The sequence below is a fragment of the Phocoena phocoena genome, chromosome 10 (assembly GCF_963924675.1).
Source record: "Phocoena phocoena chromosome 10, mPhoPho1.1, whole genome shotgun sequence".
NCBI lineage: Eukaryota > Metazoa > Chordata > Mammalia > Artiodactyla > Phocoenidae > Phocoena > Phocoena phocoena.
In genome coordinates, this window is record NC_089228.1 from 54,217,379 (window position 1) to 54,361,557 (window position 144,179).

Here is a 144,179-nt window from a genome sequence, read left to right on the forward strand (position 1 = left end):
GTTTAATTCCCAGACTGGGGTGGTGGTGGGTGGAAAACACAAACGTTCATGGCGGAAGTGAGCAGCTTTCTAAGAGTGTCCACACCTGCATGTGTGAATGATGTGGACCAGAGAGAACTGGAAACCATTTGCTCTCTAGTCTTACTTGAGGATCCAATTTTTTTTTTTTTTTTTTTTGCAAAATCTCCAAGTATTTAAAAAGTGCCTCGATTTTGTTAAACACCGTGCTGGCCAAGCAAGACACACGTTCAGAGTGCCTGAGGAGATTCCTGATGTGGCAGTGCTGTGCTGCTCAAATACTTTCCCCTTGGCCAAAATGTGCTCGAGTCCCCTGAAGCCCAGAGCATAGAACCTACTAGTGTTGCATAGAAAGCTGGAGACTGCAGAGAGTGATAAAAAACTAAACATAAAGAACCTGGAAGGGAGACCTGTTCCCTTTTAGGAAACAGGGAACAGTAACATAGGTATGGGGGGGGGAATTTTTTTAAAAATAACAATTTCTTATTAGTAGAACGTGTGGCAATTTCATGGGTGGGGAAATGTGTCCTGATTTTTCTGTAGCCTGTGAAGGTAAAACATGGGGCTTAAAACATTTAAGCAATTAGAAATGGAGCAAAGTTTCTGAACCAGCTGAGGAAGGAGGTTCACAAACCAGAGGTGGGTCGTGAAGCTCCGGTGACAAGTCCAGGAGAGATGATGGCACACGGGGACCCCAGGGTCTGGTCCCCAAACAGTGCGACTCCAATCAGCTCCATGGCCAGAACAGGACCCTGTACAGGGAATTATTACTTTGCAAAAGCAAGTGCAACTTGGCCACAGCAGGCTCTGAGACCTGGAGTCTCTCTCTGAAGGCAAAGACCGCACCCCCCCCGCACCCCCCCAACCCCTGTGTGCTCAGAGGCCCAGCACATGAGTGACTGCCAAGTGCTGAGGCTGCCCCAGAGCCCTTCCTTCTGTGCTCAGTGCCAAGCTCGCCCATCCAACCCATTTCTTGGGCATATTTGATCTTTTTCCTCACCTCTTTCTAGAGTATGGCTGTATAGATAGATATAAACATATATAGATATATATAAAACATAGCTATTCCATATTTATATACAGGCATTAATAAAGTGCAAATGTTATTGGCTATTGTAAAAATCAATCTCATTTCCTGAGGAAGTGCTAACACAGCTTATCCTATGACAAAGTCAAAGACATAGGATGCTTCCTGTCACCCCCTCCCCAGCTCGGGGGGGAGGGAGCGGCCCCGGGGTTCCAGGAAGCATCGTTCAGGGGCAGCTTCCTGCTGCCTCTGTTCTTTGGCCACAGGGGCAGCCACACTCGGCCAGCCGCTGGAAGAGCTATTTGGTAGTGTTCAGGGAGCCGTCTTCGGGAATCTTCTCCTCCGAACTGCTCCTGCCCGAGAGTCTGTCCAGATGCTCCAGCTCGCTGAAGCGCTCGGCCACACACTGCGCCGTGAGCCGGGCCTCGGGGTCGTGGTCCCAGCACTCGGCCAGCGTCTCACACACCATCTGGATGCCCTGCAGGGGGAGAGGGTCCACAGGCCTCTGAGAGGGGATGGCGGCTCCTGGGGGCAAGGCAGCCCCTGCCTTGTCTCTGCCGCCATCGCTCTGTCCCCGCCTGCAGGCCAGTCCCCAGCACCATGTGACTGCAGCTGCAGGCGGCCAGCGTTCCAGGGCCATCCGATCGTAGGAAGTGGGGAAATGAAGACACAGCACAAGACCCCCCAGTAGGCTCCTGGGGCACAGCAGCATCCCCAATCCTGAAAATTCCCGTGAAGTGGGCTTCTAATGCCATTTCACACCTTTCTGTTTGGTGAGGAGGGGCATAGCTTTAGGCTTTACTGTTGAGGGCAGTTTTAGGTTCATAGCAAAATCAAATGGAAATTACAGAGTTCCCATATATGCCCTCCACCCTCGCGGACAACCTCCCCCGCCATCAACACCTTGCATCTGTGTGTGCATTTGTTAAAATCGGTGAACCAACACTGACACGTCACTATCAACTGAAGTCAACCAGAACACGGTTCACGGTAATGTACAGGACGTGGATTCTGGCAGATGTGTCCATCATCATAGTGTCCACAGAAGGCCACTGCCCTAAACAGCCTCTGTGCTCCACCTCGTCACCCCTCCTTCCTCCCCCCTCAGCCCCTGACCACCACTGATCTGCTTATTGTCTTAATGGTTTTGCCTTTTCCAGAGAGTCTTAAGAGCTGGAATCATGTACACATTCCTATGTAAACAGGACTGAATATCTGAGTGAAGTCCAGGCGTTGGTCTGGTTGCGTTTTCTGGGTTCAAGTCCCATCTTCCAGCAGCTGCTGGGGAGACCCTCTGCTAGGCCCCTCCTCTCCTGCATCAGGCTGGGCCCTGTCTGTCTTTGTAGGTCCTGCAGGCTGTTTCAGAGAGTTCAACCTAACCCCATAAAGGCCCCATTCAAAAGGCCCATCCAGAAAATGCTGCCCACAATGTGTGACAAGGGTCTTCTTTCATGGCTTTAATTTTTATTTTGCATTGCAAATATTTTTGTTATTTCAAGTCATTTTTTGGAAATGAAGCAGGCACGGATTAACTAGATAGCCCAATAGGTGGAAACAGACTGTGCTCTTGCCAGTCAGAGGCCCGACCCTATCACTGGTGTCCCCTCACACAAGTGGCCAGGTGGAATGGATCAATCCCAGCTCTGCCCTGAGAATGGCACTCTCCTGTCTGCAGTCTAACCAGCAACTTTCCCTACACACCTAGGAACCTGACCCTCCCTTCCCGCCCTGTGGGTGAGTGCATGATGTTGAATTAATTGTGTAATTCACCTAATTGGTGGTATTGGTTGATGGCCCTGTTAAGAGTGGAGCGTTATTGTTGGTACACGAGTAACATTTATTTCATTCTGGCACTGTAATTACAGGCAGTAAATTAAATTAAATATTAAGCATTAACTTGAAATAAATAGGGCAACAAATCTCATTAAGAGAAAAAATGTATTATGCAAATTCTTTCCAGAATTTTATCATCATGAATAATGGCTTCATTAGAAGAACTGTACAGCAGAGGAGGCAACAAGAGTTTGAAAGAAACAATACTAGTGCCTTCTGATTTCAGAGTTAACACAAAATAGTCTTGCATTTTCAAAGCCAAAGAGGCTTTCCTGAAACCCAGGGAGAAGCCCTAGGCCACGTCCTGGTCCACGCTCTCCCCCGGCTTTATCAGGGTCTGTCCGCTGAAGTGGCTCTTGGCGAGGGCTGGCACACACCAGGCTTCCTGCTCCATCTGTCTCCTTGATTGCACCTGACTTGTGGTTTCTGTTTTTTTATCTGACTTATCTGCCTTGCCCTTAGGAAACCTATGACTTAGCCCCAGCCTTCCCTGGGTAAGGGAATTCAGCCAAAGGCGGCCATAAATGGTTTACGTCAATGGAAAGGACAGTCTTGTCAGTGAGCTATGGGCACAAGGCCCCTCTCCCTCATTCACGGCTCTTCCCTGCTGTGCCTGGCAGTCCCCAGCTCTCACAACCTATGCCTCCTTCTTTTCCTCTGATTGGGGGCATTTTGATGAGGGGAATTTCGATAGGTCTCCCTGTATGTCAGAACCACTGCCCTGCTATGGATGGATGGCCTTACCTACCATTGCTTAAAAAGAAAAAAAAAAAAGAAGCCATTAGGAAGTTCTGGAAAGACAGATTTCCTATTTGTTCCCTTGCCCTTTGCTCTTCTGTGCTTTCCTTTATCCCAGCCTCCTTCTCGACACACCTACCGCAGCCTGAGCACACAGCAGCCCCTTGCAGGCCAGCTGGCTGCCAAACACCCCTTCTTTCTCACTAAGTATTTCCTGCCAGAGCTGAAGATTCCCAGAAGAAAACATTTGGAACCCAGAAGGGAACAAAACATAAACTCCCTATAAGAGGTGAGTGGCACAGGCTGCAAACAAAATATTTTAACTCAGAAGCAAGACGGCTTGGACAATATGACAAATGCCCGTCAAATGATTCTGTTTGAGCCCTTTCTGAATGGTGGGTAGAACGTGCAATAACAAGGTCATCCCACTTTACTGAAACTTCTTTATAAAGAAAAGTGAACAGGGTCATGGAAAACAAAGGGACCTGCCTCAGATTGATGCCCAATAGCCAGGAATTCTCTCCTACCTAAGATATTACTCCAAATGAACTTCACTTGCCGTTCGCAACAGTCACTCCTTACCTGGTGGTTGAGCCAGGAGCTTGGGATTTCAGGTCGTCCTCGATCTCTCAACACGTTGTCCTTCATGCTTTCGACACAGGGATGCTCCCGCACCTTGGAACCGAATGGAGGCTCATAATCCTTCACTTCTGTTGGAGAGAGCAGACAAACACAGGGCCCTTGAGAAGGGTGTGCACAGCTAAGACACTGAGTGTGATGCACCTGTGATTACGCTAGGGGCAATTTTTAATTCTTGTGGGTTCAAATATAAGGAGGGGTTGTGGAAGGAGCTTGAGAAGTATTCAACACATGACTGTTGAGTGCCCACGATGTCCTAACAGCTGGGGACAGAGCAGAGAACAAGACCAACAAGGTCAGGGGATTCAGGTTTTAATGCAGACATCTCAATGGGGCAATCCTGGTTCTTGGGAGGTAGAAAAATCTTACATATTACAATGGTTTGTGGCCCTACAAAGGTCCACAGTACATAAATAGATTTAATATGTGGTATTAAATTTCTTGGGGAGATTCAGCCATAAAAAAAAGGAATGAAATTCTGATAGATGCTACAATACAGATTATGCTTAGTGAAATAAGCCAGACACGAAAGGACAAATATTGTATGATTCCCCTTATATGAGGTACCTGGGACAGGCTAATTCACAGAGACAGAGAGCAGAATAGTGGTTGCCAGGGGATGGGGGTAGAAGAGGTAGAGAGATATTGTTTAATAGGTACAGGGTTTCAGTTGGGGAGGATGAAAAAGTTGTGGAAATAGATAATGGTGATAATTACACAACACTGTGAATGTACTTAATGCTATCGAACTGTACCACTTAAGTTGTGAATTGTAACCACTTAAAAATGGCTAAACTGGTGAACTTTATATCATGTATAATTTTCCCACAGGGAGAAAAATCATGGGGAGTAGTGATTAAGAAAAAAATGTCTACAAAGGCTCCTTGCAATAGTAATAATGAAAAAGAGGTTCAGAAATGCTGTTTTAGATGACAGAGGAGAGCGACTGATAACACCAACAAACAAAATTTAAAAAGGTAACTTTCCTTCAGTGATACTTGCTAAAAAGAAAATAAAGAAGGATGATGTAAACACTTCATTAGGACTTCAGGTTTCAACTAAGGACAAAATCTTTTCTTCTTTTTTTAAGGGAAATTCAGGTTGCTGATTTTCTTCTAATTTTTCTTATTGAAGTATAGTTAGTTGACTTACCATGTTATATCAGTTTCAGGTATACAACATAGTTAACTCAATATTTTTACGGATTATATTCCATGTAAAGTTATTATAAAAAACTGGCTATATTTCCTGTGCTGTACATTACATCCTTGTAATTTATCTATTTTATACCTAGTAGTTTGTACCTCTTAATCTCCCTCACCCCTAACCCTTTTGGCAAGAAACCATAGTTTGTTCTCTGTATCTGTGAGTCTGTTTGTTTTGCTTGTTTTATTTTGTAGATCCCACATGTAAGTGAAATCAAGCAGTATTTGTCTTTCTCTGTCTTATTTTACTAAGCATAATACCCTCCAGGACCATCCATGTTGTTGCAAGTGGCAAAATTTCATTCTTTTTTATGGCTAATATTCCATTTTGTGTGTTGTGTGTACACACGTATACATTTTACTTTTTTATGTAGTATGAGAAGGTGTTCTAATTTCATTCTTTCACATTTAACTGTCCAGTTTTCTCAGTACCACTTATTGAAGGGACTGTCTTTTCCCCATTGTGTATTTTTGCCTTCTTTGTTGTAGATTAATTGACCAAAAGTGTGTGGGTTTATTTCTGGGCTCACTATTCTGTTCCACTGAGCTGTGTTACATGTCTGTTTTTGTGCCATACCATACTGTTTTGATTACTGCTGCTTTGTAGTATAATCTGAAGTCAGGGAGTGTGATCCCTCCAATTTTGTTCTTTTTTCTCAAGATTGCTTTGGCTATTCAGGGTCTTCTGTGGTTCCATACACATGTTAGGATTATTTGTTCTAGTTCTGTGAAAAATGTCATGGGTATTTTGATAGGGATTGCTTTAAACCTGTAGATTGCTTTAAAGAGTATGGACATTTTAACAATATTAATTCTTTTATTCCATGAATATGGGATATCTATTTATCTGTATCATCTTCAATTTCCTTCTTCAATGTCATAGTATTTAGAGTACAAGTCTTTTACCTCCTTGGTTAAATTTATCCCTAGGTATTTTAATCTTTTTGATTTGATTATAAATGGGATTGTTTTCTTAACTTCTCTTTCTGATAGTTCATCATTAGTGTACAGAAATGCAACAGATTTCTGTATATTAATCTTGTATCCTGCAACTTAACTGAATTCATTTATTACTCCCAATAGTTTTTTGATGGTGTCTTTAGGGTTTTCTACATATGGTTTCATGTCATCTGCAAACAGTGACAATTTTACTTCTTCCCTTCTAATTTAGATGCCTTTTTGTATCTTTTTCTTGTTTGACTGCTCTGCCTAAGACTTCCAATAATATGTTAAATAGAAGTGACAACCGTGGGCATACTTGTCTTGTTCCTAATCTTAGACAAAAACCTTTCAGCTTTTCACCATTAAGTATAATGTTATTTAGCTGTGGCTTTATCACAATGGTCTTAATTAAGTTGAAGTGTGTTTTCTCCATACCATCTTGTTGAGAGTTTTTATCATGAATGGATGTTGAATTTTGTCAAATGCTTTTTCCACATCGATTGAGATGATCATATGACTATTCTTTCATTTTGTTAATGTACTGTAAAACATTGATTGATTGGCAGATACTGAACATCCATAACCCCTGGAATAAATCCCATATGATCACAATGTATGAGACTTTTTATGTACTATTGAATTCAGTTTGCTGATATTTTGTTGAAGATCTATGTTCATCAGGGATAACGGCCTGTAATTTTCTTTTTTTTTTTATAATGCCTTTGTCTGGTTTTTGTGTCAGGGTAATGGTGACCTCTTAGAATTTGTAAATTGTAAATCTGACCTCGTAGTTTAGACATGTTCCCTCCACTTCAATTTTTTTGCAATAGTTTTTGAAATAAAGGCATTAACTCTTCTTTATATGTTTGGCAGAATTCACCTGTGAAGGCATCCAGCCCTGGACATCCAGCCCTGTTTGCTGGGAGTTTTTTAATTACAAATTCAATTTCACTTCTAGTGATTGGTCTCTTCAAATTTTCTGTTTCTTCTTGATTTAATCTTGGTAGGTTGTATGTTTCTAGAAATTTGTCCATTTATTCCATGTAGTCCAATTTGTTGGCATAACTGTTAGTAGTATTATCTTACGATTTTTTTCTATCTCTGTGATATCAGTTGTTACTTCTCCACCTTAATATCTTATTTTGTTTATTTGGGTCCTCTCTCTTTTCTTCTTGGTGAACCTGGCTAAAGGTTTATCCATTTTGTTTCTCTTTTCAAAAAGCCAGTTCTTGGTTTCATTAATCTTTTCTATTGTTTTCTTGATCTCTATTTTGTTTCCTCTATGATCTTTATTATTTCCTTCCTTCTGCTGACTTTGGGCTTTGTTCCTTCTTTTTCTAACTCTTTTAGGTTGTAAGGTAGGTTGTTTGAGATTTTTGTTTCTTGAAGTAGGCCTGTATCACTATAAACTTTCCTCTTATAACTGCTTTTGCTATGTCCCACAGATTTTTGAAAAGTTGTGTTTTTATTTTCATTTGTATCAAGGTATTTTTATTACTATTGCTTTGAATTCTTTATATCAGGTAAATTATTTATCTGTGTTTCAGTAGGGGTTTATCTTGTTTCTTCATTTGAAATAGAGTCCTCTGTCTTCTCACTTTGACTAGTTCTGTTTGTCTCTCTTAAATTAAGTGAAAAAGTTATCTATCCTGATCTTGAAGGCATATCCTTGTGTGCATCCCTATGCAGTCTGCATGTGCCCTTTGTGGCTTTGGTGGGAGAGCTGGATCTGAAGTGAGCACGGACCGTGTCTTTTCCTGGGGTGCTGCCTCTGCTCTGGGGCAGGGAGCAAGCAAATCTGTCTGTGTGCTCTTCAAGAGTGGGGTCTTGGTTTCTTACAGTCCTCTGGTAAGCCCCACTGGTTTTCCAACCAGCCAAGGGGGCTCATCTTCCAGTGCCAGACCCCAGGGCTGGGGTGCTTAATATGGGGCTCGAACCTCCTGCTTCCCAGGGAGGATCCTGGAGCTTGTGATACTCCCTCCTCTTCTGGGTCATGCAGTAGGGGTGTGGGTCTGGACGAGATCACTTGTCCTTGCCTCCTACCTGACTTTGAGTGGTTCTTTCTTTATAGCCTTTGTTATAGAAGAGCTGATCTGCTAATCTTCAGGTCATTCTCAGAGAGATCTGCTTTATATGTAGTGGTAGTTTTGACATGTTCATGGGGGGAGGTTAGCTCAGGGTCTTCCTACTCTGCCATCTTGATCCCCCCTCATGTTCTAGGGGTCGATATCTTTATAGAAGCTTCCTTGAATATCCCCAGAGCGATTCTTTATTAGACGTCTGGGGCAGAGCTCTACTTTAGGGTGTACAGCCACTGCTTATCTGTCTCACTCGACCAGATGGTGAGCGTCTGCAGGCAGGTTCAGAGTCCCTTTCTCATGCTTGTATTCCTGGCACCCATGGCAGGGCCTCCCATACAACAGGCTCTCAATAAATGCTTTGTTGAGTGAATGAATGGATTAATCTTAGATCCTGTCCAAAGTGGCCAATGCATAAACTCTGGGTGAATATTAGAACATCTATTAATTTAAGTGGGTGGGACAATACCCATGTCAGTGCATCACAGGACAATTTAGAAAATAAAATCACTCCAGTACTGAAACATGCCTGAGCCAAAAGGGAAGAGTGGGCTGGATTCGCCATTTTCCTCCAAAATAAATAGGACCTTTGGCCTTTACTTCAAAATAACCCTGTTTAATGAGTGAAACTTTCAATAATTTGCCCATCCAGGCTGAGAACTGAAGAAGCATTTAAGGCGAAATGACATTTTGAAAAGAGATGGCTTGTTCTTGTTTATTTGATTTTCCCCCTTTCCCAGAACCTTACTTGCATATTTATCTTTTTCCGCCTCACCCAACTAGAAGAGCTGGCAGGGTATTTTCCTTTTCCTTAGTTGGGATGAAGCCCTCCCCTCCTCCACCACTTTGAGACAAGCACAAACCATCCTTCTGTGTGTCTGCATTTGCCTTCAAGTGCCCATAGCACTTAATCTGTACTGCTCTTGGGGTGAGATCTGAACTCCGATTTGCATGGTATTTATACACCTTCTTTCTTTCTTCTAGTCCCTTATCTTTTACTGGACTGTAAACTCCTAACACCTAAGGCAGAGGCTGAGTTTTGTGTCTGCTGAAATTGTGCCTTATACACAGTACGCTTTCAATAGATATGAGCTGGCTTGAATTCAAGCAAGAGATAAGTTCCCAGTAAGGGTTTACTCTGACCTAAATCTTCTTTTCTATAAAATGAATGGGCTGAACTAGATGACCTCCATGTCCCCCTCCAGAGCTATCCTGTAATTCAATCTAATCAAATACTGATGCTCTCTTAGTGCCATGCCCTGAGGTTTGTATAATATAATATAATATAATATAATATAATATAATGTAATATGATTTGCATATGACATAAACTGCTCCTTAGACAATGTATCAGTCCACTGACTCTCCATTTCCAACTCTTTTGGCTGCCATAGCAGATGTGGTTGGCAGCCTGCCTAGACCTCCTTTACCAAGCCAAGAACACCACAGCCCCGAGGTGCTGCAAACGCTGAGTTGTAAGGGCTCACAATTTCTCCCTTCTGTGGAGAATTACCCTTGGTTGATGGAAGCTTCCTGGCCTGGAGGGCAGTCTGTAGCCAATGACGAATTAACATGGGAGTTTTTTTTTTTTAATTGGTATAATTGCTTTACAATGTTGTGTTAGTTTCTACTGTACAACAAAGTGAATCAGCTATACATATACATATATCCCCTCTTTTTTGGATTTTCTTCCCATTTAGGTCACCACAGAGCACTGAGTAGAGTTCCCTGTGCTATACAGCAGGTTCTCATTAGTTATCTATTTTATACATAGTAGTGGATATATGTCAATCCCAATCTCCCAAATCATCCCCCCCACTTCCCCCTTGGTATCCATACATTTGTTCTCTACATCTGTGTCTCTATTTCTGCTGTGTAAATAAGATCGTATAGACCAATTTGTTCAGATTCCACATATATGCCTTAATATACGGTATTTGTTTTTCTCTTTCTTACTTCACTCTGTATGACAGTTTCTAGATCCATCCACGTCTCTACAAATGACCCAATTTTACTCTTTTTTACGGCTGCGTAGTATTCCATTGCATATAGGTACATCTTCTTTATCTATTCCTCTGTTGATGGACATTTAGGTTGCTTCCATGTCCTGACTGTTCTAAATAGTGCTGCAGTGAATATTGGGGTGCATGTGTCCTTTTGAATTATGGTTTTCTCTGGGTATATGCCCGGTAGTGGGATTGCTGGGTCAACACGGGAGTTCTAACAGTCTGTCTCACCCCTAGAGGACATGACTACTGTGCAATTCGTGCTCCAGAGCTCCCCCTGGGATAAGGCTGATGGTGGTGCAGATGGAGAAAAATGAGACTGTTGCATTTTTCTTTTTGTGCCTTTGATCAAATAATGTGAAGAACTGCAGAGAAAGCAAGTCAAAAGGTGAGTGGGGTTAGTTCAGAGAGTGCCATCTTTTAAAATAAATACCATCTTTTAAAAATTTTGGAAATGCCTCTAAGAAAAAAAGCAAACAGCTTAGAGAGTAAGATCGAGTTTAGCACTTTAAAAAAAAAGTGCTAACGGTATGCATCGTAAGTAGGGGTATTATTCGTTGTGTTTACCCCAGACCCATCATAAACTAGAGATGAGGACTTGGAAAACAGACATCAACTCTTTGTGCCTTAGTTTCTGTATCCACAAAACAAGAGAAAGCGCAAGTGCTGACCATCATTAACACAGTCCTCCCTCAGTACTTGTGGGGCGTTGGTTCCAGGACCAGAAGCAGATACCAACATCTGCAGATGCACAAGCCCCATATTTGCCCCTCTGTATATGTGAGCTTTGCATCCACGATTCAAGCAACCGTGGACTGTAAACACAGTACAAGATCTGTGAGTGGCTGGATCCGCGGATGCCGAACCGTGGATGCCGGCCGAGGACACGCTTACTACCCTAGGACGCTGGCCACAGGGCTCAGCACTCACCCTGTGCACCCACGCTGGCTCAAGTCCAAGAGTGTCAGGCCGGCGACTGGGGTCCACCCTCCCAACGTGCCCCAAGGGCAGCCCTCAATCAGCAGCAGATGGGGGCTGGAAGATAAACCGGGCTTCCTTGAGCCGGGGGTGTGATGCTGAGGTGCACGTGGGCTCTGTGCACTGCCAGGGTCCCCAGTGGGATCATGCTCTGGTTGTCCCCATGGTGACCTGCCTGCTAGCATAGGGCTCATTAGCTCCCTCCCCTTCCTGACTCACTGCCTGTTCCTTCTCTCCGTGGCTTTTCCTGCCCTCTTTTTCCTACAGAATGTCAGCTCAGGCTCCTGTTCCAGGGCCCGAGGCACCCAGCCCAAGGCAGATACCCCGCTCACCACGGCAGGACCACCTGCTGGGACCAGGCTCCCTCTCGCGCCTCAGCTGCCTGCCTCCCTATAGGCGCAATGGGGACCTTGGGATTTCCTTGAGGGCTTCACACAGCCTCTGTTCTAAGAAAGTTTTAGATCTCTCTGCTCTTCTTCCCACCCCCATCCCATCCTCCCCACCACAGTCCTTTCACTGAGGGCCACCGCCCCATCCCGGCCCCACAGCATCTCTTTGTCTGGCTGGAGGCTCTCAGGAGAAAGTCTGCAGTCTCCGGCTCTGGAGCTCAAGAGGGGACCCAGGCAGCGGAGATGCTCACTCCCTGAAAGTCAGCATCTGGTCTGCAGCTGCTGTTTTGATCATGGTTCCAACTTCATAGAGCCGTGAAGTTGTTGGCAGTTTTTCCCTGAGCACAACCCTGACTTTTATATCTGCCTTCCTTCCAAATTATCCTGCCTGGAAATGCAGGAAGATGAAGGCTGCGATTCCAGGCTCTCTTCACTCCTCTCCCACCCCTCTTTTTTTTCTTCCCTCCTTTCCTTTTGATTCTCTTGCATGTTTTGTCTGCCTCACAGGCTGCAGCAAGCTGGGGTTGTGTTTCTCCTCTTGTGAAAATACTTGCTCTGCTGGCTGCTGTGTGTCAGCTGCTATTCAAAGGCCGACATGGCCAGGGATTTGGAAGTCAGCCAGCCTGGGGGCCCAGTTGGCTCGGGTGACGTGAATATTGTGCCCGCTGTGCTCCCAGAGGGGGCCCTGAAGGACCCACCTTCCTCCGCTTCCCACACACCACACACGGTGCAAACACTTGCATGGACACCAGACAAGCCGAAAGCCAGGACAGAGACTTCTTTGTAGAAGAGAACAACTCTCCTGATTTGTCCTGGAGGGATGGTGAGTTCATGGCTTTCCTCCTTCTTTATAAAACAGTAACACACTGGCCACCTCCTTCCATTTGTTCCCTCCTCAAGCAACTCTGAAAAACCTGTTTTCTTGGTTTCTCTTTTCTATACTTTCAGATGACCCAAGTGCCTGAAGTAACAACCCCTGTTATTAGCTATCCCCTAACTCTATTTTGTTTTTCTTTCTGCAATCATCATACACACCCCCAGCCCTTAAGTTATGATTTTATATCTATTCATGCAGCACTTGTCTTTCTAGCAGAGTAGCTCTTCATTAGACACCCAGTCCCTTGAGGACAGGGTCTCTTTTTTTTTCCACTGCTGCATCCTTCGCATTTTCTTTTAATTTTTATTTTAAATTGGACTATAGTTGATTTACAATTTGTGTTAGTTGCAGGCATACAGCAAAGTGATTCAGTTATACATATACATATATATCTATTCTTTTTCAGATTCTTTTCCTTTACAGGTTATTACAGAATACTAAGCAGAGTTCCCTGTGCTTAGTATTTTTTTTTCCTTTGAGGTCATACTGTACATTTTTCAGGTATTATTATTATTTTTTAATTAATTTATTTATTTTTGGCTGCATTGGGTCTTTGTTGCTGCACATGGGCTTTCTCTAGTTGCAGCAAGCAGGGGCTACACTTTGTTGTGGTGCACAGCCTTCTCATTGCTGTGGCTTCTCTTGTTGCGGAGCATGGGCTCTAGGTGTGCGGGCTTCAGTAGTTGTGGCATGCGAGCTCAGTAGTTGTGGCTCGCAGGCTCTAGAGCACAGGCTCAGTAGTTGTGGCGCACGGGCTTAGTTGCTCTGCAGCATGTAGGATCTTCCCGGACCAGGGCTCAAACCCGTGTCTCCTGCATTGGCAGATTCTTAACCATTGAGCCACCAGCAGGTCCTTGTTGATTATCTATTTAAAATATAGTAGTGTGTATATGTCAATCCCAAACTCCCAATTTATCACCCCCTGCCGGCCAACCTTGCTCTTTTGGTAACTATAAGTGTGTTTTCTAAGTCTGTTTCTATTTTGTAAATAAGTTCATTTGTATCATTTTTTTTTTTAGAATCCACATATAAGCAATATCATATGATATTTGTCTTTCTCTGTCTTACTTCATTTACTATGATAAGCTCCAGGTCCACCCATGTTGCTGCAAATGGCATTATTTCATTCTTTTTAATGGCTGAGTAATATTCCATTGTATATACATACCACATCTTCTTTATCCATTCATCTGTTGATGGAAATTTAGGTTACTTCTGTGTCTTGACTATTATAAACAGCGCTACAATGAATATTGGGGTACACATATCCTTTTGACCCATGGTTTTCTCTGGATATATGCCCAGGAGTGGGATTGCTGGATCATATGATAGCTCTATTTTTAGTTTTGTAAGGAACCTCCATTCTGGTCTCCATAGTGGCTGTACCAATTTACATTCCCACCAGCAGTGCAAGAGTGTTCCCTTTTCTCCACACCTTCTCCAACATTTATTGTTTGTAGACTTTTTGGTGATGGCCATTTTGACTGGTGTGAAGTGATATCTCATTGTAGTTTTGATTTGCACTTCTCTAATAATTAGTAATGCTGAATATCTTTTCATGTGCCTCTTCACCAGCTGTATGTCTTCTTTGGAGAAATGTCTATTTAGGATCTTTTGCCCATTTTTTGATTGGGTTTTTTTTGTGTGTGTGACATTGAACTGCATGAGCTGCTTGTATATTTTGGAGATTACTCCCTTGTTGGTCGCATCGTTTGCAAATATTTTCTCCCATTCTGTGGGTTGTCTTTTCATTTTGTTTATGTTTTCCTCTGCTGTGCAAAAAGCTTTTGAGTTTAATTAGGTCCCATTTGTTTATTTTTGTTTTTATTTCCATTACTCTAGGAGACGGATCAAAAAAGATATTGCTGCAATTTATGTCAGAGACTGTTCTTCCTATGTTTTCCTCTAAGAGTTTTATAGTGTACAGTCTTACATTTAGGTTTTTAATCCATTTTGAGTTTATTCTTGGTGTTAAAGAATGTTCTAATTTCATTCTTTTTTTTTGCGGTACGCGGGCCTCTCACTGTTGTGGCCTCTCCCATTGCCGAGCACAGGCTCCAGACGCGCAGGCTCAGCGGCCATGGCTCACGGGCCTAGGCACTCCGCGGCATGTGGGATCTTCCCGGACCAGGGCACGAACCCGTGTTCCCTGCATCAGCAGGCGGACTCTCAACCACTGTGCCAGCAGGGAAGCCCTAATTTCATTCTTTTACATGTAGTGTTCCAGTTTACCCAGCGCAGCTTATTGAAGAGACTCGCTTTTCTCCATTGTATAGTCTTGCCTCCTTTGTTGTACATTAATTGACCACAGGTGCGTGGTTTCATTTCTGGGCTTTCTATCCTGTTCCATTGACCTATATTTCTGGTTTTGTGCTAGTACCATACTGTTTTGATGACTGTAGCTTTATGGTATAGTCTGAAGTCAGGGAGCCTGATTCCTCTGGCTCTGTTTTTCTTTTCCAAGATTGCTTTGGCTATTCAGGGCCTTTTGTGTCTCCATACAAATTTTAAGATTTTTTTGTTCCAATTCTGTGAAAAATGCCATTGGTAATTTGATAGGGACTGCATTGAATCTGTAGATTGCCTTGGGTAGTACAGTCATTTTGACAATATTGATTCTTCCAATCCAAGAACACGGTATATCTTTCCATCTGTATGTGTCATCTTTGATTTATTTCATCACCATCTTATAGTTTCTTGAGTACAGGTCTTTTGCCTCCTTAGGTAAGTTTATTCATAGGTATTTTATTATTTTTGATACGATGGTAAATGGGATTGTTTCCTTAATTTCTCTTTCTGATCTTTTGTTGTTAGTGTATGCAACAGATTTCTGTGTATTAATTTTGTATCCTGCAACTTTACCAAATACATTGATGAGCTCTAGTAGTCTTTTGGTAACATCTTTAGGATTTTCTATGTATAGTATCATGTTATTGCAAACAGTGATAGTTTTCCTTCTTTTCTAATGTGGATTCTTTTTATTTCTTTTTCAGCTCTGATTGCCATGGCTAGAACTTCCAAACTATGGTGAATAAAAGTGGTGAGTGGACATCCTTGTCTTGTTCCTGATCTTAACAGTGAAAAGCTGAAAGCATTTCCTCAGAGCATGATATTAGCTGTAGGTTTGTCATATACAGCCTTTAATTATGTTGATGTGTGTTTTCTCTATGCCCACCTTCTGGAGAGTTTTCATCATAAATTGGTGTTGAATTTTGTCAAAAACTTTTCTACATCTACTGAGATGATCATATGGTTTTTATTCTTTAAATTATTATTGTGGTGTACCATACTGATTGATTTGCAGATACTGAAAAATCCTTGCATCCCTGAGATAAATCCCACTTGATTGTGGTATATGAAAATTCTTTTTCAGGTAGATTGCTTATCTTCACTTCACTTAGTTGTTCTCCTGGGGTATCTCGTTCCTTCATCTGGGACATATTCATCTGCCATCTCTTTGTGTAACTTTCTGTGATTGTGGTTTCTGTTCCACAGGCTGCAGGGTTTTATTTCTTCTTGCTTCTGCTGTCTGCCCCCTGGTGGATAAGGCTGGCTCAATGGGCTTGTGCCAGTTTCCTGGTGGGAGGGACTGGTACCTGCCCACTGGTGGCTGGAGCTGGGTCTTGTCCCTCTGGTGGGCAGGGCTGTGTCAAGGGGTGTGTTTAGCAGGAAGCTATGGGCTCAGGAAGATTTTAGACAGCTTTTATGCTGATGGGTGGGGCTGTGTCCCCACCCTGTTGTTTGTTTGTCCTGAGGCGACCCAGCATTGGAGCCTACAGGCTGTTGGGTGGGGCCAGGTCTTCGTGAGAAAATGGTGGCCTCCAGGAGGGCTCATGCCAATGAGTACTCACCAGAACTACCGCCACCAGTGTCTTTGTCCCCGCAGTGAGCCAGAGCCACACCCTACCTGCACAGGAGACCCTCTAATAAACAGCAGGTAGGTCTGGCCCAGGCTCTTATGAGGTCACTTCTTTTTCCCCTGGGTCCTGGTGTGCACGAAACCTTGTGTGCACCCTCCAAGACTGGAGTTTCTGTTTTCCCCAGTCCTGTGGAATTCCTGCAATCAAACCCCACTGGTCTTCAGAGCAGATGCTCTGGGGGCTCCTGATGCCAGACCCCCAGGCTGGGGAGCCTGACGTGGTGCTCAGAACTTTCACTCGTGTGGGAGAACTTCTGCCATATAATTATTTTCTAGTTTGTGTGTTGCCCACCCGATGGGTATGGGATTTGATTTTATCACGATTGCATCCCTCCTACCATCTTGTTGTGGCTTCTTCTTTGTCTTTGGATGTAGTATATCTTTTTTGATAGCTTCCAGCATTTTTTTATCGATAGTTGTTCAGCAGTTAGTTGTGATTTTGGTGTTTTTGTGAGGGGGGGTGAGCTCACATCCTTCTACTCTGCCATCTCCTGAGAGTCTCTGTACCCTGAGCACTTTGAGTAATGCCTTCCATGCAGTAGGTACTCAATAAATATTGGTTTAGTGAATGAAAGAATGAATAGATATATCTTCAGAGAAATAAGGATAAGGACGTTATCTCAGACTTTAAGGCACTGAGGCTGTAACACACTACAGCATTTAATAGCCTTGGGATTCTTTTAACAGAGACTCACCCAGAGATGAGACGAAAGTCATCCCCTGGAAATGTTCAGAAGTGAGGCCATCACTGAATGTTCCCCAAGTGTGTGACTGTCTTGCCAGATGCTTCCAGAAAGGCTTCAAGTCAAAAGCCACAATACACAGAGTAGCACTGACTACCCGCTTCTGTAAAAATAATAATGGTAGTCCTAGCTGCCATGGGCTATACATGCTCTCCATTGGTCAGGCCAACACTGTACCAGGAAGGTTAGGGCCTGTGGGCCAGAGCCAGACAACAGGGCTCTGATGCTTGTCTCCACAACTTTCCCACCTCCTAAAACCTCAGTTTTCCCATCTGTAAAATGGGGCTAGTAACAGCACACCCTTCAAAGAGTCCTTGGTAGATGGAATGAGTTGTTCCATGAAGCAATTGTTTATGTAACGGTAGTTATCGTTTTTCCGTGGCCTTCTTCATCTGGACCAAACCTACTTCTACCAGAAAGTCTTTCCCTTTTGACGACTCTCTTCAATTATGACAACCTATCTCTTGAGCTCCTAGGTGGAATCTTGTGGTAAGGGAGCTGGACCAGCTGGCTTCCAAAGAGTGCTATGACCACCTCTGCATTTTCTCACCTGAGAAGAGTGCGGCTTCTCCAGTGTTGTGTTGTCTCTTGTTCGTGTTTCCTCTGTACTTCTTGCACAGAGAGGACACTTCTGAGCCTCATTGTTCCTTTGAGAGCTGACCTAACCCTCCTTGCCTGACCCTACTGTTGAACTTCCTTTAGCCAATCTGGGCACTCAGTTCCTTGTCCCCTGCCTCGCCTGTAAAAAAGTCTCCTTCAGTGTTCTAGGCCCAGTAAATAGTATGAGACAAAGCCTAGCACTAAGACCTGTGATAAACACAGAGAGAAGCAGGCGAGGCCTGCTGGGCATCCACGCCAAGAGTTTGGGCTCAGCCTTGAGAATAGAACAGGGTCACTCGAGTCAGGAAAGCTGGGATTTCACCTTCTCCTGCAAGACCATCCTTTGAAGCCTAGCCTCCTGCTTCATTCAGTTAGATGTCCTGCTACTCAGAATAAATGGGAGAGAATATCAGTGGATCTATATTGTGAAATAAAGTATCAATCTATAACTCATCACACTGAGGTAAGCATTTTCCACATTTCCTTTTCTGAAATGAGACTGTCCATGAAAAATAGTAATTACATATGCTGTATTTTCAAGTCACAGAAAGAAGTTTAAGCTTCAGGAAAGCCCTTTTATATCCTGCCCTCTCTCTGTATAAATTAAGGCGTAATATCAACTAGAGGAATATTGTCTCTTTTATGTGTAAGGTAAGAAATGTGTCTGAATGTGCAAAGTTTTTAAAAGTAAAGGAGGAAAAAAAAAGTCTGTTTCATCAGTAGACAGCAAGCTTCTTCATGGAAATACTTGTCCTTCCATCTGTGTTTGTACAACAGGTTAGAGGGAACACACCCTAACTTCCCTTAGAAGGTACTAACTTTAATGTACCCTCTAAGGGGCTCTTTAAATATAGAAGAAAAGTCTCTGTAATTAAGACTAGGCTGAAAATCTGCCTTCACGGTTTTTGAAGCACAGACACAAAAAAACAGAAAACAAAACAAAACAGAAAATAACAGTACTTTTAAAAGAAGGCAAAAGAAAGGGTTTAATACATGAGTTCACGCACTTAATCAAGTGAAGGGCTGTCTGCTGGACAAAAGTGAGGATAGACAAAGAACTTTGATTTTTGCAGCCTGAGAGGAGATGGGAGGAACAGTACTGTGGGCTTAAGATCAAACAAAATGAAAACCGGGATGGCCTCTTTCCGGTTCCCTAAAGCTGTCTGTTCTTATCCTAAAGGTTATGAAAGGTTTTTTGAGGCTTGCTAAACAAATGGGACCCTGTTCCTTCCTTGGGAAAACTTATTTATACTGTATCCGTTTTTAGACCTTATAAAAGCTGGTGAACTCGGTTCTTCCCCATTAGCCTGAATTCTTCCACACTCAGCAAATATCAACAGGAAAGGGCGTCAGTCATTGATAACCGTGGAAGCAGGGAGCTCACATCAGGCCTTAAGGAGCTGGCAGCACTACCAGAGGGGAAGACAGGGACACAGTCTCCAGCTCACGTTTATAGAATGACGGGCTTGAAAGGATAAGAGAGATACCAAAAACGAGGTAAATTTATTCTGAGACGATGACAACAGCATCATCATCTCTTCTGACACAACTCACACTGGTCTGGTCTATGGATTCATTTTTGAGCTGTCAAAGCTTTCAAGCAGAAAATGATTCTCAGTGGCTGAAACTCGATTAAACAAATTTCACTGTGCAAGAAAAAACTGTTACTTTTGGAAGGGCTATGGGGGAAGACATCTCAGGCAGGAAACCAGAAAATAACAGGGTCAGCCAGACAGGAAGTGCCATCCCCATGCAGGGACCCAGGGAAACAGGTGATGGGACAGCAAGGCTCCCAGCAGGACCCATCCTAGAGAATGAGCTAAGAAAGTTCTCAAAAGGAGGAATTATCAGAGCAGGAAATGGTGCCAACCAGATCCACCTGGAGCAAAATGCTAGGTAGTTTGGCCCAGTGACCAAAGCTGTTATAATCTAAGCGACAAAATAAATATTGATAATATTAAATACCCATAGAATAAGATAAATATCCCCAACTTCATACTCATATAAATACAGTAAATGAATAAATAAAAGCGGCTGGTGAGAGAAAGGACAGATATCTCGTAAGCAGAATATCTATGAATAAATGTAGAAGGGATAAGAAAAACAGAAAATCACCATTAGGCAAACGTTACAGTAATAACTGTAGCTGGCAAGAACTAGAATTAGCAGGTACAATAATGGTAAAAAACAGGTCTAGTCTCCTTACTAAACAGGTGTTTAGTAGAAACAGGTCAAAGCGCCTTCCCACAAGATTTGTATTAATTACAAGTGGAAAAGGTAGTATCTTTACAGGGAGAAATGTGGAGACACCTTCACCACATGATGAGACTGGACAGCACACTGGCATCTCCACCCGCATGTGACACCCTGAGTAGGGCTCAACTTCATTTCTGTGGTATTCTTGCCTAAAAATGCACAATCTCAATCTAATTATGAGAAAACATCAGAGAAATCCAAAGTGAGAGACAGTCTATAAAATACCTGGTCAGAATTCTTCCCAAGTGTCAAGGTCACGAAAGAAACAGACTGAGCAACCATCACACATCAAAGGAGACTGAGGTGGCCTGGACGCTAAGGTAACGTGGAATCCTGGAGTGGATCCTGTGCCCCATTACTAGGGGCTTGGAAACACAAGTTAGTCCTATAGATTAATTAAAGACATGGTACCAATGTCAATGTCCAATCTTCTGCAGCTGTGCTTGGTTTAGGTAAGGTGTTAGCACAAGGGGAAGCTGGGTGAAGAGCATATGGGAACTCCCTGTGCTACTCACACAGTGATTCTGTGTGTCTAACATTATTACAAAACAAAGGGTTAAAATTGGTGTTAGCTTGGCTTGACTTATCATCTAGCCAGGACCAGGTTGGGATACATCAATTTTCTAAGGTGAGACCTAAGACCCTGACGGAAACCACTGAGAGAAGGGTCAGAAAAGGATAAAGTGATGTAGACATTAGCCAATCCCATCTCCAAGAAGATCAGGGGACAATGCTCTCTAAAACGACATCCCCCTGTACCCCTGAAGAATACTGCACTCCTCAATAACCTCTCTTCATTAGATTTTTCAAAACCTAAACAAATATGTCAAACCATTTTGCTTGTTTTGTTCAACAAAGGAAAGTTATGTCCATAAAAGTAAATTTTGAGTCAAATCCAGATCCTGTACCATATAATTCTGAAAAACCTTAAAATACAAAAAGAAACAAAAGTCAGATACTTTTCTGAATCATGGTACTCATTTGATAAACAGAAGTAATTCTTATAAATATTACTAGTGTTCATCACTTGCCACATACATAAATATCTGTGGCGCGATGCGTCAAGAGAAAAGTAATTATAAACTTCAGGAAAGGAGGTAAAATGCTTTATGCTCCAAACCTGGCTTTCAGCTATAAAACCCAGGCTTTTTAGCACCATTCCGGATCATCCTGGAATAGCTGTGTCCTACCAGATCTCAATGAGCGCTCTGTATCCCTGGAACCACGTTGAAGCAAAGAGCACAACATCGCGCTCGAAGGCGCATGAGGCACCACTGCACCGCGACGGTGTCCGTGCCTACCTCCCACTGCGCTGCAGCGAGACGTCATCTCCCAGAGCACCAGGGCCATGGAGTAGACATCGGTCTGCTTGAAGGACTCGACATTCTCCAGATTCATCCTGGACTCTAGGACCTCTGGAGCCATGTATCTCGCCGTTCCCACCTAAAGCAAAAAAAGACATTGAGGCCCATCACTGAATTGCAGCTGCATACCTGTTTTCAAAATATAGCTGATGTCTGTCCCCTACACAGGTAGTGGACCTTTAAAAAGCACAATGCTTTTTAAAGTAACGAGACCTGTACAGAAAGGTACAGCTTATGTAATTATTTTTTTGAATAAATAAATGAATTTTAAAAATAATTGTTTTAAGGAATATAAAGGAAAAAATGCCACAATAAGGAAATGCCAAACCCCAGAGCTGCTTTGTTTAGCCCCGTGACATATGTCCTCATATCATGTATACAATAACATCCTTGCAGAGAACCTGAGCGACCACATCAGTGATACTTTTGATGATGATTTTTGTTTTTGCAAATTAAATATATTTTCACCCTTGTAACTCCAAGATTTGTGGGGAAATAATAATTGCCATTAATTTTTTGTCACTTGAGAATTGTCTTAATCTTCTTTGTTTACCCCATGGCACATTCTAGTGTGCCGAGCATGTCATATAATTACATAAAATCTCTGCTAAATTGAATTGTATGAAAGTATTTCCATTAAGAGCCCAAACCTGGTCATTTTATAATTTTTATTTATTTATTTATTTATTTTTTGCGGTACGCGGGCCTCTCATTGTGGCCTCTCCCGTTGCGGAGCACAGGCTCCGGACGCACAGGCTCAGCAGCCATGGCTCACGGGCCCAGCCGCTCCGCGGCATGTGGGATCTTCCCGGACCGGGGCACGGACCCGTGTCCCCTGCATCGGCAAGCGGACTCTCAACCACTGCGTCACCAGGGAAGCCCTCATTTTATAATTTGGATGGGCATGCTATGTAGTTTTATTTGAACGATGACTGGTAGTATGAAAACACTGTGATACATAGGAACATATAAGAAATGCTTCTGGGGGAAAAAAAATCACTTGAATGTTTGATAATGCAGCTTGTATAGACTGACTAAATAACAATGAAATCCTACCTTGCCAAGGATCCAGGGAATGTCAAGTGAGTTGATCATATCACCCCAAATAACGCTTCTTACTGGCATGCATTAGAAGAACTTTTCCTTTTTAATAGGTCATTGCATGACTTGTTACCCTGGCACAGTAATCTGTCCGTGTTTCAACATGTTTATCTCTACACTTGATGTGTGGCCATGGACCCGGAGAGCTGCCTGAGCAGTGACTAGATGCTTCAAAAGCACTCCCCTCAGCCCGGTTAGAGGAAACAACGGTGCTCTCAACACCTCACTCTAATCCACAGCCAAGCTTCCGGTGTGTGAAACATAAAGAATGATGGTAATGTTAGTATCTCATAGCTCCTTAACCAAAAAGGTTTCAATTTTAATCAGTGAGATGCTTCAAAAGAGGAACTCTTCCTTCACCCAGTCCGTCACTCACTCTACAAATACTTACTGGTCACTTTCCCTGTTCAAGGCCTTGTGATGGATGTTGACCAAATAGATGTGGATTTGGACTTCAAGGAGACTGCCTTCTAAAATGGTAAAAAAAAAAAAGACCCAAAAAAAACCAAAACCAAGAAAAAAAAACAATATAAGGACCAAGAGTACAGAGTAGCAAGGGCTGAGTACAACCCTAAGACAGGGAAAAGATAGAAATACAGTACTAGCAGTGTTCGAAGCAAAGGAAAATAATGTCCAAATGGAAGAGAAATGAGAACTGACTCAAGGAGAAATGCCTGTCCTAAGCTGGTAAGGATCTGGAGAACCAGGGAGAGAAATGCTGCTGGTTGGCAGAGGTACCCTGGCACGAGAGCGGGGTGCAGTCAGGATTAACTGGATTCCCTGGACCAGTGTCAGAGTGCAGGGCTGATGGAAATGAGAGGGAGGGGTGCCAGTAGCAAGGGGAGGGGCCCAAGGGGGCTGGGGCTGCCCTACCTGCCCACTGTTGGCCAGGTCATCCACAGACAGAGTGGGGTCCAGCCGCAGGGAGAGGCCGAAGTCACAGAGGCAGCAGGTGAGGTCTCCCTTGACCAGGATGTTGGAGCTCTTGAGGTCCCTGTGCACGATGGGCATCTTGGGTCGGCCGCACAGCGTGTGGTCACTGTGCAGGTGTGCGATGCCACGGGCCAGCGAGCCACCCAGCCTGCGCAGGTCCTCCCAGCTGATGACGTGGCGCGTCAGGTACTCCTGCAGGTTGCCCTTGGCGTGGAAGGCGGTGATCAGCCAGTACTGCTTGCCCAGCTCCGTCTTGCGCTCCTCAGCTGTCAGGAACTGCAGGATGTTCTCGTGCTTGAGGTTGATGTCCGAGAAGATGTCCTTCTCCGTCTTCCAGGAGGCATATTCTTCATAGGGGAAGATCTTGACGGCCACGGTCTCAAACTGCTCAGACGTGTTCTGCCTCAGCTTGGCCTTGTAGACCTCGGCGAAGCGCCCTTTGCCCACCAGGGTGTCCAGCTCAATGGGCAGCAACTCCGTGTTGTGATTGATGTTGTTGGCGCAGGTGGAGCTGATGTCGGAGCGGTCATCCTCCAGGATGATGGCCAGGTGCTCACTGAACTCCATCAGCTTGCGCGGCTTGCCCGAGTCCCAGGCCGGGCTCAGCTTCTGCTGCCGGTGGACGCGGTAGCAGTAGAAGGTGACAATGACAGCAATGGCGATGCCCAGCGGCGGCAGGAGGCTGACACCTGTCACTTGGAAGATGACCAACAGCAAGTCGGGGTTGTTGGTGGCGTATTCTAAGGTGGAAACAAAGGAGAGAAGGAGCTGGGTCAGCAGGTGTGCACTGGAAGGAAGTGGTCCACACCCCAAGCATCATAGGTTTTACCTTCAGCAGTTTCTGTGGACAGCATATGGTGAGTTTTTATTACAGGCATGGATGCTAGTGTGCATTTGTCCAGTCTTGCCTGCCTCTGGCCATCTAGTCAATATCTCCTACTCTTCCCTCAAAACCCATCTTAGAAATCAAAACTCAACATTAACCAATCAGAGAATTGTGCACGAGCTAATCACATACCCTGGGATGCCCCTCCCACGCCTGGTCTTTAAAAATGGTTTGCTGGCACTATTCACAATAGCCAGGACATAAAAACAACCTAAATGTCCATCGACAGAGGAATGGATAAAGAAGATGTGGTACATATATACAATGGAATATTACTCAGCCATAAAAAAGAATGAAATAATGCCATTTGCAGCAACATGGATGGACCTAGACATGATCATACTAAGTGAAGTAAATCAGAAAGATAAAGACAAGAACCATATGATATCATTTACATGTGGAATCTAAAATATGGCACAAATGAACTTATCTACAAAACAGAAACAGACTCACAGACACAGAGAACAGGCTTGTGGTTGCCAAGGGGTAGGGGAGGTGGGAGAGGGATGGATTGGGAGTTTGGGGTTGGCAGATGCAAACCATTACATATAAAAGAGATAAACAACAAGTTCCTACTGTATAGCACAGGGAGCTACATTCAATCTCCTGGGATAAACCATAATGGAAAAGAATGTTAAAAAAAGGATGTACCTATATATATAACTGAATCACTTTGCTGGACAGCAGAAATTAGCACAACATTGTAAGTCAACTATACTTCAATTTTAAAAATGCTTCGCTGAAACCCTTCGGGAGATTTGGGGTTTTGGGGGGTGGGGTGGGCATGAGCTACCTGTTCTCCTTGCATGGCCCTGCAATAAATCTTTCTCTGCTAAAAAAAAAAAAAAAACACACAAAAACCCCCCACAAAACTCAGCTTAAACGTCACTCCCTAAAGGAAATTGAGGAAAACATTCTATTTTATATATTCTCATAGCATGCCACATTTTTCCTGTGCAAGAAGTGAGCACAATTTGAGTTAAATAACTATGACTCCATTTGTTGGTTTCATATCTGCCTTTCCCTACTTTCCCCACCCCTGCAGACTGAGAGCTCTATGCTGCCAGGGACGATGCCTTTCTTCTCCATGACTGTAACCAGCACTTAGCACACGAGGGCCTTAATAAGTGTTGAATAAATGGATGCAGCATTTACTGAGTGTTCGCTAAGCTCCAAGCACTGCAGGAGATTTGGGGAATACAGAAAATGACAACTCCTGCCTCCAGAGTGCTCACGTATATGGTATCTGGTGAAAACAAAGAGACAGCCACAGTCCTGCCGCAGTCTGTGCTCTTTTGTAAACTCTAACTTGTCCTGTTCTGCTCAACACCCAGGCTACCGTGAAACATCAGCTTTGGGCCTACTGGTCTGTGGTAAGGGTCTCTTTGGAAGTCGGTTACCTTATATCCCCGTAATGTTTCTCTTTTCAGTGTTATGTGATTTATAGCTTCATAGAACAGGGATATTTAGTAGCAATAATGGAAACATTAGTGAGAGAAGTTATAGAAGGGAAGTGCAGGCCAGTTTCCTGACTGGGACCAGTGAGGCAGGCTCTGTGGGGGATGGAGAAGAGCCCTTATCATCAGCTAAGTAACTACAATGTCTTGTTCCTCAAACTTTGATTCATAAGCTGGCCTTGGTTGGCTCTGGTTAAATAGTTTTCTTCTTGGGAAGAAGAACGCGGATGGAGATGCTCAGTGGGCAAGAGTCAGGGAAACATAGTTATAGTTCAGGGAGAGCTTTGTGCTAGCCTGTCTCCACTGGAAACGGATGCCAGAATTCTATTACTTTATCAGTCATCCATTTTCTCTCAAAGGTGCCCACTAAGGAGCAGTCCTCATGCTCAGAAGCTAGATTCATTCATTAAACACAGCACTACTGAGGTCCTACTAGGGGATGGGACAGCCCTCAAAGTGGGGATGACCCAGCAGAGAAGTTAGGATGTGTCTACACCTGCCTAGCAACATCCAGCAGTCTGGGATGGAAGCTAATGCGTGCCCCCGTCTATGCTGGAGTGTGGGAAAGACAGAGAGACAGGGATGGCACAGTGGTAAGGACTGTGAGCTGGCCAGTGAAGGATGGGAAGCAGTCAATGATGGCAGAAGGAATGTTATGTGAAGAAGTAAGAATACAGGATCTACCTGAGGGAAGAGCAGGAGTCCCAAACTGACAACTGTGCACAAAGGAATAGAGAGGAAAGTTTGGGTAGGTGGTTTGGGACCAGACATCATGTCCAAGGACGGATTCATATTATATAACTGGCAGTATTCACCTACTGGCAGTGTATTTTAAAAAGTGATGAGAATACAGTCCAGGTGGAACGGAGATAATCTCTCAAAGGGAACCCATTACCTAAATGGTATTTGATGCCTTCATTTAATGAAGCACAGAGAGAAATGAAACTAAGACAATGTCAAGTGGCACTATGATTAACTACCTATTCTTAAGAGAAGTTCTAAGTGGAAATGCCAACTTCCACTGACTCTTCTAGATGAAAGCCTTAGGTCTTACATCTATTTGATGCCACTAAAAACATGAAAAGTACCCCCAAACATCAGGATTTCAGCAACCAAAAGGGAAAAAAAATCACTATTTTTGAGGACGATACATGAATGTATTAAAAAGAATAGACAAATTCGACAAGGTAGCAGGATACAAGATTAACATACAGAAATTGGTTGCATTTCTTTACACTAACAGTGAAATATCAGAAGGTGAATGTAAATAAACAATCCCTTTAAAAAGCACATCAAAAAAAATAAATAAACTTCACCACAGAGGTGAAAGACTTAATATGCTGAGAACTACAAAACATTAATAAAAGAAATTAAAGATGATTCAAAGAAATGGAAGATATCCCACGCTCTTGGATTGGAAGAATTAATACTATTAAAATGGCAATACTACCCAAAGCAGTCTACAGATTTAATGTGATCCCCATCAAATTACCCCTGACATTTTCACAGAACTAGAACAAAAAATCCTAAAATTTATATGGAACCATAAAAGACCCAGCCAAAGCAAACCTTAGGAAAACAAAGCAGGAGGCATAAACTTCCCAGACTTCAGACAATACTACAAAGCTACAGTAATCAAAACAGCATGGTATTGGCACAAAAAGAGACATACAGATCAATGGAACAGAATAGAGTGCCCAGAAGAAAACTCACACACCTACAGTCAATTAATCTTCAACAAAGGAAGCAAGAATATAAAATGGGAAAAAGATAGTCTCTTCAGCAAGTGGTGCTGAGAATGTTAGACAGCTGCATGTAAATCAATGAAGTTAGAACACACCCTCACACCATACACAGAAATAAACTCAAAGTGGCTTAAAGACTGAAACGTAAGACATGACACCATAAAGCTCCTAGAAGAGATCATAGGCAAAAAATTCTTTGACATAAATTGTACCAATGTTTTCTTAGGTCAATCTCCCAAGGCAATAGAAATAAAAACAAAAATAAACAAATGGGACCTAATCAAACTTATAAGCTTTTGCACAGCAAAGGAAACCATAAACAAAACAAAAAGAAAACCTACAGAATGGGAGAAAATATCTGCAAAGATGTGACTGACAAGGGCTTAATTTCCAAACTATACAAACAGCTCATACAACTCAACGACTACAAAAAAAACACCCAATCAAAAAATGGGCACAAGACCTAAATAGACATTTCTCCAGAGAAGACATACAGATGGCCAACTGGCACATGAAAAGATGCTCAACATCGCTAATTTTTAGAGAAATGCAAATTAAAACTACAGTGAGGTACCACCTCATACCAGTCAGAATGGCCATCATCAAAAAGTCTACAATTAACAAATGCTGGAGAGGGTGCAGAAAAAAGGGAACCCTGTTACACTGTTGGTGGGAATGTAAATTGGTGCAGCCACCATGGAAAACAGTATGGAGATTCCTCAAAAAAACTAAAACTAGAGTCACCATATGATCCAACAATCCCACTCCTGGGTAACAAAAGTATAATTCAAAAAGATATATGCACCCCTGTGTACATAGCAGCACTATTTACAATAGCCAAGACATGGAAACAACCTAAATGTCCATCAACAGATGAATGGATAAAGATGATGTAGTATGTGTCTCACACACAATGGAATATTAGCCATCAAAAAGAATAAAATAATGCCATTTTTCAGCAACATGGATGGACCTAGAGATTATCACACTAAGTGAAGTAAGTCAGACACAGAAAGACAAATACCATATGATATCACTTATATGTGGAATCTAAAATACGATACAAATCAACATATCTACGGAACAAAAACAGACTCACAGATATAGACAACAGACTTGCCAAGGTGGGGAGGAGCAGGAAGGAATGGGAGTTTGGGATTATCAGAGGCAAACTATTATATATAGGATGGATAAACAACAAGGTCCTACTATATAGCACAAGGAACTATATATTTAATATCCTGTGTCAAACTATAATGGAAAAGAATATGAAAAAGGAATATATATGTCTGTATAACTGAGTCACTTTGCTGTACAGAAGAAATTAGCACAACATTGTAAATCAACTATACTTCAAGAAAATTTTAAATAGGAAGAAGGAAACAATTTGGTGATTGAATCTTGAAAACCTAAGTTCTTACACTGTCAGGCTTGAGTGGGACCCAAGGCAGGTGGGACTAGAGGCTTCAGTGTGGTGGGACAAAGTGATTACAAGAAAGATTGGAACTACAAGTGAAACAGAAGATCTTGTGCAGAAGTATGGATGGTCTGTCTTGTCCAACAAAGAATGAACCTGGAGATCAAGATTGAGGGGACAGATGAAATGATATTGAGATGCAGCAGAAAGTAAGGTTCCTCTCCTATAACTCCACCCCTACTATCTGGACTATCCAATGGGCGTGTTTTCTTCAGGTGGACACTTGTCTTTAACAACATAAAATGTCTTATAAATAAATGGGTTTGATTCTCTGATTGCTTGGTCCTCCCATGAAAAAGTAAGCTCTACAAGGGTAAATCCACACGTATTGATCACCAGGCTCTACCCAGCAGCTGACTCAGGGCGGGGCACTTAGGTACTCAGCAAATGTTTCCTGTAGAAGCTGAATGAATGATTACTTATGTGGGACAATATCCCTCCCATTCTTGGATAAAGAAGATGTGGTACATATATACAATGATGGAATACTACTCAGCCATAAAAAGAATGAAATAATGCCATTTGCAGAAACATGGATGGACCTAGAGATTATCATACTAAGTGAAGTCAGAAAGAGAAAGACAAATACCATGTGATATCACTTACATGTGGTATCTAAAATATGACACAAATGAACCTATCTGTGAAACAGAAACAGAATCACGGACATAGAGGACATTGCCAAGGGGGGAGGGATAGAGTGGGAGGCTGGGGTTAGCAGATGTAAGCTTTTATATATAGAATGGATAAACAACAAGGTCTCTATAGCACAGAGAACTATATTCAATATCCTGTGATAAACCATAATGGAAAAGAATATAAAAAAAAGAATGTGTATATATGTATATATATATATGTATAACAATCACTTTTCTGTACAGCAGAAATTAACACAACATTGTACATCAACTATACTTCAATTAAAACAAAAAATCCCTTCCTTTCTTTATGCTCTACAGCAGGGGTTGGCAAACTATGGCCCCAGGGCCCACAGGCTGCTCCTGTACAGCCTCAAGAGCTGTGAATTTTTCATTTTTAAAGGGTTGTTTAAATACAAAAAGAAACTAAGTAGTTCATACAACAGAGATCATATCTGGCCCAGAAAGCCTAAAATATTTACTACCTGGCCCTTTACAGAAAAAGTTTACTAGCCCCTCTTCTATTGGTGTTATTTTAACAACCTGCAATGCATTGGCAGAATTTGGAGAGGCTTCATTCTGGTCCAATGTGAATATTTTTTTACATATGAGAAAACAACACAACGAAAAAATTTTTAATATTAACTGCATAATTACTCAGCTATGTCTCCAATTCATTAAAGGGTGTAAAACATCCAAATGAACTGTTCATGTATCCCTGATAATTTTATTCTCTAATTCCTGTCCATATATGTAAAAGGGTCTCCCTTGCTGACTTCTAGTCTTCTTCAGGCTAAGGGAAACACAAAAACAGATTATCTCCTTTAATTTATTAATTGAAGAAGACTCTAGAAATCCCCCCTTCAATGTCAGAAACCAAAGTGTTACTTTCCCCTCAAATTCCCTTTGATTTCATTTTGAAAACCTACAGGTAAAAATGTGGTGAGGCAGGAATTGTCTATTATCATCTGTCAATCTTGAAACTTCAAAGCTGTGGTGAAAAACTCTAACAATAGCAAATCAGGCTGAAAGGAAGCTTTGGGATGTGGCTTTATCTAAACCGAAGCCACCCACACACTCTCAGAGTTAACCCTTGAGCTGCTCCTAGAAAAACCAACAGCTATAGCTATAGTAGGTACAAGCTAGCTTCTCCTTTACTCAGAGACCAGCAGGAAGTATTTCTTTTTGCCAGCCCCCAGTTACACAGAAACTCATAATTATCGAATACAAATTATGTACTTCTCTGTGTGCCAAGAGTTTTATATAATATTTATATTTAATTGAAAGAAAAACCCTATGAGGTAGATACTATTATTATAAACCCAATTTTTCAGATAGGGAAGCTAAGGGTCAGACAGTTTAAATAATTTCTCAAGCTCTGTTTGATTAGAGACCCCCGCTCTTAACCCCGTGCCATACTGTCTCTAAACTTCACATCAGTGGGAGCTGGTTAAGAATGACTTCATACAAGCTCTCAATTTGATAAAGTGGTTTTCTTCAGTGGGGGCTGGACTAAGTGATTTCACGGCCGTCCACTAAGGTTTAACGCTGAACTATGGGCAGTTCTCAGACAACGTGTCGGGTGTGCAGACTGTTCCCCTTGGCTCTTAACTAAGAACCAGAGTGGACTAGTGTTCTTGCATATATGCATCTTTTCCCTGCCTGGGAAGGAAAAGTCTTACACAAGGAAGAACCCTAAAATCTTTCATAGGACCTAGAATGTAGGGCACTCAAGATATGGAACCCTCCATGAATTGTTTCTTGGGCACACAGGTAACCAGTGCCCAAAAGGTGATGTTCACATGACACTCCCTTGTTATGTAACACTGAGCCACACAGAGTTCGGGGGGGGGGGGGCATTACAAACGAGGGGAACTTTTCCAGGGTTCATACACATGCAGCTCTCCACTGTTAACAGCAGACTTTCTTAGCCTGGGCTCCAGAGATAGACTTCTGGGAGTCTGTAAATTTAAACGGGCAAAATGACATCTTTTTATTTTCTCTAACCTTTAACTAAAATTTCACATTTCCCAGCATTAGCGACACCTATGACTTTGTCACCAAGAGAAATCACTGATATTTTCATGCTGCTTTACATGTGTTGCAGAGGCCTCGGTGAATCCTTTATATTCATCACTTAGCCATTTCAATTTGTTCGATCTGATGCTAGATCTTGTTATTTAAACCATTACTATAGAAGTAAATATTACTATATCACAAATTTATATTTTTAAATATTTGATAATTGTATTACACTATGTGTGATCTTCTTTGAACTCCCGTGTATACTATTTTACGCATTTGAAGACATCACTGTGAAGAGATCCACAGGCTTCGCCAAACGTCCCAGAAGTACAGGGCACACACATAAAACCAGAGAGCCCTGGGCAGAGTGAAGGCATCAAGCCCTAGCCTCTCTGCCAGGATTTCCTAGAGCAGAGATTTCCAGACTCATCTGTTTCTCTGGGAAGTTAGTAAGGAAGGATACGGGTGCCAATGACATACCCTCCGTCATTGGTGGACAAGGGTGGATTCTATCATGTGTGAGGCGAGCTCTGCAGTGGAAAAGGATGGGAAATTCTCTGAACTCTCTTAAGGACACCAGAGATAACTCCCCTATCGTGGGCTTTATCGAACTGCGGAAAGACATTCACTTTATCACAGCATCTCACTTTATTTCTTCAACAGCCAAGTCAGGTTCTGTTCATTGCCCTGGTTTATAGAGGAGGCTACTGAGGAAGGAAGGGAGGGATGAAGGGAGGTGGGGAGGGAAGGAGAGGGGCCGGGAGGGAGGGAGGTAGGAAGGGGAAGGGAGAGAGAGAGAAAGGCCAAGTGGGGGGGGGGGGTGAGAGGCAGAAGGGGGAGTGTGAGAGAGAGAGAGAGAGGGAAGGGAAGGGAAGAAAGAGGGGAAAAAAGAAAGAAACTGAGAGGAGCCTGTTTCCCACAGGTCTGAGTGGCTCCAGAGCCCTTGTTCCTTCCACGCCACCAAGATGTCTCCCTAGCAATGAACCAAAGGCCCGTTTAATAATTCCAAAATTTTCCAACCAAATGTGTCCCACATAGAGGAGCCAAACTGACTTGCAAATAAGAAGCCATTTGCAAATGTCAGAATCTTGATAAATAGTTTTTAAGGACAAATGTCAAAGAGAAATGTTAGTACACCATTAAAAAAACACAAACTGGCAGAAAACCTCAAGGGGAAATTCCTTGGTATAGGTTCCTCCAGAATGACTTAAAAGTAAATAAGAAAGAAAAAAAAAAGTAAATAAGTTGCCTAATCACACACACAGGTGGGCACATACATGCAACACAATGGAAACATGTAGCTCCCAGGCGCTTTCAAGTCCTCTGTGAGGCCCAAATCCAACACTGATTACCAAAAGGAACTTAAAACTGAATCTCTATAATTCTTTTTTTTTTTTTTCAAAAAATCACATAGTAAAAAGGACATTAAATTAAGTCCAAGAGTAAAAATGCCTATGTGGGTTGGTTAATGCATCTTGATAAAAACCAAATTAACAGAGCTGAATTTGACAGATGATTTGATATTTGAATTAGTTCTGCAATTCCTCCACTCAATGAAGAGTTTGGGCAAAAATTTACCAAGACAGTAATTTACCCAAGACACAGAAAGGGATACAGATGCTCGTTTTCTGTACACCTCAGTGGGTTGGTGAACACTGCAAGACAACCACAGAGATGCTTGAAGTTGGCAGTGACACGCTAACCACAGAGATTTTCACAGGCCAACATGTTCATCTAAAGCAACAGGCTGAGATCCAAAGAAGGAAACTGTGCTCAAGAGAGATACGCTGGTGGGAAAGGAGAATTTCCTGTCTCAAGTCATTAATTAAGTCAAGTTAATTGTAATATTTAAAAGCACAGCATTCATTTATTGAGAACCTACTAAATGCCAAACACTGGGTTTCACGTGGATTATTCTGAACCCCTGCAGCCACACTGCTAGATCTGAATCAGGTCCCATTTCCTAGACGTGCAGATGGAAGCCTGTGTGTACAGAGAGCTGCGGTCCTTGCAGAGGAGGCTGGTGTGGCAGTTAGTGGCGAGTTGGAGGGGCAGTGTCATTCAAGAGGGATGCTGACGGCAGCTCCCAGGATCTTTGGCCAACAGAGGCTTCAATATGAGCATTTAGAAAAAGGACAAGATTACACAACCAAAGAAAAGAGAAGGAAAGAGAGAGTAAAGATAAAAGTTGAAATCAGTGGAATAGAAAACAAAGTTACAAGAGGGAGAATCAATAACATGCTGAATGGGTTGTATCATGATCAACACAACACGTAAACCTTGGTGAGACTGATACACAGCCAAGGGCAAAGGCCCAGAGGAGACAGAATCGTGGGCACAGCCAAGACTCAAGGGATCTGAAAAACTTCCGGTAAGTTTGAAATCTTAAAACAATATTGGTCAAAGTCCTAAAAGTTTATGTGTAACTTACTAAAACTGACCCAAGAAAAACCTGCATAATCTTACAAACATTAAAGAAATTGAGTAGTTAAAAATCTTCCACAGTATAACCCTAATTTTTTATCTTTAAGCCTTTTACTGTCAAATTTCTTAGTATCAGTGACTGAATACACGTGTCAGAATTTCATTTTTGTGGAATTGTCAACCCCCTAAAAAAACTTCCTACAGTAAAAATGCCAGTGGAAATCTTACAAAAATGTTTAATCATAGTCTAAACAAGTGGGAACCATCAGATAAATCCAGAATGTGCCTCTATAAAATCAATGGCCCACCTGTTTCAAGTCAGAGTCACAAAAAAAAAGAAACACACTGAAGAGGCAAAATAACCAAATGCCATGCGTGGTCCTTGACTGGAACAGCAGAAACCCCACTGCTTTGGGGAAATTTGAATGTGGACTGTAATACACCCACTCACCCACCCCCAGTGCCTCCTCACACACATAGAAATGAGAAGGTGGTAAAATGTTAACACATGGTAAATAGAGAGAAAGGGAAAGGGTATTCAGGGGCTCATTGTTCCATTCTTTCAACTTTTCAGAAAGTTTAATTTTTTTTCCAGTAAAAATTGGGGGGAAAAGTCTCCAAAAACATTTGAGCAACAGTGTTCCCCTCGAAGCCCCAAACACACACCTGTCCTAGATGAAGCTGAGAACCCCCGAACTTTCAAGAAGTAGGTTATTTCAATGTCACACAAACTCAGTGAATAGGAAAAGCGTTCTCTGAAAATAGGACAACCAAAAGCAGACAAAAAGAATATAAGAAAATTACAGAACAATCTCACTCATGTACCATGATTTAAAAAAATGAATAATAAATAAAAATGGCAGCAACCCAAATCCAGTCAAGGATATAAAATAAAAAGTATTATTTTAAATTAAAAACAAATATGCAAAGAAAACAACTCCTATCGGTGACCACATTAATAATTTAAATGAGAAAAAACTGTATGATCAATTCAGTAGATACAGAGAAAGTATGTGACAAAGCTAAAGGCCTCCATAAGGAATATATATACCATCAATCCTCAGCAAACCTTACTGTAATGGGGACATTTTAAATACAGTTCTTTGAAAAACAGTTCAGGCACTGAGGCCAACTATAGCTATTTCTAGTCACATGAATTACAGATCCCAACCAACCAGCACAGTAAGGCAAAAGGGGGGAACCTGCCATACCAGATAAAAAAGGTCTATACGTCGACAGCCTCATCTTGCCTGGTCCTTTACACCTGTTCAGTGTTTCTTAGTCTCCAGATGTCACTGTGCTCGCTCATCTACTGTACAAACAGATCCACTGATAGATGGCTGCTTTTCTGATGATATAATTTATATTTAAAGGATGATTTGATATTGGGAAGACAGGAAGTTCACAATATTAAAAGCACTCTTACATTCAGTCCCCAAACCCTATTATTTCCAAAGAGACTACACAAAGTACATTTTTTAAAATAAATTTATTTTATTTATTTATTTATTTATTTTTGGCTGCATTGGGTCTTTGTTGCTGCATGCAGGCTTTCTCTAGTTGCGGCGAGTGGGGGCTACTCTTCGCTGTGGTGCACAGGCTTCTCATTGCAGTGGCTTCTCTTGTTGCGGAGCACGGGCTCTACACATGTGGGCTTCAGTAGCTGAGGCATGTGGGCTTCAGTAGCTGTGGCACGCAGGCTCAGTAATTGTGTCTCGCGGGCTCTAGAGTGCAGGTTCAGTAGTTACGGCGCACGGGCTTAGTTGCTCCGCAGCATGTGGAATCTTCCCAGACCAGGGATCGAACCCGTGTCCCCTGCACTGGCAGGTAGATTCTTAACCACTGTGCCACCAGGGAAGCCCAAAGAGTACATTTTGTTAAAAGAGCTTATTTGAGGATTTTCATTCCAAGTCTCCTGTATATCCCCAAATCATCTCTCTTTGCCACGCTGTGTTTGCTGCCGGGGGTTTCAGGTCACATTTTGTGCAGGATATTACACAACAGAGACTGCATTTCAAATCCTGAAGTCCCTGCAGCTCTTGGAAGAGGACTTCTCTTGAGCTTTCCAAGTCTACACTCTAAGTGATATACTTTCACGTTACTTCTTTGCCTCTAAACCATCATATGTCCAGACACCACACTGAGCTAAGATTCGATTTCATGATTTTCTCAGTGCACACAGAGAAGTTGCCTTTTTTGACAATTTGAAGAAAATACAATAGTACTAGACTTAAACAAGTAATATTTTATCAGGCAATTTGGAAAGCCCTAAGAATAATCAAAGCAGATTCTGCAATTCAAAAATTGACCGATACCAGGAATTCCCTGGTGGTCCAATGGTTAGGACTCTGTGCTTTTACTACCGAGGGCCTGGGTTCCATCCCTGGTTAGGGAACTAAGATCCTACAAGCCATGCAGTGTGGCCGGAAAAAAAAAAAAAAATTTACAGACACTATTCTGTATACTTAGAGGTAGTATAAGTTGGTTTTTAAGAACTTGGGACTCTGAAGCTTTTGCACAGCAAAGGAAACCATAAACAAAACGAAAAGACAACACACAGAATGGGAGAAAACATCTGCAAACGAAGCAACTGACAAGGGATTAATCACCAAAACATGCAAACAGCTCATGCAGCTCAACATCAAAAAAACAAACAACCCAATTAAAAAAGGGGTGGAAGATCTAATAGACATTTCTCCAAAGAAGACATAAAGATGGCCAAAAAGCACATGAAAAGATGCTCGACATTGCTAGTTATTAGAGAAATGCAAATCAAAACTACAATGAGGTATTGCCTCACACTGGTCAGAATGGCCATCATCAAAAAGTCTACAAACAATAAATGCTGGAGAGAGTGTGGAGAAAAGGGAACTCTCCTACACTGTTGGTGGGAATGTAAATTGGTAAAACCATTATGGAGAACAGTATGAAAGGTTCCTTACAAAACTAAAAATAGAGCTACCGTATGATCCAGCAATCCCACTCCTGGGCATATATCCAGAGAAAACCATACTTTGAAAAGATGTATGCACCCCAATGTTCACTGCAGCAACTATTTATAATACCCAGGACATGGAAGCAAACTAAATGTCCATCAACAGAGGAATGGGTAAAGAAGATGTGGTACATTTATAACGGAATATTACTCAGCCATAAAAAAGAATGGAATAGGGCTTCCCTGGTGGTGCAGTGGTTGAGAGTCCACCTGCCGACGTAGGGGACACGGGTTCATGCCCCGGTCCGGGAAGATCCCACATGCCGTGGAGCGGCTGGGCCCGTGAGCCATGGCCACTGAGCCTGCGTGTCTGGAGCCTGTGCTCTGCAGGGGGAGAGGCCACAACAGTGAGAGGCCCGCGTACCGCAAAAAAAAAAAAAAAAAAAAAAAAGAATGGAATAATGCCATTTGCAGCAACATGGATGGACCTGGAGATTATCATACTATGTGAAGTAAGTCAGGTAGAGAAAGACAAATATCGTATGACATCACTTACATGTGGAATCTAAAAAAATGATACAAATGAACTTATTTACAAAACAGAAACAGACTCGCAGACTTTGAAAAGAAACTTATGGTTACCAAAGGGGAAAGTGCGGGAGAGGGGGTAAATTAGGAGTATGGGATTAACAGATGCAAACTACTGTATATAAATAGATAAACAATAAGGACCTACTGTAGAGCACAGGAAACTATATTCAGTATCTTCTGGTAACCTATAATGGAAAAGAATCTGAAAAAGAATATATATGTATAACTGAATCATTTTGCTATACACCTTAAAGTAACACAACACTGTAAATCAACCATACTTCAATTTTTTTAAAAAAGCAGGTAGAAGGACTTGGAGGGAGTCAGTCTGGCTGCACTGAGAGAAGGGAAGGCAGATGCTTTTTGGCTGTCTGGTTTGGATTCTGTTTTCCCAGAGACAAAATTCAGTTTTATCACGTCTAGTGAAGTGGGACCCAGTTATAATAAAGAAAATGATGAAAGTGAACAAAAGGTACAGATATCTGCTAGATGTTTACTGGCTATGTTCCAAGCATGTTCATTTGACAGACAAAGGGAGCATTACTGAGTCACAGCCCTGGCCGGGCACAGACACATGGGGATCCCTAGAGGCAGAGATACAGGATTTCTTAAGGAGCAAAGCAAATTGCCTCCTTATTCTGTGACACTCCACATCCTATCAGCTTTCCTCTGTTACTGCCCCATCTCTCACTCACACACACCCCCCAATCCATCACACTGTATACATACTTTCTAACTCAGGAGTTCCAATATTTTGCATATTTTCTGGTGGCACGGTACAAAAAGGATCTCTTGGTGCCTCCAGGCCAGCAGTATCAGCAGGCAGCACCTGGGAACTTACTGAAAACGCAGAATCTCAGCCCTTACACTGCTGACTGCAGAATCTGCATTTCATCAAGTTTTCTAGGAGATTCATTTACACAGTAAAGTTTGAGAAGCACTGTTTTAGCAAACATCCCTTGGGATTCTGCCACAGAGTTGTTTCCCTCTTACGGAGAACATTCACAGTGGACTTGCTTGCAAAGCCCTAGGGCAATTGTATTCAGTGCTAGCCAATGAGAAAATGGTCCATAAGAATGTTCTAGTCAAATGAACTTCAAGAGGAGTGTAGAATGAGATATAATTCCCCATCCATCATCTCAAGAAAAAGTAAACAATTAAATTCAGGCAAATAATAAAAAATCATTTTAATTAAACAACAGGACAGTAGCTTACTGGGCATGCAGGGCTTAATTTAACTTCCAGCATATGGACAGCACTGTTTGACATTCTAGACAAACTTTGAGAATACATTTTCCCCAAATGATGGAAGAATTCTTCTTTCCAGTCCATTTGATTGTTTTATTCCAATTGTACGTATTTCAAAACTAAGCTATTGCCTCACCTCACATCCCATTGCAGAGTCTCCTTTAGGTTATTTCCTCCCTACCTCTCTCCCCAACAAAAGGGTCTTACATGTAGTCTAATCCAGTATGACAACCTCTTCCAGAATATTCCCGAAAGGTACAGAGGAAACTTCTGTTGTAAGTGTTACGACAGAGGGACTCCACTCCTCTATAAATCATCCCATAATCTAACCCCAATAGACCTATTAGGAGAAAGTCTCAACATGGGGATATTTTAAAATATATTCTTTATAATCAAATATGGCCTTCCCGTAAGTCCACTTACTGGCTTTCGTGCTATTCTCTAAAGCAAAAGACAATGCAATGACTCCTTCTTCTATGGGATGGCAGCTCTCAAACTGCTGTTAGGCATTTAACGCATTTCCCTAAATCATCTCATTTTCAAGCTGACTGAACATCTCTGTCTTCTTCAATCACTCCTAAAAAGACCTATTTATCAGACCCTAAAGTCTGGCACATTTATCAGACTCCCGCCTGCCAGCATGGAGCAGGCATCCCATACATGCCGGGTCTAAGTATAAAGTGCTCTGGTCTCTGAAATCATTCTTGCTTCTCAAGATTCTCTGTGACGTTTCACCAGACCCAGCTCCAATACGTGGGACGTAATCCGTGTAGACAGGTAACAGGACTCTCACCGTTCTTACCAGTGAGCACAGACTACTGCTGGTTTGTGTGCTCTCGTTTCCCTTTGATTCTCTCCATCAGGTCACCCCAATTTCAAAATGACCTTAACTCCCCTCTAACCCCCTGGGTCTTTATCGCCTGAGCAGATGCCAAGCCACCTTTCTGATAAGCTGCTCCTTTGCCATCAACTGTGTGGACAGACAGGCCTGGCTTGACGTGTATCTCGGTCATTTCAGGCAGTTAGAACCCTGATCCTGTCCCTGCCGTTAGCATTCCTTGCCCTGTGCTGATTGTCCTTCCTACATGAAGAGAGCGCCTGAAACGTGCCAGGCTTTGCCCACAACACAATGACACGTCCTATGAAATATCTATCCTCCACGGGCTGACCTGTGCTCTCTGCAGCAGGATTTTTTCATTCCCTTCTCTGCGTTAGAGTCCTTTGACCACTAACTTAGCTTGGGCTTTGTTAAGATCCCCCAGCTGCCCCGATTCTCTCACTCTTTTCCTGGTTGCCTGTCTGGATCATATCTTCCACCCTGTCTAGGGGCCCTTCATATTTTCAGGAAACCTGAAAACAGAGAGAGAGGGCTTGAGTTACCCTACTATCCTCTCCAACAGGGAGACCCCCCGGCTTTAGAAAAGCACATCAATTATGCACATTATCAATACCTGTCACGTCACCGAAACACCTCCTGCCTCCTCTCTGGCTCCACCTGAACCACAGTGTGGTTGGGTTTTGGCACCCAGACCCTGCCATCCACACCTTCAGGTTGCAAATGTGCCTGCCCTGAATGTATCTCGTTTCACCAGTTCTAAAACCTCAGATGCCTACCCAGTGAGGCCCGCGGCCTCGTTCTGAGGTACTCGCTTGTAAAGTGTGGCAAGCACAGTGACATCCTGTTTTAAGGAATCCTATTATTCCCCAGGGAGGGGGTGAGCCAGGTGCAAGTTTGCTTGTTTTTCTTCTCCTCTAACCTGGAGGGCTGAATTTAGCTACTTCCTGTGGTGGTTACTGCTCTCTAATTGTTACCATCCTCTTTCAAGTTATATGTGGAACATGATGAAAAATACAAAAAGATGTGGCAGAACAAACTGCCTTGAATTCAGCGGTTCCCAACATTGGCTGCATATTAGAATGTCCTGGTGGGTGGTTGTTTTTTTATTCCTGACACCAGGCGCCAGATCAATTAAATCTGAAACTGCAGAGCTAAGACCCAGTTAATGAGCCATTTTTAAAGCTTCTCAGGTGGTTCCAATGTGCAGCCAAGGCCGAGAACAACGGCTTCGGCCTGACGGAGACTGGGATGGAACCTGGGAAAAAAGAGAAGGCATGGAAGGAATTTTAATCACTAAATTTAGGATCCATTGCTCCTGACACTGGAGACAGTGGCATGAGGTGTATGTATTTTTTTTAAAGTAAAGAAGCAAATATGAATTGTTTCTTTAAAAGTTAATATTAGTTTTTATAAGGCATAATTATTGCTGGGAACACTGAGATTTTACATAATTAGCAACATGTAAGAGTTATTTGAGGATCAGAAAAGGTTTTCCAAGAGCCAGTCGGCCGGATGTTCAGCTGGAGGTAAATACAGCCTCTGGAGTTCAGGACGGGCGGACATGAGGGTCAGTTTCCCAGTGGTTAGCGAGCTCCAGTGTTTTTCCATTGGTGGGACACTGAGGTACTTGGAAAGTAGCAAACAATCTCCCAGACCCTTTTTGCCATCACCCATCTGTGTGTTGTTTACAGAACACGAGAAGGCCACTGTGAGAGGAGAGACTGCAGACGTTTCACCACAGCTTCGCAGCAACGCCAGCCTTACTGGCTCAACTGTTCTATTGGTCACTCACATCTAGGGGATGGGGTTTGAGACAGACTGTGTCCTTAATGGATTCCACTCGGCTGTGATTCACGTCAGGATGAGGTTCCAGGGTAGAAATATTCACAGCTGGCAACCACATCTGGCCTCAGAGCATCTTTGTTTACTTTGCTGCTTAGGGGGAAAAAAAAAAACCCTACAGAAGCCAGTTGCTTTGCCTGAAGACACTTCAAATACATGCTAAGTCTCACAGGACTGAGTCACAGTGCCCTCTGGCATGTCCAATCTTTATAATTTCCTTGGCCAGACATGGGGCTGTATTCAGGGATTCAGAGGATGCTTCTAACTCATTCACAACCCAAGTCTCCTTCAGCACTGAAGGATTTCTCTTCCCCAGAAGAGATTTCTCTTCCCCAGAATGAGACGAGTGACTTTAATCCATAATTTTCTTCCTCTTCTAACAACTTTTCTCCACCAAATTTCCACACTTAGGTTTCTTTTCCTTTTGCATTGAGACCAGAAAGTAAATCTGGTTTGTTTCTCTTGAAACAAAAAAGCACAGCTGGCAAGCCAGCTATTTTGAGTCGTGAGGGCGCAGTTCAAAGGCAGCAGCACACCCAGAGCCCAGAGCTGCCAGAGCACATATCATTCTGCTGGTTTCTTGCACGCAGGAACTCAGAGCTTCCCCCAAGAAGCCAGCTGCCGCATGCTGGAGCAGAACGAACACAAAATGAGATCGGCAGCACGTCCAAGCCCTCCCCGACTCAGAACCCAAGATAAGTCCATACAGTACGCAAGGCACGTGATCCACACCCGGAGTGGGTCTGCTGGATGGCGGGAAGCAAAGTTATTAAGGTCACAACAGGTCCAGGGGGACCCAGCTGGCTGAGATGATCTGCTAGCAAGTTAAACAGAGACAGGAAACCGCGTGTCTGATATTGTAAAAAAAAAATCATTTGTCTTCCTGCCAGCTTTAGGCCTGCAAACCAAAGAGGCTGTTTTCATTTAAAAGAAACTCGACAACAATGAGAAAGGAAAGAAGGAGCGTTTGTGGCTACCAGGAGTCCCTGTCTCCTCGTCTCCTTGCTCTCTGCCTCTCCAGGTCCTGTGGGGCCTGCAGGCAGCTTGTGGGTCAGCCAGGAGCATTTTACCACAGCAGGTGAACTCTGAGTCAGAGTGGTTTCTAGAGTCCTGGTTCCTAAGTTAACTAGATATAACGGACGTATTTACTGATAGTTCCATCCTGTAAAAAAAAAAAAAAAAAAAATCTCATGCAACCTAGAGATAGACACAGTAGTGGGGGGAAGACCAAAAAAAAGTAAACATGGGAGCTGGGATCAAGACAAATGGAAGGTAAATGTAGGAAAACAGGCAAGCAGGGGTGATGTCAGTATGCAAAGTACACGCCCACATATTTGCTAGAAGCATGACTGAAGCTTTTCTGGTAGTACTGTAGGGAGAAATACAACAAAACATGGTCATGTATATCAGGGGGTGGCCTGAAGCCTTGTTCTGTAAATAAAGTTTTACTGGAACATGGTCGCGTCCATTTGTTTACATACTGTCTGTGGCTGCAACAGGGGCTCTCTGGCCTGCAAAGCCCAAAATATTCATGAACTGGTCCTTTACCAAAGAACCTTGCTGATCCCTGCTCTACTTGAAGCTCTGTATGCTTCAAAGTGTCCTTAAGGTCAAAAGCAAGTATGTCCTCATGAGGGGAATAATCTTTCCAAAGCAGAGAGCTGAGAGAAATTTCTCCTGGCTTCCTCAGCGAGGTGACAGTACAATGCAGAGAACAGCTTCCTCAACAGCGTTCTTTACAGTGAACCTGTCCCTCTGATTCACAGGACTGTTGCTGAAGATGGGTGGTACTTACAGACGAGTCAGCAGAAGGAATTTTCAGGAAGGAGAATGCAACACGACATTGGTACAAAGTGTCTCACTCATCTGGCTAAATCCAAAGACGAGACATTTGAATCTAGGGGAACAATGGTAACTCTTTACAGCCAAAATTTATTGCATAGTTGTTCTGTGCCAGGTACTATTCTAAGTTCCCTACATGAATAAACACATTTATCCTCACAAAAATCCTATTCAAAGTGAGCACTATTTCTATCCCCATTTTTCAGAGGGGAAAACTGAGGTAAATTGGTTCACCCAAGGACAAACAACTCATAAATGGCTTAGCTGAGATGTGAACCCAGAAAATCTCACTGGGGAGAGCACGATCTTCTCAGAAGATGAGCATCCTGCTGGGCGTCGTTTGTAAAGCTCGTTCCTAACAAGCCCGTGAGTGGTATAGCCTCTGGTTGTGCTGCTTGCCCAGGACTCGCTGAATGGGGAATCTGGGCACAGATTAGCAACCAGGCTTCTGTCCACATGGGGGTAAGACTGTTGTTAACAAGCACCCCACACACAGCTGCACGTGGAGGGTTGATGGTACTCCCTGAAAAAAAGAGACAAGATTCTCCAACTCTCCTGTGGGCAAATGGTGGAGAACCAACTGCGAAATCTTGGGACATTCACACCACTCTCTAGAAATCCATTTCTTTGTCAGTAAAATGAAAAGTTTGGACGAGCTAACTGCATGGGCTTCATTTCAGCATAAAAAAAGTTACGACTCCAAAAAGACTAAGATGACAAGTCTTGGCAAGGATGTGGAGAAAAGGGAACCCCTTTGCACTGTTGGTGGGAATGTAAATTGATACAGCTTCTATGGAGAACAGTATGGAGATTCCTTAAAAAACTAAAAATAGAACTACCATATGACCCAGCAATCCCACTCCTGGGTATTTATCCAAAGAAATGAAAACAGGATCTCAAAGAGCTATCTGTACTCCCATGTTCACTGCAGCATCATTCATAACTGGCAAGACATGGAAGCGACCTAAATGTCCACCAAGGGATGAATGGATAAAGAAGGTGTGGTGTATATTCAATGGAACAGTATTCAGCCATGAGGAAGAGGGAAATCCTTCCATTTGTAACATCATGGATAGACTTTGAGGACATTATGCTAAATGAAATAAGACAGAGACAGACAAATACCTCATGGTATAATTCACATGTGGAATCTAAAAACAAAAAGCAAACTCACAGAAACGGTAAAACGGTGGTTGCCATGGGCTGGGGGGTGGGGGAAATAGGGAGAGGTTGGTAAAAAGGTATAAACTTTCAGCTCTAAGGTGAATGAGTGATGAGAATCTAGTGTAAAACATGGTGACTACAGTTGATAACACTGTCTTGTACAGTTGAAATTTGCTAAGAGAGTAGAACTTAAATGTTCTCACACAAAAAGAAAAATATGTGAGGTGATGGATGTGTGAACTGCCTAGATGGAGGAAATCCTTTCACAAAGTATATTAGGTCACCATGATGTACACTTTAAATATCTACAACTGTGTTTGTTAATTATACCTCAGTAAATTTGAAAAAATGCTAGAACGTGACGTCAAAAAAAAGTTATGACTCTAGGAAACAAGGCAACACACCTGAAAGCAGTTAGCACAGGTGGACCAACCACAGCAGGCTCTCACCCCAGGGCAGAGGCCATCACTACTATTGTTCTAGGGATGTCCACAGTCTGGGCCTTGGGCATGGTGCCAGCTCCCCTGCACTTCAGCTAAGGAAGGGGGTGGGACTCTGGCCTTGAAACCAAACTTTTCAGAGTCCAGGCTTGAGTTTAATGCTAACTCGCTTTCCCTCATGGCCATGGAGACTTGCCATTTCCAGAAGAAGCAGTTCAGCTCTAAGTCAGGAGGAAAGGTGGGATGGCCAGGGATCCAGCCATCTAGGAGCTGGGAGCAGTCCAGAAGCACATCTTCTTCAATCTGCCAAATTACCATCCTAACCCAGCAGATGATGATAACAAACAACTGAAGAGCAAACTGATTCAGGCGAACTTTTAATGCCTCCCTATTCCTTTTCCAGGCTCCCCCGGGGCTACCAAACAACTCCCTTGTATCAACAGATCCAGTTCAGAACAACATCTTGTGAAATGCTTCTTGAAGGTATTCCTACATGTCTTCTTGCTTTGGGAAATAGTAGTGTATGATCCCATAGATAAAGTATGTGAACATTATCATGGAAACCAAAGAAATGTTCCTGATAAGGCACCTCATCTTCTCTACATGGAGCTCCATGCCAGCACAAAGTTTGTGACGCATACAAAAAATGACTTCACTATCGCTATGGAAAAACACCCCCATTTCAGTGGGGTGTTCTGTTACACGAAAGGACGGAGTAAAGCATATTTAGCTCCTTTGCAAATGACCAGGTTTAAGACCAAATGTATTCCTCTTGGGCTGACTGATCAGCTGGGCAAGTTACCAGCAGGAAGCTAACAAGACCCATCTTTGGTTCTCTGGTTCCATTCTTAGCTGGGTGAGTTCACACCAGTGCTTTCACACTTCAGTGTGAGAACAGATCACCAAGGACACTGATACAACACTGATACTGATGCAGTGGGTCCAGGAGGGCCCTGAGGTTCTGCTCTTCTACCAAGCTGCCCGGCAATGCTGCAGCTGGTCTGTGGACACTTGGAGTAGCGAGGATTCCCCATTCAGAGGAGGGGTTCTCCTCAGCAAAGAGTGCGCTCCTTATCTGGAGGAATGAGGGAGAATGGAGGCCCCTACTGTGTACCAGCTGCCACGCTGGCCCTCCCAAGCTTCACCTCCTTCAATCCCCACAGCACCCTGAGGCCACAGGTATCCCTATCAGCACTAAGTGGTCAACAGCGGCACAGCCATTCAATGAGGCGGCCACGTGGCCCAAAGCAGCTTTCTGCCGAGAAAAGGAAGACGGAGTGAAGCCCTTTGGCAAGAACAGAAGTGCGATCGCCCCGAGCACTGACCTGCACGGCACAGTGAGCCCTCCCATTTGTATTTAGCCACCTGCTACTGTGATTCTGCGTCACAATAGGAACAACGCACCTAATGTGTGATATTATCCGACCACGGAGGGGTGTGGTTAGCTTTGATTACAAACTGTGGACTCGGTACGCTCCCCCTACCTCTGTGAAGGCACGTGGAGAAGAAAAGCTGCTCGAGGCACGAGTTAAAGCAACACAAACCCCTCCCAAACTCTTGCGGCGCGGTACTGACCCTTGCAGCGCCACACACAGGAGGTCTGAGTGGCCTGCTGCACGCTGTGGTCGAGTCTCCACCACAGACCTCAGTGCTGGAACACACCAGAGGGCCGGACGGGCCTGGCTTCACATCTCAGGGTGAGCAAAAGTCCGCATCGGATAGAAACCCCCAAATAATACCAGCAGCTAACAGATGGGGCGCTGGCATAAGCACTGCATGTAACAATCTAGCCGCACCCCACCCACCCCCCGTTTTAGTTCCATTTTACAGACTAGGAGAGGTCAGGTAACTGGCCCAATGTGGCAAAGCGAACAAGTGGTAGAATGGGCCTTAAAATTCCAGAAACCCACCACAGACCCATCTTAACCATTACACTGGACTGTTTATTTTGTACCTAAAACAAGCAGAAATCATCTCCTTGCCTGGCACTCTGCAAATGAAGCATCTTTACTGCACTTGGAAACCATTTATGAAATGAATAAAACTGAGTGGTGTTTTGGATTCTTCAAGGCTTAATGAGCGATCCTACCCACATCATGATTTTGCAAAGTGGACATGTCATCTGCAAGTGAACAGGGAGCCGTTAGCTTGGGGTCCCCACCCCCATCCTGGGCTCACTTTGGTCCAGGAGCCTGACAGGGCTTGTTTGACTGACAGCTGTCACCAGGACATCAATAAGGACCCAGACAAATGCCCTCTCTTCTAACCGGAATCATAGGGCTTGGTGAGCTCAGGGGGAGATAATGACTTCCTCAGAATTCTACATATATTTCACCAAGCAGGAATCATCAGACAGGACAGGGAGACCTGACTTTTGGAGAGCAGATGGAAGAGCGGACCCCGGCCTCATTCTAATTGATCTACATTAGGGAAGCAGGGAGCCACCGGGCATAGCACAAGGCCCCACTGGGGGGTTTTGGGGGAAAAGATAGGTACCTGGTTCAAAAAGAAAGACAGCAAGGTCTCTTTAATTCCTTTGTTTTGGAACATTGGTTTCAAACTCATGAAAGCTGGCAACGCCCTTCTGTGATTCACATCTTCTGCTGAAGCTTGGTACACATGGCAGGTAAAGGAGAGCTGATTTACTCCCTTCTCCCTCAGTTCCTCAGAGCAGCCCCTGATGCCCCTCGGAATACAGACTTCAAACCCTGTACTAGGGACACAGACCTTGGTGAGAGTCTGCAGACCAAACCTGTAGCCCAGCTCTGCCACTAACTAGCTGAGTAACTACAGGCAAGTCACCTAACTTCTATGTTCCTGGCTCTCTGCCATCATCACCAGGGGACAGTAATCTAATCATCTTTCTGGGCCTTAAGACAATTATCTCAACGAATCTTCAGTATCTTCAATACATTCTCTGCACATTTCTCAGGTATAGAACGTAAAGGTGCTTCGACAAGGTGAACAAGACCAGAGGCATACAAGCCATCACTACACACCAACCTCTGGGAACCTGAAAGGAGTGAAGATGGGAGGACTGGTGGCTTGTGTAGAGGCCCATCCTCCCCCAAACCATCTGCCAGGCTTCAGGCTTTATGCCAGGCGTACAGACAAGCAACATGGAGCAGGAGAGAAAATCAGTGCTAAATAATACAAAGAGGTGGCATTTGTCCCCCCACCCCCGGCCTTTTTTTTTTTTTTTTTGGTAGAATAGGCCTGGGTGCCTATAGAGGCAAAGGAACACAGTGGTATCTTGTTGTCTGAGGCTGGGCTGTCCCACCTGTCCATTCTTTGGAGGACTGAGGTCATGGCCTCGGTTAAGTAAACGGAAATCACCAAATACAGGAAGAAAGCAACTAAATTTCTAAAATGAGGATAAAAATCCCAATGATGATGGAAAAAGGGAATAAGGGAATTTACTGGGAGTCACAAAAATGTTCTGTATCTTGATTGTGGTAGTAGTTACACAGCTATATACATTAGTCACAATTCAGTGAAAATAGTATCTTCAAACGGTGGATTTTATTTTATGTAAATTATACATCAATGAATCTGACTTTTAAAAAGAATCTCAGTGATATGATTTACCAAGTTTAGGATTTCCGTGCAGAGTTCCATGCAGAAAAATCTCTCTGGATGAATGCATGATCACAGACCAAGAGGAGGCTTTCTTTTCACTGTACCCAGTTTGTCGAATTTGAATTTTTTAATATGTACATATGTTATCTGTTTAGAAAGACAGAGATAGAGAGAGTGCAAGAAAGAAGGACATAAAAAGAGAAGGAAGGGGGAAAAACCCTCACAGAAGTTTTATTTTATACACAGCCCATTATGAATCCTAGCTATGCCACCACTAGTCATGGGATCCTGGACAAGGTGTTACAGTTCTCTGAGCTTGATTTTCTCATCCATAAGATGGGGATACTAGCAGTGCCTACCTCATGGGGTGGCTATGAGATTAACTGAGGCCAGGCCATCACAGGGCCTTAGCAACAAACACAGCAACTACATTCCCTCTGAATGTCAGCTATCATTCATAGTAACACTGAAAATAAAGATCTACATTTAAAGAGTAAATCTTGTGGCTCAACTTTTTTTCCCTCACATATTTAAGAAAAATGTAAGATGTAAGTAATCATTATCCATTGTTTGTAGATCAGAAAGCAACAAGAACAGAGTGCTATCCTAATAAAAATACTACACAGAACACTCCAGAAAGCTTTTGTGTTCCCCATCTTATTTGACTTGGAGTAGAAAAATAAAAATTGCTTCAAGAGTTTTCCCACCTTATAAACCTGATCAAGGAGGTGAAAGACTGAGAACTATACTGAGAACTGAGAACTATATGCTGAGAACTATAAAACATTAATAAATGAAACTGAAGATGATTCAAAGAAATGGAAAGATATGTGCTCGCTTCGGCAGCACATATACTAAAATTGGAGCAATACAGAAACGGAAAGATAACCCATGCTCTTGGATTGGAAAAATTAATATTGTTAAAATGGCAATACTACTCAAAGCAATCTACATATTTAATGTAATCCCTATCAAATTACCCATGACATTTTTCACAGAACTAAAACAAATAATCCTAAAATCCATATGGAACCATAAAAGACCCAGAATTGCCAAAGCAATCCTGAAGAAAAAGAACAAAGCAGGAGGCATAACCCTCCCAGACTTCAGACAATGCTACAAAGCTACAATAATCAAAACAGCATGGTATTGGCACAAAAAGAGACATACAGATCAATGGAACAGAATAGAGAGCCTAGGAAAAAAAAAAACCCACACCTACAGTCAATTAATCTTTGACAAAGAAGGCCAGAATATAAAACGGGAAAAAGTCTCTTCAGCAAGTGGTGCTGAGAAAGTTAGACAGTTGCATGTAAATCAATGAAGTTAGAACACACACTCTCACCATACACAAAAATAAAATCAAAATGGTTTAAAGACTGAAACACAAGACATGACACCATAAAACTAGAAGAGATCATAGGCAAAAAATTCTTTGACATAAATTGTACCAGTGTTTTCTTAGGTCAGTCTCCCAAGGCAATAGAAATAAAAACAAAAATAAACAAATGGGACCTATTCAAACTTACAAGCTTTTGCACAGCAAAGGAAACCATAAACAAAACGAAAAGACAACCTACAGAATGGGAGAAAATATTTGCAAATGATGCGACTGACAAGGGCTTAATTTGCAAAATATACAAACAGCTCATACAACTCAACAACAAAAAAAACAACCCAATCGAAAAATGGGAAGAAGACGTAAACAGACATTTCTCCAAAGAAGACATACAGATGGCCAACAGGCACACGAAAAGATGCTCAACATCACTAATTATTAGAGAACTGCAAGTCAAAACTACAATGAGGTACTACCTCACACCAGTCAGAATGCCCATCATTAAAAAGTCTACAAATAACAAATGCTGGAGAGAGTGTGGAGAAAAGGGAACACTCCCACACCGTTGGTGGGAATGTAAATTGGTGCAGTGTAGAAAACAATATGGAGCTTCCTCAGAAAACTAAAAATAGAATTACCATGTGATATAGCAATCCCACTCCTGGGCATATATCCAGATAAAACTATAATTCAAAAGAGATACATGCACCCTTATGTTCACAGCAGCACTATTCACAATAGCCAAGACATGGAAACAACCTACATGTCCATCAACAGATGAATGGATAAAGAAGATGTGGTACATATATACAATGGAATACTACTCAGCCAGAAAAAAGAACGAAATAACGCCATTTGCAGCAACATGGATTCAACCAGAGATTATCATACTAAGTGAAGTAAGTCAGAAAAAGAAAGACAAATACCATATGATATCACTTATATGTGGAATCTAAAATATGACACAAATGAACCTATCTATGAAACAGAAACAGAATCACAGACATAGAGAACAGACTGGTGGTTGCCAAAAGGGAGGGAGTTGGGGGAGGGATCGACTGGGAGGTTGGAATTAGCAGATGTAAGCTTTTATATATAGAATGCATAAACAACAAGGTCCTACTATATAGCACAGAGAACTATATTCAATATCCTATGAGACCCAGCAATCTCACTACTGGGCATATACCCAGAGAAAACTATAACTCAAAAAGACATCTGCACTCCAATGTTCATTGCAGCACTATTTATAATAGCCAGGTCATAGAAGCAACCTAAATGCCCATCAACAGATGAATGGATAAAGAAGATGTGGTAGATATATACAATGGAATATTAGCCATAAAAAGGAATGAAATTGGGTCACTTGTAGAGATGTGGATGGACCTAGGGACTGTCATACAGAGTGAAGTAAGTCAGAAAGAGAAAAACAAATATCATATATTAACACATATATGTGGAATCTAGAAAAATGGTACAGATGAACCTGTTTGCAAGGCAGAAATAGAGACACAGAAGTAGAGAACAAACATATGGACACCAAGGGGGGAATGTGGGGGTGGGATGAATTGGAAGATTGGGATTGACATATATTGACATATATATACTAACTAATACGTATAAAATAGATAACTGATGAGAACCTGCTGTATAGCACAGGGAACTCCACTTCGCTGTACAGTAGAAACTAACACAACATTATAAAAGAACTATACCCCAATTTTTTAAAAATCCCATGATAAACCACAATGGAAAAGAATATATTAAAAAGTGTGTGTGTGTATATATATATATATATATATATATATATATATACATACACACACACACACATATGTACATAACTGAGTCACTTTGTTGTACATCAGTAATTAACACAACATTGTAAGTCAATTATACTTCAATTAAAAAAAAAGTTTTCATTCCTTAATATAAAGAAGAGATGGTGGCAATAAGAGAAATGGACCCCAAAGTGTTCTTCCTAATACCTGATGTTGTAGGGGTTGAAAATATCCCCCTACAACAAATAGAGAGAAGAGAGATGGTTATTTTTAAGCATACTCCCTGGAGCATTTTAGAAGACTCTGAAATCACTCAAACATCTGAATCATCAGCTGTGCTGGATTTCTTGAGTTGTACAATGAGAAACCACCTTTATGCTGATTATCTCACCTCATAAACAAACAGTCTGATAATGAATAAGAGGGAAAACATGAATGTGGGCCCATGATTATCACATGAGTTGAAAATATGCTGAAATCTGAAGTCATAAATACCTTAAGAGCTTATAGTAATATACATATATATAAAATATATCCAACTTGCAAGCCATTTATCAACTTTTGTCCCCTTTGAATGAAATAAATTCTTCCATTGTGGATAAGCCAGTATGCAAAAGGAGATAAAAGTTTCAAAGATGGTAATAAACATGTCTGGATATTCCACTATTAGGGATTAATTCCTTTGGCTTAGCCTGGGCCTTGTTTTTAAAGGTGAAGTACTTGGGGAAGGTTAACACGGTAAACCAGGATATCAAGGTTACCATGTTTTAGTGTGATTTAATCTAGTTACAATGTCCCTCCTAACTCAAATTACATAAGGAAAATGAGAGACATGGAGTGCCTGTAGGACGAAAAAACAGGAGAGGGGAATGATTTTGGAAGGTATTGCGCTGACAAGATGTACATGCCTGCCTTTGTACACTGAGAAATTGGCACAGGTGGAGTGTAGAACAGGAAGGGAGGGAAACTGGCTGAAGGACACACAGAGAGCAAGAGGTGCGTCTGCAATGCCCATAAGCACCATACACAAAGCATGAGACTCATCACTTTCTATATTTGGGACACACACAGTAGCAGGGATAGTGTGTCGACCCAGCACTTGTGTTCCAAAAGGAGTTTTTATTGAATTGGACCTATTTGGGGCTAAAATAACCTTTCCCCATGCTGAATTTATATTCCTAAAATCAAGAGAATATTATTTGCATCATCAGCCTGGAAAAATTAAAAGGCTTATAATCTCCAGTGCTGGAGAAAGTAGATGGAAATTCATATGCTTATATATCTTCTGGGGGAGGAGAACAATTTAATAGTGGCCATCCAAATTTAAAATGTGCATACGTCTGATCCAGAAATTTCATTTCTAGAAATCTATCTTGCAGAAATACTAGCACAAATGTATAAGATGTTTTTACAAAGATAGTCAATGCAGCATTAAGTGGAAAACTGGAGACACCTAAAATAAGCTACCAACTTATGTGGGAATAAGTTAAGAATGGTTAAGTCACTCATAGAAGATATGCCATATTATGCAATTCTGGACAACAATTAAAAGGTGTACAATATATCTACATATATTGTCTTGTTTAGAAGAGAAGTAAAAGTGGGTGGGTGAAAAAAAATATTGCCAGGTAATATTTATAGTATGATCAACTGTTTGCATGGAAAGATGGATAAGTGGGTGCAATGAATGGCTGGACAGATGGACAGATAGATGGACAGACAGATGTACAGATGGATGGTGGATGGATGGACAGATGGATTGGTGTTTGAGTGGATGGACAGATGGACAGGTGTTTGGATGGATGGACAGATACATGGATAGATGAACAGAGAGATGGATGGACAGATGGACAGATAGATGAATGGATGCATAGACAGATGGAGAGATGGATGGGCAGATGGAGAGATGGAAAAGTGGGTGGATGGATGGATGGGCAGATGGAAGATGGGAGGGAAGGTAGGAGGGAGAGAGGGAGGGAGTAGGGAAAGAGGGGAGGGAAGGAGGGATAATATTGGGTTGGGCAAAAAGTTCATTTGGCTTTATGTGGAAGATGTTACAGAACCCAAACGAACTTTTTGGCCAACACAATATGCATGATGGATAGAGACAAGTGTGCATCCAACAGGCTATCATTACTGAGGTTAATGTACTTTCCCCTTTAGACAAATCCTAGGAGTATGTACACACAACAACTTGAGTTAAAGTCTCCCTCCTGAATCATACAGCCTCCTCCCAACTCTGGACCAGTCGTTCTCAAACTTGAGCTGCCTCAGAATCACCCTGGGCCCACACCCAGGGTTTCTGGTTCCACAGTCAGGGGTGGCACCCTGGAATCTGCATTTCTAACAAGTTCTCAGGTGATGCCACTGCTGCTGTTCCAGGCACTGCGCTTTGAGAACCACTGCTCTGAGTGACACAAACTATTTCTCAGTGACAAATCATAACGTGGGCCCCGGGAACCAGATTTGATACAGACCAGAGCCAACCCTGCTACCCCTTAAGCCCCTCTTTCCAACAGGTGAAGGGGGCCTGATCCCCAGTGTGAGCCCACCAGCCAGCACCAGCCAGGAAGGGATGTGCCCTGAGCCTGCAGACCATCCCAAGAAGAACACTCACCTTCGGAGAAGATGATGTGGTCGTTGCACTCTTCGGAGCTGCAGGAACACATGAAGAAAGTCTCTCCAGACCCCTTTTTTTCCTTCATAATACACTCTGAAGAAGCAGCGTCGTCAAGGACAAATCCATGGTAGGCGATCTTGGGGTCGTGGCAGACCGTCTCCAGTGTGATGTTCTCATCATTCTTTCTCCTGGGGCACAGAGAAGGAGGGGGTGAGTATGGTCCCACAGGGAAGCAGTCTGGGCTGTATCTCCATCAGGACATTGTTTCTAACAGCAGCGCTGCCTCCTGTTCTCCATCACTTACAGGTTGTCCCGTCATATCCTGTGCTTTTCCACGCACTTCAGTCTTTCCTTTGCTTATCTCAGAACCCACTTAGGATCATAACGTGAGGGCTTTCCTTGGAGACAAACCTGTCAGAGAACTTTGCACATTATGCCTTAATTAAATCATTAAAGGGAGGGCGTGGGGAAACAGGAGATCGCTAGGTCCTTGGGGTGACTCCAAACCTTCCATCCTGACCGCACGGTGAGCCTAGCATTGCATCTCTAGTTTGCTGGACAGAATCTAGCTAAATATTACTCAGTCATAAAAAGAACGAAATTTTGCCATTTGCAGCAACATGGATGGACTTGGGGGGCATTACGCTAAGTTAAATACGTCAGACAGAGAAAGACAAATACTATACGGTATCACTTATATGTGGGATCTAAAAAGTACAGCTAGTGAATGTAACGAAACAGAAACAGACTCACAGATACAGAGAACAAACTAGTGGTTACCAGTGGGGAGGTGGGGAGAGTGGGAGGGTATAAGACAGGCTCAAGGATGGGAATATAGCCAATATTTTGTAATAACTACAAACGGAGCATAATCTTTAAAGACTGTATAAAAAATTAAAAAGTAATAAATTTTGAAAAAAAAAACTAAAAACCCAAAACCCCTACCTATCCTTAACCCCCAAGCTACTGGAAAGTCTTGGCAAAAACAGTGGCCATGAAACAAAAGCACCTCCCTCCCTGCCCCCATAGTTGTGTGCCCGCCTGCATAGGTGGGGGTTTGTGTTTGGTTTTGGTAACAAAATGAAGCCGTGCTGAGTCCTCCGGGATCCAGGGAAAAGCACGGTGTCCCTGCCTTGTGAAGCCTCCAGAGGCCCCGGGATGGGACAAGGAAGAAACTGTGAGCCACGAAGGAAAGCTGCTCTGCAGCCCTGGGGCAGCTCTTTCAGAGCCCCCTGACTTCCACCCCCTGCTGCCTATAGAACTAGAATCAGAGGGAGGAAACTCAATCACAGTACTTGAGGCTCCATAAGGTCCTCAATTGCTTCCTCCACTCAGTGCTGTAACGGTGTCTCCTGGACAGGCAGGGCCCAGTGTGCAAAACATCTGTGGGTACACTGGAGCACAGAAAGGGAGGACACAGTGAAATAAATACAGACTTCTTTGTCCTGCTACCGAAGAGGTTGTCAATATCTGCGACAAAAGAACCACAGTTATGAAATTAATTTTGGTTCTAAAATATTTCTATCCTTGAAAAGGACTTAAGCATTTCACATGGTAAGCGTGCACAACTGGCATTAGTTCAATAAGTGAATGAGGGCTTCCCTGGTGGCACAGTGGTTGAGAGTCCGCCTGCCGATGCAGGGGACACGGGTTCGTGCCCCGGTCCGGGAAGATCCCACATGCCACAGAGCTGCTAGGCCTGTGAGCCATGGCCGCTGAGCCTGCGCGTCCGGAGCCTGTGCTCCGCAACGGGAGAGGCCACAACAGGGAGAGGCCACAACAGTGAGAGGCCCGCGTACCACAAAAAATAAATAAATTAAAAATAAATAAATAAATGAATGAATCAGCAAGTGAATGAAAAGAACACTAAAACTGATCGTGGGAGAGTACCACCACAGAGAGCAGAGTCTTTTATTCCCCCACTGGGCTATTCCTAAGATAGCCGAGTGTCCAAGTGTGCGTGCCCTGGACACAGACTCTGAGGCTGTGAGATCTCTGGATCTCTGTGCAGGAGCTCTAGGGAGATTCCCCTGCAGGGGCCAAAGGCAGCAATGCTGCACAGAGCAGGGAGGGGGGTCGTGATGAGGCCTCTGCTGACCTCTGGGCAGCTGGGGGCTGGGATGGCCCACCAGAGCTGTCCCAAGCTGAGGCAAAGTGGTCAGGCGTTTGGGACACTGCACCAACCAGTCCTGGGATGCTGGCTGCTGGTATAGAGAGGCTGAACCTGCCGGACTCCAATGAAGCAGCTCGGGGAGCAGACAAGAGGAGCACCCCTGGAGGGCTTGAGGTGATCCCTCAGCCCAGGGTGTGCACCTCAGTGCTGCATGGGCGGGGGTACAGGACAGCATCCCTGGCACCTCCCTCTCTCCACATCCAAATGTGTCTTTTCCCAGAAAGGTAAAAATAACGTTCACTGTATTTAATCTTTAGGGCTGAGACACAGAGGGCACAGAGAGGCTTCCCCACATGCCCGCATCTTCTGAGACAGCAAAGCTTCAATGCCAGGGATGTGTGATTCACACTCCACCCCTTGGACTTGTACTGGGGTAGGGAAACTACCTTTAATGAAAAGAGCCTGTTTGGGTGTAGAAGTATGTTCTCACCTCCAGTGGATATTTAAGTAAAGACAGGCAGCAGAAAACAGGAATGAAGAGGAGCCTGGGGTCAGCTGGTCTGGGGTCTGAGGCTTCCTGCCCCAAACCTGACAAGTGGTCCTCCATCCTCTCGAACTTGGTCTGACCCTTCCAGAGAAGGAAGCCTGGCCCACTGGCAGGAAACCACGACTGAGAAAATGTTTCAACTGATCCTGAGTACAAGTCTGTCTGTCCCCTTGTAAATGCTGTGGGTCTCCTGTCCTGCAGAGTTCTGCACGACAAGTTGACTATATTTTCCACTTGAGAGCCCTTCAGATCTCTCAACAGAGCCCACGTCCTCTTTACTGGACTAGCCATGGCTAACTGCCCCCACCAGCCCTCAGATGGTACGCTTCTGAACCTCTGATCACACTCGTGCCTCTGCTCTGAACACCATCTCTGTCAAAATCCGTTTTTCAAAACCACCACTCAGAGCTGGACACAAGTGCAGCTGGCAGGTATGGCAAGCTGCCGTGACAGATCTTTAGCTGTTAACATTCCTTTAGTTCTTAAGAACCTAATTCATGTCCTGGTACGTAGGGAAATGTGCCAGGGTTTCAGATTTATCATCAAGGCTGAGTATACACGGTCCAGAGAAAGTCTCAAAAGACTCCTTCCAAAAGGAGCGGGGCAAGATATCTGGGTTTACATGCTCATTTGCAAATGACCAGGAGACATAGAGGTTACTTTAAAAAAATAGCTGATAAATTGAAACCATCAGAATAAGGCTTCAAAATGTTATATTTCATTAATGAATGTGTAGTTTTTTTATAAAATAAGGACTCTCTTAATGATCTCTATTTTTTTTTAATCTCTGGCTTATACTCCCAATTCATAACTATGAGTTAATCAAATGATTCATGAGCACCCACTGTGTGCGTGTGTGTGTGTGTGTGTGCGTGTGCGTGTGCGTGTGCGTGCATGCCTGGCAAGACGGGAGGATGAGGGAGGAAGGGAGGGAGGGAGGGAGGGGAAAAGGGAGGGGGAGGGGGAGGGGAGGGAGGGGTGGACAGAGCGAGGGAGAGAAGGGGATCTGCTCCAAGAGGAAGATGTGGTCCTGCTCCCAGAGGAAGATGCAGTGTTTGGCCCAGCAGTGGTGTGAGGCACTGGCCAAGGCTTCTGACTAAGGAATAGGTTGTCTCCTGATGCCAAGTCACTTCTCCCATTTTTGACAAGTGCGTCCCTCTTGCAAGAGCCCACCTTTCATCTCCACGAAACAGGACTGAGTTTGTGTCAGAAGAACAAAGCTCCTGGCATCACTACGGGGATCCCAAGGGGTCTCAATTAAATGACTAGTGGCAAATCCCTCTCCTTGACACAAGGAATGGTTTCCGGACTTACAAATAGTAAAGGTGCATGTGTATATTTGAAAATGTATAGAGTATCTCTAGAAATTACACTGAATGACTGAAAAAGAGATGCTCTAAAGGGAAGGGAATGGGACAGATGTCGAAGTTTCAGGCATGGAGACACATGACTATGTACCACGAATGCTCACTGCTTATAAAAGGGGAAAGAAAGGTGTTACAGGGCAACCTTACCAGACAGCCACGCAGACCTCTTGCGGCTTCTCACAGATGGCCGTGATGCTGCAGTTGCTCCAGCAGGACTTCTGGCTGTCACAGGTGGACAATCTCACATCACAGAATTTACACAACTGCGGCAACTTGACGGCACCATTGTCGTCAGTGACCATCATGTCACTGTTAACTGGGAGGGAAAAGAGATGCATTACATGATTAACCAACATAATCAGCTGCCAGTGGATTCCTGATACGATGCAATTTCAAATGAACCTGGTGTCAGAAGAATGAATGCGGAGAAAGGCCACATAAGGCCTCCACATCAGATGAGAATTCGGTAATGAAAGCCAGGGCAGCGTGGAGATGGTTGGGATGGAGGAGGTTTGGTAACTTCTTGCCTTTGTCAGTGAGCGTCATAAGGCACTCTTTCTACAAAACCCTCCTCATTCAATCCAGAGACAGAGCTTGCGTTGCCCCACTGCATGGTGCTGGGTGCTGGTGAGCGTGCCCTTAAGGAAAGTATAGTTTAGCTGGTGGATGGACACGAAAACAGACCAGGGCAGGGCAACCCAAAATAAAGAGAGGCACGGAAGACGTGGGAGCCAGACGAGAGTCCCCACCTCATGGGCAGAGAGGGGTCCCGAGGAGCAGAGCTGTGACGTGGGGAAAGGGGGTCGGCCAGCTCGGAGGAGACCCTGGGGGTGAGGTGGGACTTTGCCATCGCTTTCCTGACCTACACCCGACAGAGCTATCCAGGCCTTCTTTGCAAGAGCCTGGCTCTGCCTGCTTCCTGTTGCCTTGAGCCAACTCAGTTGATAAAGTGTGTCTCCTAGACACACACACACAGGTGAGGCCTGGAGTCCCACAGGTGAGTGCCAGCAAGCTCCATCTCAAGGGTCTGCTGTCGGCAACCTCTCTGACCTCATCCCTCCCACCACCACCAGCCGCCCTCTTAATTCTTCACTCGCTACCTTTTAAGACACACGGGCCTTTCCTGGAAGAAGCCAAGCTCCTGCCTTCCTCACGCCCTTCCCTTGCTGTGCCCTTTGCCTGCCTTCTTGTCACCTTCCTGATCTCTGGTTAAATGTCACCTCTTCATCCTAAAGCAGCCCACAAGGAACCAACATAGGGTTTTGTTTGATCTTCTGCACAACCTCCATCACTCACTGGCTTCTGCTCCATCCACCAAAATGCAGGCTCCATGAGGCCTTCTCTGTCTTGTTTCCACACTGCTTCTCCAGGGCCAAGAAGAGGGGCTGTCACATAGGAGACATCCGAACAAGCATACTGAATCAACGGTGACTAGCTAATACACGAAGGAATGAACACAAGAAGTTCACATCTGGCCTTGGCGACAGGTGGGAAGGGACAGAGAGCTTCCTCCCTCCCCTTGGGGGAGTGTGATGATACACTCAATATTCACTCACATTCACCAGTAACACTGAAGACACACTGTCCTTGGCAACACATATCTGCATGCTGAGAGGTGCTAAAAAGGTATAACACCCCTTCCCTCTTTTTTCCCTCAATGAGACCCTTTTCCATTGGCAATGGTGGTAACTACAGGCATGAGTTTGGAGAGTGAGACCAGGCTACTGTCAACAAACTTGAACTCAAAGACACTTCTTTGCTAGACTAGGAAAGATTAAGCACTCAGACAGCAGGGGGCACTAGACCAGACTCCATCAGGAAGCAGGAGGGTGCTTCTCCCAGGGTCACCACTGGAAAGGCCTGAGCAAATCCTCCTCGTCCTCTCCTGTGTTAAGGACGCTCCAGCCTAAGTCCCGATGCACAGCTTCCAAGACCTCCCATGGCCGCTCCCTGCCCGTGAATTCTAGTTTCTGTCACCGACACTTTGCCACACAGACGTCTTTGTTGCCTGGGCACAGCACCTGTTTCCTGGGTCTCTAAAAATATAAACCTATATAAATTTAAGATTTGCTTTCTTGTGGTACATTAAATATAGAAGCAAAAAAATAAACCCATTCATCCCTCTCAGGCCTCAAGTTCATTTCAGGAAGTGTATTTTTAGGTGACAAACTATTTTGAAATTCTCAATGTCTCCCAAACCAAGAGCTCTAACTAAGCTTAGCTAAAAATACAGGCCACAATGCTCTCTGAATCTTGTGTTCCATTTGGGACTAAGACAACAATGAATATATATATATTTTCTACAATGGTTAGATTTGGATCCATTTGTGAAACAGCTAATTTAACCCTTCAGGCTTCCCTACAAGACATAGGCAAGGCAAAACAAAAAAAAAAAAGCTAGGCCAGGTTCTGTTTATTTGATTTTTTTAATAGAGTAGTTTCAGACAAACATCTCTTTGCTGGTTAGAAAGTTGCTGTTTTTAAATATAAAATCAAACCTCCAAGACTTGGAATTCAGCCTTCCAGCATTTTAGGATTTTAGCCTCTATTAGTGGTTATCAACTTTGGGGCCATGTTGGAATCCATCACTTAGAGCGCTTAAAAAACTCATGAAGCAGCCCCACCCCCCTGGACATGCTGGTTTAATTATTCTGGAGAGTGGCCTGGGCACCAGGTCTTTTAGAAGCTGCTCAGACAATTCTCGATTCTCGCGTGCAACCAAGGCTGAGACCCTGACCTGGAATTAGTTGGAAACGACATAACTGGCACAAAACAAATCAGCACAAAAATACCCTCCCTGCCCCCAACACACAAACACATATATAATGTATGTGACAGTGGTGGGGTAGCCCCTCAATAAAGCTGGAAGATGTTTCCTTGTGAAAAACACACACCTAAAGCCACGTGATTAGCACTTTGACACACTGCTGATGGAAAGGAGTCCTTCCCTGGGCTGGCAGATCCTTTTCTAACAGAAGCTAAGAAGTGTGACAAAAGTGGCAGAGTCAGGAGTGATGGGAGAGAAAAAAGCCAGATGTGATTGGTGCTGGGAGCTGCAGTGGCAACCACAGATGTGTGGAGAAGTATAAGTGCTTTAGATCTGATGCCTGCAGAACACAATCCACAGGGAAGAGACAAAAAAAGGGTCATCAAAAAAAAGAAAGAAGAGAGAAAGAAGAAGAAAGAGGGGGCAGTAGGCTGCAGGGCTCAGGGGGCTGGGAGACAGGCAGATGCACAGCCCTGCTACCAGATGGAGAGGCCAAGAAAGAGAAATCTCACGGCTGAATTCTAGGGAAAAGGCAAAAGGACAACTTGACTCACACTTGGAGGCACAGGCATGTGGAGGGAGGGGGACGTATACAACAGCACTTGTCCATCTTAAGCACCTACTATGTGCTAGTCAAGGTGCTAAGTTATCACATAGAGCCTCCTGAGTACCCAGCGAGGGGGCCCCATTTTTCCCTTTGTTACAGTAAAAGCTACCACTGCTAAGGTGAGCAGACTTTTTAGCTTGACAAGCTTTTTTTTAATTGGAAAAATTCGAAAGCCTTGACACAGGGCATAGTCACTGCCATGCCCCCACCCCCACCAGGCACTCCATACTAGCGGACCCAGGAGGCTCCTGATCTGGATGATTCCACCAGCAAATAGCGTCCAGGCTCCATTTAAGGCCAGTGTTGTCCTTTGTGAACAGGTGCAGTGGGGGGATAGAGAGATAAGTGCAGGAGCATGGCTCCCTTCACCTTTACTGGGGGTCAGCTAATCTTGATAATCTTGATAAAGGCTTTAAGTGCTCACTTTGGGGCGAGGGGACAGCGAGAAATGCATACAAGCTTTTGCTCATGGTTTCAGAGGCTGGTTCACAGATTCCCTGAAAGCCCATAGCCCCAGGTGAAGAATCTGAGGCCCACCCCGGAGTCCTCGCAGGTCACTGAGAACATGCTGGATAGTTCAAGGCTAATCAGAGTGGGGGGCAGAGCCAGTGGGGCAGAACGTGGGGGGGATGGTGATTCACTCCACTTACAACTGCCTCTTGTGCATTCCAGTCCACAGAAAAAGCTACTGTCATCGCAAACAACATCGTATGCTTAATACATAATTTTTGTGAAGCCAAAGGAATGAAGAGTTAATGCACGCACCTAACTAGCCAGGAACAAAGATATTTCTCTAAACAACAACATAACAAACACCACCTAATGAACCCTATAGCCAACCCCAAACAACTTCAAAATTCCTTCCAACGCAGGTTGGAAAATTACTCTCTTAAGTGTCTTCAGTTAAGATGATCTCATATTAAGGTGTATTTTCCTGCCTAGGGACGCTCTGTGAGCAACTGACCATCCTCAGTGAATTTTCTATCTGTAACAGGCAAATGAGCTCTTCGTAACGTTCTCCAGAATGAGAAGATCTCTCACCTGGAAAGCCAGCCAGTAAAGGAAGTGAATGAGGATGGCCTCCTCCAGCATATGACAGTATCACATGGCCCATCACATGTCACTTCTCTTCAAACAGACCCATGAGTAACAGCAAGACCTTCAGTCCAGATCACACTGCCTTCCTCATTTTAGGGCACATTTTCCCCAAACTCACTACCTAGAGACAGAGGTTCCGAGTCTTGAGAATAAGAACTAAGTAAATGCTTAGCTATGTCTATTTCTGGAATAGTACTACTGTCTTTGAAGGTCATAGATGAGCAGCCTAATAAAGGTTAGATTATCCCAGATAAATATTAGGAATTTTGCATACAAACTGTTACTCCGTAACTTTGGAATGGTGTCTACTATTAGCTGAGCTATTAGGTAAAGTCTCAAAATTCCACATATAATCCCAAACACTTTAGCAGAAATGCATTCACGTATCTTTGAATTCCTGCATCTATCTACTGTTGTTTTATGGCATGTTTTGGGGGCATTTAGGAATTCATTTATTCTACAAACACCTGTGGATGTCTTGCTTTGTGCTATAAATTTCATAGCAGGATCATTAAAATTGATATAACCAAGTGCAGCATCTCAAAGAATAATCCACGGCAACTGGCAAACAAAACTCACTATGATTCAGAGCAGTGCTCCTCAGATATTAACAAGCACACAGATCCCTTGGGAATATGTTAAGCCCACTGGGGTATGTGTATGGAGTGTACTGGCTCATGCAATGGTGGGGCTGGCAAGTCTGGAATTTCTAGTGCAGGCCGGCAAGCTGGAAACTCAGGCAGGAATCAGTGCTGCAGTTTTAAGGCAGAATTCCTTCTCCAGGAAACCTCAGTTCTTCCCTGTAAGACCTTCCAACTGATTGGAGGAGGCCCATTCACATTATTGAGGGTAATCTACTTTCTAGAAAGTCAACTGATTGTAGCTGTCAATCATCTACCTTCACAGCAACCCCCAGATACGTGTTTGATGAAAGAACAAGGCACTAGAGCCTCACCAGGCACTCGCAGGTACCATCCAGGGTAGGACAGAGACTCTGTCCTCAGCTGGTGCCAATGCTGCCTGTCCATACTTTGGGCAGGAAGTTTGCGGAGAACCCAGTTTGTGGCTGGCCATGATTTCCCTTTCTCCACTCATTCTGGATCTAGCAAAATCGAATACCGATTCCTCCTCACCATTTTTCCAGGCATGGTCTCCTCTTATAGTTCTTTCCGTCTGCTCTTCTCTTGCTCCTGGCCTTGTAAACGATCGTGGACCCAGAGGCTCTGATCACCATATGGGCCACAATGGAAAGACTTGTTCTCGGCAAGAAGGTTTTTAAGTGCAGTTGGCATTTCAGAGTCAGACACAGAGGCAACCATCTGGCAGCCAGCCGCCATGGTCTGCGATGCTGGCAACAGACACCCATGGCCCCCGAGACCCAGTGGGACCAGTCTACTGGACTGTCACACGTGCCATCCCACCCAGAATAAAGCATCCAGTCAAACAACTCACAGGACCCTTCATGACTCGTCATGAAAGAAAGCCATTCCCCAGCGAGTCAAATAAATTGGCTAACTGCTAAATACAAACAAAGAAAACAAAAAAAAAAACTCGTAATTAAGTCAAAGATAGTTTAGGAAGATTTCCCTTCTCTGAACTTTTATTGCATACTTGGAACTTCTAATACAAGGCGATACCTTATTAGTTTTTAAATTGTATTTTAACCCTCATCCCTTAAATAAGTATAAGTATATTGAAAGCAGGAAAGGAGGGGCTTTTCTCCAATGACAGTCCCCCAAAGTCTCTGGGAACCAGGATCAGTACTGGAGAAACCACCACTAAGGTAACTGGGAGGCCAGAGTCTGGTTTTGAGAGGCACAAGAGGACAGAAAGGCATTTGATTGGGAACAGAGCATAGACCAGGAGAGGTTGAGCAGAACGGGGGATCTAAACAATCTAGGGGCAGGATCTCTGAAGACAGCGAATTATTCAACAAACACGCATCCCGTTTTACAGATGGACAGAAGGTGAGGTACACGATGTCTGAGGTGTGTACGCAGGTCATAGCATGGCTTGGCCAAAGCTGGATTTAGAACAGGCAAGAAGATAGACGAGGCATAAAAAATGTCCCAGCAGGAGCACAACAGGCAAGAACAGAATCCAATTTTGTCTATCTAATCTCATAATAGGACTATTCCCTTCTAAAAATGAACTGAAGAAACTCAATGCCTGGTTTAAAAACTTAAAAGTCAAGGGCTGGTGAATAAACCACTGAATCTGGACAGTTGTAGACCCTCTTAATAAAACTCCAGCCTAAATTCACTGTTATGTAGGTAACTGTGAATGACCTGGAAAGGAGGCAGAGGTGTGTGTGTGAGTGCGAGAGTGTGTGTGTGTGCATTTATGTATATAATTCCCCACCCTCTGTGACTTGTTCAACTGAGGGAACTTAGCTTTGAGGGTTTCTTTTTTTTAGCCCTTTTTGGCTCATAAGTTTAACAGTTTACTATGCATGGTTTTAAGAAGAACTGTGTAAACATAAATTTGTAGCAGATTAAGGAATTAAGGGATGTTTCAAAGGGATTAATTCAATATAGTACTTTAAATGGAAAACTTGATTGTTCCTTTTTTTTAATTGTATTTATTTATTTTTATTTTTGATTGTATTGGGTCTTTGTTGCTGCACATGGGCTTTCTCTAGTTGCGGCGAGCGGGGGCTACTCTTAGTTGCAGTGTGCGGGCTTCTCATTGCAGCAGCTTCTCTTGTTGCAGAGCACAGGCTCTAGGCATGCAGGCTTCAGCAGTTGTGGCATGCGGGCTCAGTAGTTGTGGCTTGCAGGCTCTTGAGTACAGGCTCAGTAGTTGTGGCACACGGGCTTAGTTGCTCCACGGCATGTGGGATCTTCCCAGACCAGGGCTCGAACCCGTGTTCCCTGCATTGGCAGGTGGATTCTTAAGCACTGCGCCACCAGGGAAGTCCCTTGATTGTGCCTTTGAACTAGGATTTTTTGATTTTGATTTACAAGGAAATATTAAAGGAGTTACATATAGTATAAAATAAGCTGTAACTGAATGGAAAAATAATTGCTTTTTCCAGTGACAAACATAAAATAACTGAGCAGGAGTTTCACCTACATCTTCCCTATTTAACACTCCCCAGCCCCTCTAATTCCAAATAGCTCCCAAATAGGCATGCTCTGTTTTCTTACTTATCCCTGAATTTCTTGGATCACTAAGGAATGAAATGCAGTTTGAGTTCTCAAACAAGTTGTTGAATTTGCTTTTTTTTTTTCTTTTTTTTTTTTTGATATATGTCCCAGAATCAGGTCATATATCAGGTAACAAAACCCAAACATTTAAAATGATTCTTGCAGATGGAAATATCTATATTGTTGCCAGAGGCAGTATTTCAGAATACAGTCACTTCTGCCCTGTTCAAAGAGTTGAAACACTTTTAGCACTCTCAACTTTTATAGAGATCCTTCATCTTTAACAGGGATCTCATGGATAAAACACCCTTCTGAGAGCTGGACAGAGGTGAGCAGTCTGCAACAAATACCACCATCCGTACTTGCCAATTTTAGTTTATCATTGAGAAAGCTCATTTTAACAGTGCATTTATCTGGCAAATCCTAACTGTAGAGTTTTTGAAATGAGCCAAAACCCAAGAGCATGCAGGGCTGGGGCTGAGGAAAAGAGGAAACAAGTTGAAAAACTGAAGCCATATCATTGCACATAGGATGGTTCATCAAGTGAAGATTAGACTGTGGCGCTAATTCATAGTCTGTCAAAACCATAACTTTCCTGCTAGGAAGGGCTTTAAAATTGGCCCTTTACATTTAGTAATAGTAACTGAGAAAACAATTCTCCCTCAGTTGATATGACTTGGATGGTGGACTGTAGCAACAAGGAAAATAACCCAGAGATTATTGAAAATAAAAGATGATTGACTAACTCTCTTAGTGACAGTCAAAACAACATTGGTAAATAGTCTGATAGAGGCAAGATAATGAGCACAAGATTTATGGAGCATTATCGCATTCCAATTCAGCTAAAATCATTTGTTACTTACCAAAAATATTAGCCAACATAAACAAACATGCATCATTTATCTGCTCTGGAAGAGCCTTCAAATTAACCCTTTATGGAAAGGTTGGACAGAATAGGGCATGGTTCTTTTTTCAAGATGCTTATGATCCTACAGGAAATAAAAAACTTGCACAAAAATGATTTTTAGCAAAAGAACTTTGGAAACGGTTTACCCAAAGATATGCTTTTCCATTAAGTTATTTATTTAGGAATTAAACAGTACTTTAACTCAAAATGCTGAGGCAGCTGAATGCAAAATGCCAGAACTAATACAAAATCCGATAAGAAGGGATTTTTTAAAAGGTAGCAACTGTTTGAGAATCAGAAAAACAGGCATCTGGGTTGAGCCGTTTGCTTCAACCGAGCAAGGAATTTGGTCGGAATATCAATCTCCTGTGAGATCCAGCTTTTACATTTCTAAATTTCTGTGGTGGTTTTTCCCTACCTCTCTTCCAAAATGGGCTGCAGTGTCCTGATGCAGGCCCAGTGCCGGAAAGGTTTTTCAATTACAGTTTTATGAAGTATGTGAAAATATCAGTCAAAGCAGATGATTCCCATATTTGTGATCTGGAAAAGGGCTGAAACACTACTGCACTCGGGAGAGGTACTCCTTCAGATGGTGAGTCTCAGAGGCTTGGTTTCTGGCAACGAAGGAGCCTGGGGCTGGACCAGGCTGGGAGATGCTGCAGCCCAGCCAAGATCGCTACGCGGGGGTTGTGGGCGCGGACAGCCCCCAGATGTATCGTTTGGCTTGACTTCTCTTCTTTTTCAAATGTGAACCAAGTTTGAAAATGAGGCGATGTCACATGAAAAGCTGGATTTCCAACTCCACTTAAGAAAATAAAAAGACTGGGCAACAGTAGGCAACATCATCCCATGACAACCATATCTGGCGGGGAGGGGCGGTGCCCCCTCCTTAAGTTGGCCTCATCCCCGCCGCTCCTCTGTGTCTCCTACCCCCTGCCCCTTTGGCCACCTGAGCATACCATTAATGAGTATTTAACATGTCCATTCAATTCTCTCTTCCCAGATTAGAGGCTTCACAGGAATGTAAAAATTCATGATTAACTCTCTAATATGGACATTTTCCAATATGCATTTTATTCTCTAATGTGGATACTCACATTTCAGTTCAAGGAAAAGGAAAATTTTCTCCTTTAGAAATCAGATCTGTGTGGGATAAATGATAATAACAACAACATGATAATTTCTATTATCACCATTTATTGGATGCAAACCAAATGCTTAGTCCAGTGCTAAGTGCTGTAATGATTAGTTCATTCACTCATCACAAAGGCCATGTAATTTTGTCATCATCATTTTATAGATGATTAAGGGTCAAAGAGGTGAAATAACTTATGGAACGTCAACGAGAGACAGCCAAGGAGAGACAAAGCCACAGGTCATATGTAAGCCCTCATCCCTCCTGATATGAACAAGAAAATAGAGATTCCCCTAGAGGTTTAAGAGCAGAGCTGTACACTCATTCCAGCTGAAGGCAAAGACTGAGTGTGGCCAGCTGGAGCTGATGGGAGCAGGTAGGGGTGGGGGAGCAGTATGTTTCTTAGAAGACAGCTTTGGTTCTCTGCAATTACTTCACTTATTTTATTTTAGGATACGTCTATAATAAGGGCAGGTTAGTAAAGTCCAAGAGTTCTCAAGTCAAAGACTTGAGTGTGAGTTCAGGTTTGGGGGCCAGCCACTTAACTTCTCGGAACCTCCGTTTCTCGATCTATGAAATGGTACTTTTTAGGGTCAAGACAAAGAGAAAACATGCTTGACGTACATGTGAGAACTGTCTAGACGGTAAAAAGTGCCACACAAGCACTCCCTGGAACAGAAAAGGAACAGGGCAGGCAATGCTCTCTCTCCCAAAAGAAAATTACAGGAAAGGCATGACAATGACAAGACAATTAAGAGTCTGGTAAATCTATTCCCACTTATCAATAGAATGCAGCAGTTTGATGACTTCTAAGAAATCTTTCAGGACATTTGAGTAAACAGACAAACTGAAATATAATAACTTTTGTTACTGAGATGATCCAGAGCTTTCAAAGAGATAGAATGAAGTCAGTCATTGTTACTGTAAAGTTCCCAGGAGTGCTTAGGGTCTTTAAACAACCCTTCTAGAACCAAATAACCTGGTTTTGCAATATTGTTCATAACCAGCTTAGGTCTCGCAAACAGGCAGTAAGTTGAAGATCAAGTTCAGTTCTCCAATCCTCTGCCAACCCCTGCACAACATGCAACAGGCCAGAGCTGATCTGCTTTGGCTTTGCAACACCTAGTGTGTTACCTGACAACGTGCTGATAAAATTAGCGAGTTTTGACACTCAGAGACGGGGAGGCAAGGAGGCGCCTTAAGACTCTGGAATTCTAACATGTTGAAATAAGCTTATGTTTGGCTTTCTCTGAGAAAGAAAGAAAGGAAACAAAACCAAGACACTTAGATTCACAGCTGACCAGAAAACTGGAGGACACCGGTAGCAACTTTACTAGATTTTTAAGTGTCTGTAGTTAAGAAGGAATGCCATTCAGATGTATGGAAAGCAACAGTCCTTAATCTCTTCTCCTTGAGGCCATTTAGTCTCCTAAAAATTAATGAGGGGCTACTGCTCTCCGAGTCATACTGGAGAACTGTCCAGGCTGGGAGTGGAGAAAGCTCCAGATGACAGTCAGCTGGCTCCAGGCTCCAGGGCAGTCAGCCCCTCCTCTGCCAGTCAAATACTGGGTCGAACACGATGATTTTTAAGGTCCTTTTCATTTTGGAAAATATTCACAATTCCACCCCCAAAGTCATGAAAGCTGAGCAATTCAAACATGTCCCAGCACTGACCTGGCACCCCTACTTAAATAGCATGAGATGCCATGATTCCGTTTATATAAGAAAAATGGCTTCAAGACTATCGTTCTGTTTTGTTTTCTCTGCTAATGAAGAAATCCACTCTGTGCCACTTCTCAGCACGCTGATGAAGGACCACATCCCCCCTTCATGGGCACAGACTTAAACCTGGTCAGGGCAGCTGACCCGTCTTCCAAGAACAAAACTAGTGTCATTTGTGCATCATAAGGTTGGAAGGAAGGAAAAAGCTGTCAGGTGACAGAGGATCACTTTCCATTCAGCCCCTACAGGCATCTCCTCTAACTTTACAGGGGATGTGGAGGAAATTCTGATTTAGAACAGGCACTTTAACTGTAAAGTTTCAAACAACAACCTTCAGCATTAGAAACATCTACGGTTACCCTGGATCCATTCTCTGGGATCAGCTTGAATGATAACCATTAATAACAGGTATGGTTATACAAAAACAGCGTTTTGCTTGCTCAATGCCTTGATTACGCGTGACAGTTAATGAAAGATCGGTATGACTGTTCCCATTTACAGAACAGGGAAGTGTTTAAATAACTAGCTGAGGCTGGCAGGCAGAGGCTGGCAGCTTCATGAGGGCAGGACTGTCACCTCTCTTGTTCCGGGACAGACAGCCTCAGCCCAGGTCGGCCACATACTGGGGGGGTCCATAAATGTTGGCTGAGTTAAAAGGCCAAAATTCAAAATCAAGCTCCTGCCACGATGCCATCTATTTAAGGCTGATTCTCCCCAAAATGCAAATGAAGGAAAAGAAATACAGTCAATTTTAAGGAAATGAAAGTAAAAAGCACTCCTAGTCTCAGCATTATGTTAACAGGGACCCAATTCTAGAACTTGTGTGTAGGGGGTACTTTTAATGGATTAGGTGCAGCCGAACGACCCTTGACTCGCTGGCGTAAGAACAAAAAGCACGCGGAGATTCAGTTTGGTTTCTAAGATAACACGGCCCACTTTGAAACCTCCCCCTACATGTTGTTCAAGCAGAGGAAGTGAAACGAAAAAGAAACAAGTTTCAAGCACTGTTAAGCCTTCAAGAAAGGACAACAAAGTGTAGGAAATCTGAAACAAAATCTGAGAATCTGCCCTTAAACTGGGCAACCTGGCTTGTTTTCTCACAGTGCAGCTGGATGAGAAAAGTGAGGTGGTCTCTGCCCTTCCTGGGCATCACGTGTGGCTGTCATGACCTGACTGTTATTTACAGTAAACAGTGTGAAGGGCTCTGGGGAGGTAAGTAGCTGCGATCTACCATGCTATCTTCCAATGAGTGAGAAGTCAATAGCCCTCCCAGCCCTGACAGTCCCACTCAGGCTGTTGAGAAGAGAAAGCAGCATTTACATGATGATGTTTGATTGTCAATAGGCTGCAGGAGGGCCAAGATAGATCTCAGCACTCATTTTATTTTATTTTACTTTTTAAATTTATTTTAACCAAGTCTAGTTGATTTACAACGTTGCATTCATTTCTGCTGTACGGCAAAGTGATTCAGTTATATATATATAAATTTTTTAAATATTGTTTTCCATGATGGTTTACCACAGGATACTGAATATAGTTCCCTGTGCTATACAGTGGGACCTTGTTGTTTATCCATATTATATATAATAGTTTGCATCTGCTCATCCTCAACTCCCCCCCCCCCCCCCCGCCTCCCTCTTGGCAACCAAAGTCTATTCTCTATGTCTGTGAGTCTGTTTTGTACATAAGTTCATCTGTGCCATATTTTAGATTCTACATATAAATGATATCATATGGTATTTGTCTTTCTCTTTCTGACTTACTTCACTTAGTATAACAATCTCTAGTTGCATCCTTGTTGCTGCAAATGGCATTATTTCATTCTGTTTATGGCTGAGTAGTATTCCACTGTATATATGTACCACATCTTCTTTATTCATCCAGCAGTCATTTTAATATGGAAAAATGAGAACCACAAAGCCCTGGAAGTGCGTCTTCTCACTTGGTACTGGAATCCAATGGGCTGCTCCCAGCTAGGGGCGATGGCCACCTTTACATACTGAAATACCATTCAGTACGAGGGCTCAGGGTGGAGTACACAACTTCAACTATGACATGTTGTGAATCACCTTTGATAAGGACTCAAACTACAATACTTTCTAGTTCTTCAGAAGACTTTTTAAGCAAGCTCTTGTGTGCAGCTAACTTTGGCATCTTTGATTTGCAGTCAAATAATCTCATTCATTAAACCTACCCAGTGCTGGAGTGAAGGCCAAGATGTGTAAAAAGCTACATAGCCCCAGAGGTAACCGAGAAAGTACCTTCTGACTCCACTTCACAGTCTCTTACCCATCTTAGTCCTATCTTTTTACCAACACCAATGGAGCTGCAGTCTGGCTCCATTTCTTGTGGAGTCCAATATAAAAACGTGTGTCTATAAATGTAAAAAGAGAGAAGTAAAGATGAGAGATGGTGGGCGTGGGGAGGTGACAAGCGGCCTCTAGTTTTAGGGCATTTGAACTTGCTGTTCCCTCCAACCAGAACGTTCTTGCCCCAGACATCTGCCTTTTTCCGACGGGGTGTGACAACCATCACTCTCTACTCACTTGTACACACAGACTTCATGCTCCAGAATCGTGAACACTGCCTGGCATGTGGTAGTTGGTCCTCCATGAACACTTACTGTTTCCAGTTTTCTGTTTCCCTTAGTCTTCTAAAGTCAAGTTTCATATCCCTTCCTTAGGTTGCAAGAGAAACCTTCTACCCTCCTGATAAATGCCTCTCATTTGTAAAAAATTAATACGTATTTGCTGGAATAGGAATAAAAATATGCTCACAGAGGAAATAGGGGAAAAAGATGTATTGGACCCAGGCATGGAGGGGATAAATAGTCATGGCAGAGTTTAAAGAAAATGAAAACCTCGAGGATTGGTTAGTCAACATTAGCTGTATAAAGAGGTCAGTTCAGAAGTCAAAGAGTGATAAACAACAAGGTCCTACTGTACAGAATGGGGAACTATAGTCAACATCCTGTGATAAACCATAATGGAAAAGAATATGAAAAAAATGTATATATATATATGTATAACTGAATCACTTTGCTGTACAGAAATAACACAACATTGTAAATCGACTATACTTGAATAAAATTTTTTTTTTAATTATTTTTGGCTGCATTGGGTCTCCGTTGCTGTGCATGGGCTTTCTCTAGTTGCGGCGAGCAGGGGCTACTCTTTGTTGCAGTACATGGGCTTCTCTTTGCGGTGGCTTCTCTTGTTGCAGAGCACAGGCTCTAGGTACGCAGGCTTCAGTAGCTGTGCCACATGGGCTCAGTAGTTGTGGCGCACGGGCTCTAGAGCACAGGCTCAGTAGTTGTGGCATGTGGGTTTAGTTGCTCCACAGCTCGTGGGATCTTCCCAGACCAGGGCTCGAACCTGTGTCCCCTACATTGGCAGGCAGATTCTTGACCATTGTGCCACAGGGAAGTCTCTTCAATAACATTTTTAAAAAAGAAGTCAAAGAGAGTTTCTTTCCCAGGAAGAGCTGGCTCACAAAGGTGGAGGACCAGCGGCAGCCACGAGAAGGTGCTTCTTTCCTACACACTGTTCTGAAGTTCAAGGACATTATACAGGGTTGCACTGTGTAACCTGGTGCCAGGAGCACACATGGCTGCTGACATTTTGATTTAAATTAACTAAAGTTAAATAAAATCACACCTCCAGTTTCAAGCAGCACTAGCCATTTTCAAAGGCTTAGTAGTCGCATGTGGCCAGGCTAGATTTAGAACATTTTTCATCACAGCAGCAAGGTCAACTGGACAACACTTGATCTAAAGAAATCCAAAAAAACCTGGGCTCCTCAGCTTCCAAGGAGCTCTGAAATCAAAGGCTCCAAGGGATATGGAAGGAGAAGCAGGGCAGAACCAGAAAAGAAGTCCCCCAGGAGAGATGTGCATACTGGCTAAGATGTCCTTGGAAATTAAAGCTCAATCTTGACTATCCTGATTTCATAAGGAATGTGTTTTATATTAAATGATTGGCCATCTGCAGTATTACAACTGAGGAAGGGACAGAAGACAGTCAGGGATAGGGACTAGAGTTCCAGAGTAAACCCATAAGCTGTGAGTGGCAGCGGAGAAGGTTCCAGAAGTGAGAAAAAAATGGACCAAACTAGGTTTGCAACAAGCTGGCACCTGGGAGGGCTCAAGTCAGCTGGCGCCACCTCTCAAGATGCAAATCCCTCTACCCAAGACAATACACTGCTCACAAAATAAGGCACATCTGACTCCTAAGTTCTTATTAAACCCCATTTCAATGGCTGGAACCAAATACAGAGCGAGGCACACAGATCATGTTTCCATTCAAAGCCCACATAAGCCTACAGCAAGGAAATGAACGTTTCAGGAAAAATACTGGCCTTTTTTTTTTTCAAGGTTTTTGGGAGGGTGTAAGTCACAGCACACCAAATAAGGGTGAGTTCCCAGAAGAACACAGCAGAGAGGTGCCCAAGCGGGGAGAATTTATTCACAGGGGAAAAATCCCAGTGCCCTCTGGGATGGATGCTTTTGAAGGAAGCTGAACCCAATGAAAAGCATTCCTTCAGAGCAAGTTTTCTCCCTGAGATTTCTACCTGCCTCTTTAACTTCTCTACCTGGTTTTCCAGCAGGAATGGTTTATAATCCCTACCTCTCCATGGGCAGAACTTAAGCATATTTTCCTCCTGCAAGACAACACTATTTGTCCAGCCCTTTAAAGATTAAAACTAAAAACACAGATAATAAAAGAGGGTATTATAATTAGAGTGTATTGCTATTGAGTATTTCCATAAACATTAGGATATCATGGATCCAGGACAGAGACAGTCTCTAATTCCAAAGGACAGGAATGGAAAGGTACAAATAATTCAATCTGTTCCCCTAAGAAATGGCCTGATTATCCTCACTGGAAGACTTGAGGAGAATGGGAATTTCAAGGATATGACTGTCCTGTCCATTATGGTAGCCAACAGCCCCATGTGGCTATTTACATTTAAGTTAATTGAAATAAAATAACATAATTCAGTTCCTTAGTTGCACCTGCCACATTTCAAGCCATATGGGGCTAACGGTACCCACGGTGGGCAGTGCAGATATAAGATACGGTCACCACTGCAGAAGGTTCTACCAAACAGTGCTGCTCACCAAGACAGCTAAATAATTCGTCCCAGTAACATCATGGAGATTATGAAGTAAAAAGCTCCCCGAATACCACATTCCTGGGCTTTTGGCATCCTTCTCTAGTGAATTCCTTGCAGAGGTTTATGTATATTGTACAATCAAACCAACCTCCCCGGGCTCAGGCCCATTCAAATGGCATCAGATATGATAAAAGGATTCCATTGAGGCTCTCCTCAATTGAAACTCTAAATTCTTTAGATTTCTAAAAGTATGAAGTGTATGTTTGAGTTACCCGTGGTGCGGACATGCCAGGAAAATATCTATGAGTGAGACTTGGTAAAAGAAAGTGCTCCCTTGGAATTAATGAATCTGTGCCCTTGTTTGTTTTTTCACACCGTATTTCAGAGGAGTCAGCAGGCTGTGCGTGGAGTGAGGTCTAGATGGAACCTAAAGATAGGTGGGGATACCAAAGGTTCTGGGACTTTTAAGAGCTTCCCTATATATCTTTTGAGGTGCAATGAAGGAACTATTGTTTTAAAAAATCATGAAGTGTTTGGGGAAGGGAAGGACTGGGAGTTTGGAGTTAGCAGAGGCAAACCATTACATATAGAATGGACAGACAACAACGTCCTACTGTATAGCACAGGGAACTATATTCAATACCCTGTGATAAACCATAATGAAAAAGAATATAAAAAATAATATGTACATGATAACTGAATCGCTCTGCTGTGTAGCAGAAACTACACAACACTGTATATCAACTATACTTCAATAAAATTTTTTTAAATATATTTTTTTAAAAAATCATGAAATGCTACTGCTGGTGGAACCCTATCCCCACCATGGGGTCAGAAATAAGGGTCCAGGAGCTGACTTGATGCGTAGGGAGGTTGTGACGGGCTCCCCTGCCTTCTGCTTATTGCAGAAGCATGATGGGAAAAGAAGAAAGGGGTCCACTGCCTGAACATCACACACTCCTGGCCTTGCAATGGTTTTAGGATGACATGCCCCTACTTATGATTTGCTAGTGACTGGAGAATTAAGCCTAAACAACATGGCCTGGCATTGAAGGCCCCCATTATCTGATTATCTTTCTGCTAAAAAACCCATTATCAGAAACCCTTTGGTATGTTAACGCCTTCTGCCTTCCTCACCCCTGGCATTTCTACCTTCTCCCAAGATCTACTTGTGAAAGGCCAAGGGATCACCCCCAAGGTGCCTGCCCAGGCCCCGGAAAGAGTTCAGTGCCTCTGCCAGCAGCTGTGAGCTTGACTGTGACCAGGAGAATGGCTTCTCCAAGGAGGCCTGGTGTCCACAGCAGGCTGATGCCCACTCTGGCTGCCGTCGGGGAGCTGGAGGACGGCCTCTGTGTGTTCGGTGGGCACACATCACAGGCAGGCGTCTTCCCAGCTTCCCCTGTTTCCTTGCAGCAAACGCAGAAGCGTGACCCTGGCTAACAAATGGACAGTGGTGCCACTGAGTGGTACTCAGCCCTTCAGATGCAGCTCAACCATTTCCCCCTTTGGAAGGTCATCAATCTCCAACCCAACCCAGAGAGTTCTGCCTCCTGTGGCCTTGACTTTTAACCACCTTTATGGTGAGGTAGGCCTGTATTTACCGCACTCTGCAGGTGAGTTTCCAGAAGTAAAGGGATTTTGATTCTCCTACAGCTCTATAACAAAACCTTGCTCTTGTTATACAGGATTTAAAGTCAGAAGATGTGAGCTTTTGAACCTAAAAAATGGTACTTCTTTGCTAGGAGACATCAAGTAAGAGTCCCTTGGTCAAATTCTCCATTTGTAACCTAGCTGAGTGGGTTCCACATGAGAATCCTCTGGGGATCTTTTGAAACAATACTGATGCCAGGGCCCGACCCCAGGGCAAATGAATCAGAACTTTTAGGGGTTTGGCTCAGGCATCTAAAAGCTCCTTAGATGATTCTAATGTGCAGTCAGAATTAAAAAAATAAATACTGTTCAGGGAGGATTTATTCTATATGGAATGAAGAACTCACTGGGGACAAACTTAGGGTGTAGAGACGGAGGCATGGCAGTACCGGACAGAGGTGCCAGGCCTACCAGACATGTTTCCCCACTTGGCCTGCTGTTAGGAAAATCACAGACTGCATTAATACTGTACCTTATTATAAATGTGTACAGGTAGGGTCAAGTCCAACCCGGGCAATCTTATGTGACTCATAAAAAATCTTTTTGGGATGAGGCACGAATCATAAACACAATGGCCCCAAGGCATTTGTTTGCTATTGTACAAATTCCTTCCAGGAAGATCATTTTTAGATTAATTTTTAAGCACAGATTTTACAGTTTACTATCATTTAAAGGGTGGAAATCCTCTGCCAATCACCAAGGGGACAATAAGCTTAAAGGAAGGTCTGTTTGAAAGATCTGAGGAGTAGGCTTCCTGAGAAAGCTGAATTTCTCAAGTGTTCTGACCCCATGAGGCAAAATGAATAGCGAGTTCAAGGAGACGAACGTGAGAAAGTTTATCTCCCTTTAGAGAAACTAGCAAAGAAGTTAATGAGATACACAGTTCCTTAGATCAGAGTTAACAGTTGTAGATAAGCTCTTCCTTCAGAAAATCAAAGCTAAGTAGATAAAACACACAAAAAAGATAAGTTTTAAGTCAATATGTTCCTGCAATGTAATTTCTCTTCCTAGTCTGTGATGTTTTTCTTTTTCATTCTATTTAAACAAACGTATATTGAGCAGCATCTATGATAGGTCTAAAAAAGGATCATTTCTGAAATGTTCAAAATGTGAGTATTTTCCTTAGTACAATTACATTTGTATTCACAGGAATCAGTATGTAAAAACAATAATTTTTAAAAGGATTATATAAAAGGTATTATTCCAGAGGATTTACTACAAAATCCCTTTAAAAAAGAAAGTGCATAAAAGGTAACACTGAAATGTATTATAGTTTGAAGACAATCTCTCCAATTTTAATATAAATTCATGAACCCAGTCATTATGTAAAGAAGCTCATCTGTTCTAGGAAACATTCACTGAGGAGAAAGGATCAGAATGATCTGTGGTCCTGAGTCCAGGAAGTCATCCTCATGGATCTGGTAGGGGAGAAAAAGAGGTCCATGTGACAGACGGGGCTGCTTTAATGCGTTTCCTTAACCGAAATTAATTAAAACAACAACACAATGCAACCTCTTTTTCTATGTTGTGGGGAAAATAACATTTATATAGAGCACGGTGCAGGAAGCAGGAATCTAAATTAGCTTTGCGTGCTGGCAGCCTGAATAATGCTTCTGCCAAGAGGTCATTTTTTTACCAAATCCTTTCAAAATGTCACAGTCACGGGCACAGTCTTCGCTACTCAAGGTATAACTTCTTTAATATCAAAGCAATTTGACTAAACATTACATGTCTAATGTCACTCGTGTTCTGCCAGTCTAAACAATCCTGTTGTTCCCTCCATCTTTTTCAGACATCCATCTTTAAGAAGATCTGTGAAGGAACCCCAGACAGTCCTTGACCTCTGGGCCTTCCTACATAAAGACCCCCATATCCCTGACCATGTCATGCACCTCGAAGCTCTGGGGAAGAGCAAACCTACAGGACTGGGGCAATGGCCACAGGTTTTTATAAATGGCAACATCTACCTCCTGACAATGGTGACATGACCCTCAGAAAGCAGACCGCATGGTGTTTAAAAGAGAAACTGTCCCCACAAGAAAAGGGGAAAAAGAAAATGACTCATGACATAGTCTGAACTCCAGTAAGACTGGTGGACAAAACCCTCAAAGAAATGTCTGGCAGAAGGTAACGCTCCAGTCCTAAATGCGGCTTCTCAGGTTCAAGGCAAAACAACGAGGCTTCTGATGCCAACCCTTCCATCCCCTCTTTTGCAATTCAGTTACGGAAACATAAAAACACAACGGGACCAGAGTTTTGATCTTATATTTACTTAGAAATTAAGTGGCGAGGGAATACAATGACTAAAAACAGTAAAATGATGAAAAGACAAATGATACTTTATGATGCCTCAGGTGGTTTCACCTTTCTGGGCCTCCGTTTCCATGTATGTCAAGTACATGTATGTCCATGTATGTCCATGTATGTCAAGTGGGATTACTAGACTCATCTCAGAGGGTTGTTTCCAAGGTTACAGGTGACAGGCAAGGGCAAGTGTTTTACAGATAACAAAGCACTCTATGAACATATGGGATTATTAAAAAACTATTATAATCAGACATGGTCAATATGTTTTCTTCAAAGTTATCTGACTAGATTTTTTCCACTGGTGTTCTTTCCCCCATCAGTCTCAATTATAGTAAAGTTATTCAAATCACTTCTCTTTTCTGTTTCCCTGGCACTAGTTTTCCATCTGCCTGGACAAGTAAGTAAATGACTAGTTTTACAACATTTGTTGTGCTTTTAATTTTCATTTAACAGCTATTTTAACAATGAAACACACAGTATACGTTCCCAAGAGATATGCACCAGAGGGTGGTTGGCAGAAATGTTCGCTGAAATAGGGTCCTTCCACTGCAGCCCTGGTCACTGCTGATAAAAGGCACGCAAGCCCATAGTGTCCTGAGGTTTATGCGGCTGCTTTCAACCAGCACAATCCTCAACTATCCACCCTCATCTCTTGGTTTTCTTATAACTTCAAGACTCTTCAACTGAGAAAGCATGATGGCCATGTCTGCTTCCATGGGCTTCTTGTGTAACCTGGGAAGATGATTTAAGAAAAGTGCCAAGACTTTCCAGGGGCTTGCTCCAAAAACTCTCCTGAACATAAATTATTTTAGAGTATGGGTCATCATCAAAACAGACTATTGTATCAGAGGTCAGGTATTGTCTGGGGCTTCATTTTCCAGAACCTAAAGCTAAATGTATAAATAAAGACATACAGAGAAGAACAAAACTGCTTTGACTGGCAGAACACAAGTAACATAGACACCTAACATTCAGTCCATTGCTTTTACACAAAAGAAAAGCAAAGCCAATAGGCTTAGAGCAGAGGGGGTTCAAGTTCGTTGGAGCTCCAACAGTTATTCAAGAAGTAACCACTGAACTGTTAAGAAACCAGATTCCTTCCTGGGCCCTGAAGACACGAGACGCATTTCATTCACAAACTGGTAACAGGAAACACTCTGAGTTTGACAAACTGCTTTGCAAAGTGCTGAATAAATATAAGTGATTCTATAATTGCCACAAACATCCCCACCAACACCACCATCAAAATCTTGGAAGATTCATGTTTTCAACAGTTTTGAGAGCTCACCAACAGTACATCAAATTAGAAGTATTGTCTGCCAACACAGATGTAGAGAACAAACGTATAGACACTAAGGGGGCAAAGTGGTAGGGTAGGGGTGGTGGTGGGATGAATTGGGAGATTGGGACTGACATGTATACACTGATGTGTGTCAAATAGATAACTAAAAAGAACCTGCTGTATAAAAAAATTAATAAAATAAAATTCAAAAACAATGTATTCTCTGCCTAGTCAGTGCCACAGAAATATTAAGACACAAATTTCTTATTTCGCCTCCTTTTCCCCCATGGATAAAGCAGAGAGGGCATTGCTAATGCATGTCTACATAATTTTATGAAGTCTGCCCCAGAATTTCCACAGAGGAGGGTTCAGGGTGATGACTCAGCTGGAAAGGAGGGGAGACGTGTCTGGAAGCCGTGCTGACCCAGAAAGCACACTAGCGATGGAGCCTAGACAGCAGGGGGCTGTGGAGACCACAGTGATGGAGGTGCTGAGACCTTCCAGGCCTTCTTTGGAGACCCATCCGTATTAAGCGCCCATCTAAGGCAGCCTTCCTACCTAAGTCTCCTGAGCACGCGCTGTTTTACCAGGGCTTTCCCAAAAGTGCAACCAGGAGGCCCCCTGTATATGGGATGTTTTGCATCAGGCAGGTGGAAAGATGTCTTCAGCCGCTCTCCACTGCCCCAATACCCCTCTATTCAACGGCCCCTTCTCCAGCCATCCCAACACAGGAGATAACCTACAAGTCAGAAAATGAAAGGCAGGACTGGCAATAAAAACCCAAAAAACAAAACAAAACAAAAAAAACCGTCCCAAGTCAGGTGGTATGATTTGCTTTCTGACTTTTCCTGGCCTCTGTGGTCATAACACGTTGAGCCCTCTAAAAGATGCACACAAGAACATAAACGAATCAAAGGCAGGCTGTGATGGATGGAAAAACAACAGCCCTCCACACCCCCAGACTGCAGCTCCCCTGAATTCACAGAAAATAAAGGCTGAACACACAGAATACCTCCACTGTAAAGAACAACTTACACAAATCAGAACGTTCGAGATTTCCCACAAGCCCATGGTTCTCTCACACACCACCACACGTGGCTATAAATAACAAAGCCCTTGACGACACACTTGGGGGAAAGGCAGGCAGTCTAGCAAAAAAAAAAAAAAAAAAAAATCTTGTCACCGCCATGTTGGATTTATAAGCACTGTCCCTGGCCTTTAAAAGCAACGAATTCCAAACAGCAACAATCTTTTAGTGACAATGCATGCTGAGCGCCAGGGAAGAATCAGACAGACTGTTCTCCCTCAAAGAGCTTTCCTTCTAGGAAGGGAGTTAAAACACACACACGTCCAGCCACAGGGAGCTTCCCACCAGGGCCGCCCGAGAGGAAGCCAGGCCTGATGGAGAGGCTGTGAAGGGGAGAAATAGGACAAATCCAACTGCAGACCTGACAGAAGAAGTGGGGTTTGGCCAAGCGTTGGTTCAAAGGAACAAAGGTGCTGTAGGGCATGAAGAGAGAATGGGAAAATTGTGGGGAGCAGAAGGGTCACAGGTTAGAAAAGCTGAGTAAAACCAGGGCCTGAGGATGCGCGAGGTCAGAAAGGGGGCTGGGGGAGAGGCTGGCACCATCCAGGCCTCCGGTGATCTAACTTATGCTGGGGCCCTTCTCTGTGTCCTAGGAGCCAGGGATGCAGCCCTGACCTCAAAAAGGAAGCAAGGGCCACGCAATCACCTAGGATCCATGGAGAGGATCCACAGAAGGCTTCCAGCAGGTCACCTATTCAACATGACACCTAAGGGGCAGAGTTAACTGATGGCGACGTATTGTGTATTGAAGAGATGAAGGGTGTCCATGGGCAGAAACCAACGAGGAGATCCTTACAGATGACAGAAAACAGGAGTTCAGACTTGCACTGTGGTAGCATAATTTAAGAGCAAAAATGCATTTCCTGTAACTGTGTTCCTGTTGTAAATAATGTCTGATTAAGAGACTCTAGGTATTAAAATTTGAAAGTTATTCTGATAAATAAGTTGAGATCTGATGGAACAGGAAGCAACATGAGACCAGGTTGCAATGGGAAGTGTTTTCTGTCTTTGTTTTTTGCCAAGTAAGATGTCAAAAGAAAAAAAAAAGTCAGAAAATAAAATCATTTGGAAAAATCAGAAAGTAGTTGTGAGAACCGGTTGCTGCAACTGACAGGGACCCATAATTCTTGAAGACAAAAGTAACTGAGGGGCAAACATGGCCTTATGTTGAGTAAAATACAGAAGGTCATCAGTGAGAAAGCCAGCCGTGGGGTTCTCAGAACAGTCTAAAATTAATGTTGAAGGATTCAAGAAAAACTGAGTCCTCACTGAGCACTGACCAAATAACTTTCTCAAGACAAAAGAAGTTTTTTTTTTTAATGTTGAAAAGTAGAACCACTTCCTGAAAAACCTGACATTAATTCAGTAATTTATTGGAGACATCATTTGTATACAAGGGAGTGCGACATATTTTAAGCAATGCCGAGGTGTAATAGCTCCAAACAGATTTAAGGCCTACAGGTGTCAGGGTGGTCTGTGATTAAACACCTAAGGAGTAAACATGATGAATGGTGTGAGTTCAGCAGAGAAAAGGATTCCTGGGAGCTACACTTGGTGGTCAAGGGACAGTCAGTGGAGGAAGCAGCCAAGAAGGATGCTTTGGGAAGAGAGACGGGTTAAAACCCACTCATTAACTGACTTGCCCTCAGCAAATCTCTCTCCTGCTGGCCTTAGAGCATTACTTACCCCGAGTTAAAATGGGCCCTGTAGCTGAGGAGGAATCGAAGCACCTTCATAAAATGGGCAGCTACCCTTCCTTGTATCCTCTTCCTCAGTGACAGAAACAAGTCTGATCTGACACACTGAAATCTCTGCACTTGACACCCCTGTGGAAAGGTTTTCATGCTGTTACAACAGTGCTTCTCAAACTTCGATGCACACACGAATCACTTGGGGGTCTTGTTAAAATGCAGATTCAGTGCGGTAGGTCTGGGGAGGGGCCCAACATTCTGCATTTCCCATAACCCTCAGTGATGCTGATCCTGCTGGCGGCTGGACCACCCTTTGAGTAGTAAAGTACTGGAGCATCTTTAGTTGCTGTTATCAGGGGATGGTAGAAAGGCATCATTTTTGAGCTCAAGATTCGGGCCTCAAGGCATACTGTAAGTCATAAAAAGTAGATGTGAAAAGGAGAGTGAGGCTCCTGGAGAGTGAGAAAGTAGAGCCAGCAGGGCTGCAAGAGGAGGGGATGGAAAACAGAAGAGGGCAACAGAGGAAAAGGCTGGCTGGCCCGCTGCTGATTAGAATAAATAAGAGGTGACAAGAAAGAAATTATAAGAATGAAAGTAAGAGTGCCCAGGGTGTGTTGAGAGTGTTAGAAAGTATTTTACGAACAATGAACTTCAAGGGATTCCAGAATAGTGAATACAAAATGCTACTTTTGGGTGTTTTTGGCCCTTTTCACATATGGTCTTTCTCTCTGTTTTTTTTTTTTTGCCTAATACTATGGGTTTTAGAGAATAAAACATAAACGTGAGCTGTAACAACAAGACCGTCATTCAAAGCAATAGTTAGAAGATTCCTCCACTGCTGACTATACAGAAATGCGATTATAGGACTCACAGCTACTCCCCTGCCTAAAACAGCAGTCTGAAAACTGCCAATCTGGAGCAAATTCTCTTTTCTGAGAATATTTTAAGAAAAGAGGTGGAGAAATTTTTGAAAGGTAAGACAAGACTATACTCAGACAAGTTTCCTTTCTTTTCCCAAAAAAACATAGAAGCTCCTTTAGGGCTTTCTCTCTTTTCTTAGACATAGCAAAGCATTTCATAATTCTCTAACTTAGGAAAATGCTTCACAGACATTCTCACCAGCTCAAAGAAAGGAGAGGATGCAAACACTGTAATTAACCAGAGAGAAATGGTATTCCCACCCAAACCAAGACAGCCTTTCTTCAGCAAGGAGAAAGTGGGAGCTGCAGTAAACATGCTCTTTAGTGAAGATGTCTGCTCAGGCACCTGCACTAGGGACATTTCAAAATAAACATGGCTTCTGTTTCTTTTTTAAACAGCAGTTGTCTCCAACAAATGCCAATTGGATGTTTGTGGTATTTGTTAGTTCCAACCTGTGATGACGTTCGATAGTTTTCTATTTTGATTAGCTAAGGATTATGTTTTCTAAGCCAACAACAATGATTTCCTTTACTAACATCCAGAATGAAACATTTTGGAACATAAAAAGCTAAAAATCTCATCTAGTTCAGTGCTTGTCACTATACACAGAAGAAAAATGAGGCCCAGGGAGACCAAAGGAGGTAACCAGGTCCCCCAGACACCTTGATTGCCAGTATGACAGGGTTTAATCTTCACCAGCTGTCTCCGAGGTAGATTCTTAATCTCAAACTAAGGGTCAGAGCTGGATTAGATCATTCAAGATCAAGGTTTTGTGATAATTACATATCTGCAACTTCTTTTCTGCTTGGTATGGGGCCTCTAAACTAGGAAAATGATGAAGAGGTTAGGAAAAAAACGTTTTGGTTTGGTGATGTAACAATGCAGACTCCAGAGTATTTGGATGGGGTTGAGGGTGAGGAGTACTTTGAATTTATTTTCTAAGCCAACCAGCAAATCCTGCCCTTAGGCATGTAGTCAGGTCTTGTGGAAGTCGAAGCTTATAAATTTCAGGGGCACTCGTTAAGAAAAAGAATATAAAAATTAAGAATAGAAATTTAGGTATGAAAGAGAATATTTAGAATTTAGAGTGGCATCTTACACATTACAAATTTTAAGAAGCTGCAGATACCACAAATATAAAAGTTAAAAGAAAACAAATATTTTTATTAATTAACTGCCTGATACACCTCTGAAATATTATTGCTACATTTTTTCGTTATATTCTCTTTGATCACCTCTTCCAATGATATTTCACGATATTCTCTTTAGAGAAAATTTAAAATAATTCAATCTTTCCTCTAGAACTGTTGATCAGAATTTGTAAATTTATTCTTGAGATAACTTGGAAGTTTTTTCCAACTACATAACTCATTATAAGTAATGTCATATAAATGTTTTGGGTTGCCTCTAAATTTGGGAAAACCTCTATGAAGTTGCTTTTATAGGTGAGCTGTAATATTCAGGGCATCGCAAGATATCTTAAATATTCTCTACCTTGATAACACTCGTTAACCACATTGCCAGGGCCCCTCCCAGAGCCAGAAGGGGGGCCTGCAGCAGGGAGAAGCCTTGAGGTTCCATCCACATCATGGTAAATCCACCTTGGCACACCATATATAACCCCCACCTACTTATGCATCCTTGAATTCCCCCAATTCTTCCAAATAAAGTGCCTGTTCTATTCAGAATACCTACTAAATTCCTTGATGGCATAACTATGGCATGATTCAGCCAGGACTGTATCACCTGATGTGTGTATTTCGTTTTCCCATCAAGGTCACAAGACAGGCCTAACATTTGACCACCTGGTGTATGGATCAAACGTTATTTTATTTACCTAAAGAAATTACATGGGATAACATAAGAAAAACACCAAAGCCTTAGAAAAATGGTGGATCTCACCATTATTTCTCTTAACCCCTAGAGTCTCCCAGCACCCACGCTATAATGGAGAAGTGGTTTGTATCAATCGAGGCGGCCTGGTCCAGTAGAGCCTAGCACTTAGGGTCTAGGTCCCCAAACCAGACCATCTCGGGTTCAACCCCAGCCTAATCATTTGCTAACTGAGTGGCCTTAATTTCCCTGATCTCTAGAGGTCTTACAATAAGCATCATAAAGCCGACCTTGTAGAGTTGTTTGGAGGTTAAATAATACACGTGAAGCGCTCAGCATGGTCCAGGCAGCAGCGGTTAGTACAGCTACAATCATTACTATGCATTATCAGGAAACCTGCCCACAAAATCTCTCGAGTGAAGCTGCCTCGAGATATTAACACCATTCAGAGCGGCATGAGCCACTGTCATCTCCTTCCATAGGCAAGTTCTGCAGAGTTTTAGGATCACCAGCAGTCATCCACAAAGCAGCAGAGTGGATTTCCTGCCACAGCCAATAAATCCTCCATGACGATTTACAACTTTAACAGATAAAGTGGCAAATATTGAAAATACGAACCTGACTCTTTTTTTTCCTTCAAAGACACTCATGGTTGTTCTGCCAAGCCCCCAGCTCCCTGCAATGCAGTTTTCACAATCCTATACCTTGTATAGTATCTTAACAGCTTTTTACTTCTTTTATCTGTTCTGATATTCTTGTTTCCTTAAAAAGGCTTGAGAAGGCCTTAAGAAGGCTTGAGAAGGCCTCATGTTCCCAATACCCAGAGGAAATGCAACCAAGGCACTGGGAAATCTTAAAGAAACTGTGTAAGTGAAATCCTGGATAGAACAAGTCAAATGAATATAGCTGAAGTTTCCTGCAGGAAAAGACAAGCCATGAAACACTGAATTTCCCCAAGGAAATACACCACTATGATTACAGCCAAACTCTTAGCTTTTTCACTAATGAGCAATCTCTCTACTCCAGGGAAAATATGATATAATCAACAATAACTAATTTGGTACCTAACACCTCTGCAAAGGTGTGTTGTTGGTGCAGATCAATCCCCAGCGTTGGAAGACCCAGGGCGGGGGGGACAAATGGTGGCCCACAGACCACAGGTCAGAATATTGAAAGTTATAAATCACACTGACAAACTGTTCGACGAAGTAGGTTTTATCCCTCTACCTTGATTGACAAATGCACCTCCCTAACGTCTCAGAAAAGACCAAGTTCAACTTCAAACTCTTGACCTGCTCAGAGAGCAGCCCTGGAACTGGGGAAACACTGTCCCAAACCCGGCCAACAATCTACCTTCCTCTTTCCACTGGCTGCTTCATCTGGCACCAAGAGGGACCTTGTGACATGTAAAACACCCAAGTTTTAACACTCACACCCCCCCCACACCCCACACATACACGGCTGTCCCTTCTCCGCCCCTCAGGCCCATAGACCAGTGGCTACAAAGGCCCTCAGGAAGACGGGTCCAAAGGTCTATGTAGGCTGTAAAAGTTGGTCCACAGCCATCCGAACAGCATATTTTGGGTTTCCAGGTACCTGAAACTGATCTATAAAGGGGAGACTCTGGACTCAGAGGCCCAGGAGTCTCCTCACCCCATAGACAGGGGCTGAACAGAGAACAATAAAAGTAGTGCCCTCTAAATCCCAGGGCAGAGGCTCCTTTTGCTCGTATACTAGGCCTATATTTTAACTGAGCAGAAAAATTGGGGGGGGGGGGAATATCTCATCAGAAAAGAGCAAAAATAAAAAAGAGCCGCTTATCTTGAAAGCAGGCAGCCTTCCCCAGATACAATCTCACCTATCACATGCAATTGCCCTGAGCTAAGTCCATTCTAATGATCTACAGCTTCAGCCCTGCGAACAAAACACAGACGCTAGGAAACCCTAAAGAGGCCAAGCAGGAGATCCTAAATTGACCACAGGCAAGGAGGCAGTTGCTCCATGTTGAGTGCCAAGACCTAAAAAGCTGATTATGGCAAATAAAAGACAGATCCTTTTGGGAGGAGAAGAATATTAACCACCTACAAGTTTTCTAAAAGTCCAATCATCCCCCCTGTGATACCGGATAAATTCTACTCTTCAAAATCATCCCCCTTTGTGATACTGGATAAATTCTACTCTTCAAAATCATCCCCCTTTGTGATACTGGATAAATTCTACTCTTCCCACCCTCCCCAGCAGCTGTTTGAGGTCTGTACACAGACGCTGGTCCTACATGCCTGGAATCTGGGGTTGCCAGTATATATCTCTGAAAACAGCGCATGTCCAGCTGCTGTCAATGGTCAAGGCACAGGTCACCGGCAGTGGGTCCCACCACCAAGACGCAATTATCAGACTAGGAACAGCAGAGTTTTCTTGGTCAAAGAGACTCTACCCTATCCTGATTTTCGATAGGACAATGACAATCAGGAAGGAGGTAGATCATGCAAGCAAAGCAAATCATGACCTCAGGGGCACTGAATGGATATTAGATGGTAAGTTCCCCTTTCTTGAATATGATATCCCTTTACTCACTGCCTAACTTCCATCCCAACACACATACACACAGATATACCAGGGAAAAGGGCAGAGCAGAACACAAGGAAGACAAGGTTAGAAAACACACACACACACACACACACACACACACACACACACAGGCAAACGTCAAGTTGCTTTGTGCAGACTCTATCTTCTCCATTTATAAAATAAAGGTAATGAAAATTATCTTGTTGGTTTCTTCTGAGGATTAAATTAGATAATAATGTCAGGCGGCTGGCTCAGAACAGGTTCTCAAATGTTACTTCTCCCTTCTCCCCACTTGTCCTTGAGATGAGCCTACTTACCCTGCTTGGCTTCCCAACCCTCATGACACGCCAGGCAAGAAGGAGAATCATCGTTATCCCACCTTGGTCAGAAGCCACAAGTAGGTAGGAAGCAACATATTACAAGGGAAAGGAGTGCAAAACAAATGGTGAGCATTCTTGCTGCTAATACCTATCTGCTAAATCATTTCTACTGAAAATCATGAGTTAATCTGCTGAAGCTGTACAGAAGGCCCCCGAGGGCAGAAGCCAACAAGGTGACAGAGTTATGCTTCTCTGTGGAAATTGGCTAATTAATGCCATGCTGTAGCCAGGAAGGACTTTTCCTCCACACCCTATTTTAAACTGTTTCGGTGGTTTGCATCAGACCTAAATAATAGCCACACTGCTCTTCTGCAGATAGCAGCTGCCCCAGGGCTGCACTTCCCTTAGACCAACTCACTTCACTGCTTATAAACCAAAACAGAAGACCCTGATGAAAAAAGAAACTTCAAAGCTAAGTTTAGATTTCGGCACTTCATTTTTAATGAAGTCTCATTTCAACAACCTTCTAGAAAAAAAAAAAGAGGGAGAAGATTCGGTATTCACTGGCAAATGTCTTTGGTAAGACTTTGAAAAAGTGTTGCAATGGCTTTGAATGCCCTACATGAATTCAAGTGTACAACTAAAGAAGTTGGATGAAAACTTCTAGCAGCTTTCCATCATGTCTGTCAGAAGCTGACATGTTTGTCATCTTTTTCCATACGTCATCAGAATAAAAGAACCAATAACACAGTATAAAACAGCCAAATTGCCTATTGAGATCAAAGCCAAACTATTCTCAGTAAAGATTTTACCATTCAGACCAAACACCCAATAAATAGTGACTGCCTGGTTGTGGAAATGCTCGACTGACTTGCAGTGCCTCTAGGAGGATGAATGGGGGTTCAGCTCAGCATTTCCTGGGTGCTAAGTGATATGCCAGTCACTGCCACAGACCCTGGAGACAGAGAAATGAGTGGGACAAACCCAGTACCTTTGAGAGAATGGGTAAGGGAGTCTCATCAAGAGCTAATTCTGCCTTACTATTGTTAGCAGCGAAAAGAGAGGCCTGTCCCTGGGAGGAGGGAACCTATAGCTCCACCCAGGGCGTTGAAAGCAGGTTTGCTTAAGAATGACACTTAAGTCAAGTCTTAAATGATGAATCTAAATCATCCAGGGTAGCAGCAGTTCCAGACAGACAGCAGCTTGAACAAAAGTGAGGTGGCCCAACTGGGGGCCCGGAATAAGGCAGGCACAGAAAAGAATAGATCAATGAAAAACACGTTCAGAGGGACAGTGGAGGGAATGGAAGGAAACACTCAACACCCAACAGAGTGGGCTTTTGACAAAGGGGTCTAGAGTCAATAATGCTTCCAATTACACAGGGTTAAAATATACATTCTTCTCTGGGCCTCAACACACCCCCCATATGTTAGACTCAATGGAGGCAAAGACCAGACCTGTCTTATTCACTCAGAATACTGTTTCCAGGTCTGAGCCTCCTGCCTGGCAAAAAGTGACATTCTATAGATACTGTTGAGAAGAAAGAATGGGCAATGGCCACTTTCTGCAATGGCACCAATGAAGTGTCATTGTTAATTGGAAAAATATGGTTAAAAAAAAGAAAATTTTTAAAAGTTGTGTTGAAAACTGAAATGCAGACCATGTAGTGTAGCAGGTATGCTGGCTCCACAGACAGCAATGAGGACTCATCATTTCAAGGTGGGGTGCTACCTTGAAAAAAAGGCAAGGAGGGACTTCCCTGGTGGCACAGTGGTTAAGAATCTGCCTGCCAATGCAGGGGACATGGGCTCAAGCCCTGGCCCAGGAAGATCCCACATGCCGCGGAGCAACTAAGCCCGTGTGCCACAACCACTGAGCCCGCGTGCGACAACTACTGAAGCCCGCCCGCCTAGACCCCGTGCTCAACAAGAGAAGCCACCACAATGAGAAGCCTGCACACCACAACAGAGAGTAGCCCCCGCACTTGCCGCAACTAGAGAAAGCCCGCGTGCAGCAACGAAGACCCAAAGTGGCCATAAATAAATAAATAAAGAAAGAAAGAAAGAAAGAAAGAAAGAAAGAAAGAAAGGTAAGGAATCCAAAATGTGATGAGTATCTTATAGAAACCATAACTAGTTAAAAATAAATGGCCTAGAGGTGAAAAATGTGCTTTCTGGGAACAAAAGCAAATAGACCAAAGATCAAATTCTGGACCTAGCAGTTTCCAGAACCCTGACAAAATCAGCAGTGATTTGGGGAAAGAAATTTATCCGTACAACACTTTTACCAACATTGAGTCCTCAACAAGGATCTCCTGTTAGGTATTTGAAAAGTAAAAGTTATATTTTTCAGATCTGAAGAGTTTTCAAACATTTAAAGTTTTCCCCCAAAGAGCAATTACTTAATTTCAGGCATTTAGGAAGAGTGAATCTACTAAGTCAAAAACAAAAACTAAAATACCTTTAAGTATGTACCTTAGTGAAGTTTGCTCTTATACTGAAGTCCTTGGCTCACTCACTTGTCAATATACTAAATATAAGATGGATTTTTTAAGTAACCTAAGAGAAGGCTGTGAACAATCTCATTTCCTCTTGTCTTACCATGCATTCAGATATTTTGAAAAATGTAGTGACAGATTACCAATTACGTTAGGAAAATCCTGAAACCATTTATTTCCATAGAAAATTAAATGCAAGTGGAATTAGGTTTCCCACCTCCATTATAGCTACCTTTGACCTTCAACTATCTTCAAAATATAATTTCACATGAATACCAATCCAAAATGATTCCTTAGTTCAACCATTTTGTGGCTTTAATTGCATAAAAATATGAAATCTGTGGGTTTTGTAATACTGTTTAAAAGCCCAAATAAAAAGCCAGTTGGCTTTTAAACTAATTGTTTAAAAGTGTGTATATAGATGAACTGAGACTGACTCATGAACTACTGAGTCTGGAATTTGCAAATCATAAATCTTATCCTCCTAAGCAAAGACTAACAGAATCAGGGCCCACTAATTTTCTTCTTTCGTAATCTGAAACAAAAGTTTTAACGATTTTTAAGGTACACTGAAAATTAAGGGTGCCGTTTAAAATATCAGCAAAATATAACTCAGTTCTTAAGAGTTTGGTGTATAATCAGAGAGTCGAACATTCTGGTACTGCAAAGTAAGAAAGCATCCAAGGATGAAACAGTGGAACTTTATTAAACTGTAGAACTCAAATCTGTGTTCGGATTTTTTTGTTTACAATAGTCTTTCCTCATTATCTTAAAACTCCCATCTCCATGCCACCTTCAGTAAAAAAAAATATAACTTTAAAAAATTTTTCAATCCACTTCAAGAACTGTGAAATGTCCCATGTAGAAACTGGTCCATATTTCTTTTAGACAAGACCAAAGGTTAAGTCTGCCCCTGGCCCTTGGTAAACAGAATGTGTGCCTCAGAGTGACGGGGACTGTCAGATCCTCCACATTTCATCACAAATCCACACAGGGCATCTCCAAGTTACCAAAAAGGAGTAGAGAGACAAAAGATGTTAAAGATGAAGGGAACGTAAAATGATCCAAATCTAACCATGTCCTTTCACAGATGAGGAGACTGAGGCCCAGAAAGGTCCCAAAACTCCAAAGACTCCACTACCAGACTCCAGATGCAGGTTCTCAGTTCTGTAGCAAAGAGCTAACAAAATTTCTAACTTTTAAGGTCTCAGGGGTTCGGTACTTTCCATAACAAATACTTAAAAGAGTTCAATTCCTGCATTTTTCTCCCCTCAAAACCTCCTAGACACCAAGATCAGGTGTGCAGGGGGATTTACGATTTTAACCCTTCCGTTTCATTTCCACCAAACAATTGCACAGAACCTTCAAGCCCGCAAGACGGGGCTGTCCTGCTCCAGGAAACATCTCCAGCACCTAGCGCCTAGCAGGCACTCAGTAAATACTCCGCCTTCCACCTGACAAGCCCCACTCCCTGCCGCATCCACGCCAGCCCGCAGTGGAGCGAGACAAGTTTCCTTTGGCAATCGCCTTTCTCCTTGAAACTTTGCTACAGCAACTCCGGGCCAAAAAGCCGGTCCGCGGGCATGTGGCCCTGGGCAAGAGCTGAGGATGGGGGCCCTGCCCTTTCGGGGCACTGGGCGATCCCGGGCCGTGGACCAGGTGTGCCCGCCGCTCGCTCGGAGGCCGCCCGGGCCGCGTCCTGCCTCCGCCGATCACCAACTTCTCAAACTTCCCTTTCCGGGGGTGGGGGCGGCCCGGGACGCAGCGCCCTTCCTGCCCGCACAAAGGGGGCCGGGCGCGCCCCGCGCCCCCGCCGAGACCACTTTCCTGGTCTTTGGAAAGAAAAACGCACCCGTCCCAGCGCAGGGTGCTGGGGCGCGGGCACCGGAGCCACGTCCCGGCTTCCGCCCGCCTCCCGGGCCGACTGTCAAGCGCAGCCCGGCGGGGCCCCGGGGACCCAGGCGCCAAGCCCGGGCGGGGGCCACTCACCCGACTTGGGAACGTGAGGCGGGATCGTGCTGGCGATGCGTGTCCACAGGACGATGTGCAGCGGCCACAGGCCCCCAAGCAGCCCCCGGCCCATGGCAGCCCCCGCCGCTCCGCATAGACCGGCCCGAGCGCGCACGCCGCGCCTCCGCGCCGCGCCCTGCGGACCCGCGCGGAGCAGCGGTGCGGCCAGATGTGGCGCCGCAGAGGGTGGCGGTGGGCGAGGCGCGGGGGGCCCGGCGGCCGAAGGGAGCTGCGCGGGAGGCCGGCCCGGCCGGCGGGTGCGCGCGCGGAGTGTCGTCGGGCCGGGCGCGCGAGTGACTCACGACTTCGCCCGGGCGCCGCGGGGGAAACAGGAAACTCCTCGCCAACAGCTGGGCAGGACCTCTCGCCGCCCCGAGCCTGCTCCCCGTCTCGGCTCCCGGTGCTCGCCCTCCCCCGCAGCTGCCAATCACGTCCCCGGGACCGGCCCCTCCGGGGCTTTGGCAAACTTTCAGCGGCCTCGCGCGTTCCCGCTCCGAAGACTGACTACGGAGCACTCAGTGCACACGTTCCAGAAAGTCACTGAACGCAGAGAGTGTCTGCGCTCTTCAAAGCACCCCCACCAGCATCCTCCCCTTCCCCACAACCCTCTTCGGGCTGTTCCTAAGTGCTTCAGAGCTGGTTTTCAAACTCCAAGTGGCGACCCAAGAGTGGATGCTGAAATCTGAGTTGTGAGCACTTTTTTTTTTTTTCAAGTAAAACAGTAAAAGTATTTCCTCATTAAACTTTGTTTCAGTTGTGTATGCCTAAACCATCACATTGTAAAATGTTTATTTTACTGTAGGTGGAAGTCCAGAAGTCTGTTCTCAAACTTTAATGTGCTCATGGACCCCCTGAAAATATTGTTAAAATGCAGATTCTGCTTCCGTACATCTAAGAGTCAGCATTTCTGATAAGCTCTTGGGTGATGCCTCCCATTTTGAGCTGCCTCTGTCTTCCTGGGGGGTGACTCAGTGAGCGATTATAAACAATCAGCCATCACAGAGTGATAATGGTAATGGGAAATGTTCTCTTCAGAATGTACCAGGTATGACAGAAAGTGTGAAAGTAAAAGTGGCCTGGAAGTCAGCTAAGTGCCAGAGTTTGCCTTCCAACACTGCCCGTGAAGGGACAGAACTCTGAGCCCCTCCCCTGCAAAAGGGGACATCGGTGGGAGCAAAGGACGAACTTTCAACTTTCCCTTCTTGCTAAGGTGACCAGGTTTGCCCCCAAACTATCCCAGTGTACATCTGTTTCAAAGTTGAATTATTAACAGAACCCCCTGTCTCTTTCCCATGTGTCTTGGCTGGATATTGACTCATATGCTCATCCTACTTCCAGCCCCCTCAAAGAGTTAGATTCAGTACAGCCCTCTCTCTGGTCAGGAGATCTTCCAGCAGGTTACACAATAGACTCCTTTATCTGAGACAAAGCTTGTTTGCAGAGGCAGGTGGCCAGGCTTACTGGGAGTAAAGGCAAACTAGCTCTCCCTGGAAACCCAACCCCTGAAATCTTCCCTGTCAATCTGAGAGTTCTTTTGCTTGATCCTGGAAGTTAAGTCTTGTCACCATTGTTCCACCCAGCACAGAAGCTGACTTTTAGGAAAAGACCACTTCCTAGCTCCTGAATTTAGGATGTAGGAAGTGGGGTGAAATCATCAGGGTTGGGCATCTTCCTTCCCACCAACCTCCTTGCCAAAGCCACTTGAGCAAAGGAGGAAAGTTGAGTTCAAAATCTGTTTCTCTCCATTTCCTCCACAGGCCCTGCCCATGCCACCACCACCCCTTGAGCAGGAGTCTCCCAGCCACTCACCCCCAATCAGGGCCATTCTGGGCCTTTTCACTCAATTTCTCGAAACCTAGCGAAAGTCAAATTTTCAAAAGGCAAACCTGATTACACCAACCCTTCTATTAAAATCATCTGATGGCTTCCCACTGCTCTTGAGACAGAGGATAGAAATGAGATCCTTGAAGGTGCCTTGAGCCCCTCCTCTCTTGTAACCTTGGGTTTCTCCCCTCCCAATGAGAGGATCTCCACATTCCTAGAATGCACCCCTGTGTTCCTCCCACACAGAGCCTCCCCCCTTTCCCCGGGGCACACTTCCCTTCCTCTGTCCTTCCTTCTACCCAGCCCTCTCCTGGTCTTCTTTGGGTGAATCATGACTTCCTTGATGGGCAAGCTTTCCCTGACCTCCCTGAATAGACTTTTTTTTTTTTAATTATTTATTTATTTATTTTTGGCTGTGTTGAGTCTTCATTGCTGCCCGCGGGCTCTCTCTAGTTGCGGCGAGTGGGGGCTACTCTGTTGCAGTGCACGTGTTTCTCGTTGCAGTGGCTTCACCTGTTGCAGAGCATGGGCTTTGGGCACACGGGCTCAGTAGTTGTGGCTCTTGGGCTCTAGAGCACAGGCTCAGTAGTTGTGGTGCACGGGCTTAGTTGCTCCGCAGCATGTGGGATCTTCCTGGACCAGGGCCAAACCCATGTCTCCTGCATTGGCAGGCGGACTCTTAACCACTGCGCCACCAGGGAAGTCCCTGAACAGACATTTTATTCTGGGTTCACTTGGCACCATATGCCTCTCCTTTTTAGCACTTACTACACCTCCTTTCCCTTCTCCCAAATCAAGTCCAAATTTCTTGAGGACAGGAATTATATCTTTTCCTCCATTCACTATTGTATTCCCAGGACCTGGCACAGAATAGGTGTTTAATAGACTTATGTTGGATGAATGAATGAACGAGGTAATCAAGATTCAGAAGAAAGTTATACTTAATCATCCTAATTATTTTATAACTCGGGAAAAGGCATTCTATTACCTAACAAACTGAGATATAAACAAGCTAGATTTTAGCCAAGGATGATGTCATACTACTTCCTTTTCTTAAAAATGGAGAAGTCTGTCTCTACTACCCAAAGTAATCTACAGATTCAATGCAATCCCTATCAAACTACCACTGGCATTTTTCACAGAACTAGAACAAAAAATTTCGCAATTTGTATGGAAACACAAAAGACCCCGAATAGCCAAAGCAATCTTGAGAACGAAAAAAGGAGCTGGAGGAATCAGGCTCCCTGACTTCAGACTATATTACAAAGCAACAGTAATCAAGACAGTATGGTACTGGCACAAAAACAGAAAGATAGATCAGTGGAACAGGATAGAAAGCCCAGAGATAAACCCACGCACATATGGACACCTTATCTTTGATAAAGGAGGCAGGAATGTACAGTGGAGAAAGGACAGCCTCTTAAATAAATGGTGCTGGGAAAACTGGACAGGTGCATGTAAAAGTATGAGATTAGCTCACTCCCTAACACCATACACAAAAATAAGCTCAAAATGGATTAAAGACCTAAATGTAAGGCCAGAAACTATCAAACTCTTAGAAGAAAACATAGGAAGAACACTCTATGACATAAATCACAGCAAGATCCTTTCTGACCCACCTCCTAGAGTAATGGAAATAAAAACAAAAATAAACAAATGGGACCTAATGAAACTTCAAAGCTTTTGCACAGCAAAGGAAACCATAACCAAGACCAAAAGACAACCCTCAGAATGGGAGAAAACATTTGCAAATGAAGCAACTGACAAAGGATTAATCTCCAAAATTTACAAGCAGCTCATGCAGCTCAATAACAAAAAAACAAACAACCCCATCCAAAAATGGGCAGAAGACCTAAATAGACATTTCTCCAAAGAAGATATACAGAATGCCAACAAACACATGAAAGAATGCTCAACATCATTAATCATTAGAGAAATGCAAATCAAAACTACAATGAGATATCATCTCACACCAGTCAGAATGGCCATCATCAAAAAATCTAGAAACAATAAATGCTGGAGAGGGTGTGGAGAAAAGGGGACACTCTTGCACTGCTGATGGGAATGTGAATTGGTTCAGCCACTATGGAGAACAGTATGGAGGTTCCTTAAAAAACTACAAATAGAATTACCATATGACCCAGCAATCCCACTACTGGGCATATACCCTGAGAAAACCAAAATTCAAAAAGAGTCATGTACCACAATGTTCATTGCAGCTCTATTTACAATAGCCCGGAGATGGAAACAACCTAAGTGCCCATCATCGGATGAATGGATAAAGAAGATGTGGCACATATATACAATGGAATATTACTCAGCCTTAAAAAGAAATGAAATTGAGCTATTTGTAATGAGATGGAGAGACCTAGAGTCTGTCATACAGAGTGAAGTAAGTCAGAAAGAAAAAGACAAATACCGTATGCTAACACATATATATGGAATTTAAGGGAAAAAAATGTCATGAAGAACCTAGGGGTAAGACAGGAATAAAGACGCAGACCTACTGGAGAACGGACTTGAGGATATGGGGAGGGGGAAGGGTGAGTTTTGACAGGGCGAGAGAGAGTCATGGACATATACACACTAACAAACGTAGTAAGGTAGATAGCTGGGGGGAAACAGCCGCAAGGCACAGGGATATTAGCTCGGTGCTTTGTGACAGCCTGGAGGGGTGGGATGGGGAGAGTGGGAGGGAGGGAGATGCAAGAGGGAAGACATATGGGAACATATGTATATGTATAGCTGATTCACTTTGTTATAAAGCAGAAACTAACACACCATTGTAAAGCAATTATACCCCAATAAAGATGTTTAAAAAAAAAAAAAATGGAGAAGTCTGTGATTTGGTTTTGTTTTCCTTTTTTTCTAAATTCACCCAAGTTCCTCTGGACAGTATACATACACTTCCTTACTCCCAGAAACACTGAGGCAAATAAATGCCCAATTGATCCCGAAGGCCTTCTTTTCTATATTTATTGCAAAGAACAGATATTTTACATTGTTAGAGGCCAGGTTCGACGTATTTGATTCCAGGGTGGAATATTTAACTGGTGGTCTCTGTCATCATATATGACTAATGTTGATTTTAATTTTGCTTGCCTTTAATATTTCCAATTTCATCTTCAATCTCCTGTGAAACTGAGAGTCTGACTTTGGCATTGCCAAGTGCAAACTCACCTTTCAAAAAGCATTGAAGTGCAATCAGAGATACGTAAACTAGTGTATACTGCAATTTGACAATCTTACAAATTTGTCAATATGAACTTCCTTTAGGAATTCTCACTGAAACAGCAGTCTGATACCCTTAAGCCATGGTCTTCACATATAATTGTATATTTAACGTAATATAATTTTCTGTGTATTCACATAGGCAGTTAAGATACAATCACAAAAACTGGGCCTTTTGCAGATGAAACAAAAAGATAAAAGTGTGACTCAGGGTTTGAAAAACAAGGAAGGTAATTTTTAAGTTCTCATCAAATTGAAAAACAATAAAAACCAACTGGAATGGAAGTTAAACAGCTTGAATATCTTCATTTTTCCAGTTTTACAAACTCTGAACACACACACAGAAAACAACTGGACTGGATCAAAATGTGGTTATTGTAAGCCCTGCATCTCCCGGTTGTGATGAGGCAGGAATTTTTGACTCCCCTGTACTTTCTGACATATGGCTGTTGAGGTTACTGGCAACTAAAGCAGTGGACAGGGAGATTCCTCTCCATGTGAACTGGTCGTTCTGCATCCTTCTCTCTTATCTCTGGGCCACTTTTCCTTCCATTGCGAAGCAGACAGATAGCACCGAGACAACAGTGAATTTGCGAGGGAACCCCCTCCACACACACACACCTTTCAGGTCATCCGGGATGCTACCTCTTCCAGGAAACATTTTGTGATTCCTCCAGCCTAATGGCATCCCTCCTCCCCCAGGGAGAACCCCAGAAGCATTTAGTTTATTTAACCTATTTTTTTAATGTTTGTCCTGTTCTGGCATGGAGTGCATTATCGTTACTCATTTATTTGGGGGAATTCTACCTCACTAACTGTAAAGTCCTTGAAAGCACAGATTGTTTACTCAACTGTGAACCCCATTCTGTGCCCTGCAGTACTCAACGTATGTTTCTTGTCTTCACTAGAGGGAAAAACGAGAGTCTTTCTCTAATCCATTTCCTTGTTTGCAATTCATCACAGATATTCATAGAAACTGCAATTCTGCCACACGTTTACAGAAAGCATGAATGGTTTCTTTTGGAGAAAACATAACTTTTTTAAATTACAAAAGTAATGTATGTTAACTTTAGGTAGAAAAAATCTGAAATACAGATAAGCCAAAGGCAGAAAATAAAAAGGATCCTTAACCCTATCACCCAAAGATAATCCCTTAGCATTTTGGAGCACGTCCTCACAATACTACTCTACTCTTCACGTCGCAGCTAAGAAACTGAGGTTTAGAGAGATTAAGTATCTGGCCAAGGTCACAGGGCTAGTAAGGACCAGAGCCAGGGTGTGAATGAGGCCTGTCCAGCTCCGGAGTCTCCACTCTAGGATAACTTGATCAGGTGGTTGATGGGCCTGGTCACCCTAGTATTTTGAGATGACTCTGGAACCATCAGGCCACCCTTTCCTATTGCTTCCTCATCTCTTACTCATTAATCAGCCACTGCAGCCCCTTGTCCAGTGGAAAGTCCTTTTGTTTAGCTCACACCTCGTCTGCAACCAGCAAAACTCATGGGCACATTTCAATCGGAAGCTTCCTTGTGTAGTGCCTTGGATACTAGCATGTCACCTCCTTCCTTTGACTGCCATGTTGCTGTTGTATCCCCATGGTATGGACTGAACTGTATCCCCCAACATGCACAGGTTGAAGCCCTACCCAACATGACTATACTTGAAGGTAAGACCCTGACCCAGTGTGACTAATGTCCTTATAAGGAGAGGAAGAGACACCAGGGATGCTGCTGTGAATACACAGAGAAAAAGCCATGTGAACTCACAGCAAGAAGGCGGCCACCTACAAACCAAGAAGAGAGGCCTCCGGAGAAACCAAAGCTGCCAATACCCTGACTTTAGACTTCCAGCCTCTAGAACTGTGAGAAGTAGATTTCTGTTGTTTAAGCCACCGAGTCTGTGGTATTTTGCAATGGCAGCCCTAGCAAACTAGTCCATCCCATTTCCTACATGCTTATCCAGCTGGTCCTTCTCAGTATCTTTACAGGTTTGTTTCCTTCCACTCATTGGTCAGTGCTAGTTCTTATCAAATTTGTCCTCTGCCTCTTCTCTCATTCCTCCTGGGGAACACAGCTATTTCTATGGCTTCACTAATCTATGATCATTTCCAAACCTAATTATCAAGCTCCGATTTCTCACCTAAGCTACCATTACTCCAATTGCCTACTCAACTCTCTTCATGGGTGTTCCACTGGTACCACATGCTCATTATTCCAAAACTGGATTCCAGAATACCCACCCCTTGGTACATTCCTGACATCAAGGAGAGGCTCTATCTCCAACGGGTAACCCAAGGCAGAAACATAAAAATCAGCTAAGAGTTTGCCTCTATTTTACCCTCCAGAACTAACTGGGAATTAGGATCTACCTCTTTACTTTCTAAATATCGCTTGCGTCCGCTCTGTTCCCATCCTCAACACTGACATTATTTTAGTTCTATCTCTTGTTATTTCATATAGCCTTACGTCAGTTTCCTGATCTTCTTGCCTCTCTAGTCTCACCGCTTCTACTACATCCTTCACTGCTACCAAAATATTACCCTCCAAAAATACAAAAATAACAATCACGTTTAAAATTATCCAGTGGCTTCCCATTGCCTTCAGGACAGAATGTCAAGCTACTGTCCATCCATTTATTTAGTCAACCAGCATTTGATTCTCTACTGTGACCCAAATACTCTTTAAGTGCTGAAGATATGAGGACTCAGAAAATGTACTCCTAGCCTTAATTGCAGGGCATTAGGCTGTCCTTATGATCTAATGTGAAACATATATAAGTAAACAAGTAATATTAACAAATCTGATAATATGATTATCACAATAGTGATGACCTCAGAGTACCACGGGAGCAGGCAGGCAACAGAGGCCATTAACCCAGCCTGAGAATAAGAGAAGGCTCAGGGGAAGAAATGCCTTTTGAGCTGTATCTTGAAGGATGGACAGGTGAAGGCATGAGGAAGGATGCTACAGGTACACAGATCAGCAGTTTAAAGACAAGACGTGCGAGCTTGGAGTGGGTAAGGAAATGCAAAGGTTTCAGAATGCCTGGAGTATAAATTTGAGGGGATTTTAGACGGAATGTTTTGGCCCCAATTCTGCACCCCTCCCTGAATTCACGCTCTTTGCCTCATGTCTATGTAGTTTCTCCCACTAGAGGCAAAGGGTTCTCATAGTCAAACACTAGCATGGGGTTTGTTATGCGGACAACAGATGGTAAATATTTAATTTGGATATTTCAGTGTTATCTGAAATTATATACAATTATATAATTGTTCTACAGTTTTGGTTATATATGCAGTTACAGAACATGGCCAGCATTATTACTTGCTTGCACAAAATCTATTCTCCTCTTTCCATATTGCTCTCAGAAGTCCAGTTTGGTTTGGGATGTAAATTTAACTACATCTTAGGGAAAGGACCCATCCTTTTGGATCGTAGATATACGATCCAATTCTGCACAAAGAAATATAAGAAGAAATCTGATCGGGGCTTGTGAGAAAGATTTTTTTCTCTACGTTAGAAAGAAGCGACCAAGGAAAGCCACTGTGCCCCTCACTACTTCTGTTTCCTACCCTTGAACATGATTAGGGGAGGCTGAAACAGAGGAGATACAATAAACTTTCAACAATGAGAGGGAAGCCAAAAGTATCAGAGTCGACCCACTGAATCAATACAGTAACTACCTCCACGCGGACGTTATCTGGGGTAGAAAGTCCTCAAAGATGGCTGTGAGCCCTTCCTCCCCTCACCGTACTCACACGTTGCTTCCCACATCCAGAGGTGGGATGGGATCTATTTTCTATTTTCCCTCTCCTTGAACGGGCTGGCTTTGTAACTTACTTTCACCAATAGAATATGATGGAAATGACACAGTGCCAGTTCTAGGACTAGTCTCAGAGTGACTTCCTCTCTCAGCAACCAGTTACCAGGTAAGAAGTCTGCATACCCTGAGATCTTCATGCTGTGAGGGAGCCCAAGCTAGCCACATGAAACCACATGGAGAAAGAGACAGCTGGTCAGCCACCAGATACCCCAGCCCCCCAACTGAAGCACCAAACATGTGAGTAACGAAGCTATCTTGGACGTTCCAGCCCCAGCAAATGCAGAGGGAATAGACTCAGCAAGGTGAGTCCAATCCAGATGGCAGAATCATGAGACATAATAAACTGATACCACACAACTCATCAGTTCCAGTCAAAAATCATTTCTAACTAATACAAAGAAGTTCACCGATCATATGGAAAGAGGAAGGTGCTCCAGTCACCATATGGCTGTCAACCTGTGTACCAAATATGAACCACATCAACTATGAGTTAAGATCTGTAAGGTTTCTCCAATTATCTTGTAAATTACACAATTGTATGTTTATGTATTTGTTGTCATAAATAAATACATATTCATTTGTATTTGCTTATTATATGTTGCAAACATGTAAATGTACCAAAGTTTTGAGATGTTATTTTAGCAGTTCTCCATTTTTACACATTAATAAGGCATCTCAAAAATCAAGAGGGACCCAGGATAACTTGAGTTCTGGGAGGCCCTGTTTTGAAGAGTCTGTATTTTAGACTCAAGATGATGACAGACATTGAAGGAGATTTTGATCAGGGGAGGGAGATGATCAGAGATAATCATATAAGATTTTCAAATTAGTGACTGGGAAGTCTGAAAGATACATCTGAGGGCATAAGACTCTGTCAGGAAAAGAAGTGTGAAATAACAACTCTTACCAGAGTCATGACCAGGAATGAAGGGAAATCCTAGATAAGAAAGGCAACGAGAGTTCAGTTTGGAAGAAATTGGTGTCTGAATTGACTTGGATGAACCACAGGGACTCTTACGGAAGCAGATCCCCAAGTACCCTACACTTAATAATAATTGTAGCCAACACGTGTTGTCCACACATTCATTACTATGTGACAGATCCTGTTCTGAGTTTTTAATATGAATAACTGCCTTTAGTCCTGACAACAGCCCTATGCAGTTGATAGTATTATCGTACCCATTTTACAGGTGGGGATACTGAACCCCAGGGAGGTTAAGTCATGACAGAGCCAGAATTCCAGCCCAGCAAGAGGGCTGCAGAGCCCAGGCTCTCAGCAACTTTGTCATCTACTGCCATCACACCAGCTACCTCCCGGTCTCCCCACTAGACTGTGACATTCTTGAGGCAGGGACTGTGCTTCTCATAGCTTTAGCTTCCTGTGCCTGATCCATATTTGTTGCTTAATGAATACCTGTGAATGAGAGGATGATTCATTGAATAAACTCCATAATATGTAATATTCAAGAACTGAGAGTCTGCAGATTGTGAATCTGGGAAATAAAATCTGTGGTGCCCTCAATGCCTGATGACCAAATGAGGCTAGAAATGCTTGTCAAGGGATCTAAACACCAGCATAAACTTCCCCTTAATGCTGAAAAATGCTTCCCAAAGTAAAAATGGTACAAATGAGGATAGATTTCACCCAGGAGAAAGGATTTATGTGTTTGACAATTATGTTAATCAGTTTTATCCTAGTAAAACGTCCGTTTCTAATTCTTAAGTTTTTAAGAAGGTAAAATTAAAACAAAACAGCTTTAAATCTTTTTCTCGAACAATACCGTTGTCTTTGGTATCCACAGGGGATTGGTTCCAGGACCCACTCAGATACAAAATCCTCAGATGCTCAAGTCCCTTATATAATATGGCTTAATATTTGCTTATAACCTGTGCACATCATCCCTTATACTTTAAATCATATTTAGATTACTTATAATACCTAATACAATGTAAATGCTACATAAATAGTTGCCGGCAGCTCAGGAAAATTCAAGTTTTGCTTTTTAGAACTTTCAGGAATTTTTTTTCGAGTCTTTTCATCTGTGGTTGGTTGAAATCTGTAGATTTGGAACCTGTGGATTCAGAAAGCTGACTATACTTGCTTCCTAAGAAATGCTAGACAACTTCCCTATCATTTTGACATTATTTTCCAATCTTCAAAATCATTCAATTGAATAGTTATTAACTAAAATATATTATAAGACTTGAAAGTTGGAAACTTAATCAAACAAAAGTTATTACTTTAATTACAACAAACTGTTCTAACAGTTCATTTCACAAAAGTACAAAATCACTTAACAGTACAGGTTCAATGGCTTAAAAAATATAAGTATCTTAAGGTGGATTTATTTAGCTGGTGTCAGAGAAATGATTAGTAACCATTTTAAGAGCTACATTTAATTTGTACTTCAAATTCATGCTATTTCACAGCTCAGAGCATAAAACATGCATGTGTGCTAATTAGATTCAATGACTATTTGAGATTTTCCGGTAAAAATTTTGTACCCTAGTTAAAGATAAGTATTTGGAGGGTAATGGTAGCTTTTAGGAAGCCCTTATCAAAAGACTGTACCCCCTAAGCAGCTTCTGCCATTATTTAAGCCATATTTATCTTTTTTTTTTTTTTTTTTCCTGCTGCACCACGTGGCTTGTGGGATCTTAGTACCCAGGCCCCCGGCAATGGAAGCACAGGGTCCTAACCACTGGATGGCCAGGGAATTCCCAAGCCATCTTTATCTCTGATTAACTCCAGAGGGTTTGTCAATTGACAGAAGATCAGAAGTGAATTTTCATTGGTGAAATAATTGGTGCTCAGGATATGGAGATTGGCTTAAAGGAGTGGTGCCCTAGACCTCACCCAGTATCCTGTGTTCAGCCACTTTTGGGAGAGTCTGACCCCTGATCTCAGATTAACTGAATTCCACTGCTAGAAAATGGTCACATTTTCCTGGAGTGACCATTTCCTGCAAAATACTTTCAGAATATATGAAAGGACTGAGAGCAGAGTCTCTGCCTTCCCACAGAGGAAGCCAATGCTGGTTTGCTGACAAATATTTGTACACGTAGCAGCATTCAGTCTGAACCCACTTTTATTGTGAAGCGTTACCTGGTAGTGAGGACGTGGCAAGACCTGGAGTTCTGATCCATTTCCAACTTCTCTCATCAACCAAAGGTAACCAAATATTTGTCAGTGACAAATTGGTCCGTTCACAGCAGTTCTACAAACACAGAAACTTTAGATTAATGGCTAAGAACAATTGCAGAGAGTATGTGGTAACAAAACACTCGGCCCGAGTGTATCAGGGGTGAAGAATTCATAGTGGGATGCAGTGCTCTTGTGTAATCATTTGCACAAGTTTCAGATGTTATTAATTATTAACCTGCTGAATCATTGGGAAAGCATGGTCACTTGCGCTGCAGGCATTTCAAAGGGCTGCCTCCTTCCTCAAGCTGACAGGACTCACTGGTTCTTGTTTAGAGTTGCCAAGGCATATGCTTATCTCGAAGTCATAATGACATTCAACCATCTGCTCTGCGTCCTCATTCCTCACCTAGAGGCTATCAGAATGCTACCAGTTCTGTAGGATTTCAGAGGAAGTCGTTCAGAGAGGCTGCCTTTGAAATTTGTCGTTATCGTTTTGCCTGCACACACAGAACAAACTCCTGAAAGACAATTAAAACACTGTGCTCTTTCTCCAACACTTGATGTTTTACTTGACTGATTTTATAGACACCTTTTATTATGCTTGCCTTTTTTCCATCTCAGTCAATTGCTCCAATGAAACATATTGCTTCTCTTATAGGGTACACCCATAAGACATTTTCCTCTAACTAGAGAAAATGAGATTATCGTTTCACCACAGAACTTTTTTAAGTTTTCAAATCACATCTTCTACATGAATATTTCACAGAAAAATAACAATTCTGTACATAAAATTCTACTTCTGGGCGAAGTGTACAATCTTTAGTCAGACCTCAAAATAGAATTGGGGTAGCATTTGCCAATTTGCAGAGTCTCTACACATGGGATCTTATTTCTCATCAAAACCACAAGATGCTGGGGGGAGGGATAAATCAGGAGTTTGGGATTAACATATACACACTACGATATATAAAATAATCAACAAGGACCTACTGTATGGCACAGGAAACTATATTCAATATCTTGTAATAACCTAAATGAGAAAAAATTTTTAAAAGAACATAAATATATATGCATAACTGAATCACTCTGCTGTACACCTGAAACTAACACAACGTTGTAAATCAACTATACTCCAATATAAGATAAAAATTAACAAACAAAAAATAAACCCACATGAGGCAGCATTTCCTCCCTGCTGCTGCCAGGATGGCGACGCCCCTGTTGCGGTGCATTTCCTGGGGCCGGTGGTTTGGGAGCCCAGGTCGGTCAGGAGTCTTGCCCCGGGGCTGTGTAAAGCCCACTTGGGTGCCCAGGGGTTGCTGGCGGTGCAGAAGGCTCGGGGTCTGTTCAAGGAATTTTCCCCAGAGAGAGGAACGAAGACAGAGCTCCCGCAGCTCTTTGACCGCGGCCTGGCAAGCAGTTTTCCTCAGGCCATCCACCGCGGCTTCGACCCCACGGCGGAAAGGCTTCCGGTGGGGCACCTGCTGGCGCTTTGAGGCCTCACTTCCAGCGAGCGCGCCATCACGTGACCACGCTGGTAGGAGAAGCCATGGCGCCGGCGAGACCAAAGCTGCGGCACCGCAGATCACTAGGCGCTGGAGGCGGAGCCTGTGTGAAGAGGCGTGTGTGCCTGCTCCAAGGGCTCGACGCTCATCACCGGCGGCTGTTCACTAATGGGCCGACTTGGGGCAGCTTCATGGTGCGGCGCAACCCCGCCTCGTACCGGAAGCCGCACCTGGTGGACTTCCTAGCGGCAGTGGTCGGCCGCTTCCGCATGGGCACGCAGCTGAACCTCAAGAGCCTCGAAGGCAGGAGCTTGGCAGAGTTGTAATACCTGGTGCTCCAGGCCTCTGATTTCTACTACATGTTCCATCGTTATGGATGCCGGGTCCAGCTGGGTGGATCTGAACAGCTAGACAATATCGTGTCCGAATCTGAGTTCATCCACAAGTTGACTGGAGAAGATGTATTATATTTGGAATCTCTGTTCCTCTAATTACAGCTGGAGCAAAACTGGGAAAGTCTGCTGGCAATGCTGTTTGGCTTACGGTATCGATTTTTTGTCAGGCAGCAAGATGATTGGGTAGAAAGGTCCCTGAAGCTCTTCACTTTTCTGCCCTTTGCAGAGATTGACCACATAATGTAGCTACATGTCAAAGAGCCAGAAAAGCGGGGTCCTCGGAAACGACTTGCTGCATTAGTCACAAAGCTTGTTGAGGAACAAGAAGGGCTGGACTCTGCTAAAAGTTTCACACAAGCCCTTTAGCAGCATAGATGCACTGGAGGTCATGTGTGATCAAGGGTTATAAGAGTTGTCGAAAGAAGCTTCATTTCTGAATTAGTTCTTGACCCTGGAACAAGTGTCCTAGATTTGCTGCAAAGTAAATGCCATTCCAGATGGTCCCTGAGGGTATCAGATGATCACAGAAGGCAGAGTCAGTATAAATCACAGACAAGTAACAAATCCTGAGAGTGTGTTAGGTGTCGGACCACATATTCTTAAGAATGGCCTTTCGTTATGTAAAATAGGAAAAAGGAATTTCTACGTGATAAAATGGCTTCAGCTGTGGTGAAAAACCCTTCTGATGGTTCAAACTTATTCATCATTCATTCCCAAGACATACGAACTTATACCTTCGCTTTTGCAAATCCAAATCAGAGAATGGAGTATATTCTCGGCCTCACAGTGTGAGTAATTTCATTATTTATATAGGTTGGTTATGTTTGTGGAGTAGTGGGCTATTTTATTTCCTGATCCGTAAACATTAAGGACTACCATAGAAAAGCATGATTTCCAGGATTAATCTCTTTTAATAATTATACTTCATGAAAAACGAAATGCTGTCTTTCCTATCCTGTCCTTGCTCTTTTGGAGATGAGTAGGAACACTGAAAAAGAGGTACTATAAGGACTTGTGGATACTTTTATATCAGGTGTGTATCTCACTGGATTTTTTTGTTGTTTGGGAAGCAAATACAGTTCTCCGTAAAAAAGGAGAAAAGTTAGAGGAAGTCATAGTTGGCATTAGAAATTGCAGTAGAAATAGTTTCTTTTTTAAAAATTAATTAATTAATTTATTGGCTGTGTTGGGTCTTCCTTGCTGCGGCGGGCTTTCTCTATTTGCGGCAAGGGGGGGGGCTACTCTTTGTTGTGGTGCACGGGCTTCTCATTGTGGTGGCTTCTTTGTTGCGGAGCACGGGCTCTAGGCGCGCCAGCTTCAGTAATCATGGCACGTGGGCTCAGTAATTGTGGCTTGCGGACTCTAGAGCACAGGCTCAGTAGCTGTGGCGCACGGCATGTGGGATCTTCCCGGAGCAGGGCTCGAACCCGTGTTCCCTGCATTGTCAGGCGGATTCTTAACCACTGCGCCACCGGGGAAGTCCCCGAAATAGTTTCTTTTCAAGGAAAAGAAAAATCAGTACTTGACTCTCAGAAAGTTTCTAATCAATTTTCCAGTCCCTTGCCTTGTGTTTCCATATAATTAAACTTACTCATAGCCTTGTTTTTATATTCAGTAAAAAGGTAGCAATGTCTTAAAACTGATTTAAAAGTTGATAAATGTACAAGTTTCAACTTCTGTCCCCAATCAAGATTGCAACTTGAGATGAACCAAAAAGTTAAGTAACCAACAAAATGAAATAGAGGCAAATATTATACTAAATATCCAACCATATGAGAATACCAAAAGATATTCCAGTAAGGGAAGTTTTCAGGTCAAATTTAAAGGATTTGGAATCAAGACAGTTCAATTAAGCTCTGCATTCATCAGGCAAGTTGATTCTCCAGAACTATTTCCAACATCTGAAAAATCAAAGTATTAACACCCTTATTTCCCCTGAGGATCAAGTAAAACACAAACATACACACAAAATAGTCTACAATCAGATTTGTTCTAGAAAAATCTTACAGGCAGTAAAGCATGGCTTTAACAGTTCAAATTCTAGCCATTTACTACCTGCGTTACTTGGAGCAAGTCATTTATCTTCATATGCAAAAATGGAGATGTAATACTTCAGTCAATTTCAAAAATCTAAAAGGAAAAAAGTCATAAGACTTTCATACAGTATAAGCTGTATTGCTATGTTCCAAAGTAGATTTATATGTTAAAAAACTATAGCTTATCTAAACTTCCTTCTGGGAGTAAAGTTAGGAAGAATTCATTTACTGACAAACTTTAATGTCACTTCATTCCGGCAACTTTATTTACGTAGTAAGAGCATGCAGGTATCCATTAGAAATGTCAAAGATCATCTCTACATTTCAAAACTTCACTCAGCCTAAGGGCCAACAAAAGGAGGTTTTCAGCTGTTGAAAGTCAACTGTGTTATTTCCAGTTTGGAGCTTATTATGAGTCAATCTATACATTCTTGTTCATTTTTCGATGTGAACAGGTATCTTCATTTTTCTGGGATAAATGTCTAGAAGTTGAATTGGTCAGTTATATGATAGTTGTATGTCTAGTTATTTAACAAACTGCCAAACTTTTCTAAAGTGGCCACATCATTTTATATTTTTACCAGTAACATATGAGTGACCCAATTTCTCAATGTCGTCACCAGGATTTGGTGTTGTGATTATTTTTTATTTTAACCCCACTCATAGGTATGCAGTGATATCTCTTTGTGGCTTCACTTTAAGTCTCCAATGAACATTGATGTTGTACATCTTTTATGTGCTTATTTGCCACCCGTATATCTTCCTTCATGAAACATCTCATGTTGTTGGCCCATGTCCTAACTGCTTTGTACGTTGAATTCTGTGGATTCTCTATGTGATCTAGACACTAGTTCTTTATCAGATATGTGGATTGAAAATATTTTTTCTCACCTGTAGCTTATCTTTTCATCTTCTTAAAGTGTCTTTCACAGAGCAAAGATTTTAATTTTGGTGAAGTCTAATTTATCAATTTTTTCTTCTGTTGACTTTCTTAAGACTCAGAACTCTAATCTACAGCTAGATCCCAAAGATTTCTCTCCTAGGTTTACTTTTCTAAAATCCTTGTAGTTTTACTTTCTACATTTAAGTTTGTGATCCATTTTGAGTTAATTTTCTTATAAAATAAGAGAATTAGGTCAAAGTTTTGTTTTGTTTTTGTTTTTTGCATGTGGAAGTCCAAATGCTTTTGCACCATTTGTTGAAAAGGCTATGTTCCCTGTGTCTGGGAGCCTGTGTCCTTTATCTCAGTTTATTTAGTGCATCGTTATCAAGATGTGTCCTCAGGTAATCACTTCTTTGCTTCACACCATTTCGGCTTATGAAGGTTTCATAAGTTGATATGAAACGGGAACGGGAAACCTGTCAATAACATTCCTAAAACAACAAAAGTATTAAAATGGAGAACAGATTAGTGGTTGCCAGGTGTTAAGGAGGATGGAAGGCAGTAGGGAATGGGTGTGGCTACAGGAGAAGGCAACATGAATGTCAATGTCTTGGTTGAAATATTGTACTATAGATTTGCAATATTACCACTAATGGAAAAGTGGGTTTGGAGTACATGGAATCTCTCTGCTTTATTTCTTGTATCTGTATGTGGATCTATAATTACCTTAAAACCAGAGTTTAATTAAAAATCATGTATAACTATATTTCCTTGAGAATCAAACGTGATCGTGTCTATGAAAGCTCTTTATGACATATATATATATACATATGTATAGGTGTGTATGTATATATATATGATTTATTATCAAAGTAGCATCAATATTAAGTGTTTCTTTACAGGCATATGAATGTGGTATTTCGTCAGTGTATTGCACTCAGTGCATTTTCAGGCATTTAACTTTCAGGTTGTTGAGTGTATATGAAATGAGAAATAGTTAATGAGCATGCAGGTCAGATTCTAATGATAATTAGAGATAGATAACCTCACTCCTGAGTTTGCACGCACATGTCTCTCTAGCGGTTGAGGGTGCTGCTGCCAATGGTGTATTTAACAACCAATGATGTACCAGTGATCCTGGGGAACTGATTCAACTTCTCTGAATGTTATTTCCAATATATGAAAAGATATTTGTCCTGCTTAGATAGGGATAATGTAACATAATGAATCAATGGATATAAAAGTGCCTTATGAAGTATATGCTCACATATTTTATGATTTATTTATTATAGTATGATTACAGCAAGGAATTGATTTGGGGGATTCTGATCTACAATATTTCTGGAGATTAATATTCCAGGTGTGAGGCTGATGCTTTTAAATATAGCGTGTTTTAAGCACAGTACCTATGTGTCCTCCCCTTGAGTCTCAGAGAGCAGGGCATGTTCCAACCCACAGAGCTCAGTGAAAATAACACTGCGTGATTCCCAAGGCTAGGTCCTAAAAGACCATCCAACTTCCACTTTGTTTGCTGGAACACTTGCTATTGGAATTCTGAGCTGCTGTGTGGGAAATCTGACCATCCTAAGGTCGCCATGGTGATAAGGCCTTTTGGAGAAATCACTTGGAGAGGCCCTAGTGCTACACTGAGAGAGATCCGGTGAGCCCCAGCCATCCATATCATCTCAGCTCAGGCACCAGACGTGCAAGGGAACAAGTCTTAGGTAATCTCAGGCCTCATCTGCTCAAGTCAACCCCAGCCATTTGAGTCTCCCCAGCCAAGTTTCCAGGCAGAACAGTGCAGACAAGCCACATTGGCTGTTCCCTGTCCAAATTCCTGAGCCACAAAGTTCATAAGCAAAATGACATGGTCACTGATATAGCACTAAATTCTGGAGTGGCGCATTATACAGTAATAAATAATCAGAACAGTTTGTTAATCAGTTTCCACAAAACCTTGCATAATCCCCATTTTTATAAGATGGAAACTGAGAGTCAGAGAACTTAAGCTACTTGCGGATCTACCTTAGATAATGGCAGATCTAGGATTGGAACCCAGGTCTGCCTGAAGGCAGATTCTTTGTTCTTCTACCCACAATCAGGCTGACCTCCGAGGGCACATGTATGACCAGCTTGCTAAGTCCGAAGGATGAATGGGCAGAAGGAGAAACATGTATTCTTGCTCTGGTGCTTGTTTGTTTCTGGGATGTCTGCAGGGTGATCATTTGTGGAGCCAAGTCCTTCATATTTGTTATTATCTGCCTCAGACATCTTATTTAAATGCTTTGGAGGCCAGTACTATACAATCAAAACTCGAAGCACTTTTCTCTCTCAGGGAAAAAAATATATAAACTAAAATTTCTGTTCACTGTTCAGAATCCAGCTATTGATTTCTGCTCTTGTTTTTAATCTCTTTTCTCTCTGAGAGTGCAAGTCCCCCAACACGATAAGAATAAATAAAAGCAAGTTGGTGTCATTTGGGTGCAAGTTGGTGTCATTTGGGTGAAAGGTGTGTGGGGGTGTGTGGGGGGGTGGTCAGACACCTGATAAGGGCTTGGGCTGGTGGTTCAATAGCAGAAGGGTTAAGAGAGCTTCAGTTAAAACTTGTTTGAACTTGAAAAATCCTTTCCTGAAACCCCAGTACAAGATCTTTTCACTTTTATAGTCACATTAGCTCTACATATGCTCTCACAATGAGAATAAGAAAAAGGCAAACCAAGAAAGCAAAGGGATGGTGTATCAAACAGTGAACATTTCACCAACTAATGTTTTACATGGAAAAAGAATTCACTCCCTCAGTTTTATTAGATAAAGAGCCCAAGGTCTGGAGGGCCCACAAGCAGTTTCCGAGGTGGCAGAGAAACATGGAAACCGTGTTTGGTGGAGAATTCTCCATTCTCCACTCTTGCTCCCTGAGAGCTGTCCATATTTATTTTTATATTGTTCATATTTATTTTTATGTGATGCAGTTGCTATGACTGATGCTTGTTTTGCATAAAATTGGGCATGTTGGTTCTATGAGGCTGTTTTTAGCATAAGAATGGTCAACAGATTTTTAGAGAGAGTGAGAAGTGCAGAAAGAAAGAAGAGGGTTTGTTTAAAAAGTGAAACATCAACACCATTGTAGCAGCTGACTGAGCACCTAAATAATCTATGGAAGGCTCCTACTGGGAGATCTGCATATGTTTTTCATTTAATCATCACAATTCTGTGAGGTTAGTTTCCTTACTCCGTATGTATGTGAGGAATTGCCTTTTAATGACATTAAGTTACCTTGGAAATGATAAAGCCATGTCTTGAGCACCCATTCATCTTATCCCAAAGCCTATGTTCATTCCGCTGTGCTGGTATCTAGATCTTAGTTCTAAGATGGACTGGATATGTTTCAATATTTATGTGCTTATTTAAGAGTGCATTAAAAAAATAACATAAGAGGCACATAAAGCTGAAATATACATGGCTATTATTTCTTATAACAGAATTAAGGTATTAAGATAAGTTTTACAAAAGCAAAAAGCAGAACTAAACAGAAATATTTACTAAATAATCACATAAAATAGTTTGGGCAAAAAGATGAAGTAGTATGCAATAAAGTTGACGTTTGAGAAACTCTGCGCTTTGTTAGGCTGCCATATTATTGATTGGCTATTGGCTTGTAAGGATTTCAAAGAATTTGTTCAGATTTACTGATACTTTACACAAGTGAGGTGTAGTTTTAAAGTGATATCAGTGATATTAGGGTTAGCATATGCTCTTAAAGAAAAAGTATCACTCCTTTCAAAAGTATCTGTTTAATTTAGTAGGAATGTAAATCTCATATATTTGCAAAGTGTTGTTCTTCAATGAGATACTACTCATCTATCCATCTATCCATCCATCCTTCCATCTATGCATGCATGCATCCTTCCATCCATCCATCCTTCCATCCATCCATCCATCCATCCTTCCTTCCATCCATCCATCCATCCATCCATCCATCCTTCCATCCATCCATCCATCCATCCATCCATCCATCCATCCATCCTTCCTTCCTTCCATCCATCCATCCATCCATCCTTCCATCCATCCATCCATCCATCCATCCATCCATCCATCCTTCCTTCCTTCCATCCATCCATCCATCCATCCATCCATCCATCCATCCATCCTTCTGTCCATCGATCCATTCATCTGTCTACTCATCCAGTGGAGTTTATTAGGTACCTGAAATGTCATAGAAATAGTATCATTAATGCACATTCCCTATGTTATAAGAGCTCATGTCTGCTGGGGGAGATGGTCATTTACACATTTATTCATGACATATATATTTGTGAGCAAAGTGCTGTGGAATCAACTGAGGAGTAAACTGCTCTCCAAGTCTCCAAATCTCTGAGAAAATTTCACATTGCAGCGAATTCTATTGTAGATAATAAGCTGGCACTAAATCCAGTCCACATGCAGGACAGGTGAAAACCTGCTACCTACATCTGAGACGTCATGGGAGTCTAGTTTGGGGTAAAGGTGGAACATGGCACTTCAAAATGTGAAAACTCTGCCATAGTCATGACCCAGAGTTCATGATATTTGAACACTACCCTTCTTTATTAGATAAAATTATGATCAGTAATAATACTCATAATAATAATGGTCAGAAAAGAAACACAGAGTAATGGTTTAAAACTTTTAATTACATTAATGTATTCTTTGAACAAAGGGGAAGATGTAAGCCATCATATTGTTCGCTCATAGTAATGAATAATAACATTACAGTTGGCTTTTGAGGCTTCATTTCTAACAATTTGTTGATAACCTCATCAAAATTAATCTTAACACATTCCTTAAAAAAAGAAGATAGCTAGATTTTTTAAATCAGTTTCACTCACAGTTGATCAGAGAACATGTTTTATTCATTTTAATTTCAAAATGTTTCACATTAAGCAACGTATACAAAAATAGTTATGCAAAATCTTAATTAAACATGAGGATAAATTTGGCAGAGATTATAAAAATTCCATTTTATGATGAATCTCCCCAAACACAACTACCCATGTATTTGTTTCTTCAAGATAGTGTGATTGATTGTAGGGACTTTAAATAAAGGTTTTTGCAGTTAAAGGATTGTAAACACAAATTAAAACACCATACAATGACAGAATTCATTACTCAAGTTCTGTTTCTTGTCTCTGCAATCACTGTGCCATCATTGTTTATTTCCAAGCTACTGTTTAAACACAGGAAGATGTAGCACAGCACGGGTTAGAAACAGGAACTTAGCCTGAAGTCAGCTCAGAGGATTTCAAACTGTCACAAAACTTACTGTCAAAGTGAATTCACATATTTGGGTCTAGGTGTTCTGGGGCAGGATGTCTGAGGATTTTATGAGTTTCATGTAGAAATAATATGCTAATTTTCTGCTCTGTATTTTTAAAAATTCAATTACAACCACAGCAATTGCTTAGAACTTAACAACATACTTTTTTAGAGAGGAATATCTCAGTATCACTGGCATCATTCAGATTTGCTAGCATGTGCTATTAATAAAAAGTAGGCTGACTTTTAGTCAGTTTTATTACTGTTTTAGCATTGTCTACATGCACTACTTCCCTGTCTTACTGACTGCAGTGGGGGCCAGCCACCCCTGGGCTTCCCTTGGTATGCCCTGGGTCTTGGGCAATCTTTGCTAGATGGTAGAAATAAATCATGTCTAATCAGGTCCCAGGAATTGGGCCTCACCTTTCCAGCAAGGTTAATGTTGTTAGTAACAGTAACAATAAACCTCTAATCCCTGGTATGAGACTCTAAGTTTACTGGGAGAAAGCAGAAGCATATCCAGGTGTAAGGAATGCTGCCCACACACCTGCCCTCTGGGATTCCCACTCACTGGTGTCTGGAATGACACTCCATCACCTGCTCAGCACAGGGGAATTTGACTCACTGGGCTCTGCTCCTCTTAACCCCACTGAGGGATAAGCTGGCTTCAACTGTGAACTTGCAACTTCAGTCAAGGCTTTCAGTTCTCACGATCGTGTCTCCTCACCTGGAAAAGTGAAGATACTGAGCTGAATCAGGAGACTCAAATTCAGATGTCAGTAGAGGCCAGGCAGGCAGTAGCTGTGGGTGAACTGGGCAGGCCACGGGCAAGAGGTGGGCGTGGAGACTGAAAACTGGAAGGAGGGCACCCCTTCTGTCCAAAGGGAGTAGCATCTACGTTGTTCTTGCCAATCACTGCCACACACAGGCTTGGTGCTGCCAGATATCTTAGTTTTTCAAAAAATACCAATTATCTTGCTTTTCTATGTTAAATCTCATGTTTTGAAATGCTGGCAATGAATTTAAAATATTAAAAACCTATATGAGCCAAACAACATATATCTGCAGGCCAGTTGATGGTCTCCAAACTTGGTGAGCTTTCTGATCCTTGGGTTTCCTTAATGATTCCACCTTGCCGGAGAAGAAGGGGAGTGGCTGTGTTCCCTGGGTAGGGCATCCAAAGAATGGTTTCTGGTGTGATACCTAGGTCACAGCTTGAACTTTCATAAATCAAGGTGTGCATTGTTGGTTTGGTCCAAATCTGTTTAATCTATCCAGATCTCATCCACCAGGCTGGGAGCAAAGAGGATTACCTTTTATCGGTGATCTCCATTCTACATCATGGCTGTGAGCTCCATGTGGGATCAGGTTGACTTTTGCTATTAAGACATAAATACAAATAGAAATGGAAATGAAGTAAATGGAAACTCCCAGAGTAGACAGACAGAATGAAGGGACAGAATCATTTCATGCTAATAAGCCTCTTTATTTTCATGATGAAAGGTAGGGTCATACCCTTTTTAAAAGGGCACATTAAGTAAGAACTGTCTTTACTCTTTGCTTTTAATATACTCGTGTGTGTGCGCGGGCTTTTGTGTTTGCGCATCGTGTGTGAGCGCGCTTGTGTGTGTGCGCATTGTGTGCGCTAACGTTTCCAACTTGAGCAGTCAATTATCAGGGACCCTTTTGAATCCCTGCGCATTTCAGTTCTCCTCTTATTGCCTTGGTATTTTTCTAAAATATGCAAAATATAATTTTGAAGAAACCCTACAAAGAACTCTTAAAGATGAACAAGAGATGAGTAGTCACTGAAATTAAGAAGGGGAAAAGGGAAGCAGGGGATCAGACGGCAAAGGCAAGGAAATAAAGCCTGGACAGAATTATTACTCATTTTAGTCATTAATCAAAGCTGTCACTCTTTATTACTGTGCTGGGTCCTGGTGTGCTTGCCTTTGTGACACAAACCTGTGCTCTCTCTCGTTCTTTGGGTCCATGTTTCCATTGTGATGGAAATAATTCAAATTTTTCAAATATAATGCCATTTCTGGAGAAATTAGAAAAACATACTGAAAGTCAACATGTGAGAATTCTCTTATCCCCCATTTTCCATGCTGTAAAGGACATTTTCATTTGCATTGTTGGGAACAATTAAAGTGGCGGAGAGAGCGTGCTCAATTGTAAATTAAACCTTTTCAGAAGAGGATTAAAAATGATCCTATAAACAGGCTTTTAAGTGTGAAAGCATAAGCTTAACTCAATTGAAAACCAGTACCGTACAGAAACTGAAGCAAGAGCATTTAATTAATCTACAGTTGATCCTCTCATACTGGGATAAACAAAAAGAAACTAATTTTCTTAGGACCCTTCAGTTTGATTTTTAGGAACAATTGCATTAACTGAGAAGGGTAATTATTAGTGCAAAGGAATGTCTGTGGACGCTTTGCAATCACAAGAACAATATTGGAAGTCTCCACGCTTGAAAATTAATCTGTCTCTTGCTGCTGTGATGTAATGAAAAGGTACCTGAATTTCAGCCATTCACAAAGCACTGCTTGCATTTGTCTGTACTTGCCTGTTTTTATTTAACTCCTGTAAAAGAAAAAGTCTGCATTTAAAACAATTACTCTGAAATATTGCCTCATTGACAAAATGAACAAAGCATTCCTGGCAGGAGCCAAAAAGTGACTTATATATAACACTTCCAATGAGTATTTAACTTTTTAATTTACATACATAGACACAAGCCAAGAGAAACCAGGAATGTAATTTCAGAATCTGTATGAGAATTTCAAGGCTGAATGTCAAACACAAGAATTTAGGAAAGAAGAAAAAAAAATCAACTTCAAAGACAAGGGAATAATCATCTTTGTAACTTAATCTTTGCTCACATCCCTAATTATTGAAATAGGGTCTTTTTAGGGCATTATTGGCTATAGGGAATCTCGGTGGGTTTCCAACTTTAGATTTTGCTTGAAATACAGAAACTTTGTCCCTGCCCCAAATCAGTGAATCAGCATATCTAATTTATGGGCCTGGAATAGGATCTGGGAAACTGAATTTTAGACAAGCAGGCCTAGGGGATTCTGATGCAGACCACATTTTGGGAAACCCTGCTCTACAGCTGCAACAAATTACCCGTGTTTATCAGACATTTTGTGAGCCTCTAAATGCTTTTTAAACTCTGTGTAGAAAGGTAACAAATACAGAGCTGCTCTGACAAAGGCAGGTGGTCATTCTAAGAACCGGCAGCCTTGACCTGCCCTGCAACCTCCAGAGGTGACCCAGGAAGCATCCCCAGGGCTGCTGACAACCAGCTTACCTCTCTCCTCAAGCTTGATTCCACAAAAGCCCTTCTAGCTCTTTCCTGGGAAGAACTACACAGTTAACATGAACATTCTTGTGAAAATTTCGCTAATGTTTTGGGGGACTTGTATCTAATCGAGACTAATATGTAAAGGGCAACCCTATTTCAGTCTAGCCTGCTGTTCAAAGCCACCTCTGTTCTGATCACTCATTGCCCAAGGCCATCCCCTTTAGTAAATGTTCTATATAATCAGTATTTTTTATTGAATTCTTGTGGCAGACAGCAATATTTGGCTTCTTAACGACTGTTCCCAGCCCCATTTCTGCTTTCTTGCTTTCCACTCTGAAGGATGGAAAAGTCCACATTGCCTTTTCCAGCTTCCTTCGCAACTGAGAATGCCCACGTCAGATAGTTTTGAACAAGGAGATGGAAGAGGCCGTCTTCTGGAGTCCTTCTAAGAAGTGTTGCTCCTCCGTGATGAAAACAGGAGGGTATCCAAGGAGAGGTTTCTTGCCATCTTGGCTTGCCCTGGGAAGCAGTCACACGAGGAAGTGATGTACCAAGTGACAGAAGCCACCTTACCATCTCAGGGCAGGGTCCGAGAGAACATCCGACACCAGTCCCCCACGCATTCATGGAGGAGCTGATGAAATGACTCTGGAAGGGCTCTCCAGACTTCTTGGTAAATAAAAGTCAGTGGGCTTCAACTTTGTGTCTCCTCGTAGCTTAGGATTTTCGTTTCGTTTACCTAAGAGCATTCTAACTGATGTCTGCAGCAAACCTCTTTCTTCTTCTCTGGCCCAGAACTTTGTTTTTAGTAATATTCCAGAGTTTCTAACCGGGCGACGTATGGTATAATTTACACACACACACACACACACACACACAGACACACACACACACACACACACACTTCAGATTCAAGATGAAAATATCAGAGCATCCTAAGTTAAATTCTGTAACTTACACAAGTACTCAAAACTTTCTCACCCATCATTTTATTAATGGATTGATATCTACCTTGTCTTACTCTAAAATGTGCTTAGAAAAACTTACAACCATTCACAAATTGCAGACACATGAAATAAAAAGAATTAGGGCGAAATCTAAACAGAAACAAAGGTTAGGGCGTCCAACAGAGCCTGGAGAGAGGAAGAGAGAAAATGCATAACCTGAGATCCTCTATTGTCGGGAGGTATATTTGTTTTTAAACCAAGTAGTCCTTATTCAAAGCCAACCAATTGTTCAGAACAATTGTAGCTATTCCTGATCCTAATGTCAGGAAGAATATTGTTCTCAAGGATCTTTGTAAATGGAGCATTGTAATGGAGTCAGGCTGTCCGCAGAGGCTCCCTTTGACAGTGGCCATCGTACCAGCCTGCCCAGTCCTTCCTGGAGCTGGTCAGCTTGGCCCAAAGCAAAGTAGAGGGGAACAGATGGTCTGCCTACACAGACCACCTAAAAAGGATTTAGGGCGTACATTCCCATAGTCCTTGCTTAGCTCAAATTAATGGAATCTAATTTTTAAAAAAGAAGTGTTGTGATTTTAGTATAAATGTTAAGAGCACAAACTCTGAAGCCAGGCTGCCTGGCTTTGAACCCTAGCCTTGCTGCTATTAGCAGAGTAACCACGGACAAGTTCTGTAATCCTTCTGTGCCTCAGTTTCCTCGTAGGGATGATAACACTTAGTTCATAAGGTTTTTTGAGAACGGCATGTGTTACAGTGCCAGGCACATAGTAAGTATTATGTAAATGTCATTATCCTCTGTAGGGCTTTGAACTAAACCATCTAAAATGTTCTACACCCAATTCCAATGTAGATGAGTAGGGGGAAGGTGTTTCCCACCCTAAGCAGTGGTCCTATAGCAGCCAGGTGTCCTAAAATTCACCTCAATTCCGACACTACCTACCTGGAGATAATGTCAGATCCCACAGGTGAAGGGCTCAGTCCTCCAAGACTGCCCTCAGCATCAGATGCCAACTGCAAGTCCAGGTTGTCACCTGTGCTTCTGACTATTGGCGATAGATCAGAGGTTCCCATGACCCCCTCCTCGGGTTCAATTAATTTGCTAGTGGCTCAGAGAACTCAAAGGAACATTTTACTTACTGGATCCCCAGGTTATTATGAAAAAGATAGGACTCAGGAACAGCCAGATGGAAGAGATGCATAGGGCACAGTATGGGAAAGAGCTTGGAGCTTCCCTGCCCTCTGCAAGTCACTCTCCCAGAATCTCCATGTGTTCACCAACCTGGAAGTTCTCCAAACCCAGTCCTTTTGGGTTTTTGTGGAGGCCTCATTACATAGGCATGGCTGATTAAATCACTGGCCATTGATAATTTATTCAACCTCCAACCCCCATTCCCCTCCTCAGAGATCAGGGGATTTCAACCCTCTCCTCATTGTTCCTTCCCCTGGAAACCACTCCCCATCCTCAGGTGCTTTCCTAAAGTTACCTCATTAGCATAAACCCAGTCTTCATGGAAAGGGCTTGTTATGAATAATAAGATACCCACTTTGCCTTTATGGCTGTGAAAAGATTTCAGGAACTAAGGACAAGACACCAAATATTATAATGAAAGATGTTCCCATAGCTCTCATTGGTAAGGAAATTGCAAGGGTGTGAGGAACTCTGATCCAGGAAACATGGATGAAGACCAAATATATGAGAAATATATTTGGTCGTCTAAATGATCAAATATATTTCTTATCAATTACAATATCACACCATGGTACATATTTTTTTAGGGTTCAGTTTATCTATTCCTCATAAAAAAATTCACCCGGGCTTCCCTGGTGGCGCAGTGGTTGAGAGTCAGCCTGCCAATGCAGGGGACGTGGGTTCGTGCCCCGGTCCGGGAGGATCCCACGTGCCGCGGAGCGGCTGGGCCCGTGAGCCATGGCCGCTGGGCCTGCGCATCCGGAGCCTGTGCTCCGTAGCGGGAGAGGCCACAGCGGTGAGAGGCCCGCGTACCGCAAAAAAAAAAAAAAAATTCACCCAAAACTTAGTGACTTTAAAAAGCAAACATTTTAAGTTGGGAGGTTGGGATCGACATATATACACTATTGATACTATGTATAAAATAGATAACTAGTGAGAACCTACTATATAGCACAGGGAGCTCTATTCAATGCTCTGTGGTGACCTAAATGGGAAGGAAGTCCAAAAAAGAGGGGATATATGTATACGTATGGCTGATTCACTTTTCAGTACAGTAGAAACTAACAACATTGTAAAGCAGCTATACTCCAATAAAAAATTTTTTTAAGCATTTTATTACATCTCACAATTATATAGGACAGGAGTTTTGTAGGGCTTCACATGGGTAAATTCTCTGCTGCTCTATCTAGGCATTGACTGAGATCACTCAGTGGGACTCAACTGGTGGCTGAGCTAAGTTGATCAAGGGCCCAGGATGGCTTTATTCACATGTTTTGCACCTGGGAGTAGTGACTGGAAGTCTGGGACTGTCCTGCAGAGAGCCTACACGTGATTTATCCAAATTAGCAGCCCCTGTACAATCAGAGTCCTCACATGGTGGCCCAAGTTTCTCAGAGCGGGTAGTCCAAGAGACCCAGGTGGAAGCTGCAAGACATCTTAAGAACGTGCCTTAGAAGTGCCAGAATATAATTTCCACTGCTTTCTGTTCAAGCAAACAGAGAGACCAGTGGAGATTCAAGGGGAAAAGGATCAGACTCCATGTCCCGATGGGAAAAAAGTAAAGAATTTGCTGCCATCTTTATCTCATCAAGTACATACCCTCCTGATCCAGCCCAGGACATGTCCACTTCATCACTGCCTGGAAACACATTTCCACTTCAGCCTCACCAGTGCTGCTGATGCAACACAGTTTAAACACGTTAGGAAAAATTTGTGTTTGGGGACTTTTGGCCACACAAACCGTTGAGCTGTTAATCCTTTAATATTTTTGTAGTATCAATAAAGCTATTATATTTTGTACTATAAAGCATGTGCAGGATTTCTTGATTTTAAGATGGGCTATCTCGACTTTCTCTTCTGTGAATTGAACCACAAGAGAATTCAAGCCCTTAGAACTTGGCAATTATGTGCTTAGACATCTGTCACGTCCGTGAAGCTATTGGATGCTGCCAGAGATCCTCTCTCAGCATCCAAACTGCAAGACTCATCCATCAGCCAATTTTCAGGCTGAGTAGGTCAATTGAAAGGTGAATCAACTGCCTTAGAGATGAATAATCAAATATCGAGGTTTAACTTATTGAAAAATGCTTATGAATGGAAGAAACCATGAGGAAGGCAGAAAATTGGCTTTCAGCTTTGCAATGAAGGAAAAGTGGAGAGTGTTGGAAGAACACAACTGGTCTCATATTTGCCTTTTACTCAGAAGTCTCATAGTGGAGCATCCCAGATTGAATTTGTCCCTCACTATCCAGGGAGCATATCATTGTGTTTATGTTTGTTGTGTTTTTATTGTGTTTTTGAACGTGCTCTGGTCGGGTATTCTTGCAACCTTTAGGCATGGTCCTCACTACTCTTTATGGGAATGCACTGATCTGCTTCCCTTGGGGATGTTACTTGTGTAGGGGCTGAAACCTGAGGAGGCATTATTAGCTCTATGGCCTTCTCTGGTCTTTCAGGTCTTTTGGTTCAGAAGGTCACCTCTATCATGAAGGGAAATGAGTACATAAGATATGTATCACCCACCCTTAGCTGCTAACGGTTAAGTCCTAGAACTGAGGCCCAGGTGAGCTGGGGTAGGGTTGAATGCCACAGGCATCACTCCATCTTGAGGGAGCTGGCACATAACAATGGTATCACCCTCTGGTTACTCTCGCTGGCTCTCTGGTAGTTTGAACACTAAGGTTTCAACCCAGTATTGAGTTGATTGACCCTTATTTTCTCACTGCTTACTCTGGTGTCTTACATCATCCATCTAAACCTCCATCACAACCTCAAAAATGGTGGAAAAGGCAGCATTTTAAGAGGATGTGCTCAGGAGAGTAAACTGCTTTCCCCATTGCTCTTTCTTTACTTGGGTGGGGTCATTCTCCCCAGAGTCTGAGCAGCCTGTTGCTAATTATTTTAGCTGTGGTTGCAGCAGACCCCTCATAGCTAATAGTTACAGGGAGGACAAGTCTTGTCTAAGTCATTAGAATGTCCCCAAGTTGCCTTTGTTCGTCACCAATCAACCACATCACATCAAGCTTGCCCTTGTTTTGACAAAGCAAGTGCAATCAAAGTGCACTCAATAAACGATCCTATTTTATTAGATACATTTGTACTTTCTGGAAGATAATTTTTTCCTACTATGAATGTGCAAATTCTCTACATGTTTCTTCATATTCATTTCTCCTCATTATTGGCACTTTAAGAACTTTCATGTTAGTCAACAAGATTGAATGTTCCTCAGGTCCTGGGGTAATCAAATTGCTGGATTTCACTTAGGAAATTCTGGAACTGAACAGCAAATAATGGTTGGTTCTCTAGTTAAGAGGGCACCCTTACTTCCAGCTCCCTGTCCAAACACGATGCATTTTGAGAACCTATTGGTTTTTCATTTCCCTATACTTGTTGCCTTTTGGTCTTGTGTCAAGGAATTATTCTCGTCAGAACAATAACAACAAAAACCCTTTGTATTTTCCTTGGCCTCTTGGGTGGTTTTAGTGGTATTGAACTCAGACATATATTTTCTGTTTCTTGAAACCATGAATTCCACATCTCAATGGGGTCATTACAGCCCTACAGCATGAGATAAATCAAATTGAATGGCATTTGTTTGAGAGATTTCTAAAGAACAAAAGGAGTGTATGTGTCAGGAGGAAGGATGAGGGTGGATGGAATCTATTCATACCTCCAAGATCATGGAAAACTACCTCTGCCTAAAATAGCTGCCCTTTGTGGCAGGTATTGCTTGCTGCCTACCCCAAGTCCATTTCCCTTCTTCCTTCCTAGCAGGATCCCTGATTTTGTTCAGGGCTGCAATGTATGTACTTAAAAAGACCCATCTCCTGGAGTTCCTTTGTGTTTGGGAACTTTTCCATATCTTGATTGTGACCATAGTTAATATGAGTCTACACATGTCACAGAACTACATACACAGACAGAAAAAACAGAGTTCATGAAAAAAACTGGTGAAACCTTAAGGGGGTCAGTAGTCTAGTCTCATTAATTGCAATCTGTCAATGTAAATTTCTTAATTTTGATAACGTACGATAGTCATGGAAGGCGTTAACATTGGGGGAAGCGGTGTAATGGCTACACAGGATCTCTCGGTATGATTTTTGCAATTTCTTGAGACTATACTTCCAGATAAAAACTTAAAAAAATAAAGATACTGACCCAGACTTCTTTACAAATATGAATAACTCTGTGACCCAATTTTGACCAGTGCCATATAAGCAGAATTGCACAGGTCAAGTTACACAGTATCTTCTCCAAAATAGGATAATAAACAGGATTGAACTCATTGGTTGGTATACAAGGGTGCTTGATTAAATGTATGAAATGTATGAATACACAGCACTTCAGTATTTTGTCTCTATTACACATTCAATATTTAGCTGGTATTAATGTAAGAACCCAGCCACCCACCCATTAGGCCACATTACTCTGCTTTTGGTGAAGACAGTAAGAAAACTACTGGAGCTGTGAACATAAGCACAGACCAATAAATGAAGGTCTAGAAGGAACTGGGGCAAGACAAATGAAGTCAGGAAAATGAGTTCAATGGGAAATGCTTTATCTTTCTATCCATCCATCTATCTGCCTTCTCTTCCTTTCTGTTTCCCTGTGGGTTGGCCTCTAATTAAAAATGTATTTACCAAAAGCAAAGGCAGACTTTTGTTTTTTAGCTGAATGCTATTATTTTATTACTGAAAATTTTTAAGCATACATAAAACTGGGGAGAAATATACAAAAGCCCCCATGGATCCAGCACCTAAGTATAAAAATCATCAACTCGTGACCATTCTTGGTTCATCTGTGCCCTCTCTTCCCCTGCCTCACTAGATTATTACGAAGAGAATCCCAGATGTCATAAGCATTTGGTGGAATAACTTTGAGAAATCATTTGCAATTAATCTTTTTCTAATAAAGCGTAGCCTGTTTGGGCTGTTAGAGTATTCTCATTCTGAGTTACGTAGCATCAGAAAATTAGAGTATAATAATTAACTGGTGGGTGGTTTATCAGCTTGTTAAAATACAAAGTGTGGGCTGTGATCATGGTCTGGAGCCAAGAGTCTGCCGAACATGCTTCCCACATGGTTTCAGGGCACTTCTTTTTGTAGGGCAGTGGTCTGAGAGAGATTTGTAAAAGTGCTGCTTTATAAACCTTAAGAACAAATCAATGCAAAACATCAATTCACTTCATTGCGATATATATTTAAAGACCACCAAGAATGCAATATGCTTTCGTATTTAGGAAAATAGGTGATTCAAGAAGAGCCCTGCCATTCCAATTTAGTGAGGATTAGACACATGTATAGTAGATTATAACCCAAGGCTACTTGAAGACTTATAGTATAGAATTCCAAACCAAGGGCTATATCATCAAAGAGGGAGTGCGAGTAATGTTGTATTTGAGGAGATGAGACCAAGAGGGACAGTTTCATAGAGGAAGCAAGTTTTAAATTTAGCTTTTAAAGAAAAAAAATTTAGCATTTTGACAAGTGGACTAGGAGGTGGGTAGGTGAAAGCCACCCCCCAAAAAAAAGTAAGAAAAGAAAGAAAATTTTTTTTTTTCGGTACGCGGGCCTCTCACTGTTGTGGCCTCTCCCGTTGTGGGGCACAGGCTCTGGACGTGCAGGCTCAGTGGCCGTGGCTTATGGGCCCAGCCGCTCCACAGCATGTGAGATCTTCCCGGACCGGGGCGCGAACCCGTGTCCCCTGCACCGGCAGGCGGACTCTCAACCACTGCGCCACCAGGGAAGCCCAAGAAAGACATTTTTAAAAGAAAATTTTAAAGGTGTGAAAATATACACATGCCTTAACCCAGAGATGTGTGACATTTGGGATCCCAATTCTGGAAGTTTCCTTCCAGCATTACATAAGTCCAGTCAGCATTCTAGAAATTTGTTTCTTAATAGATGTCATTTGCTGACATAAAACATTTTCTGCATACTGATGAAATTTAATGGGCAAATCACATAATATAACATTTATTTTAATTTTAAATATTCCCATAAAACTGCAGTCAGCAAACTAGAGCCCTCAGGTCAGATCTGGCCCAGTGCCTGTTTTTGTCAATAAAGATTAATTGGAATGCAGCCACGCCCATTCATGTGGCATTGTCTATGGTGTGATGGTGGAACAATGGCAGAGTTGGGTAGATGCAGGAGTCCATCTGGCCTGCAAAGCATAACAGATTGACTTGGGATCAGGATGAAGGTGAGGTGAGGAAGGGGCCTGGGGTGTAAAATTTAAGTAGGTACTCATTCCCAGGGGCACCTGCATGACCCTGAATGAGAGAGAGCTTCCTTAAATTTGTGCCTTAGAAGCCACACTTGCCTTACCCTAGTCCTGGCTGTGTATTTACGCTCTAGAGCAAAGTTTTTCCAATCCTTGCTATAAAATAAAAGGATTTGCAGCACACTATATTCTTAAATTATTTAGCAGTTTTCCTGGGATGAAATGAAGTCTCTTCATTCTCCAATAGACAAGAAGAGTGGGAAGTGATGGATTTCACCTTCATTAATTTGTGGTAATATGTCCCTGAAGGGAACCAGAATAGGGCACCCCGAAATATGACACTTTGCTGTTAGGAATATTTTGAGTGAAAGGCAATTGAGAGCCAGCAGACACTGGGAAAGCTCTTCACCTCCACCTAATTGTCTACAAATAAAGTAAATATAAATGTCCCTTTTTATAAATTAAATCAATTTACTTATTACAAATGGAAATTTCCATTGTAGAGATGTCTCTGTATCAGAGAGAAGACTCTTATCACCTGAAAGACTCTAGTCTGCATAGCAAGACTACCCTTACTGATCATGCTCTTCTTCCCCTGGACCTCCCAAAACTTGCCTCCCCTGCCCAGAAGCCCAAAGGCCCTTTTCCTTTGTTTAGCCATATGGCAAGCCTCAATCACCTGGCTGCCTCCTAGAGCCTCATTTTTCATTGTGAAGTCTAGTGGACACATTTATAATTAGAAATGTGTTTTCCCTTGTTAGTCTGTCTGTTACCAGTTTAATTTGCAGGCTGCAGTCACTGAACCTAGAAATGAAGAAGGAAAAAGATTTTTCTTCCACTATGTTACCACGTGGAAACTATTCCACCATTTCTGCAAAGTATCCTGGGGCCAGGACTGTTGATTGGAGCACGGATGATTCAGTTAAACAGGATTCATTTGTTGGTCTTTTCTTGTTTATCTCGTCTGTTATAATTTTCTTTTCTGGATATTTCCCCAAGTTGTTTGCATTATTATAAATTTCAGGTTATATGGGAAGATTACTTTGTATTTTATGCATTTTGAATCAGTGCATGCATTGAGTTTAATAAAATTACTTTTCATAAAATGAAACTAATAAAATTTTTAAAAAACAAATTTATAGAGCCAGACAATAGGAGATGGGTCAGAATAAGTGAAAGCCCAATGGAATGTGAATGGCTCTTGCCCTTTCATCCTCTACTGATTTTTCATCTACCCCTGTGGGCTGCTCGGAATACACCCCAGTTCCTAGTGCTTCTAATGGAGCATTTTCCCATATGAGTTCTATTGTCGCTTTGGTGAAGGCATTCCTTTCAGAGAAAATTGCTTTGGAATAATGTTTCCTGTGAGTTTTTATCCATCTTCTTGTAGCTCTTACCACATAAAAAACATTTCAAGTTGTATAGTTTGAGGGCATCACATCACCTAGTGCTACAGTGGACTGAACCAGGGACCCTGATATAATGAGGATGTATTCTGAGACTTTTATGTTTCTTCTTATAAGAATACACAGCTACTCAGTTAAGAAATGAAAATTGTTGGCATATTTTGAAACTTCATGAATAGATATAAAATGTTATATAATAAAAAATTCATTGAGTAGACATTAGATTCTAAAAAAATAAGGCAAGTAGTAGGAAACGCAAGGATGCATTTGGGATTTTCAAAGCATTCCAGAGTGAAAACAGTATTTTTTTAACAGCTGTGTAAATAAACAAACATCGGATAGAGATAAATAGAATAATTGTCTTGATGCTCCAGGTAAAGTTAGAGATCATACATTTTTAATGGATCTAATCAATATGGATTTCTAGAAGTTACTAGTATTCCATAGGCAAGAGTGGAAAATTGAATATGTAACATTTACCCTAGGTCAAAATAAAAAGCTTAGAAAAGGTGGCAGTGTGGTCCTCTTAGAGATCAAAGAAGGTGAGGCACAGAGAAACCAAGGAGTGATTGAAAATAATAAAATATATACTAGTGTGTGTATTATCACCATTCATAGTATACTTTTTGCAGTTCAGAAATCCTGCTCACCAAGGTCCCTAGAAATCCACACTAGGAGGACAGATGATTGGATACTGTTTATACATCCCATATGCTTCAGGAAGAAAACCACCCTTCACATACTCCTCAAAACGCCCCTCCGCATTCAAGCAAGTGGTACACAATAGGTGCTTATGCGGTGTTTAGCCTTTCCTCAAAACAACCTGGCATAAGTCTCAGTAGGAGACAGGATATCAGAATAAATAAGTCATTGTTCTGTTCCATTAGGGTAATTCTGGTGTTCCTGTCACTTGACAAAGACCCAAGTGCCAGGAAGGAGGTTGATTATTCCATGGAGCTCACATTTTAAAGTTCTCCTCAGTTGCTTGTTTGGAGTAGTTCCTCTGCTACAAACCCATCTAGGAGAAAGGTCTTGGTAACAGTGCCATGGGGAGATAGGTTTTTCTTTTATTCTACTTCTCCTATTCACCATCTGTTATTAATTACTTAGTCCATTTGCTAAGCATTTGAAAAGTAGAAAAATGAGCGAGCAGCCTCAGGTTTGGGGAGGATCTGTGTTTAAAAGTGGAGTGGCAAAGCCTTGGCCTCAGCACCAGTAGACCAGTAGAAGTCAGATCATGGGTTGATGGTATTTCTTCTTTTCGTATCGTGAATGAAAAACATTGTCTGCCATATCAGCAAACAAAGGATACAGCGGCCATCAGGCCATCAGCCACTATAGCCACCCTGATGAGCCCTGAGGGGATTCAGGATGGGAATGAACAGGACACTGGATGTAGGTAGCTAAGGTGCATATCTGAGGAAAGATTTCAATGAGCTCAGATTTTTGCATCTTCTCATACATAGAGAAGTGCTAAAATTCATTAACTTGAGATGTCTGGTTTTCTTTAGTTAATAGTTTTGATGTTCAGCCTACTGGTTTTTGTTGCAAAAACCCCTGTATATCCCAGTTCCTTCCTTACCTCTTCAGAGCCGTCCCTCAGAGCTGAGAGCCTGTCTCCTGGGCTTGAGTCCTCAGAAAGTCCAAGGAATAAAACGTAATTCTCAACTTTAAGGTTGTGCTTTTTTTTTTTTTTTAAGTCCACAGTAATAAGGAAACATTTTAGCTACTCTTCTATGTGTAATCCAATCTAGGTACCAGCTGGATTTGGAAATTTTGAAAAGGTGCCTATATTAGTTTGCCAGGGCTGCCATAACAGATTGGGTGGCTTAAACAGCAGAAATTTATTTTCTCACAGTCTGGAGGCTAGAAGTCCAAGATCAAAGTGTTGGCAGGTTTGGTTTCTTCTAAGGCCTCTCTCCTTGGTTTGTGTCCTCAAACGCTCTTCATTCGGTGTCTTCATTTGGTATCTTCAAACGGTCTTCCCATGTGTGTTTGTGTCCTAATCTCCTTTTCCTATAAGGATACCAATCATGTTAAATAAGGGCTCACCCTAGTGACCAAAATCTACAGGCCCAAAATGGTGTCCCTTGGGCTAAGAGCAAACTTAGATTTAATACCTTACTTAATTGCAGTTTCCACCTTCCTTAGAAATGTAATCTTAATCAAACAGTTTGGAATTTTCTGGCCCAGAACAATGCCTTTTCCACTTCTTACTGGCAGAGAGTCCCTTTTTGGCTCTGATTAGACAAACATGTATCTGGTTTGTAAATCCCAGCTATGCTGCTGAGGGCTCACCTCATGCAAGAGAAACATGGTTAACTTGGAGGTCAGAGGTTTCCTTCCTCCTTAGATCAAGGCTATAAAATGGAATTTTTCCAAGTTCCCTCAGAATGAGGTTGGGGCCTGAAGGGTTGGTCTCTGTGTAAAGTGCTAGTGAGACTGGACAATTTTTTATGTTAAAAATTGAAAAAGTTGGCATATAGCTTACAATCTTATGTATACTTTACTTTTTTGACGTCATCATTTTCTACTTCCCCCTCGCTACGTAACTTGTCCCTTTTCATCTTTCATTTGACATCAATTAAAAAAAAAAGATTTAATTGCACTTCTTGCTATCTTTTATCACTTCAATCTAATTAAGGCAGTGACTTATATCGAAATTTATTTCTCTGTTAATATTGTTTATCAAAATGTGGCCTTTATTTTAATTCTCACTATTAGTGTCCCATGAATATTAACAAGGATTTAAAATATCCCTCTCAGGTGTACATATCAAGCATTAATTTTCTATTAATCCTAAGAATTTTATTTAAAAATTTTAAGTATATAAGTTTGAAAAGAATTTAGAATACAGACAACTGATAGTATAACATGGCAGTCAGTGAGTGGCAGCAAGGTGTCAGAGTTACAGCTAACCTGGGAGTTAAGCCAGGTCTGGTGGGAGCCACAGAGAACACTCCTTATTCTTTGATAAAGGCATGCAGCTCCCTCTCTCCCCAGGCTGGAGTCTGGCTGGAGAAGTCACTTTCCTGTGTCAGGCTGTGATGACTCTGTGTAGGGTCTACCTGTAGGAAAAGCAGTGACATAGCTAAGAAGGGCGTTGAAGGGTGTGGGCCAGTTCTTTCCAATTCCTTGCTGAAATATAACAATCTCTCTAAAACGTAAATGTGACCACTGGATGAAAATCAATACTACGTGGTGGACAGCACATTCTACTGTTTAAAACTCTTTATAAGACACAATCATCTTTTCCTCTTTTTTTTTCTTTTCTTTCTGTACGCGGGCCTCTCACTGTTGTGGCCTCTCCCGTTGCAGAGCACAGGCTCCGGACGCGCAGGCTCAGCGGCCATGGCTCACGGGCCTAGCCGCTCCGCGGCATGTGGGATCTTCCCGGACCGGGGCACGAACCCGTGTCCCCTGCATCGGCAGGCGGACTCTCAACCACTGCGCCACCAGGGAAGCCCCATCTTTTCCTCTTGATGCCAAAAACTCAGCCTCTGTACACCGGTGCTGGTGCCGAATTGAATCTCAGAGACGGAGCTTTGAGTGAAGTAGAAAATAATAGCTTTATTGCTTTGCCAGGCAAAGGGGGACACAGCGAGCTAATGCCCTCCAAACTGTGTGTCCCAACCCAGGGGGACTTGGTGAGGAGTTTTATAGCAGTGGTTCAAGTGCGGGGCTGCTGATAAGGATCAGGGTATGTGCAAGGCCTTCGGCTCCTTTAATCTGGCCCCAAGTGGTCTCCTGATGAGCTTTGAGGTTATCAAACCGTGACCCTCTCTCTGGGAGGAAGGGTTTTAGTTCTGTAAAGAGCTCAAAGATATTGTTAATGTTTATCCCTTGAGGCTGAACCAGGACCCTGCCCCAAGGCTGCTCTATTGTTTCCTGGCTGCTCCTCCCTTGTCTCTGCATCCCCTCCCTTCCCTGATTAGCAGCTGTCTGAAAGCCTTTTGTGCCCAGGAGCCCTACAGTGTCCTGCTCAGTTTCATTCTCACAACTGCCCAGTGACAGCAGGCAGTGTAACCCCTGAGTTCTGAGTCGTGGGGACGCCCCTCACATGTTTTATCTCCATTAGAGAGGAGGAAACTAAAACTCAGAAAACAAAAGAAAATAATTTCCTCGTGTATGAGTCAGGAAACTCATTGACAAGATTTTGTTTTGGTGGCCGATTTGTGAGATTTACTCACTTTAGTCATTGATGGAGTTGACATGATTTTTTCTTGCATTATCCCAATAGACAGACACAGGCCTTTACTTAAGAAAAGTTAAAAGAAGTCCAGGGTTATATAAATCTTTCCATTTTACAGATTTTCTAGAAAGTCCTTTTATTAGAGAGTCAGTCTTGTCTTGCTACATTTTTGTCTGCTTTTATAAAATAACACTTTCATTGTGTCTAATAACTTGGACATCTAAGGATTATACACATGAAACCGTGCAACTCAGATTGGGACTTGAACCCATGTTCTTTTAACTGAGATCACACACCTGGTCTCAGGACTTAATGAAGCTCAGGTTCTTGATGTCTTATTGAAGAAAGAATTCAGTGAGAGACAGTGATAGGTAAGAAGTAGATTTATTTAGAAAGAAACACACTCCACAGAAAGAGTGTGGGGGCCATCTCAGAAGGTGAGAGAGGCCCCAGGGTATGGGGTTGTCAGTTTTTATACGGATGGGTAATTTCATAGGCTAATGAGTGGGAGGAGTATTCCAGCTATTCTGGGAAAGGGGTGGGGATTTCCAGAAATTGGGCCACCACCCACTTTTTGACCTTTATGGTTGGCTTTGGAACTATCATGGCACCTGTGGGTATGTCATTTAGCTGATGTGTTACAGTGAGCGTATACTGAGGCTCAAGGTCTAGTGGAAGTGGACTTGTCCACCATCTTGGACCTATTTGGTTCTAATTTATGTCATCTCCTAGGGCTGTGTCATTCTTTTGAAGGTTGTGCCCTGCCCCCTTCCCTCCTGTTTCACATGTACACAAACAAAATTGGAATCATGCTAGATAATCAGATATTTACCAAGATGACGTTGTAAGGATTTCCCACAATTTCTAAGTGAATTTTTCAATCTTAACCTTAATGATTAATTTTTTTCTTAAAAATTTGTAGTATTTATCTCTGGACAAAACTGACTAAAAAAGTCTTTAGGGGGAAGACACTGTCTCAGTACTTCCTGCTTTGTAATTTTTTGCTGAGTTAACGAATTAGAGAAGTGATTGGAAGAAAAGAATTTCAGAAATGGGACACGGGATGAGTATGTTTTGAAGGATGAGAGGTAGTGAGAGGTACAGAATGTAGTGGGTCACATCTGGCAGGTTTCCTACAATGTTAGGAAACATCTTCTAGCTATAATCCATCAATGTCACTTATGGAAAACATCCCCAGCCTTCCTCTTTGCTCTGAAGATAACCTGAAACCTATTTGATATAGAACCTGTGATTCCAGTGTGGTAACTGTTAGCCACGTGTGGTTATGTAAACATAAATTTAAATTAATTTAGATAGAACAAAATAAAAAAATTCATTTCCTCAGTGCATTAGCCACCTTCCAAGCCCTCAGGAGCCACGGGTGGCAAGGGGCGACCATGTGGGCAGTGCAGATATGGGACATTTCCAACATCGCAGTACTGGCCTTGGCCAGGGGAGGAAAGAACTCCACGAGAAGGTAGATAGGTGCTAAAAGAGGAGCAGGACAGGGATTGAAAACAACCTATGACTGCTTCAAATCTGACCTTGGCCAAGGCCTGAGATTTTATGAGACACGAACTTCTCTGCCCCTCCAGGGTGCTAAGGATTGAACACTACACGCCCAGACTTCCCCAAATGAGTCATTTTCTTTCCCATCACTACCTGCGCTCAACTCAAAGTCTCCTTGCAGGGGGGCCCAGCTGTTACTACCTTTCATTTTACGAGTCACTTCTTAGTATTTCTTTATAAGGTGTCAACTCAGTCCACCTCTTCTCAAACTACATTTTATAGACGATTGCAATTAAATTTAATCAAATATATTAACTAGGTATATTTCCCATATTCTGTAGAAGGAATTTCTTTCCACTAAACTCTGAATATCATTTGGGTTAACATTTAGTGTCTTACCATATCACAGCATTTTAGTTTCAAGGCTGAAATCTTTTAATCACGTGCTTAAAGTAAATGGAAAATAGGTTATAGGATCCGTGAGTCTCATTTTGTTTTGCTTTGCTATTCTTGCATATTATTAATTTTCATATGCAACAACCATGATTATTACACATTAATTGAATCGCATTTTTACTTCCCTTTTTATAGTCAATATTAGTGATTAAAAGACCCTTCAATTTACTTGTCCTGGCATCCAAAAGTAGGACATTTTAGTTCTCATAATAATTGCATATATAAGAGATGAAATCATCTGTTGGTTTTAAATGCTTTTAAGTTGAAAATAAATTCCATGTGGTTGAATTAGTCACGGTCTCCATACTTGTAAAGATCCATATGGCTGAAATGATATATCCATGCCTTTAGAGAAAATGGAGAAATAGGTAAATTTTACCACCACCAACATGTAAATTAGCAAGGATGGATTGCTTTTCCAGAGCATCTAAAATCAAACTGCCAATCACAGAGACATTAGTAATCCAGATTTGGCCTTTAGAGGTAAAAATAAAAACATCTATAAATTATCAGCACTTACTATGTGCTAGATTACTGTATTAAGTGCTTTGTATATATTATCAGATTAGGGCTTGGCTAACTTTCTCTGTGAATAGCAAGGTAATAAACATTTTAGACTGTGCAGGCCATTCGGTCTTCATCACAGCTACTCAGCTCTGCTGCTGTAGCACCCAAGTAGTCAGAGATAATCCTAAAGGAAGGGCATGTTTTAGTGAAACTTTGTTACAAAAATGGGCAGTGGGTCCATTCTGGCCCCTTAGGCTCCAGTTTGCCAACGTTTGACCTAAACGGATCCTCATAAGTAACTGGTTTATCTACTGAGGACATATCTCCAAGCCACTGAAGGTAGCTGCTCATGGGACAGAGAAATTAGGAGATCCCTCCTTCTACCCCCTGGACAGGTAGGATGCACCCCTGCAAACAGTCCCACATCTTAGGAAGTCTCAGACTTACCCCTTGCCCTGGCTTTCCTTGAAGCACTGAGCACAGAAGACTGTGGTCCAGGACCTCAGACTGTGGGGTCCTTAGGCCTCTGCTGCTGCTTGGATTTAGGACACAGGTTTACCTATGCAAAAGCCATGGTTTGAGAAATCACTGGGGAAAACCCTTTTCCTAAAGCATTAGTAGCTGCCAGGACTCAGGGAAGAGACAAGGGCTCCCACCATGACATCTGAGCCTCTGTTCTCAGCCGCCCATCGTCATGTGGCCTATCCAGCCACCTCTTATGAATAAACCCTTCTTTACCCACAGACTCTCCATAGAATCTCTTTTCTACCTCTTCTTTTTTTTAAATTATGTTTTCTGTCTTTACTATGCTTCCTGTTTCCATACAGGTCCTTCCCAGCTTGTGTGAGGGTCTAGAGTCATCCCAGCACTCAGAGTGGCCACGTGGGGTCTGTCACGGCCGGAGCCTTTACCAGCCACATCCTTCATCCTTCTAGGCCATAATTAGGGAAGTAAGGTGGAGCCGATGCTGTCTCACCCACTGTCTTGTCCTTAACCATCTTCTATACCAATGACTCTGTATGACCAGCTGGAATGAATCCTCTGAGTTCCTCAAATTTCAATACAACTGTTCAGATATATTTTCCATTTGGTTGTCCCACAAATATCTCAAGCTTAATATGCTCAAAGATGAAGACATGATTTTCCATACAAACTAGTTTTTCCTTAGATCAGTGGATTTTCCTATCTATCCTTTCACAAAACCCAGAAACCTGGGGCACTCCTGACTCTGCCCATTACAAGAAGCTGGTCCTATAAGATCTAGCTTTCTGACATCTCCAATAGCTATTGCCAAATGGTGGTAGCTGCTAATTGTCCCCTAAAGTTACCTTTCTCTTTTCACCCAATAATAAGATATTTTAAATTACATGTTCACTTGGAATTAAGACCACATTTTCCAGACTCCTTTGCAGCTTGGGAAACCACATGACTGAGCTCAGCTAAAGGAAGTAAGCAGAAGTCTCATGTGTAGCTTCCAGGGAGTATTCTTTTTTTTTTTTTTTTTTTTTTCTGCTGTACGCGGCCCTCTCACTGTTGTGGCCTCTCCCGCTGCGGAGCACAGGCTCCGGACGCACAGGCTCAGCAGCCATGGCTCACGGGCCCAGCTGCTCCGCGGCATGTGGGATCTTCCCGGACCAGGGCACGAACCCGTGTCCCCTGTATCGGAAGGCGGATTCTCAACCACTGCGCCACCAGGGAAGCCCCAGGGAGTATTCTTAAGGGAAGAATGCACAGCCTTCCTTTCTTTTTCCTTTCCTGATGCCTGGAATGAAGACATAACGCCTGCATCTTGAGTAGTCATCCTGAATCTCAAAGTGCAGTCCACATTTTTGAGGATGGAGAGGAAGCAGGACAGAGCAGTCTTGGTCATAGATGAGTTTGAGAATTTGCCTTACTAGCCTCCAGCTTGGGACTGGGCACATCTCATTCACATGGAAAAAAGGAGAGAAAGAGAGAAAGAGAGGAAGGGAGGAAGAGAAAGAACTATATACACACCCACACATCCCAGAACACACACACAAACTTCTATCTTGTTTAGGCCACTCTTAGTTTGTGTTTTTTCTCTCACTTTAACAAATCTCTATCTACAAAAAAATCCTTCTAAAAGCCAACTCTAGTCATTTTATTCTTCTCATTACAACCTTTCAGTGGTTCTGTTTGTCCCTGGGATAAAGTTCCAACTCCTTAGTGAAGCATACAAGGCTGGTTCATTCTGACCATGTCTACCATGTTGCCCCTGGCATCTTCCACTAGGAATGGGGCCAGTAACAATTATGGTGGTAATGGCTCCTTTTGGTGTGAATTTCCTGTCAAATCTCCTAATAAAGAATGCAGGTAAATCTGTGTCTCAAGGCATCATCCAGAGAGGAGTTTAAATCAAGCCTAACATTTATTAAACTTGTGTTATTGTCCAGGTCTCTACAGATTAACTCCTTTGATCCTCAGAACAAATCTGTGAGACAGGATTACTATCCTCACTCTATAGAAAGAGAGACTGAGGCACATAGAGACCAAGTTTAATATCCAAATGTTGCTACTAACATGTAATAGGGCCAGGGTTTAGCTCTGAGCAATCTGATGCCGGAGCCTGCTTACGTACTATGTGATATGTCACCCACCAGTGAGGTGGAAGACTAACTCTGACAGCCCCAGAGATTTTCCAGTGCTCCATCTTTCCTTCCCATATCTGTTATCGGAAGCAGAGGCCTGTGCTGTTTCCATCTTTCCCAAGATGACTTCAGTAAAAGTGGGGGAGGAGGTTGTTTCATGATCTACTCTTAACTCCTAAGTCATTAGAATTATGAGCTCATCTCTGGCAGACTCAGATACTTTATATAGTTCTAGGAAATATAAAGCACTAATTATAATATACTCTTACAGTTAATACCTACTACAAAATGCAAATTCATCTGTAGTGTATTAACTCCAAGCTTCTAAATATTTTCAGTTTAACTTTTACTTTCCCAAGGTGAACGAAGACATGGCAGCAAACATGTATTGGGAATTTCCTCACGCCATAGCAGAGTGTAATACATGCATTTCAGCTAGGTGAAAAGAGGGAATTTGCTCTGTGTAAAAGCTCAGAGAACCAGAAATATTTTACTCAAATCTTGGAGTTCTGTAACCTTTGTAGTATTTTTATGCCTACACGTGCATAAGCAAACAAGATTAGGAGTGAAGGAAAGAGAATTAAAATTGTAGGACATTTTCTAAATTCCTTCCTCAGTAATTCTTTGGAAATGTACAAGGTGTATTATTTCTATGTCCCCTGATATGCCAACTCACAGAATGTTGTTAGACCAGTTCTTGGTGTCAAAAGTTGAAATTCTATTCAATTAATTGGCTACAGCTTTACTAGAATAACTTCACACAGTTTTCTGTGCAGAAACACTTAGAATATACTGGCAGGGAATACTTTACTGTTAAGATGTTTCACTGATGTATTGGATTTGTCCAGTGTCTGTCTACTGGTTAATCATTGGAAAACATTTGATTATTTATACCCATCCTTTTTCCAGAAAGGATTTAAAACAACTTACTAAGATACATATAAATTAGCAAATAAATGAGAAAAATGAATCAGGAAAGTCCAGTAGGAGCAGAGATGAGTCAGGACACAAAAATCACACTATGAAGTCATGCATATTTTCTAGAAGTGTGTCAAAAACTTGATTTTAAGTGTCTGCTAGCCAACGAAAGGAAGGAAACATTATAAATGTGTGATTCACACCATTTATAATGTCAAAACTGTCTAGTTTCTCAAGAGATGGACAATTCTGTCTGATTCTGAGATCAAAATTTTCTCCCATGAGTCTTCATAGAGAGGGCACCATGAAATGTCATAAACAGCATCTCATGAGTAAACACAGACATAGTTGTACAGAGGAGTTTCATACAACACGCCATACTATGGGCTTCTGGTGAAACAGAGCAGGACTCTGGGGGCCCTGGTACAAATCCTTTCCATGTCCCCTGTTTCTTATTTGTAGGAAATAGGCTTCATTTCAGCTTCCTTGGCCTTCCCTGAGATCCAAGGGCAGATTCAAACAGCTGCTAATCAGGGAGGGAAAGGAATGCAGAAACAAAGGAGGAGCAGGCAAGAACCACTAGTGCAGCCGCCCTGGGGCAGGGTCCTGGTTCCTCCTCAAGGGATATACAGAACAATATCTCGGAAGTTCTTCTGCAGAAACTAAGGCTCCCACCCAGGTGGAGGATGGTAACTTTAGGCTGAACACAGATTCCTTTTACCTCACCACCAACCTATCAGAAGAAGTTCTGCACACAGTAGAAGGTAAGGAAGACTCTGACCCCCTCCCCAAATGATTCTCCCTTTAAAAACTTCAGTCTTTTGAGTTGGTTTTTGGACATGAGTCCACCTTCTCCCCCAGTTGCTGGCCTCCTGGATAAACAGCCTTTCCTTTCCAACCGACACTCAACTTTCCAGCAGCGAGCAGCCAATCCTGAGTTTGGTAACACTGGCATCTGGTCAAAGTGCAATTAAGTAAAAAGAGGGCTACTGAAGCCAATATGATGGACCATAAACCCATGGCTCCCTAATTATCTACTTAAACTAGGATAGGTTTGAGAACTCCTAAGAGCAGTTCTCCAATGTTTATATCCACAAGAATCATAAAATACAAAAGATGCATTGCTGTGCTTCTTCCTCGGAGATTCTGGTACAGATCATCTGGAGGGGCACCACAAATCTCTAGTTTTAGCTGTTGCCCCTCACCCCTTTGAAATGACTCCACTGTAGAAGGTGGGCTTGTTACGGATCCCAGGCTTGCTCTGCTCACCACGCGACAGGCCAGTAAATTGGGAGACGAGGTGTTGAGGCAAGAAGTATGACTTTATTCGGAAAGCGGGTGGACAGAGAAGATGGCAGACTAATGTCTCAAAATAACCATCTTATCGGAGTCTGGATGCCAGTTTCTTTTATAGAGAGAGGGAAAGAGGTGAGGAAGTAAAAAGGCCATTAGTTTTGCCTGGCTTGGCCAGCATCCCGGAAGGGATGTGTTAATTTCTTCTTTTCTGCAGCCATTCACAAGTGGGCAGGGTCAGATTATCTCCCTGTGAGCTGAACAAAGGCACTTTAGTTTAACATTCAGGCAGAGGGGCAGGGTTCCCTGAGGCAGGCCATTATGTATGATTATAATAACAAAAGCAACAAAAAGCAAAGGTTAAAGTCAAAGAAACAGATCCAACATGGAGTCAAAATTGGCTCTTCCCTGTTACAGGCTAACTCCAATGGAAGGAGCAGGGACAAAAAGCAAGCAGTGGCATTATTTGATGTAAATTAATGAAACTTCTGGGGATAGCAGCAAGAAACAATCATTTCAATTTGAGGATGATTACTCTGTAACAACTCTTTCTGAAGTAATGTTAATGCAAACTCTGTGGGCTGACTTTCTAGAGGAGTTCTCCTAGAAAGTAGACTTGTATTTTTCCTTTTCTTCACAAAGTGAAAATGCTTGCTGAATCAGAGTGCATGGGGAGAGGAAATCTCTCAGTATCACTGAGTGCAGATTTCCTGAAGGTGATGTTCCTTTGATGTGTGGGTGTGGGAAGAGGTCTTACTGGAATGACCTTTGTGGGATGTTGGGCACTTTTCAGAAAATTGTGGCCTAGGGTAGAGGATACTCTGGTGTGGCCTCTGGGTCCCCTCTTCAGCACAGAGATATTGATCACCCAGCTTCCAGGAGCATTTCCTTCCTTTGGCTTGCAGACAAATCTGTCTGCAGGATTTGTCCTCCTCAATCAAGGTTGCACATTTGGGGCAGCCAGCACCCCACGCTCGCTGGTGCAGAGGACCAGGGGCCATGGACCATTCTGAAGCACAGGCAGCTCCAGGCTTCCTGCGGGGTTGGCTAACATCTTTCTTAAGCCTGCATCCCAGCTCAGCTTCCTCCTCCATCCATCGTTTGTTCTGCACCCCTTACAGATGTGAATCCCTTGGAATTTCTGCCTACAAATCTCATCTCTGAGTCTACTTCCCAGAGAACCTGACCTAAGACACATGAGTACAAGTCTCCTGGTCCCAATCTCATTAAATCATCCGTGTTACTTTGCAATTGAATTTTAGTCACCTACCCACCACTCCTTCCTGCACCTTTTGTCTTTTTCTCCTCTTGGTCTGTCCTTGATATTTAAGGGCTGCCTACTGTGGACTTTTCTTTCTCTCTCTTTGAGACTGGTTGAACACACACACATACATACACAGAGCACTGAGGTTTCTGTGCTGCAAGGCACTTGAGAAATTCTCAGTTAAATCTAAGTCATTGCAGGAGTTCTCAGAGCCTTTAAAATGCTCACATAACATACAATTTAATCATTTGAAACCATACAGCCCAGTGGCATTTAGTATATTTATAATGTTGTGCAACCACCACCATTATCTAGTGGCACGTAGTTTTCATCACCCCGAAAGGAAATCCTGTATCCATTAAGCAATCACTTCCATTGCCCCTCCTCCCAGCCCCTGGCAACCACCAATCTGCTTTCTGTCTCTATGGATTTACCTAATTTAGATATTTCATATAAATGTAATCACACAACATAATATGTAAACTTTTGTGTCTGGTTTTCACTTAGCAGAATGTTTTTGAGGTTCAACCACATTGTAGCACGTATCAGTACTTCATTACTTTTTATGGCTCAGTAATATTACATTGTATGGATAATACCACATTTTGTTTATCTATTCATCAGTTGACAGACGTTTCAAGTTTTCATCTTTTGGTTACTGTGAAAAAACAAAAAAGCACAAAATATTGTGCTGTTTTGAACATGTGTGTACTAGTTTTTATTTGACTGCCTCATGCCTTTTGGGTATATACCTAGGAGTAGAATTGCTGAATCAGATGATAATTCTATGTTTAATTTTTTGAGAAACCAAAACCCCTTTTAAAAAGCATATTGATACTAGGACACTTAAGAATAATACAGTCTGAAAAGTGTATTCTGGACTAACTCACTTTGAGGTGTTAATGGTTAGTTGTGAGTTAATGTATTGTAACCTTCCAAATTATTTGACGCTTCAGAAAATTTTAACCAAAAGCCTTGAATTTTCAATAATAGAACTTTAGGGCCTAGATCTGCAAAGGGGAGATCGTTTTGAGAAAAGATGTCTTTCAGCAGTTCTTCTTGTATAATTTCATGCCAAGGATGACTTATTCCTCCTATGTTTTGTAATACTTTACCTTTAAGAAGTTAAAGTGAGTCTGAGGGTGGTCACTTGAGGATAATGTAACATCTGTGTCATTCATATCTATTGAATATGGGGTGACTGTTCTGATGTGACTAATTCAGCCTGGAAGAGGAGTTATTAAAACCAAATAGAAATAAAAGAATAAGAAATTTAATTTAAATTTTATCCATTTCTGAATTCTTAATTTTTCTTTATCTTATCCTTATTCTGATAAAAATTTGTAGAGGGGGAGAAGATAATTTTGGCTTTATATTTTTCTGTTGTGTTTAGACATTGGTAGAAGTCTTTTGGGTACTTTAGAGGAACAAAAATATAAATATTGCCATGATACACAAAATTAGCTCTAATAACATAATAATATTTGTGTTTATTATTTAAATAATTTTATTATATATGTAACATATAACACATGTGGATATCCTAGCCTAGGCAAGCCTCTTGCAGGATAATGTGAGGATTAGGTGGACCTGAGCTGACGCTGTCATGTGTGAATTTTCCCAGTGGAGGCTGTTCCACAACCTATGCTGTGTTTGTTGTGCAATGTGACTTGAACTCTAGAATACAACAGTGGAGACCTGGATGGTCCCCAGATTGCATCATGTGGGGAGGCATTGAAAGGAGAGTATCCATGAACTATAAACGTACCACATATTTTCAGTTTGTAAGAAATATAAGGAAATCAAGGAAAACATTAGTACTTGAGCAGAACACTTCACAAAGTAATGTGGACAAAAAATGTCACCTTCCATATCAGCTAACAAAGGATGGTGGGGCCATCAAGCCATCAGCCACTGCAGTTGCCTCTGGCTGTGCACCCTGAGGGGATTCAGGATGGAGAAAAAAGGGGATACTGACCGTAGATAGTTAAGGTGCATATCAAAGGGGTGATTTCAATAAGCCCAGGCTCTTGCATCTTCCCATACATAGAAAAGCACTAAATTCATTAACTTGAGATGTCTGGTTTTCTTTAATTGACAGTAATCTTTCCATGTTCAGATCACCTGGGTTTTTTGTTTCAAAAACCCCCATATATCCTGGCTCCTCTGTTAGTTCTTCGGAGCTCTCCCTCAGAGCTATCTGAGAGGCTGCATCTCGGGCTTAAGAACTCAGAAAGTCCCTGGAATAAAATATAACTCTCAACTTTTAGGTTGTGCTTATTTATTTATATTTTTTAGTCGACCGTAAGATATATATATATATATATATATATATATATATATTTTTTTTTTTTTTTTTTTTTTTTTGTGGTACGTGGGCCTCTCACTGCTGTGGCCTCTCCCGTTGTGGAACACAGGCTCCGGTCGTGCAGGCTCAGCGGCCATGGCTCACGGGCCCAGCCGCTCCGCGGCATGTGGGATCCTCCCGGATCGGGGCACGAACCCGTGTCCCCTGCATCGGCAGGCGGACTCTCAACCACTGCGCCACCAGGAAATATTTTTTGATGTTCATGACAGCACAGCAGCCCTAGTGACCTGGCCATTTTGCTCCTCGGAAGTGTTTCCTTTGAGACTCATACTTTATTGTCTCTGCCATTCCCCTGCCTCCCTCTGCTCTCGCTGTGACTAGATCTCAAGCTCAGAACTCCTGGAAAAGATCATCAATTAACTGCCATCCAATTAAAACCCGTTGGGTGGTGTTCTCTCACCTGACCTGTGGGGATTCTCTGGGAGTGATTTCTAGTCCAAATAAATATTGTTAGAATCAAATGGCCTCAAGTATGACAATTTTATATAAGGAGCAAGACTGGTTTTCTAGTAAAACCAATGGGTATGGCAGCCTCTTCGAGTGTCATATGTTCTACTCTAGTATAGACAGCATGAGAGGGTTAAGATGCCATATTATCCAAACCAGGATGCATTTGAGAGTGAAA

General features: G+C 42.6%; 1 protein-coding gene and 1 pseudogene across 3 annotated transcripts; one reads left to right on the forward strand and one right to left on the reverse strand.

The window, feature by feature from the left end:
• Positions 1-1,343: 1,343 nt before the first annotated feature.
• On the reverse strand, positions 1,344-93,283 carry TGFBR2 (transforming growth factor beta receptor 2). 3 transcript variants are annotated; one of them, XM_065884756.1, is made up of 7 exons: positions 93,190-93,283; positions 58,692-58,860; positions 54,515-54,705; positions 23,587-24,386; positions 21,550-21,691; positions 4,199-4,323; positions 1,344-1,523 (listed from the first exon to the last, which is right to left on the reverse strand). In XM_065884756.1, exons 1-7 carry the CDS (start codon positions 93,281-93,283, stop codon positions 1,344-1,346), a joined length of 1,701 nt encoding a protein of 566 aa, XP_065740828.1. The 3 variants fall into 3 exon arrangements, with proteins under 3 accessions (XP_065740828.1, XP_065740827.1, XP_065740829.1); XM_065884755.1 differs by having other exon boundaries at positions 4,199-4,326; XM_065884757.1 differs by lacking the exons at positions 54,515-54,705; positions 58,692-58,860 and having other exon boundaries at positions 4,199-4,326.
• Positions 93,284-106,438: 13,155 nt separating this feature from the next.
• On the forward strand, positions 106,439-107,805 carry LOC136129592 (tyrosine--tRNA ligase, mitochondrial pseudogene; annotated as a pseudogene).
• The last annotated feature ends 36,374 nt before the right edge of the window (positions 107,806-144,179 follow it).

Excerpts from the sequence above, each read along its gene's own strand:
- TGFBR2 (XM_065884755.1), bottom strand. The coding sequence starts at position 93,283 with ATGGGCCGGGGGCTGCTTGGGGGCCTGTGGCCGCTGCACATCGTCCTG. Across the intron at positions 24,387-54,514 it reads CCACATCATCTTCTCCGAAG|AATACGCCACCAACAACCCC; the intron begins GTGAGTGTTCTT and ends TTTCCACCTTAG. Across the intron at positions 1,524-4,198 it reads GCTCCTGGCTCAACCACCAG|GGCATCCAGATGGTGTGTGA; the intron begins GTAAGGAGTGAC and ends CTCCCCCTGCAG.